The sequence below is a fragment of the Lissotriton helveticus genome, chromosome 2_1, assembly GCF_964261635.1.
Source record: "Lissotriton helveticus chromosome 2_1, aLisHel1.1, whole genome shotgun sequence".
Lineage (NCBI taxonomy): Eukaryota > Metazoa > Chordata > Amphibia > Caudata > Salamandridae > Lissotriton > Lissotriton helveticus.
The window spans coordinates 410,196,436-410,340,614 of NC_136059.1; the positions used below are offsets into that span (position 1 = coordinate 410,196,436).

Below are 144,179 nucleotides of genomic sequence, written 5' to 3' on the forward strand. Positions count from 1 at the left end.
AACATTATCTGCATAAATCTTCTCAACCTAGAAATGTTTTAAATTATAACCAATGGGAACATTGTGCAACTCCACCAAAAGGCAGTTCAAAGACATTTTATGATAAATATTCATACTTTTCAGGGTTTAACACAAGTAATGCAGAAACATTCTATTTCAAATTGTTAAATAAGACAGGAGTGAAAACCATGCTTACAAACACAAAATTGATATATTCAGACTCATTCTTTGAAAAAATGAATACATTTGGTTTTGATTTCTGGAACAATAACATTGAAACGAAAACGATCTGGGGAACGAAAGATTGGCAAGTGCAGGGTATGGAATCATTGTTTAGAGCCTGCATGATCCCAGAACAAATTATATTTTTGAATGACACAATTCAACAGACCACCTGTCTTGGCCTAGCCAAAACCATATAAACCGTCTATTCCAAAGCCAACAACAGACAGTAATAGCACTACGGATGTTGAGATAGACGTAACCCATATTTTAAACCAAAACAGAACACATCCTGATTGGAAACAATGGTTGATCTGGCCCACAGACACGAATAACTGTCAAGACAGATTCCTGAACAAAATACAGGGGTTCAAATTGACCAGGCCAGACCCTAGATACTCCCAAAGACAACATCCAGGGATTGTAACTACTTACAGTGTGGGAAAGCTCTGCCTTCAATGGCTACATACATCCACACTGTCAGAAATTAAGCAACACCTAACTTTACTTAATGAAGGTGCTGACTTGCGTGATTTCATTATGGGACCACGCAAACCGCATCAAAAATGTTTCATAGCGGCCTCTATATATGCAGCTTATAACGAAGCTTGGAAAGAAACTCAAATTGAGACAGCAGAAAAAATACGGGAAATTGACCATGTTCATTTGGAAAAATCACTTTCTGTTGTGGACAATGGGTTAATGACTCTGTCTTCCAGAATATATTCACTGGACAGTATTGTGTCTTCAGCAATCGATATAATAGAGCAAGACTTACTGATGTTACAACACGGCCAGTCTCAATTACGTTCTATTGTACAGCTTGGCTGGACGTTACAAAATCTGCGTTCAGGCTATGTGCCTTGGCGTTTAATCAACACAACGTCATTATTTAATATATTTAACCTTACTGATAAACAAATCAGTTTGGCACAGAAGGGTGCTGACTATACAATTCTGAGCATTGAAAAACTTGAGAGATTACCATTGACAATGTCGGAACGACCTGTCATTGAATGGATAATACATGGGATAATAAATATTCCGATAACGTCTTTCCAGTTTCAATACTGCCAAAAATATATACAGGCAGGCCAGTATGAAAGGTTGGGTAAAGGATACATTAAGTCAACATGGAACTTGCCCTATACACACACATGTGTCAGTAATAAAGGACAGAGTGTATTTCTTAGTGGCAATAATTGGGCAAAATCACTAAGCGGTATACTTCTGTGTCAGGGTATAAATTTGCATGGGGCCTGTGAAGGGACTTCAAATAACCTTTCATGTCACCAGCTAGGCGCACCTGCAACACAAATAGAACCATTCTTTATGAGACTCTCAAACGGGAGTTACATTCTAATTGTAGATCACAAGTGTTGTGGCTTAATGCCCGGAAAACCTTATCTCGTAAGTGTGACTACCAGGGTCATGTGCTGTGAAAGAGTATTGTTCCCAAACGATACTCCAGACAGGGAGGCAAGGTTATGGCCCAGTTTTAATTTCTCTTCTATTCGAATTGATACTTTAAGCAGAATGAAGACTGTGCTCCTACAGACGCCAACCAGGTTGACGTCATCAAAAGAAACGTATGATCTCCAAGTTGCAAGGATAACGGCAGAGATTCATTCACTGTTATCAACAAATAGCCCCAAACACTTCGCAGAAATACTGAACGAAATCTTAAATATTTCTGATACAAATGGTATCGCAAGTGTATTTAAGACAGTTTTTTCGGGAGCTTTGACCCCATTCAAAGCCATCCTGGGTATTTTTCCAAACTTCGTCCATTCCATCTTTGGCGGACTTCCTCTCCTGTTGGGACTAGTAACAGGCGTCCTATTTTTACTATTTTTGCTTCGCTATGGCAAACCATGTCACAGACTCCAGCAACAATGGAAGAAACGATCCTAGCTATCCGCTACCGGGACCGCATAACTAAAGTCCTTGGACTAGCACGGCTACGAGATTTAAATATGACTTGGTTTCTTTCATTCAGACCCTTGTGGCAGTCTTGTGTTATGCCTGTATTAAGGTGCTTGCTATGCGGCGAGGAATGCGTGTTGGACACCTGTCTCACACTACAATCAGAAGTGCCATTGGATGCAGAGACTTTGTTGAGTCCAGTTAAGGCTTAGGCATTGTGCTGTCCCCAGCGGCTACCAATCCTGATGACGGCATTCGTGGAGACTTCACCACTGCGATTGAAGGGTAGTGAAGTACAAGATGAAAGCAGCATCGATCAGGTACGACCATCTGTCAGCAATGCTGATCAAACCATCACTGAAAGCGATCATGCTCATGACTGCATGGTAGCGTCATTTTCCCACCTAGTCGAACTATCACCAGAAGCTGTTGACTGTTTTTTCGAACATCTAAATGATATGATGTTTTCACCAGAGCAGAAAGAATGACTTTGAGCAAACATGCACACAGCGTTCCCTGAACTCTGAATTTGGCCTTCAATTTTAAAAAACAAAGCCATTGAGAATTTTTTCGAGTCTGCTACTGCAAACAGGAATTTTTTCTCCAACATCCATAATATTTACCTTTCAGGCACTTATCTTCTGCTTAAAGTAAACTATTCTTGGAGAACAGAAACTTCTATTTTTAGGTAACTCTAGTAGACATTACCTCGACCTCTAGGTTGTTTGCAAGTAGAATTATATTTTATGTGATGAAATGGTCTCGCAATTTTTCTTCTGTATTAAGAGCCATTTCATGTGTTATTTTCGCAAATCATTTGTGCTGATATAAAAAGTGCATCCTCTTTGAATGATTACACTGCTTGAATGCATACAGTAACTATATTCATATTTTCATGTGTTACGCTAAATCCAATTAATGTATTTTGGGGTGGTTTGAATACACATTCATTATTAGTTATGTTATGTTATGTTTACTATGCTTAGGTTAGTAAATATGGACATAAATTCCGTGGAGTGGGTGTGATGTATTTCCAATGGGAACTGTATCAATATTCCTGCTTCTGACCCTTGCCCGGTTAATAAATCAATAGTGGCCATACAACGGCACAGAAACCCGCTTTCTGATTAGGTCATAGCGCATGCTACCACATTAAGCAAGCACTATTCCTCCAGCCCCCATAGAAAGCATACCAAGTTCTCAAAACAAATCAAACCTCCAGCAACCTGGGAAATCCCCTGCAGCTATTGTTTTGATTTAGCCAAGAACTCCAGTAAAGAATGTAAGAACGACCAGTTCTTATGACATCCTTATTGACGTATTCATGTCCATCCTTACGTCAATCTCGGCACCTTTCAGGTATAAATATTACCGACATTGCCCTAAGCAAACACACGGTGGTGGTGACAAGATTGGAGCAGCGCGACTTGCCGAGGAGCCCAGCTGATGCAGAAAGCCCCGGACGCTGCCCCTCCCTTTTGACGCGCTGAGAGAGACGCTGCCTTTTCTCTTGCCGAGAAATCCAGCTCCAGCGTTTCCAGCCGCCCTCGCAGGCAGCTGGGATATCAAGTCCTGAGATTGAGATACCAGCCCTCCAGCCTTCTAAATCCCAGGTACAGAACTGAATAACCCCTTACAGAGAATTCTTGAGTCAGACCCTTGGCAAAGCAAACTTAACTTAAACTGCTACTTATCTACTCCCGCCCACGTATTAGGCTTAGGTCAGGTACACTGGGGTAGGCGTAGTTAGAAGCACCAGTTGAGTACGATTAGTCAATGTATATATGTATGTATCTATTTTATCCATTTTAAGTATCATATGGCTTAGAAACCATATCAATGCTTTTACAGTATTATTTTATAATTCTGCTTTTACTGTATGCACTTTACTTAACCTTAAGTATTGCAATAATAGTGATTCATTTCTCTTGTATGAGAAAAGAGACTGATCAATAAATAAGACCTTTTTATTGAACATGCCCGTCTCTTCCTTTTCTCTACAATCTGGTGAAACTAAGAATGCACGTACTGACTGAGTAAATAAGTTGTCTTTTGTTTTCACACGACTCTAGAGATATACTCTTGATTAGGGGAGAGCAAAGTTGTCATGTTCTATGGTTGTCAGAAACTAAATCCCTTCTTGTCTATCCAAGGAGGTTAAACTCCTCCTTGCCTATTCGAGAAAGTTTCTAGTGAAATCTGAGCTAGCTGGCACACACATAAACTTTAAGTCTAATATCGTCAGTAGAAGACCTAGTTAACCACAGTCCTACGTCTATACTATTGAAGATATTATTCCAATGCGCAGAGCCTATTGGGATAATAGGAACTACACTACATAGGGACTCGGTGCAGTGTTTATCGGTGATGGTTCCACACCCGCCACTTAGCTTCTCAACTTGTTCCAGATCCAAGTAATAGCTGCCTTTGTTTGCAGTGCAGACTGGTTAGTACCAGTTCCCCTCGGGCATCGAGGACTTCCTCTCTACCAGAAGAGAATATGTTGGTGTGGTGCCGCGGCCATTGGAGTGCTGTGTACATTCATGTATGTTATGGGTAGTTGGTGTTAGTCCGGCGTACCCCTGTTGAGCCTTGTTTATGCAGCATAGAGGACCTGCAGAATGAGTCCAGGAATTAGAGAGTGAGCTAGCTGTAAGGCTGCCAGCCTGGTCGTTGAAACTCACTTCATCATCACCCCACCCTTAGGATTTTACACGGCCAGAGAAAATTGCTGTCTCTTGGAAGAGTACGTTTTGCATACCCAGATTTTCTGCGTGAGCGCCTCCAGCCTGGTTTTATCTGCATGGGGCGCAGACATCTGTGCTGGACATTAGTGGTGCACCCTCCACTCGCACAAGGCACGCCGAGCGGGCTCAATCCATAATGGTTATCCACTCTGTCGTGAGATTAGAACCTGCAGTCACTCACTGCACAACCTTCGCATGTTAATTAATACCTTGATATATCATTAAAACTGTCTCGAGGTCGAAGTTCTTGACTCAATAGCCATTGGCGAATGCAGTCCTGATCATGAAGTTTTCAACCTGTCCCAGGACTTATTTTCTGTTCAGGTGGCTGTCCCACGTGCTGTCGCAAAAACTTAGCTCGAGTGCTGTTTCTGTGGTGTGAATGGGGCATTATCTTCCTTCCAACCAGCGAACCCTTGAAAGCAAACGTCACCCTGTACAATTTGATGACAGATCACCACCACATAGTCACTCACTGCTGTTGTACTTTTCCTGATGAAACTCGACATGCTATAATGTAAGCTTTTGATGGTCCTGATCTTGCACGGGTCTATTAAAATGTCCCTGCAGGCAGTACATCTTATGCCAGCTGTCATTTACTTGCTGTTTTAGTTGGTATTTGCACCAAGGGGTACTACTGCTTTTGTTAGATAATTGCTCTAGTTCCTATAGAATGACATTTTTTTTACCTTTTAGCTTTTGTCCTGCCACATACTGTTGAAAGCTGACTATGTATATACAATCTCAAAGTAAGGTATTGTGTGCACAGTCCAGTGGATCTTCAGAGATTTCTACCAACACTGGGCTATGTTCAGTGTAAGGTAGGTACTGCACCACCAGTGGCACTGGGGAAGCCTTGTGAAAGGGCCACTTACCCAATGCTAGTTAGTGGAGACTAGGGGCATCGTACCAGGTGCAGATTTCATGTAGGTACCACCAGTTTCAGGGAACAGGCCCCGGGAGTTAAGGCAAGCAGATGGGAGGTGGGAGACAGAATGCAGCACCAAAGCCACAGTGGCCAGGTGTACATCGGCATAGAGTGCTCAGTGCATGCAAATAGGGAGAATCTGTCACACACAGGCTGCAGCTCAGTGAAGGTACCACTGGCCGGACAGGTAAGTTGACATATTGTGAAAGGCTTTGTCACCGTTGATAGGCTGAGAATGCAGGAATTCCTTTTGGTGTCATATTTTCTTTACCTCAGCCAGTAGTGGTCAAGGGGAACCTTTGTGTTGAGGCTGTAGGTGACTTTGTTGGGTAGAGGAGAGGTCAGCCACGAATGGAGTAACCATGTAAAAAGGGACACTTTCCTACACATACTGGGACACAAAGCACTTTTTGATAGATCGCGTAAGAAGCTAGCCCATTTATTTACTGTACATGGCCTTAGGAGTGGTTGAGTTGTGACCTATGAGCAGTATCATGAGTAGGATTATAATGCTGTGCTCTGTGATGTTTTCCTGACTTGAATGGTGTTCCAGCCGCGTGTGCACGATTGGTGTGCTAAATAAAGCTCAGAGGAATAGGTTGTAGCTTGTACAACAATCGATGTGACTTGTAGCCTGCTTTAGTTTTCTGAATCATGAGGGGAACTGCAAGCTATCAATTGATTTCCTGTGTTCTAGGTGACTGCTGCTGATACTTATTCTCTTTGCGTGTGTTCCAGAGCTTGCAAGACTACTGTTTTTTCCCCCTTTTTATGAGGGGGGTGGTGGGGGAGATCAGAAGTGTGGCAAATCCCAATGTGGCTTGTGTATTGTAAGATTGGTTTGTGGAAGATTTTTCCTAGCAAAAAGACCTTTTGCAATCGCTACGGCTTTTCAGCCAAAAGCGTGCACGCGTTCCATTGCCTTCAATGGCAACGCGTGCACTTCAGGCCATTCACTTGCAGGAGTGAGCGCCACCATATGGTAGCAAGTATCGCTCCTGCAAGTGAATCTCACAGCCCCCTTCCTCCCCCCTGCTGCCATGCGCACCTCCCCCTACTCCCAGCAGCCTGCCGCGCTTGTGTTTGTTTCAGTATGATTTGGCCAGAATCACAGATTGTTTCTGCCTCTCACCAGACTCGAACCTGGCTTCTCAGCTTCCAAGTTGGCCACTTGTTAGACGGTGGGTGGTATTTTTAAAAGGAGACTCATCACTCGGCCCAGATCTGTTGATAAGACAACTCGGGCAGAGACGTATACCGTCTGCCTTAATCGTTTTGTCTTTTTTTTTTACCCCATGGCTGGCGCTTTACTCATGAATTCCCACAACTAATGAAGTAATGCTGAACCAAACAAGCAAATTTCATTGATTAAGTTGTTTCCTTTTAGCGGGCCCGGGCTTATGGCAAATGTGCCCATTAGATCATTTCGTAGTTCAAAATGCAGCCTGATTCATCGTGTACCCGCCGCATTGACTGGAAGGATCATGTTTCTATCAATTCATCTCAGAACTGGGACAGGAAAAGGGAAAAAGACACATGAAACCACCTTTTAGAGGAAGGTGCTTTTCAAGGACACAGCGGAAGAGGCAGTTTTTTTGTTTTGGTTGGGGCAGCAGAATTTTATGTTTTATATATTAATTCTTTCTTGATTTCAGGAGTTTTCAATAGAGTAGATGTAGACTATTTTAAATCTTGAAGGGACACCATGTTTGGAAGAAAGAGGATTGTATATAGTAACCACTCTGAAGATAATGAGAAATGTTACATTTTGATTTATCCTTGTTACGCAAAGTTCCCGAAATGACGCCATCACGCCACACCATGTAGATACTCCTCCATTCATGACAAAATGAAAGTGCAGGAACAATTAAAATAACCAGTCCTACTTTTATCTCTGGCAGCAGCTTTCCCCTCCCTCCTATTATGCTGCGTGACGGTTCAGAGCAGTGATAGTGCTGTACTTCATTTTCGAGAATCTACTCGGGAGAAACTTGTTCAGCCGGAAAAATGTCTACCTCGATCCACGACATAGTGCCTGAAAATTTTGCATATGTCATTTTTACGTTTGGTTATAGCCAGATTATGTTGTTTTACCTGTCAAGTCAGGTAATGCAGGCAAGGAAGAAATACGATGTCAAGGTAGGTGTTGCATGTTTATTCGAAAATGAATTGTTAAAGTCTGTTTTGTTCTGTCTTTCACTCAGAAAGTTTTAAAATATATTGTAAGTGGGGATGTTCTGTGCTAAAGTTTTACTTTAAAATTTTACTACATATTTTGTATTAGACTAATTTTATTTGTTGTTTAAGTATCTATCTAATTCGGTAGGTACAGAAATGCTGAGATTACACCAAACAGTATTTAGGATTAGCATTGGTGCACAAATCCGAGTGTTCATTTGTACGTCTGTACACAAGTGACGGCTACACATGCCGGATAGAAACTCATATATGAACTTTGAATAACTTGTACGGACACAGCCAACCTCACTTGTGTCTCAGCCAATACTATTATATATCAAATTGCCCTGGAGTTATTAGGCGACCTGTTTTAGTACTTCAGAAAATGTAACAAGTAAAATAGATCAATGTTTAAATGCTTCAAGCTGCGGTTAAAGTCGATGTGGTGTACAGCCTATACACTGAAAGTTTGAAAAGGGGACAGACACTGATCACATTACAGCATTATATTACAATTGTATGTAGTGCTTCGCACCCCTTACAAAGCGCATTTGTAACCAGATTACACTCCAATGCAGGGGTTTGCACTCAGTTGAGGTACTAGTGTTTTGATGCTCTGCACAAGAACCAAAGCTTGACTCCTAGTTTGCTTTTATTGTCATGCCTTGGCGTGTGGCCAAGCTAAAAGGTGTGCAAGGTAAAACGCACGGTCTTGTAAGGAGCAAGGGCATCGGTGGAAAGTGTCCGACTGCATGGCTGTCCCATGTGGGAAGTGTTTTAATCTTTAAAAAGAAAACATGGGTTCCCTGATTACAAATAAAAGCATTGGCATAGCCAATAGGTTTCGCCTTTGGAACCTTATAAGTGTTTAGCCATGCAACAGTTTATGTTGTTGCATGCATATTGTGTTGCATAACTAAATACTTATAAGGTCCCAAAAGCGAGACCTATTGGCTATGCCAATGCGTGTTTAAATTATGAGTTCAGGGAACCCAAACTCCAAATCTCTATCCCTGCCTAATTGAAAATTGAACTTGTAAGATGTTACAAGGTAGCTCCAATGATAACCTTTGGGGGAGTTGGTCCTTGCAAAAGTGAAAAACAAAATATGGCAGTATTTCACAATCAGGACATGTTAAGCACACCAGCACATATCCTATCTTTCACATACACTGCACCCTGCCCGTGGGGCTGCATGGGGCATAACTTAGGCATGCCTTACATGTAGTGAAAGGGAAGGTTTGGGCCTGGCAAGTGGGTGCACTTGCCAGGTCGACATGGCAGTATTAAACTGCACTCACAGACACTGCATTGGCAGGTCTGAGACATGTTTGCAGGATTACTCATGTGGGTGGCACAATAAGTGCTGCAGGCCCACTAATAGCATTTGATTTACTGGCCCTGGGCACAAACAGTGCACTTTACTAGGGACTCACCAGCAAATCAAATATGCCAATCAAGGATAACGAATAACAATCACATTTTCCAGAGGTAGCACTTGCACTTTAGAATTGATCAGCAGTGGTAAAGTACCCAGAATTCTAAAACCTGGAAAAACTAAATGCAGCACCCAGTCCAAAACAGGAGGTCAGAAGCAAAAAGATAGGGGGAAAATATGCCAAAGAGGCCAGATCTAACAATATCCCAGAGCCTTCAGAAAAGGAAGCAAGCCAATAAGTCCTTGGAGATACCTTTTAAAAAAATATGTTATTTAACATTTTCATTCACAATTTACCACAATGCAAAGCGTGTTCCCAGTGCAGCTGTACAATGTCCGTGTCACTTTAGGCAGTTGTCAACTCAGTAGAGCAATAAACACATTACCATATTGACAGTCCATAAACAGTGCCCACTCAATTTCAAATCATCAACTTGCCTATCTGTTGTTTCCCGAGCAGTATGAAGGGGGATATCAGAGTTAACACTTGTTATGTAGACGAATCATTAGAAGGTCAACCCACCCCGGTCGAAAGAACCCCAGGAGGAGGTTAAGACGGGGCAACAGATCCAAGCTCCAATAAATAGATTTTCAAAGGGCCCAAAATATCCCTGGGTCTTGACGTCACAGGAAGAGTTGATGCAAATAGCACACCATTAGTATTACAATAAATGAGACTATTTAACCATGATTTAGTGGTGGGAGTAAATGTATTGTCCCAATGTATAGCTATCTCGAATTTTGCAAGCAGCAGCGCGATAGGAGTAAAGTGGCGTAACTGTTTGGGGACGTTGCGAACGTATCCCATTGGGCCACTTCCGGAGTAGGGTGGAGGTCAAGGTGTGTCATCTTTGAAAGGATTCTGTACACTGCTCTCCAGTACCCCCCAATCTTCTCACAGTTCCAAGCCATATGGACAAAGTCAGCCTGGTGCGCCCCACATTTAGGAAACTTGTGTGATCTAGAAGGATTGATCGAGTTAAGTTTGATGGGGGACATGTAGGCTCTCCATAAGAACTAAAAATGAATCAGTTTATGACAGCTGTTCAAGGAGGCCTCCTTAGTTTGAGTGCAGCAGAAAGACCAATGGGAATCTTTTATAGGGTGTTCCAGGTCATGTTCCCAGGTCTCTCGGACCTTGGCATCCCTGGCAGGGACTAATGTCATACAGGCTTTATACAACTTAAAGATTAAGTGTTCCCCTCCAGTGCTTGTGCTCAACAAAGTCAGTGGTGTAAATGACTCCGGCTCCAGCGGGGAAGTCAGGGATCAACGCCTGCAATGCACTGCAAAGCTAAGTATAAAATGGTCCATAAAGGATGCTTCACAGAATCTGGTGTCTTCAGCACTGTGAAAGACATGCCCATTTGGAAATAACTCGCCACTAGTGTCTAAGGAGTAATTCACCAGAGTGCATTGTACCAGTTTTTCTTCAGTGATGGGCAGCCAAGGGTTGTTAAGAAACGGTAATGCAGAGGAGTAAAGGGTGTGGCTGCCAGTTGCTCGTATCAATATACTCCAAGCCCAACAAGTGGTGGATACTGTTTGAATGTCACGGGGGTCTCTTGGGAATCCCTTGGGCAAAATTGTTTTAAGCAGAGCCAGGTGCACCAGGTCAGCTTCTAGTTTAGAATAGGGGATACATGCATCTGGGTGATACCAGGAGTGTGCATAGCGTCCTTGGAGATACTTAGGTGCTGGGCTGTAGAGATGCAGGACCAGTCCTCACTCCCAAGCCATAGGGCAGCAGGCCAGCACAACAGTACAGTTCAGCAGAGCGGCAGTCCCTCCAGCAGCATACAGTCCTGTAGTGTAGTTCTTATATTCCCAATAGGCTCTGCGCATTGGAATAATATATCCTATAGATTAGACGTAGGACTGAGGTCGACTAGGTCTCTATCGAATATACTAGACTTAATTGTGTGTGCCAGCTAGCTCAGAGGTCACTAGAAACTTTCTCGAATTCACAAGAAGGGATTAGTCTCTGACAACCGCATAAACATGGCAACTGTGTTTCCCCAAGATAAAACGTATCTTCAGAGTCATGGAAACAATAGATAGATATTTCACTCAGTCAATCGAGCATGCTTCGTTTCACTAGAGGTGTAGAGAAAGTAGAAAGACGGGGCGTTTTCAATAAAAGGTTTAATTGAACAGTCTTCTTTCTCAAGCATAAGAAATGAACTGCTACAATAGTAAAACTGTTTGTAAAATATAATGCGTACAGTATAAATAGTAGAATAAAATAATACTGTAAGAGCATTGTATGGTTCTTAAACCATAGATAAATACATACATAAATAACAGAGGCTAAAAGTACTCAACTGGTGCATCTAAAATACGCCTACCTTCGTGTACCTAACCTAAGCTTAGTACGAGGGAGGAAGTAAGTGAGGTGTAGTATAAATGTAGTATTCTTTTGCCAAGAATCTGCTCAAGATTTCTCTAAGGGTCTAACTAGCTCCGTACCTTAGTTTAGAATGGAGAAGGTTGGTCTCGAGACTCAATTTCCCAACAACCCGCAAGGGTAGCTTGGAAACATTGAAGTTGGATTTCTTGGCAGGAGAAAAGACAGCGTCTCTCTCAGTGCGTCTGCTGGAGGGTCGGCTTCCTTCGGCACTTGCTGTAGCAGGGCGCGTTGGGCACCTTGAAGGTGCCAAGTTTGACGTAAAGGTTGACATAATAACGTCACCAAAGCGTCTCTCCGTTCTTTGAAAGCTCCATGAGTTCTTGGATAAATCTATACTCAAGCAAGGGGAAGTCCCTGTCTGCTGAAGGCAGGTTTTTCCAAGAAATTGTTGTGGATTTTCGGAACTAGTGGAAGTAGCTCTGCCATATTTGGACTGCATGAGCTATGCCTAAATATGGTTCTGATTCCTATGCCTATATAAGGATATGGTGATTTATACCTATATAAGGGCATGAATCGGGAAACTTACAATAGGGTCCTAAAATGATACATAACAGTCCTTCTTCCTAGTTGAATGTCCTCAGTTCCAGAAGCGTTCTGAGTTGGTGGTGTCAGAGGTCCAGTACCTTTACCCAGCTGGGCTTTTGAAGTGACGGTGACTCCGTAGAGATGCATTTGAAGTGCAGAAGTCCCTGCCTTTTCTGCCCTGGCTCCAGACTCACTGCAGTGGGGTATGCAGCCATTTATGTGGGGACAGGACACAGCCATTTCAGGAGTAAGTTTTAGCTCCTCCCTTCCATCCTGCCCAGGATGGTCCATCAGGATGTGAATGGCCCATTAGACACTCCTAACCTTACTGTGTGTGTGGTTGTCTAGATGGAATGCACAAGGCCAGCTGTCTCCCACCCTATAAGTGTACTCAGAGACAGGCAGAAGACACCAAATGGTTAAGGTAAGAAAATGCCAGTGTTCTAGAAAGTGGCACTTTCAGAATTGCAATTTACAAATGTAATTTCACCATAAGTTGTGTTTTTAGACTATGATTCCAGAGACACCAGATTTGATGGTCCCATTTCATCCCAATTGGAAATTATACTTATAAAATGTAATGAGGCAATCCCAATATTACCCTATGGAAGTGATAGGCCTTGCACTAGTGAAAAACAAATGTAAGACTATTTCACTACTATGATATGTAGAACTTAATAAGTAAATGTCCTACTTTTTAAATACACTTCACCTTGCTCATGGGCTGTCCAGGGCTTTTCTTAGGGCTGACCTATGTGTAATACAAAGGAATGTGTATGCCCGACAAATGGGTTAACTTGCCAGGTCGACTTGGCAGTTTAAATCTGCACACACAGGCTCTGCAGTGGCAAGCCTGATACATGTTTAAAGGGCTGCTTAAGTGGGTGGTACAATCAGTGCTTCAGCCCTATTAGCAGCATTTAATTTATAAGTAAATTAAATATGCCAATTGTGGAGAAGCCAATGTTACCATGTTTTCAAGTATAGAGCACATGAGTTTAGCACTGGTTAGAAGTGGTAAAGTGCCAAGATTCCTAAAGCCAGCAAAACAAGATCAGGAAAAATAGTAAAAACAAGAGGTCTGAAAGCAAAATGTTAGGGGAGAACACACCAAGAATGCAACGTCTAACAATTATTTTTTATTTTGCTGCAAATAAAAAAAAGATGAGTGGCCCCATGCTTCTTTATTTAAACCCCAGGGTTGGTGGGGGGGCTCAGTGACCACGTCCTGGGGAGCCCACCCCCATGACACAGTAGTTTACCTGCCTGCACTACCAGGGGCAGGGAAACATGTTTATACATGTTTTTATCTCCTGAAAAAAAGGGAGCAAAAATGCAAGTCTGCTCCCAGCCGGCGGGAGATTTAAACATGTTCCAGCCGGCTGGGAGCAGATTTGTGTTCTGTTTCTTTGCCTGCCCTCCAGAGTGCAGGGACAAAAAACAGGTATTGCTCCTGCCCATAAGAAGAATGTAAAGAGCAGCTGCTCCTTCTAGGCTGGGGCAATGACTGCTCCCACACCATGTGAGGAGCTGGCTGGGACCACGGGGGTCCTTGGGCTCTCCCCACTGCCCCCAATGTGTTGGCTGGTGGGTGCCCTGGTTCGGCACCAGGGCATCTACCAATTACAAAGAGAGACCCCAGAGGATGGGGTCCACATACCTGAGAAGATTCGGGGAGGGTTTGCCTGTCTGCAGGGGGTTGGCCACACACAGCCAAAGGCTGAGCATAGCGGTTGGTTAGCTTTACGGATGTAATAAAGTAACGTTTAAATAGGTGAAATGTTCAGTAGCAACATAACGTTTTAAACTCTAAAGACGCCAGAAATTCACAAGATATAGTTAAAGTTATCTCAAGTAACTATAACACGTGCCCTAAGGTAATGATAACTCATGCCCTCACCATGCACTGCTAAATACCCCATATTTTACATCACTCATGGCATCTTCTATGACATCCTTGATATCACTGCAACATTTGCAATGAAAATATTGATGCGAAAACTGCATTGCAGGGGTACAGATATATATATATATATATATATATATATATATATATATATATATATATATATATATATATATATATATATAAAATATATATTTATATCTGTGTGTGCATACATTTATTCATATATATGTGTTTCTATACGTGAAGTAGTGTGGCTCACTGGTTAGAGGCGGCAGACCCGAGAGCAGAGGACGGCCCGGGACCAGGGTTCGATTCCCGGCGCGGCAGGTTTCTGGACCAGGGTCAGCGGACTCGATAATTCTCTCGCCTCGGTGCCCACTCTGATCAGTGTTCACACTCGGCAACTCTGGGCATTAGCTTGCCTCATCTTCACTAACGGCCCCACCAGACCGCCGGGGATGCCTGGTCTCACCCTGGAGATACCCATTAAGGGACCATCTCTCAGGGAAGCCAGGAAGGGTTTCGCAGCGGTCGAAGCGCCTTGGGACCCTACGGGTAAGTAGTGCGCTATATAAATGCCTATACATTTACATTTACATTCTGTGTATTTACATATATATATACACACACACAAACATATAGCAGTCTATGTGGATGTTATGCACTTTTGGTGATATCTATATATATATATATATATATATTCTTGCTCCAAACCACCAGTAAAGCCTCAGCTCTCCGGAGCGGATGCTTGCCTTGCATGTAGCAGTGGAACCACAAATTACATCAAGCTTGATTCGTCCCAAGAAGAGAAAGCACTCATATAGAGGAAAATAACTCATTTAAATAAAACGAGTTAAACGTGCAACAGACGCATTTCGGATTGCACCTTTATCAACATTCAGAATTCTGGTAGAACCTCTGTGTATTTCAAACAAACATTAGTGTGCGGCCTCCAGTGTCATCAATAATTTCATTAAGACTGAAAGAGGCAAACATTCAATACGTAGTCAATGATATGTTTTCAGGAGCCATATGGGAACATGTTTCAAAAGGATAAAATCCTATACTTTCAAATTAAAGACAATTCATCTTTCAAGTATTCTCGTTTGTAATCATTATATCACTTTTTCCAAAAGTCATAAATCCTCACTGTCATAATATATTTCATTAAGACTCCTATTTTTTTCATATTGAAGATCAATCACCATTAATATATTATCTTTCGTAATCATTATAATCCTTTCAAAATCAAAATTTTCATTGTCACGATATATTTTATTAAAATTCAATTCATTTCAAAATATCATATTGATTGTTGACAGTAAATATAAGTTCCAATCTCCTATTGAAATTCTATCCTGCCCTGTATGGGCCGATCATCATAATTGAAAGATTACTCATTTAAAAAATGGCTTTTTAACATTCAGAGTTAACTACTTGATAATTTTGCTCCATTTGGAAATTAATCTACTGAATTTAATAAAATAAATCTCCTACTTTCCTAATTCAGACTCACAGGGTTCTCACTCATTCCTGCAAAATTCACTTATCCTTAGGGGAGCTTCAGCTATCAAATCTCTTCAAAATGGTTGAGGATGGAGAGCTGCCATCTACTATTTTATCCTAGGTGAACTGCTAATACTTCCTCAGTATTTAGGCCTAATGGTGTTTTAGTTTGCAAGTCCACAATATATTTTGACTCTAATCTTCTCAATTTTGCTAATCTATCCCCGCCTCTCTTATTCAGTGTGAGATGATCCAAACAGAAAAATTGGAGTAGATTCCTATTACTCTTGTGATGGGTTGAAAAATGTCTTGTGACCCGATAGGTTTGGTCATTGTTTTCAATATGTAAGCAGTGGCCGTTCCCCTCACGGCGGGTTCTGTCCTGCTGGATCGCGTCCCGCGCTGCGGGAGGGCCGGGCTGGTTAAGAGGGGCTCTGGCGCCCGCCAGCAACGTCACAAGCCTGCGCCTCGCAAGGCCCCCTGGGCGATGTAGTCAGGTGCCGAGCCGTTCACATCACGGCTGTTCCTGCGGCGCGGCAGGAGTTCCCAAAGGCCGAGGAGGGATGAAAAGCAAAGCAGGATGGAGCAAGGGCAGGTAAGCAGTGGCCGTTCCCCTCACGGCGGGCTCTGTCTCTGCTGGATTGCGTCCGGCGCTGTGGGAGGGCCGGGCTGGTTAAGAGGGCCTCTGGCGCCCTCCAGCAACGTCACAAGCCTGCGCTTCGCAAGGCCCCTTGGGCGATGTAGTCAGGTGCCGAGCCGGTCACCTCACGGCTGTTCCGGCGGTGCGGCAGGAGTTCCCAAAGGCCCAGGAGGGATGAAAAACAAAGCAGGAGGGAGCAAGGGCAGGTAAGCAGTGGCCGTTCCCCTCACGGCGGGCTCTGTCTCTGCTGGATCGCGTCCCATAACATATTGTTTGCCTCCCTACAAAGGTAATACAACAGTAACAAAGAATGATGACGTCTTTCTTGGCAAACGTATTTCTAAAGCAGCTGCGGTGCAAGCCAGGGACAAAATATACAATAAACGTCTGGCCGAGTGATAGCCCATCAGATATAGCTACGGCATGAAAGCGAAAGCACGCCGGTACACATCTCTTTACCGGGCGGACAGAAGATATGCACTGACGGAAAAAAGAAAGTATACAGAGTATCACGCCGCCAGTAAAGGGGACAATACCTGTGTGCACATCTTCTGTCTCGGTGGCTCCCTGCGTGCACGCTGGAATCGTATCGATTCCAAATGGCCTCTCATGGCAGAGCAGCGCATGCGCTGCTTTCGGCAGGCCGAGACCTAAACATGATGTTTTAATACAACTCTGCTTATTCCTGAAAGCTGTGAAGACAGAAATCCTAGCACACCAAACGTTTTGCTGCTGCCATTTCTAGAAGAAATAACACACATACGTGTAGTAGACTAGTATTGTAGGTCTTGCTGCTATTGTAGGTCTTGCTGCTCAGCCACAGTGGAATGTTAGTGCGTGGTTAGAATGGAGTGTTGGAATGCCTGAGTGTGAGGATCAGTTGAGGACGGGCTGAGCAGCAAGTGGGCTGCTCCTGGTGGGGCCCCCCCTTGATACTTATCTTCTGATTTATTAAAGCATTCTTCATATGCAACACCTCGGCTACTTCCAATTATTTCATCTTATTACATCTGGTGACGATCCGGAAGAACCTGCCTGTGCTGCCTTATCAGATGGTATAACAGAAAACTGAAATTATCTAAGGTAAAGCATCTATCTCGAAACAGTAATCTACGTACTTAAGAACCTGACACCAGAGGCCCCACCAGTGACCATCATCTGTCGCCCGCTGAAGTGGGTCAGGACTCGAGGCTCTTCATGCGACTTTCCTCTCATACAGCTTGCCGGTTGCTGCCTTTGGTTCTGTAAAGATACAGGACCTATGCCTGCCAGTTCCTGGGTTATCGATTGCTCTCCCATCAAACCAGGATCGGTATGATAGCTATCTGAGGAGAATCCAACAGATAAGGAAATCCGGAGCTCTAATGAAAGTTCAACCGGTAAAGAGATCTGGCAGGCATGAGAACGATCTCCACGTTTTGACAGGTCAGAGAGCCGTGTAATTTATTCGTCAAGCGAGAGTGAATGCCATCTACTGGAGGTAAAAGGAACTTTTATTCACCTGAAAACGTATCCCTAGTGCAAGTGCTGTACAAGTGCTGTTAATTGATTCAAGGAGTAATACTACATAATTTAGTTTGCTGTCGTTTAGCACCCGGGTGAGCAGTTTGTCTGTGTATGCAGTTTTTATTTATTTTGTTTTATTTCTACACATCGCTGTGGAGCACCCTAAGGCAGTTAAACCGATGTCTCAGTTTAAATTTAGCACGAGCTATGCTCAGTGCGCTCAAGCTCACCTGCATTTCCTCACGAGGCGTTTCTGCTTTCATGACGATTAGAGCTGCTCCTGGACGTCTGTGTGCACTGGCGCACCATGAGCCACCCGGGACAGCGGCAAGAAGCATGCCGTCATATTGTGTTTCCATAGGAGCTCTGCATTTTAGTCATGCTATCTTCTGGTGTTCTCACAGTAGTACTGCTTCTGCCAAGCACGCTTGCTCTTCTGCGCTTGGCAATAAAGTTAAATTGACCGTTGTCTTCATCCGGAGTTATATTTATTGCAGTCAATTTCCCGATCACCTTCACGCTAGGTAGCTTTTCGTGCTCATTTGGTGTGCACTTTTTGTAGTATTCTCGATCAACCCAGCACTCTGGCATGTGACAAATGTTGACAGTCTGTGTGAATACTGAAATTAAGCTGTGCAGCTCCTCAAAAATCTTCGGGCTTGCTGTTTGAAACTATGGACATCGTTGCTGTCAATGGCCAGATGATGCAAGTTAAGGATTTACTAATCGGCATGGGACGTGTTCAACATTCTTCAGGTGAGAATGTTCGCTCACTGGCGTTTTTTTTATCACATACATGGTCATCTGTAACTGTTTAAGAATAACCATTTACTATGCTTGTAATGATTTATGCAAGTATTTATATAGGAATGTAATGTGTTTGACAACTGGTATGTAAAAGGAAGTGTACTACAGTATTTATTTTAAGTCATGTGTTATATGTTATATACACTGTGTTCTATACTATCTTTAACTCATACTTTAATTGAGTGTTTTGCTTATGGGGAATGCATTTAGTTAGAGATTTATATGTTACTGATTTGGCCGATCTAGATATTATCAATGCACTAAGCTTAGACTGTTACTTGAGGGTAGTTGTGTATTAGAGCTGGTCTCTATACGCTTGTTTTTATCCTTCAGTGTGGGTGGTGCGCCCACCTTTTACACTGATTTCTCCCTATACAGTGTTTGTGCCTAATGGTAGTATAGATTGTTTGCCTAGCAGTGTGATTATTGAAGTATACACTGGTTCATAACGTGCATTTTTTTCTTAGCTAATTAATCTGTTACAAGTTTCCTAATGGGAATTTTCATTAGTTTAGGTTTATGTATAAATAGCCTTCTAAATTCAGCCAGTAACAGAATTTTCATGGTATGCACACATTGCCTGTGTCATTTCACTTGTACCTGGAAATGTCACATAAATTATTAATGTACGTTATTTAATTTAACTGCATGATTATAATTTGGTTTTATTAAGGTACACACTGTAATAGCCTTCAGCTATGTGGTCTTCCACCGGTTCGTGGATTTCCCACCTATTTTTTGAATTATTGTGTATCGCTCACAGTGCTTCCTTTTCATGTTTATTTAAGGGGTTGCCATTTATTCTTGTGCACGGTGATATCCACTTTTGCGTGGATAGGTCACTTTCAGGTATGCCATATCAAAGCCTACTGGCTTTGTGATATTCACTTGTAGGTGCAGATATCACCTGCTGTGTTTCTACTTCTTATTTCTTTACTTTGTTGGAATTATTCATCAACTGTGTGTAGATTCTACGGCTTCTGTAATTTTGTGACAGTGTGTGGGTTTTGCTTCTTCTCTTGGTTCTAGTACATGATTCCACACCTTTTTCTGTCACTTTGGACTTATTTTATAGTTCAACAGGGTGCAGTTTTCACCCTTCTTAATATTTTTTTTCACAGTCTTTGCTTATATTCTTATAATTTGCTTGATCTTTCATACCCTTTTTCTACCATTTGCTATTTCTATCCTTCCTTTGCTCCGTTAATGGAGACGAGGTATGCTATGTCTTTTGCTCTTAATTAATACAATGTATTTTCTTTTATGAATTATTGCATGTCTTTTTCCTTTTGATGCAGCGTTAGCAATTTTTACCTCTATGTTGATTCATATTGTTACTGTACTTACAGAGTTCTTTTTTTTCTGTTTAAAAGGTGGAAGGTGATGACGTAGACTAGTATTGTAGGTCTTGCTGCTCAGCCACAGTGGAATGTTAGTATGTGGTTAGAATGGAGTGTTGGAATGCCTTAGTGTGAGGATCCCTTGTGGTGGTTGAAGACCTCCATCAAGGTTTAACCCCCCTACTCATCTGCTGGATCATAAAATAATAGCATTTGAGCAAGTAGTTCTACGAGATATAGATAATGCACTTGCTAGCTGGCAATATGTCCCCTGCAATATGAGCAAGCAAGAAAAGGAAGCCCTATATGCCCTAAAGAACAATGACAGTATCGTAATAAAACCCGCGGACAAGGGTGGGGCGATTGTTGTCCAGAGTACGGATAAATATAAAGATGAAATACTCTCTCAACTTGCCATAGAGGGCAATTATGCCTTAATAAAAAAAGACCCTACTAAAGAAATCAGTCAACTTATCGGTACTATAACAAAAACAGCTATGGATGAAGGCCTGATTACGAAGCAAGAACATGAGTTTTTGAACAATAAACAACCACGAATGCCAACTATATATACCCTCCCGAAAGTACATAAACGGATGGTGGACCCCCCCCGGGCGTCCTATCATTTCGGGTTGTGGTTCCCTTTTGGATCCTTTATGTAAATATATAGACGTCTTTCTAAAACCCATAGCCACATCGACGCCCACTTACCTACGAGATACCACTCAAACTATCCAATTGGTGGATGGACGTCCCTGTGACCACACCACTTCCTTGTTAGTCACTATGGACATAATAGCCCTCTATACTAACATTCCTCAACAATCTGCCTTGGTATGTATGTAGACAATTTTGAATCGGAGACCGGCACCCCACAGGGCTCCAAGTGAGTTTATCATTAAACTGCTCACTATAGCTATGACTAAAAACTTATTTATGTTTCAAAACAAATACTACGTTCAGACAAGGGGCGTAGCCATGGGGGCAAGTTTTGCGCCAAATTTGGCAATAATTTTTATGAGTGAATTTGAACATGAATTTGTCCTTAATCAGAACAACCCGTATCGGAACCATATTTCCTTGTGGGCCCAATATATTGACGATATTCTCCTATATGGGAGGGCGACAAGGAGGTCCTGTCATTGTTTCAAGTAAGGCTCAATAATCGCTCAGAAGATATTCAGTTCACACTGGAATCTGATAATGTCTGAATCAATTTCCTCGACATCCAAATCAAGGCAGAAGCGGGTACTTTATACACGAGTTTGTACAGAAAGACCAGTGAAAGGAACACACTCCTAAAATACACGAGTCATCATCCCCGTAACCTCAGAGATAATTTGCCATTTGGCCAATTTCTGAGGTTATGGAGGAACTGCACGAAAAAGGAGGATTACTTTGAAGAATCTTCGCTTTTGATTGGCAGGTTGGCTGAACGGGGCTATCCATTTCGACTGTTAAAAAGGGCATGGAAACGTGCTTGGCATAACCACCGCGAACATCTATTAAATGGACAACCGAAAGAAAAAACGGCAGTAATAATGTTTATTGATTGATTATTTAAAATCTTTACCAAAAAGAGAATGCACAATATAACATTTCAATTATAGTAATACAATAAAATTATAGTAATCCAGTAAAAGGGCGATGACTTCACAATTTAAGTGATAATTTAGTAATTTTTAACAAATTTAGAAATACAAACAGTATAATAGTTAATATTTTAAAAAATCCAGTTTTTTCCATGCACTTCTTAAGAATTTTGAGAGAGCAGAATTAATATGTATATCTTCCAGGCAAAGACACTGGATTAGCTCTTGTCTACATGTCCTTATTGATCTTTTATTGAAGTGCCTTTTTAAAAGTGTTATTCTTTCATTTTTTAGTTCTGGGCAAAGGCACAATAGATGTATGATATTTTCCTCTCCTGTGTTACACAGCCGACATGATATATTATTTTCAAGCTTTTTCCATGGCAGTGCATGAGACTCTCCGGGCAGGATTCCGAACCGGGCTTTCATGAATATATTTTTATATGTCCAAGCTGTATTCAAATATTGTTGCGGACTCTTTTTTTTGTAGTGTGTAACAACATTTAACACTAAGAGCAGTGCGATAAAGAAAACGATAAATCGCCATTGGCACTTGGTCAAAGAGGAACCAGGGGGTATGCCCCCTCCGTTACATGAATTTAGGAAAGGGAAAAATATCAGGGATCATCTGGTAAAATCCCTTTTGCCTTCCACACAACAAGCAAGCCAAACCACGCTGTGGGGTCTTCCTCCTATATCAGGACACACTAAATGTGGTGGATGTAAGGCTTGACCACTGACTTTGGAGTGTACCACTTTCACACACAACGATCAGATTTACACACTCAAGGATCACAGTAATTGCAATACCACAGGAGTGATCTATGTCATCAGATGCCCCCGTGGTTTTCTATATGTGGGCCAAACGATTCAAAAAATCAAATGACGTATTCTCCAACATGTTAGTAGAATACGTTGTAAAACACCAGGAGCCCCGTAAGTGGATCACTTTACCACATTTGAACATGACCCAAATAGCCTAAAATGGTGGGTCATTGAGAAAGTGAGAGCTAACCCTAGAGGAGGAGATCTGAGCACCATTTTGAATAAGAGAGAGTGTAGGTGGATACATTCTTTGGACACTGTACAGACAGGACTGAATGAGAGGGAGGAGATCAATAGACAGGTGTCCCTTTTGATGGTATAAAGACTAATGGATGTTTTGTTGTACACCACTGCTTTACATGCACTCTATTGAATGCAGATATGTTATGTTATGTTATGTTAGCAGTTTGTGTAAGCGCGACAGCTGCCCCAGCAAAGAGGCGTCCCGGCGCTGAAGATCAACAGGTGCAAAACCGATGGAGCTGGAAGAAGCTGGGACATGCAATCCTAGGGAGGGGGAAACAGATAGGTCTTGACGGCTTTCCAGAAGACAGACAAGTTCTCCATAGAGCGGATGTTCATTGGCAAGGAGTTCCAAAGCTTGGCTCCCAACACCCGGAAGGAGCGGCCGCCAATGTGACAAAGTTTGATGCGAGGTAAGGTCACTAGGTGTTGTCCTAATGAGCGCAAACTACGTTGGGGCACATATGGCATCAAAAGCGGGCACAGGAGATCTGGGCACCTGGATTTAAGGATCTTGAAAGCCAGACAAAGAGTTTTTAACTCAATTCGGGATTCAATTGGAAGCCAGTGCAGCTTTCTGATGTGGCTCTGGCAGAGCATCTACGAGGAAGACCCACCAGAGTTCTTGCTGCAGAGTTCTGAACTCTCTGCAGCCGTGCTATCTCTGCTTTATTTGCGGCCAGAAACAGCACACTGGCATAGTCCAGGCGAGAAAGGATAGCAGCTTGTATAATAAGCTGCCGAACTTTAGAGTAAAAAAACTTCAGTATAGGATTGAGGCTCCTCAGCAGGCCCACACAGGTAGCTGCCACTCTTTTGGTGTGGGTCTGGAAGCTGAGGGAGGAGTCCATCCAGACTCCCAAGTTTTTGACTAATGATTTAGGTGCTGGGATAGTGCCCAGAGAAGATGGCCAAAAGTGCTTGTTCCAGTGGGTGTTATTCTTCCCAACAAGCAACACCTCAGTCTTGCCTGCCTTAAGCTGCAGTCAATTGTCCGTCATCCACTGGGCTACTGCGGCCAACCCGTCCCTGAATCTGAAGGCCGATGTAGATGGCCCTTCAGTAAGAGTGATGACCAGCTGAGTATCATCTGCATATGATACCAGCGTGAGGTCCCACTCGTTAGCCACTACCGCAAGCGGCTGCACGTAGAGATTAAAAAGGGACGGGCTGAGTGCGGAGCCCTGAGGGACTCCCTGGCCGATGTGATGGGATTGAGAGAGATACGGGGGTGCTGACACCCGGAAGTATCTGTCCTTTAAGAATGAACGAAACCATTCCAGGGCGAGACCAGTAATCCCCGCTGTCTCCAGACGATATAACAAGATGTCATGCGATACCGTGTCAAAGGCCGCGCTGAGATCTAACAGAATCAGCGCAGCACTCTGACCGGTATCAAGAATCATCCGGAGATGCTCAGTCGTGGCCAGTAGGGCAGACTCAGTGCTGTGGCCAGGCCTGAACCCATTTTGCGATGGATCCAGAATGCTATTTTGGTGCATATATTGGGACAGCACATTGTTAACGTGGGCCTCCGCAAGCTTAGACACCAATGGGAGCAGGGAAATTGGCCTGAAGTTTTCTGGTTTGGAAGGATCCAGGGTAGGCTTCTTAATGATAGGGGAGACCCATGCCTGTTTCCAGGCAGTAGGGACACTAGCCATAGAAAAGGATAGATTAAGTATGAAGGCCAGAGGTTGCTGGAAGAGCGCCAGAGACTCAATGAATTGTGCCGGTCTCAAGGGATCTACCGGGGAGTCGGACTTGACTTTCCTGCAGAGTTTGGTCAGGTCATCAAACGTAATTTCTGGTATGAGCGTCAAGGCGGCGCCGTCAGTGTTGGTATTAGTGGGGATGTGTAGATCCAATGAGTGCTGTGGGAATGACCTGTATCTTTTTTGCACCTTTTCTACAAAGAAAATGGCAAGATGCTCGCACTGCTGTGCGGAGGTAATGCTGGAGGCAGGGGTTCTACTACTCTGGAGTTCTTGCACCAGTTTAAAAATACATTTGGTGGGATTAGAACTAGATTTAATTTCTTCCGCATAGAAAGAGGCATGCGTGGAGCAAATTGCTTTGTGATAAAGTTTTTGTTTAGCCAGGTACTGATATTGTATTTAAGTTTTTAATTCTAATATAATGTTTTGTCAAAATGTAATGTATAATTTTATTTATGTTATGTATTAAAAATGTATTGGTTAATGGAAACCAATTCTCCCCCCCCCCCCCCGGGGAGTTTTGTATGGTACAACATCTATACCAGAATGGAGGATCTTGTAATACCTTACCCTACAACACATCATTGTGCACGCAATTGTTAAATCTGGGCCTCAGTAATATCTATAAACTGTGCATAGTGATTATCTCGGGACCGGATGAGTAACCGATACATATGCATCCCCATAGAATGTTAATGAATGTTCAACTCTCTGTACTTCTGTAATAACTAATTTCACTATTACATTATTATTTGATAGTTGAGCCTTTATTTAAGAGTGGTACACCGTATATAAATTCTTCGGTTCCACTTCATAATAGCCGGCCAACTTTCTGTTTCAAAATGGCTTTGTGTCAAGTATTTGTAGATTATTATAGAGCATTTGTTCACTATTACATTATTATTTGATAGCTGAGCCTTTATTTAAGAGTGGTTCCACTTCGTAATAGCCGGCCAACTTCCCGTTTCAAAATGGTGTCGTGTCAAGTATTTGTAGACGTCGCAATGGTAAATAATCATTTCACTTATCACAATTTTTTCTTAATTTTTTCTTAGTAGAGAAGTCACAACCTTCCTCAGTGTTAGGGGGATTTTATAAACATTTAAGCCCTTTTGCGACTTTTTCGTACATCAAAAAGAAGGAGAAGGAGATTAGAGGCTAGTCCCCTCTTTATGTTTGTTTAAAAAGACGAATGCTTCCGCATTACCGGCTGTCGCGTACTGGACAAGACGCGAGACACTCATTGAACTACTGAGATGCTGTACGAGCTAGGTAAGCTCACTTGCTAACCAAATGGTGGGTTAGGGGCCCCAACCTTCATGTGACAATCTCGAGGCCATCTACAAATTACTATAATCGAATTCCGCTTTCTCTTTATAGCGGTATGATTTGGAGAGGACCTCTGAGGCACGACATTATTAAGCATAAGTACGCCGCTATCAGCAGAAGGGACAAGCACAATTAAATCATCCCTCGTAACAGACTGTACAGGTAAAACAATTACGATACTCCTGTCTTTCATTGGTGAACTCCCAGTGAATTAGTTTACATTAGATCTTTTATTTATTTTATAGGGATCTTACGGCATACTAGAGAAAAATCTCAGAGTGATCCCTCCTTGTGGGCTACACCACCTTGTATAAGATAAGGTATTTCCAGTTTCATCTCTACCTTTCAGGTTACCAGAATTGTTTTTTTATTAGTTTTAGGTCCTAAAAAACATCATTGTTTTTTTAGGAGGACACCTCATTAATTGACCAAGAAAAAGAATAAATATACTAGAATCACCCCCGCCGTCAGGGTAAGCAACCAACCCCGGGCTTTCCTATTCAGTACATAATTGTTCTCATTAGCAACAGCTCTCTTAGACATATTTTCTTGTCTTATAGGGTCATCCACAAAGTTAAGGTTGCCCGTTTTTAGTCCTGATGGAGACTCGCATGGCCCAGGCATAATTCACCATCAGGCCCTAAGTCGAGTCGAAACGTCAACGCCTTCTTGATTTTTGATCTGGACCTACATGTTCTAACCTTTTCTGTGCGTTAAATTTACTACATATAGGTTTCCAAATGTATTAATATCATGGATGAATTGCTTTATGGCCATGTCTTACAACATGGATGATTGTTGATCCTTTTTGTAATCTATAAAAAACTATAAAAAACAGTGCTTTTATGTCACCAATTTCTGTCATTCTTTTCCTTTTTTCATCACTCAACACTATCTGATTCACATCTTCCTATTTTGCACGCTCCCTTTGGGGCAACCAATATGACCTCTATGTAATGTTAGTCTTTAACATTTTTCATAGTGGCGATAAATGAATAAATTGCCCTTGATTATATGTTTTGCTGTTGCGTTTTTGCGATATTGTTGCATTTATTGATTTAGAGTAGATTTGAATACTCATGAAAGTTAAAAATTATGAAGCATTGACTTATTGTGATATTGGGAAGGAATAGTCTTTGGACCATTGTTTTGTAATACTGAGTGTGAGGATCAGTTGAGGACGGGCTGAGCTGCCAATGGGCTGCTCCTGGTGGGGTCCCCCCTTGATACTTATCTTCTGATTTAATAAAGCATTCTTCATATGCTACACCTCGGCTACTTCCAATTATTTCATCTTATTACAATACGCTTTCTTGCACAGCACATTAAAAAAACACACACAAACTAGCTACATTTTGGCTATTTTCTCGATTCCCTCTACGACATTTCACAAATGCTAGATAAGGTACATTTACAATCCCACTGACGCATATATAGCGTGGATGGTGGGTGGATACCTTTTGTGCAGTCCTGTCAAGTATCACGCATCAGACGTGACACTAGCGCAATTCAGTGTGGTGATCCGCATCACCGCACTGAAATGGAAAGTCACTGCTAATCATGCACCAATATTTAATGCAGAATGAAAAGTAAAGCTAAATTTCGCAGTGCACAATGCGCCCTGCTTCTGGAAGGCTTCGGAAGTGGCTGAGCTGCTGGGCTACAATGTAACACCAGTATTAACCACGTGGCGCCGCAATCCTGATAGATGACATCAGTAAGAGCACGCCGTCACGAGAGGGTGGTTGTGGGAGGGAAGCTTCACTTGTAATGGCAGTGCTGCTCGTGATAAATAATATTGAAATAAAACAAATGAAAATGCAGACCCCAGCGACCGGCCGGAGCCGCCCCAACCCATCCGACCGTGGCAGCTGCTGGAACTTTCATCTATTGCTGAGAGTCACTGAATTATGCCCAAGCAGATGAAATTTGGGGCGGAAGTCGCTGCGGCTACGGGCCGCCCCATACTGAATTGCTGCTCCTCTTCTCACAAGTGAGTAGTGCTTGCTGTTAAAGTAATTTAAGAGTATGTGTGTAATTCCTTGAAATAGGGAAACACCGCCCTTCAGATGAACACCAAAGAGCAGGGATGGCAGAGAGGGGCACTTGACCCGCTGTATGTATATGGGCTAATGGGGCACCGGTTCATGACTGCAGCAAAAAGTGTAGCGCACTGCAGCGCACAGGGTCGTGTCATTAAACAACCCTAACCCTCAGTCCAAATTACGTATTTGGAGCAATGTTTGATAAAGATCATGGCAGCAGGTTTGAGCACCGACGTTATGACGCATGACATGACCAGTGTGCACAGCTGTTCCGTGCTCACCCGATTGCTTCATTTGACTTTACAGAGTTTAATTCAAGGCCATCCAGACATCCCCGCAGGCCACCCGGGCCTTCCTTGGATCAGTGGTATTATACCCACCTCCTTTTGCACATATACTTGCCTTGGTGAGGGGCACTAACCTCACATCAGCCAATATCCCATGCCCGCCAACGTGTCTGCCACATTCCAATGGCGCCTGACAGTTTGCTTGTCTCCAGTATGCTTCGAGCACCAATAAACCTGTCAAGAAAACTCTGGTGACTAATGGACCCGCTGGGGATCGATCAAGGTTTGTCTATTGGAAATTTTACACAGAAGGTTAATGTGCCTGTGGCAAAGCACGAGCATCATGCAGCTCACAGAAGTGCATATAATGTAAATAGGCTATTTGGTTACTGCTTTATCGGATCAAGCACTCTTAAATTATACCCAGTATGAATGATGTGTGACTCCTTTCCTATACCTCTTTTGGAACATTTCATATACACTGCTTTACACACGTATGATTTATTGTCTCCATGTTTGATGTACAGTTCTCTGACACCCTAAAATGGTACAAGTAGCTCTAAAAAACAAAACAAAAGCATGTGAGAGAGTGGTTATGGAGACGTGTGGGTCACTGTTAAAGGGTGGTAAATCGCAATCGTCTTCATTGCTGGATTTTGCTGGCGTGAGTCATGTGTCACTCATAGTTGTTGAAATGTCACTCATATTTACACTGAAATTATGAAAATGTCACACATAGCAATCTGACACCTTGGCAGCTATGTTAGTGGGAGGAAAAGGGTATAAACGTTTAAGCGCTAACTGCCTCAAACATAAAACGAAGGGCTTAGCAAACAAGTAGTTTAAAAAAAATCGCTTCCGCCGTGTCCTTTGCAGGAAATGTATTAAATTAATACACCTAAAATGGCCGCTGGCTGCAGAATAAGTGGTTTCACAGCGCGCTCTAGTGGTCTAAGATACCAGCCGAGGCGTCCTGACCTTTGGAAAATGGCAGCCTCCTCGAAGTGCGAGCTTCTAAGAGCGGCTGCCTGGAGGTGGGTAACTGGGACGCCTTGTATTCGGTCAGCTCTGCACACCGATGTCGCTGAGGCCCCAAAGCCCCCTCCCAGCTCGTTATATCCCCCAGTGGTGGCCTCATTGACCGCTCAAAGCAAAGCTTCTTCGCAGCGGCGACGGGAAGAAGAGCGGCGGCTTGTGCACGCAGCAGCGTCGGTCAGCGAGCGGATACGACTGCTCACAAAGCTGCAGAGGCGGAAGTTTGTAGTCTACCCGCAGACCTTCTCGTTGAATGCTGACCGCTGGTACCAGGACTATACGAAGACGGCCTTTAGGCATGAGTTACCCCCTGGGAGTTTCCAAGAGACCCCCGGGCTGGATCTGAACGAGCTACGATCTCTCGCCTGCGACGCCCTCTTGCAGGAGACCTTCTACTTGAAAAAGCACCGGCCATGCCTCCGCCGTGCACGGGAGCACACCGCGCAGCCCTTCCTCGCCGGTCTTGTGTCTGCACTGCGAGCCGAGCTGGTGCGCCATAACCCGTTCCTCATTACCTCTCATCTCGGTACGCCTTCTTCTGCTTACTTCTTTTACGAGCTGGAAAAATCGTACGTACCAGTATCGGGGATCACCCCGAAATGTTGGATAAAAACAAAATTGTTTCTCCTAAATAGAAGTTGTCTATTTATAGGTTGGAACCATATACTGGTCTTTAAGGACCTGCCGATATGGAAATGGTTACCATCACGTGTTCCAGAGCAGATTAGTGATGACTGGTGAGACTTGTCTCAGAGATGCTAAATTGTCTGTGTGCGTATGACATTTTAATGCTTGGAAGGGCGCATATGCGTGACATATATACACGCTTGATATATGATCATTGGGAGAAAAAAACTTCTATTACTTGTTTCCATGTAATGTTTTTATGTTGATGCAATATTTTTTGTCATGCCTAACCGCCTCACTGATCTTGTATTACGCACGAGAAGCGCGCAAAGTTCTTTTTATTTTGATATTGCTTACTGTGTGTGTGGGTTGTCAGATCTGTTATCTCACAGAGGTGTTACATTGTAGTTTGCAAAATGTTTTCCCCTAATTAGAATAAAGGTACACACCTAGATCAAATGAATATACTTACACTAGCTTGATCCTTAGCAGGCAATAATGATTCTTACGGAAACTTGATTAAAGTATGTATTCATTCAGATTATTTTTATACTCCACGTAAACTAGTGTTCTGTTTGTGGCATCCGTCTCCCACTGAGAGCATTTAAAATGCAGTCAGTTATCTGCCACCATCTTTCATGACCGGTATCAAAACTTCAGTTCAAATTGTTACTCCGGATCGCTATTTTAAACGAGTACTTGGCTACCAACATTACACGGGTTGGTTCCACTTCGTGTTGGCTTACTTGTTACTTCTACATCTCCTTTCTTCAACGACGGTGGGAGTTGCAATGGTGGGTGTCCATCTTGTGCCACTGGGTTGGTGCCCTTGATACATTGTCCAAAACCCATCGAAGCAGGGGCACAGTGAGAGCTACAGCAGGGAGTATTCTGATATGTCCTCAAAGTGGCGATTGGCCGTCTCAAAATTAGCAGTCTGTTCTGCAACAGTTTTACTAGTGTTCTCATAGTGCGCATAAAACACTAAACAAAAAAAAAGACTACTGCAAGTTAGGCCTCTGGCTGATTTGACTATATCAGGCACACTTAGTATAGTGAACATCTTTTTGAGTTGTGGTGCTGCGCCCTCAGAAGAGTTTTTGGGACACATTTGCCTGTAGGGTGTACCGGCACACTGCCAAAAGCAGGTTCCGCACATCAAGGGAATAACAGTCAGTTATTTGTTCTGAGACTATTCTATTAGATAAACTGATGCTCTTTTTGTCAGTTGGTGTCACATATTTTCTGCTCTTTGAATTACATGTCTGTGGTGGTCTGTAGTCTTTGCTGATCGGCTGCATTGTCTTCCGGAGATCTAAGAAATACTGCTTTCCCACTATTCCATTGAATATCAGATGTCCGCGTTCTAGGTGACTAGCAGCTGACATTTACCACGATGTCCCTTCAAGCCCTTTTCAGCTTTGCACATTTTGTCCAAAGATTGGTGGTGGCATGCACTTGTGTATATATGCACTCACAAAAGTTCTGCATTCCCCATGCAGAGCAAAACATGCATTTTGTTTAGTATGTGTATTGATGAAGTGCTATATTCAAACTCTTTGGCAAGTACAGACTCAGGATGCACATCTTACTATCTGCAGATTCTTAACTTTTTAATATCCTTATGTTGATGCAGTGTCCCCTAATTTTCAGAATTTCTATAGGTATACTCTGAAGCCCTCAATAGACACATATCTTAGTTGGCCATTAATCAATCAATTACTCAGTGATTTGTCGAGCATACTGTGTTGATTTGAATGCTTATATTCGTGATTCCTTTTTGTTATTTCTACAATATTTAAAAACCCAACACAATCCAGCCCTGTACACAATCCTGAATCCTGGCCATTTTTTTAGCAAGGTGCTGATAGAGCGCGCAAGTCACCCGACTATAAATTTACCATACTCACCTGGGCCCATAATCAATTACACATTTCTTAAATCAGGTAACCTACGCTCTAACTACCAGATATTTTACCTACTAGGTCCTATACCATTGACTTACCAATCCTTGTCACTGGTACCTGTAACCTATTGGATCAGGGAGTTAGTTTAAATTAGGTAGCAAATCACATATTCACTCATATAATAACCACAGATTTGGGAAAGTTTTAAACTCTTTATCTAAACTTCATAAATGGTCATGATCCACAGGTTGAACACAATAAGACTCTCAATAACGAAAATCAGAAATAATGTATAGCTATTAAAAAGATATATTATTATACCAATCATTTAGCAGTTTAAAGGGAAGGTAAGAACAGGGAACAGGCTATTGAATTTTAAAACAGACTTGCACAATTTGTCTAAGGGTGGGAAAAAAAAGGAACATGCTAAATAGCACAACTTTAAGCAATTATCAAAGGGTGGGTATGAAGAGGGAACATAATATGCAATCACGAAAACATTTGGAGCATATGACTATAGGGAAGGTAAGAAAATGGAACGCACTGTTAAATCAAATGTTCGTAAATCTTTATTTCGGCATTTTAGCCATAAAAGAGAGCCAGCACATATAAAAACAGAATATACATGGATATCAAATCATTTTTGCAGACATAATAAGTTATTAGCATTACTGTAGACTAGTGGGTATAAGAGATAAACAATAAATATTATAGTATAAAAGCATGCAGTATTGCAATCATTTTAAAACAATTTCCTACAGGTAGCTACTATACACAATTTAAGGGATGGCAATTAAGTGCCTTCGCTTATGCCACATAGCAGCCAGAAATTGTGAAACAGCAAATACAATGGGTCTGGTTGTCTCTGTTTTGAGTACTCTAAAAGCTTGCATGCATTGTTCGAAACCCAAGTTCTTGCACAGGGGACAGTACCTCCTGGACTTGTAATATGCACGACAAAAGAAGAGAGCGTGTAGATCATTTTCTAAGTCACAGTTACAACCAGGACGGTTTTTTGGGGTAGAGGAAGACCATCTACTAGTAAAAGCTCTTAACGGTAGAGTACCATATCCCCATTGTAAATATAATTTCCTGGCTAAGATAGGATAAATGTCATCCATGGAGTGCTCAAAATAATAAAAATCTTTAACTGTTACAAAAGAATCAGTTAGGGTGCGGAGATGGGGATTATGGAGAACAGCAGCGAGTTTACTTTCATAAAATATCCTCGATAGGTGCTTGCGTGAGACCGTATTACAACCCCTTTCGGAGTCATACCATAGGGCAGGTACTCCTAGCCTCACACATTCGTTCTTGATATACATAAGCAAAGGAATTTTCCCTGCACTAGTAAAGGTTGATATTTCTTCAAGTTCCAGCCTGTAATTTAGCAGCTCCGGTGTTGTCCAGAGCCTACGCCAGAACCTTAGGGGTTTGAGCGCTAGCTCCTCATCAATAGGTCTCACCCCCAAGTCAAGCCTCAAGGGATGGAGTGGAGTACTAGATGGTAAGGCCAGCAGTTGTCTTAAAAATTTGTTTTCTGTCTTACTAATGTCAGCCCTACAAGAATAACCCCATAGTTCGCCTCCATACATTATCGCCCCCTTGCTTGCGTTTTATAGATCTCCAGAGGTGGACCAACGGGTTTGATGGTCGACCTATTGGAAAGCTTGAGGATCCCCCCTGCAAGTTGGGCCAGTTTCAGTTGAGATTTGATTTGCTGGGGGCCCCACGTCAAGCTCTCATTGACGGTTACCCCCAGATAAACAAAGGTCTGGACCCTTTCCAGTCTGGTTGTACCTATACTGGGGTTTGGTCGAGTGGTAGCGGGGGGGTTGAAGATCATGAATTTGGTTTGAAGAGCGTTTATCTCCGAACCCCGTCCTCTACAAAATGCCTCAAATCTGTCCAAAATGCGCTGAATCCCCATCTGAGATTTAGACAGCAAGAGGGTATCATCTGCGAACATAATCGCAGGTACCCTACTATCCGCCAACCTTGGTGCATTGTTGTTCCGCACTCCATTCAAATGGGAAATTACCCCGTTGACATAGAGGCAGAACAGGGTAGGTGCTAAGACGCACCCCTGCCGTACCCCTCTGTCAACGGGGAATCTAGATGACAATGCACCATTCTTCCCGCACCTGACTTGAGCGAAGTTCGCCTCATGTAGCCTCATCAGCATAGTTAGAAGGTGAACCGGTATGCCCAACTCGAGGAGCTCAGACCATAGTTTCCCACATGGGACTAAATCAAAGGCAGAGCGTAGGTCCACAAACACCATGTAGAGCCTGCCACCCTCTACCCTCACCGTTTTCCAGAATAGTAAAGACAAATGGAAAATTTGGTCCATGGTGGACGTGTTCTTCCTAAACCCTGCCTGATACGGGCTGCGGATTGAGTGCTCCTCTATCCAGTGACTCCTGTTTTCGACACAAGGAAGCGCTAGAGAGCAACTACGGACTACGGACTGAGGCAGAGCAGCCGAGCAGCCAAGGAGTGAGGAGCTGCGAAGGAGTCGTTGCAGTGGAGGCAGTAGCGGCGTTCTGCAGGAGGCGGCAATCAGGCAGCAAGTGATCAGGCAATCCGGTTCACTAAGGCAGCTGCCGTGACCCCCCGTCGGTAGCCGCACATAAGTGCCAAGGGCCAAAGCCAAGAAGCGCCAAGAGATCTTGTAGCGGCGGCGGCTGCTGCTGCGGTGGTGCCTGATCCTGGGTAACCGATGAGACCGCTGAAACGCATGGTCGGGGGGCAGCCGGTGGAGCCGTAAGAGCCGCTGGTAGTCCATTACCTGTGTCATGCTCTGTTGGGTCCACTAGAGCGCAGCAGAGAGCCGCATGTGGGACGCCAGATCTCCTCTGCACGGAACACGGGCCACGCTGAGTGGATTTGGACGGCGGTAGCGGCAGCGAGCACAGGTGTGAGCTTCCCACATCACCAGAGCTAACACCTGGGGCCTGTCCAACCTGTTTTCCCCCTTTGCCGCTTGCCGCCCGAACTGGTTACCGCTGTCTACCGCTTGCTGCTCGATTTGTATCTGAGATAGCGGAGGCGGTGGCGGTGGCGGCAGGGAGGAAGTGGTGACTCCCTGAGACGGTGTAGTCGTGGTAAGGGCGAGGACGACAACGTGGGTCAAACTACAGCAGTGGTGGCAGAAATGTGGGCAAGGTAAGCCTGTTCACACAATCGGGCAAATTAGACCACCTTTTGTTCTTCAGCGTACAATCAGCGATCCCCTGAAAACATTGGTGAATGGTGGGTTTGTTTGTCCTGAGCCCTTCATACTGAGCACATTAAAGCCCACCAAAAAGCCCACAGTTCACTTTTTGAAATTACACACCAGGGCACTGGACTGGGGGTGTCCTTTTGTGGTCAGGGATTAGCCACGCTGCCCTTTCCCTGCCCAACGGATTGGTTTTCCATTTATAAGGAGGAGGTTAATAACTAGGGATGGTAAGTCCCTCTAATTAAAGTACTACGCACCCAACATAAACCACAAGCGCCCTATCCCTACTAGACTGATGCGCAGCACGTAAACATAATATAGCTGCACTAAACCTTTATTAGTTTTCTAATACTATCTAAAAAAAAAAAAACTACTGCACTGTTGCTGCCTACAAACACTTTATTAATACATATCCACAGCTATTGCCCCTCCCCGACGGCAGCTGCTCTTACGGCATACTGTGTATACCTAAGTACAAACTGTGTCAAACTCGGAAGTGGTAACATGGCTCCACGCTATATAAGACAGACAGGCTTGGGTGGAAGTGCAGACCCCTGTGGAACACTCAGACTCACTAGTTAGATAGAGGCAGCAGAGTAGGAAACATTACAACTTAAAAACATATTTTGATACTAAGAAATCAGCCCGTGTAATAAAGCCATTAATATGAGATCAGGAAGGGAACGGACTTTAGGTACATCAGCAAAACGAGTAAAAAAGATGCAGCAATCTACAGTATCTAAAAAGGTAAAAACAAGTGCATCAGGATTGTCGCAGTCACTTATCTCCCCGATTGCAAGGATGTTTGAGAAATCCAGTAAAATACCGGACAAATTCCAATTCATGAAGGATCCAACTGGAGCTCTGATCCTAATGAAAACAGACTCGAATAATGTCAAACTACAGACCCCAATGAAACCAACTAGCAGTGAGATACATAATATGATACATAACACTCAGCAAATGGAAAAAAATGAACAAATTGGCGACAATAATGAAATAGAGGACCAAATAATACTCTCTATAGATCAAACTCAAGGAACAACTTCTCAAAATCCCGTGAAAGTACTGATAAACTGCAATACAAATACGGAGCTAGACGAAACGGCGACAACAAAGGTAATTGATCTTAACTCTCCTTCAAACAAATTGTATTTACAAAATGAGGGAACCACTCACCAATACCATGATATAAGAATGGGACACGCACCATCATGCCTCCCAATTGAAGTCAATGTTGAAATAAAAAAACGGTTGCCGGTAACTATTGAGGAATCTAAAGTTCATCAAAATCAGGAGAGTGCAGAGCTGGGGTGGGTAAATAAGAATGAGCAACCCCTTGAAACAACTATGCTGAGGGAGGACCTTGAAGCTCCTCTAGAAAACAACGTCACAGCCAAGAATAGTACTGAAAAAAGAAATGTGGAAATGAAATACAAGATGGAAAATCCAACTAATTTCACTAAACCCATCAAGGGTGATACAAAACAACAAGAAGCAGGTATACCATGGGATATCTTCTATCAAACCTCGACTCTCGCGTTATAAGCTTTACACTATCAATCTAACAAAATGGATATACAAATCGATTTATTAACAATGATGGCAAATAATGTGGCGGGAATTGACGACAAACTTGCTCAACTAAACAACTTGAGAATCAGAGTTCAGTCAGAAAACGAAAAAACATCTACTGACAGTATCTATATTCCCATTATGGACAAACTAGCAGCATTACCGGCAGTTCTAACAAGCATACTAGAAGACACTAAAAGAAATATCCAAGTCAGCAAGGATAAAGTTTTAAAAGATAAAGCTAACTCAAAGGAATGGAATAAAAACGGAATTGGAAATGACGACGACGACATGAAAGGCACTGAACTAAAACAAACACCAAATCTACACGATGAAATAGTTAATTCACCAGTCTACCAAGTTAGAGAACAATTACGAAATGAAACTAAGAGTAAATTTAATCATGAGGATCAAACCAACATAAATACCGAAACGGCTGGTTTCACGACAATGTCAAAACGACAAAGAAAAAAACTTCGTAAAGCCAGAAAAAATGAAAAACTGAAAAGGTCTGTTGAAAGTTTGTCAGAGGAGGACCAGACAATAACAACATCAGAAGATATAAGGAAAGGTAGAAACAACTTCTATTCCATATTTGATAAACCCCAAAAGACTGAACTAACAAAAATACCGAAACCCAACGCAATTGAAAACCTATCTAGGAAAAATCATAAACTACTTGATGGGAAAGAGGTTTCCAGGTCCCATGATATCCCGCCACAGGTAACCGAAGTGGATATAAATCTAAAAGAAGAGAAAAAAGAGCCAAATAAAGGTCACTTTGATAAAGTCCCTGAAACTAGCCCTATTAAATCAACCATAATAACGATTCCACACTTAAATCAAGGTTTGAGTATAAGAACAATAAAAGACGGGGTCCAGATAGGAAAGAACGAGGTGAAAGCTCCACCAAGTATACAAGAATGGGATCAACTACAGATTAAAAGTACAGAGGGGGAAAAAACAATTAGCTGTAAGCCAAATCAAATTAAGATAAACGAGCTCCCCCCTCACGAGAATCCCAAATCTGCTGTAAAACTGTTGTTTACTCCAGAATTCCAGTCAAGGGGTAGGCACGACATATTAAACCGTGGGAACTTGCTTAGACTTTTTAACTCCATACCAGCATTGAATAAAATCGTAAGTAAGGATATTATCTCGATTGAGTTCATAGAGGGGATAAACAGTACCCATACCCCAACGTTGATTACACTAACATCTCCCATAATATCGGAACAGATTCTGAATGAGAGTCTGACATTCAAAACCTGGGGCATAGTAATAACAAAACATAGCCCTGAGGTCTATCCTATTCCCTTTATAGGGGACGATCCAGCACTAAAACAGAATAAAGCGGAAACACAGATAGTTACTGTCCTAAAAAATGCATTGGGTAGATCACCTATGAAAAACGTATGTACCCCAACTCAACCCTTACAAGATAAAAGTTTAGAAATAAATGAAAAATGGATCAATGAGGCCCTTCACACCAAGTACAAACAATGAAATGGTAGTATCCCGCAACTAGGAGGAAGGAGCAATAATAAAGAATTGATTAAAATGTGTTCTTGGAATATTAACGGGTTAAGAGGCAAGATCCAGAACGCACAAATTGATGCCCTAGTAGATACATTTCACATTGTAGTATTACAAGAAACATGGGAAACCAACCCATTTCTTCTACATGGATACGCTGGCTATTACGAACATGCCAAGAAAGACCAAAGGTTCGGGCGAGCTAGCGGGGGTCAGGCGATACTTATTTCAAACACATTACAGGCACATCACGAGCAAGTGGAAGTAAATAGCGCTAACATTTTGATAGTTAAATTATACTACAAAACAAATAATCAAAAAACTAAAACCGTATACCTGATCACTGTCTACATATTGCCAAATAACCAAAGTAGAGAAACAATTTGTGGAACACTAAATAATGTTTTAATAACCATGATGCTAGAGGAACCGCTAGCAGACTATTTGATTACTGGGGATTTCAACCTTAATCTTATGTCAACCCACATAAGAGATGATCTAACCCAAACACAAAATCATCAATGGCTAATTCCGGAGCAGGACTTGGGCAACGATAATTCCGTCAATATGAACAGAATGGGAAAAAAATTTGTAAGGGATATTGAAGCAATGGGACTTCGACTTCTAAATGGCAGAATCAAACCGGATGTGCCTCCTGCATATAGTTAGTTTGGGTATAATGCCCACTCCAGGCTCGATTATACTATGACCACATTATATATGTTTCACAGCATTACTTTGTACCAACTAAAGAAAGTAAAGGAAAGTGACCACGCCCAGCAAATAATTACAATGAACATCGGACCAAACACAAATAAGCTTTACCGGACTGTTCAAGGGCAAATTGGCACAACTAACTAATTAAAAAAATATTTTGGAATGTTGATAACAAAGAAGTAATGAACGAGCAGATAGAAAGGCTCATCAAAACAAGCTTTAAAGATACTGCACTTGAATCAGGCATTGAGCAATGGGAATACTTCACTGGATTACTAATCAGGACTCAAAATGAATGGCAAACAAATAAGAACCGAAGTAGGAATGACCTACCTAGGAACAAGGATCAGCAGTTAAACCTACCATACGCAATTACGAAATTAAAGAAAGAGCGCAACAAGATTATTAGGTCAATGAAGAAACCAGAAGTAAAAGCAGAAAATATGGGAATTTTAAAGCAACTAAATCAAAATCTAAAAAAATGTATTTGGTGTGAGAAAAATAAAGCAAAACAAGAAAGCTGGGCAAAACTGCTTTTCGCCAGTAAGCAGAAGAACCAAAGAGACTTCTGGAAAATTATCAATCAACTGGCTAGGCCCAATAAGCTAATAGTCTCATCACCGCTAACTGAGCAGGAATGGGATATCTACCTGAGGAACCACCTAAATCAGGATATTACTCAAACAATCGCGTCGGATAAGTCTTATGAGGATAAAAATGATAGCAACATGGAATCTTCCATTCATTGTAAAGAATTGGATATGCAAATACCAGTCGAGAAAGAAGAGATAATTAAATTAATAAAAAAACAGAAAAACGGTGCACCCGGACCAAATGGGATACCATTTGCACTCTTTAGGGAAAACCCTGAACTTTGGGTGCCTATCCTAGAGAAATTATTCTTAGAAGTCATATTAACAGGAACTGTCCCCAGGTCATGGCGAGGATCCCTAATAACTCCAAATTTTAAAAAAGGGAACTGGGCACTGGCAGAAAACTATAGGCTAATCACCCTACAAGACGCGGACGCCAAGCTGTTTGCCAGAATCCTGTTGACTAAACTAACAGAATGGGTGTCGGACAGTAGGAAATTGCCTTTAAATCAAACTGGCTTCATTCAAGGTTTGGGTACATCCACAAATATTCTTATTCTTACCCTACTTATTGACAAGTCAATTAGACGGAAGCAACCTTTATATTTATGTTTCATAGACTTTAAATCCGCATTTGATTGTGTAGACAGGAATTTACTTTGGGAAAAACTCGAGGCAATGAAAATACCATACTCACTACTAAAACTGATTGGTCTCTTGTACACAGACACATGGGTAAGTGTGAGGATGGGGGACGGCAGTACATTATACAAGGAAATTCCAGCAAATGAAGGCCTGAAACAAGGCTGTGTTTTGGCTCCCCTTCTTTTTAATCTGTTTCTTGCTGACCTAACGCCAATATTGGACAATGAAAACGCGCACCCCCCGAAGTTAGCAGATAAGCGGCTCACAAACTTATTATACGCAGATGATGTGATATTATTGAGCCATACCAAAGTGGGTTTACAGCGATTAATTAGGAGGACTCTCACGTACTCTAAGGCAAATGGTATGGTCATAAACGATACAAAAACCAAGATTATGGTAGTTACTAAAAATAATACAAAAAATCACACTACTAAGATGTATATGGATAACACCGAGCTGGAGCAAGTGGAGTCCTATAAATATCTGGGGGTTCTATTTGATTCAAAAGGCAATTTTCAATTACAAAAAAGGGACATCCAAAGGAAAACAAATGCACAGACTGCTGCTTTCAGAATTGTGCAGAAATCACTTCCCAACTTAACCTATGGCCCTCTTCTCAGTATTATTTCTGCAAGACTTAAACCGACTATCACATACGGTAGTGAAGCTGCGATGGGTAGGGATACTGAAACCCTGAATAAAAACATAACCAGAGTATATCGGGCGTTATTTCGGCTTCCAGTAAATGCTTCTCCTGCACAAGTAAGGTTGGAGTTTGGTCTAATTAATCAACATTATACAAGGCAAGCACATTTCATAAAAGTTTGGAACCAAAAAAAAACTGACCACCAAAATGAAATATCGCAACTTTTATGGAAAGAATTAAGTAATGACACAAACTCTCTGGCAGGGTTGTACCTAATGAAAGCGATAAAAGAGTTTGAGGTGACGTCAATATGGGATATAAATATTACCAAGACATCATTTAAGAGGATAATCAACAAAACTGCAAGCTTTCTATCTATTCTAAACGATAAAGCTATCCTTACCAAAAGAAAACATGCTTGGACAATAATAAATGGTTATAAAAAGAAAGAAATCCAACAATATTTGGTGACTCCCTGGACGGAAACAAATAAACACGCACTCCTCAATGCAAGATTTGGCAATATTCCAGGCCTGTGCCATCGTCCACCCTGGGCAAGAACAGTAACGCAAACCGAATGTAGATTATGCAAGGCCTGTGAGGAGGATATCCTTTATCTTCTTTGTATTTGTCCGGAACTCTCCCAGGAGAGAAAAACTTTGCTTAAGATTCCACTTAATGCACGAGGCATAAGGACATGCAGGCAGGCCCCAATAAGGTGCTTGGACTCAAATGATATTACTTTAAATGCTGCGTTTGTAAAATTTCTTAAAATTGTCAAAAGGAAACTAGGAGATGTAACTATTTTAACCTTTTAAATGTTTGTATTGTTTTTTAACTGTTTTGTGCATGAATATAGCTTTTATATGACTTTTTTCCTATCGAATGTGCAAATATTGTAAGCTTTTAATTAATCAACACAATAAACTTTACTTTACTTACTTACTTACTTATCCAGTCCTGTAAACGATCTAGAATAAGTCTCGCAAAAAATTTCTGCGGGACATCAATGAGGCTGATGGGCCTGTAGTTGGCTGGGAGCAGAGGAGAGCCCTTCTTGAATATAGGGACTATCTCTGCGCCCAGCCAAGTACTAGGGACCGCCATGCCTCTCAGGACTGCATTAAAAATAATTTGTAAATATGGGCCCCATATCTTGGGTTCATGTCTGAAGAGGTCTCCCGGGAGCTTATCTAAACCCAGGGCTTTTCCTACTGCGAGTTTAGCAATAGCACCACAAACCTCGTCAGTAGTAAACTCTACCACCTCGGGCTGCTGTGTAGGGGCTGGCAATATCAGTTCTGTTCCCCAGGTTTTCAGACCGGCCTCCTTGGAGTACAGGGCGCGAAAGTGGTCTTCCCACACTTCAGCTGCTACATTTGGTTCAATAGCCGATTTGGGTTAGCCAGAACCAGTATTGACAATCGACCAAAATTTCCGGGAGCAAGAGCAGCAGTTAAGCTGGTCCACTTATCATGGTCCCACTCTGCCTTTGCATACTTAGTCAGCTGTTTGTAGTCGGCTCTCCTAGCTTGGATTTGTGGTTTGTTATTACTCAACTTTAGGACCACACTAACAAGCCACTAGGAATGCGGGCTGGGTTTTATTTAACAACAACGTCAGATGTATCGGGGAGTTGTAGTTTCTTCTCCTAATGCTCACCAGAGCCGTAAGTTCGTGATGTTGTCACGCATGATCACGTGCCATGAGACGCACGTGAGGGCGGATACTAATGGCTGCTCCCTGTCCAGTCAGGTACCTCCCCGAAGACAGCCTAGACGGATGTCCGGAGTACCGACGGACAGGTAAGCGCCGATTCTACACCTTGGCACTCTAAGACAGGGAACGAGTATCGTACAGGACGCAGCCCGAGTTTCTTTCTTTCTTTTTTTAAATAAAACCCAGCCCGCATTCCTAGTGGCTTGTTAGTGTGGTCCGCTAAACAACACGCGGATATCGTCCGAGTATGGCTTCTGAGCGAGCACATTGACACAAGACGACGCCACACTTATTTGCAGAACGCTGTTTACATCCAAGCGTCTTACTAGCAAGCTTTGTCCTCTGCTGTTAATTCCTAATGCATAACAAGAAACGGCACATCTAACGGCACAGGGCGATCCACGGTGTATATACACACCAAATGGACACGAGATGAGTCAGAAAATAGATATATAAAATCAAAATATTAACTGAAGACTTTAATAACATAACATGAGTTTGACCAATTGATTTTCAGTAAATGTACATAGTGCAGCTTAAAGTCCTTCCCTTATTTTACTTTCCCTTTTTCCCCTTCAATAGAGCGGTGCTCTGTTTTACCTGAGCTGTAGCCAGGTGAGGTGGGGCGTGCATTCCCTAACCATTAGGTGAGTGGAAACTACAACCAGTTTACTCGTGCCTGAACAGTAATATGGCTTCTAATAGGTTACTTTAATAGAATCTTTTTGACCAAATAATCAGTTGGCAAAAGTAAGATTATACATATGTTGTAGATGTATGGTTACTACCTGTAATGTTCTGTGTATTTTTTTCATATATTCGTCTACTGACACTGGGTGACCTCGGATCATCACAACAGGCGAATCTCAGGTGATATTGTTTACACTTTGTCTCATCACCATTCACTCCATGCAGTAGCAGATATTAAGGTCCTGAGGAAGCAGTAGGAGACCAACAGGCTCCGCATTCACTGCAGAAACATGTCAACCGTAAACCAACCTTAGTAGTTATTTGTTTACACTACTATGCACTGTTTTTTAATCTCTGGGAGTGGGTAGGACTCGATAAAATAGTTTTTCCATTTCCACTACCCAATTTTAAACATTTTTACACTTAGCACTGATTATTTTGATCACATTGCACTGCTAATTCTGATCACATTGCACTGCTAATCAGTTTACCTCCTGATGCCATAGCACACCATACTCACATTTGAGACATTTGATTAGATTAGGCTACGACCTGCCTAATCTACTGTGGGTAAAACCACTTTTCTCCTTCAGGGTGAAGGATCCCAAACGATGTAGGGCGGTACAGGTTGGTAATCTGATGGGAATAATTAATTCACCACGTTATACAGTAGATTTCGCGGTTGTACCCTGAAGATACACAGATAGTTTATAGATAGTTTTCTTTTGACCCATTGTTATCCCAGTTGTTGGTATTTATAGTGTTAAGGGACGATAGCAATGCAAGGTCGGTAAATACTCCCTTAGACCCCCCTTGTATCCATTTTGCAGTTCAGATCACCCATACCAAAAAATGAGTATCACTTGAGATGTTATGTAAAAAAAGGGACAATTCCTCAAGAGTTCTTGATTCACTGGCTATGCTAACAGGTCGAGAATAAACATTGACAAGAGTAAGCTTAAAAGCATTTGGCCATTCAAGAACTACACATTGGGCATCTTCAGAGTGAGTGGTCAATGTTTTGACCATGCATCCCAAGTGGGAACCCACCCAAATCGTAAGACCCCCTGACGGTCGTCCCTCCCCCCAACGAACGATTAAACGATTAAATCAAATGACGAATTGATCATTACAAAGGGAAGGGTAAGAAAAAAAGGAACATATGCAATCGAAGCTTTTATCGATTTAGGGAAGCTAAAGAAAAGGGCACACAGAAATATAATGACGATACCCACACCGATTTATATTTACCTAGAATGGTGTCAAGACCAACCCAGGCCACGGGTCAGTTAAGGACAGAAACCCCAGTAGGCCAGCAGGTGCAGATCAGAATCAGGACAGGATAAACCAGATTTGGATCAGGACCGGACCGGACCACCAAAGGTTAAGACCAGCACCCGCAGTTCAGTTGCAACGCCTGCGCTACTCCCTCTCTGCGGCTAACAGTCAGAACCCTGATTGGGTTATCGATTTCACCGGCAAAGTGCTCCGCCAGCACCTCAGCTTCCCGGACCCCGATTGGGTTAGCGAATCTTCTGACAGAGTGCTCCGCAGCCCTCTGCTCAGAGTCACCTATTGAGTGCGTTGGGTCAGTGACAGGTCAGCTATTCAGACAAGTCGGACAATTTCTCTAGCTAAACCTACGCTAGTTATACTATTTTCCAGGTCAGTGTACCACCCCCCAATGTTGCAAGTGTAAGGATCCCCCAATTTCAATTGGACAAAAGAGGAGGAGAGGTCATCACACCACACCGAATTTGAAACTTTTACCATTTCTTATTTAAATTTACGTTCCCGCCCATCAAATTCAGGTTCTCATGAGGTTTTATTCCACCCAACAATGGATGTTCTATTGGCAAATTTTGGAAAATATGGGGACCCCTACAAACGATATATTCACTACCGGTAGGGATTGACAACAATGTTCTATTGGCAAATACATTGTTTAACATTGTATAAATTTGGGTTCACAAGCCCATGTTCCCAGGAGCATCTTCTAGTCAGTCCGTTCCTTGGCCATAGTCCAAAGGTCACTGTTCCAGAGACTTGAGATTTTCGCGCAGTTGCAGTTTCCACAAATATGGAGTACAGCGTTATAAGCCAGGCCAGTTTTCAAAGTGCAACATTAAATGGAAAAGAAACAGTTTTAGAACACAGAATAAATGAATACACTGTATACCATGTATTTTTACTCTATACCGATTATCTTAATTTTAACTAGAGCATTAGGATTAGGCAGAACGAACAGCTTGGCGAAAGCAGCAGTGCAAGCTTCTCGCATGTGTGAACATAGAGCAGCCATATTAACACTAGTGCGCGGGAGCGGCAGATTCCCTCCAAAATAACGAATACGTCATGTCACGTGAGTATGACAGACGCATGCGCAATAGAAACCCTCGCGCACAGCAGCCATCTTAAATGCAAGCGTATTATGATTAGTAAACACATAAGCAAGCTTCACTCGGACACCCAATGTTGATGTAAAATATGCAAATTTAGTAAGACAAACATGTTGGTTACTTTATTAACGTTATTCGAGGTTCATGAGTACAAGCAAGTCGCTTCATGTGCGAATCCTTGCTCCATCAGTGCTTATGTGTAGTGCCCACTGAGAACCAATGTGAAAATACACTTATCGCTCACATACATGTTTTTTTTTTTTTTTTTAAACAGTAACATTTTTATTTGATCCAGACCTCAACTAATTGGGGTTATAGAACGTTGACAAGCCGCAACTATGCTCACATTAGGACATATTAATAAAACGTGTAGAAAATCTTGCTGGCCACCTTTGCATAATTAGCATAAACCTTTGGGATTATTAGAACCATTCCAATTAGCTAAAAATTTGGCTAATGGGAGTATACCCAAGTGTAAGTAGAATACACCACCTTACTCCATGCTTTAATTGAAATCGCAAATAGGGAGCATAGGTTTTAAATTCTATTTGTTCTGCAAACCGTTTATAGTGCTTCAATTGACTGCAGTGTTCTTTATCAGATTCAAAGCTGATTCTAGGGGCCACATGTTTTAAAAACAATTTCAGGTGTGCTGGGGACCACTGCTTTAAAAGTGCAACCGTGCATTGAGACCTCAAAGGCTTTCACCATATTCCTATTAAAAGTATACCCAGTCGCTTCCTCTCTGAAAGTCTCCAATGTCTTAAGGTGTCTGGGGCTGCACGTAATAAATTGTACGCCCACTTAATATTATTTGAAATTACTCTGGTTGAGATGCCAGTTACCGATAGCTCAAGACGTAGGGCTTGACCTGGCACCGACTGAGCCACTTTTATCAATTTTCGGAGTATGGTCCCTTCCTTTACTTTTATAGATTTCCATGTTTTAATTTGTGAATATTCCATGGCATACGATAAAATCGGATGAATTTTCATACCGTAGACTTCCAGCATTGGTGTAAAGTGTCTATTTCCTGTGGAGTGGTACAATCTCTGTAAAGCCCCAACGTGGGAATCTGCCTTCCGGTACAGGTGTCAGAGGTGGGCTGTATCTAACAGATTGGTAGTAAAAATACGACCCAAATACACATCAGGGCTCGAAAAATCATTTAAAATGCACTAGACCTGCTGGTCTAGTAACCTACAAAATCTCCTCGACCTAACTGAAATCCACTTGACCTCTGACTGACAGCTGAGCAAATGTGACAAGTTAACAAGATTTAAACGCATTTTTATTGCTCATTTACTTTGTGAGCAATAAAGATCCCTTTATATCTTGCTATCTTGTCACATTTCCTCTGCTTTCAGAGGCAGAGGTCAAGGGTCAGTTTGTATTCCTACTCGCCAGAAAGGGCGAGTAGGACCTAAAAATAGCTGGTCCTGAATTAATCTGACTCGCAAATGCGAGCGGTCGAGTGAATTTTTCGAGCCCTGCACATACTCCTACAGTCTCTATTGGTTCATCTCCTAAATACCAGATCTAAGGTAAGGGCTTCCTTCTGCCACTCAAAGGGATTGCTTTCGTTTTATTAATATTTGGCATCAGGAAATTTTCGATTGCATACAGATTTAATTCATTCAAAGATCTTTTTAAACCTTTCTGGGTCTGGTCAAGTATAACAATATGATCTGCATACATTAAACAAGGTATATCGACTTTAGCTAATTTTGGAGGGAAATGCTTACTTTGAGAGAGACGCCCTGGGAGATCGCTAATATAGATGGAAAATAATAGGGGAGCTAATAAGCATCCCTGTTTTAGCCCATTCCGCAAAGGGATGGGGTTGGTTAGGCCTTTTTCTCCCCCCCCATTTGGACTCTGCACCATGTTGACGTATGAAAGGAGATTATTATTGTTAAAAGATCTTTGGGAATCCCCATTTCAGCCAATTTTCTCCATAGAGTCAATCTATCTACACTATCGAACGCCGTCGAAAAATCAATAAAAGCATGTGAACTGGTGGCTGGACCCTCTAGGCACCCTCCAGATTCCAGTTGAGTAGGCAAAAAATCTTAGGCTAATCTTACACTCTGAACTTTCTCTGAATGGATAAGCCTTCTGTACAGTCGCTACCTGCTTTTGGCTTGTAAGGAAGTTAAAAAATAACTTTCCTTTCACCCCCCTCTCTGCCCGAAAGCAGATTGCACTAGCCTGGGTCATGTCCAGGCTAGATTATTACAATTCCATTTACCTGGATTCGAACCTTGGCACCCAGGCAAAACTTCAAGTGGCACAGAATGTACATGTAAGAGCTATTCTTGGCATTCCTAAGTGCCAGTCAACGGCTGTGGGCATGGGTGAGCTGCATTGGCTCCCATCAAGAAGCACATTTTTTCTAAATCCATCTATAGTATTCATAAGACCCTCCACGTTCCCAGCCCTGCCGGGATTAAAGATGTTTCCTCAGGCCATCCCCGGAAGAGATCTTCGCTCTGTCAACTGCAGTTTGGTCATCGTACCAAGGGTTCAGAGAAAGAGATGATGGACAGAGGTTTTTCAGTTGCTGCCACCAGACCTTGGAACTAGCCTCCTAAGTCTCTGACGATTACCGAACATTTGCCTTTTTAGAAAGGCAATTAAGACCTGGCTCCATGACATCTAGGCAGCTTTTCCTAGAAGTAATTTGGTTTGATTGACACTATTCAATATCGGATGGTTGTGACTACAGTTCCTTAATGCCTATGGGTAAATGTCACTCCTTATTAAATTAAAATGAGTTAAATTAAAGTTATATATTAAAATCCAGTCATTTGCACAGCTCAAGTATTTTTCAGGAAATGAACACTGATTTTCCAACTACTTTCTCTTATTTGTTTAGATTGCTTTCATGTAAAAGTTGCTGTTAGTGTAATGAATAAAGTCTCCAATGAGTAAGACCAGGGCGAGGGAGCTACCCTTAGATTCCACTCTCCAGTGTGTTAGGCTGGAATGTTTCTCCCTTACAAGAATTACTTTTGTCTGTTGTTTTGTGCCCCTTAAAGTCAGCGTGTCTTCCTCTCCAGGCAGAATCTACTTAGTTGCAAGTCTTGTTCAGGACAATGCTTTCCAAATGTTAAAAGGGTGATGTGCCCTTATAATAAAAAAATATTAACCAAAATTGTTTTTATATTGGCTTGAAAGCAGATATGCTCTAGAGTGTAAAATAGGCTATATACTTTTTTAATGTTTGTCGTAATGTGTAAAATTAGAAGCAAAAGGAGTATGTTGCTTTAAGAAGTGATTGGAATTGCCTGATGATGTTGATCTCGGGTTACACATGTGATTAAAATAGTTCTCATATTCAGGGCGGGAGGCTCAATACGTGTAGTCCTGGAAGGAAATGTAGGTGTGAAAAAGTTATCTTTGTATATTGCAAGGGGAATTATAAGTTTATTGGAAATTCCTTCGGCTTTGAAATCCATTCATTTGTTACCCTTCATATATAGTTTTAAATTGAAAATGCTCCATATTGCACAAAAAGTACTAAACTACAAGGTAACCACGTTAACAAGATGCGTTTGAAACCGATAGTTCACATCCTTAAACTGTTTATCCAGGTATGTGAAAAAAGGCCCATCATAGCTCTAGCATATCTGGAACTCTCAAGTGATCAAAGAAAGATAGCAGTTACTAGTTTTCAGTTAGCAGCTTAACGCTGTCGTGCAGGGCACAGCACTCCAACCTTCTTTGATAGTCCCTGCCCTTAGCAATCCAAATTTTAGAAGTATGGTGCATCAATGCTTTAAAACTGTATATTTTGGAATACGTCTGCGGGCTAAGTGTTCTGTAAGAGATGCTATTGGGAGTAAAATAGGCAAAAATCTATCTGACTTGGAATAGTCTTAATTAATCAGGCTTGTGTGTTGGCGGCTCTTATATCACTCCTTTCAGTGCACCAGTCTTTTACAACACCCACTATCGCTTTCCCTAAAGCCAATAGAGCTCATTGTACAATGAGCACAAGTTAAATGATGGAGGAGTTAACATGAGCCTATAATCAGCAAGGTTCCCAGCGTGAAACCCTTAATCCAGAGGATCTGTGTGACAGCTCTTCCTTCCTCCGATGTCCGGGATCTCTCTACAGACTGCCACTGCCCAGTGAGGGTGGCAACAATCTCCAGCAAGGGAACAACCCAAAACTAAAACCCTCATCCCAAACAAGTGAAGCTCCCACCCTGTTATGGCAGTGACTTTTGGTCTTGGGTGACACTCTGCTTGCCGTTAGTCATCACAGGACTTTTTGTGGTGGATGCAGTCTTTGAATGATTGCAGTCAAACTGCCTCAATCTCTCCTTGTCCTTGGCTGGCGCAACACAATGTTTATGGTTTAAGCAGCGACATGGAGACCAGGGGATCCAATCTAGCATTTGGGTCAACTTCTGTCTCATTCCCTCCCCTTGCAGCTGGGGCTAAGCCTCTTATACCATACTGTGAAATTGCCTTTGTCATGAGTTTGCACAAGTTTGTTTTGTTAAATGAATTTAAGCAACTCGGCTTGGGTTTGCTGGTATGAAATGGTATACATGACTTTCTTCTGAAACCAACAAACAGGACAGTAACTGTTTAGGTACTTAGGGGGTGGGACAAACATTTTGCTTTGTCTAGGTTATGGAAAGCTACAAATATGTAGAGCAGAGTCCCTTCTCAATGAGCCCTAGTTCCTATGCTTGAGCTTAAGTTCTGCAGACCTTTTCCAAAGAGTCAATACTGCTCATATATATTTGCAGTTTATATAGTTGCCCATTTGATAGTATCTGCAAAGACTTGCAAAAAATATAATTAGTTGGTCAGTAGCTTTGCACTATGGAAGTGTCCAGCATTGGGTGAGAAGGCAATTAAACCATAATTCTTAACAGAAACTTGTTGGTTGTATGCCTTTATATACGTGAAGTAACCCAAGCCTGTGATCAGTAGTGTATTTGCCAGTGCTAAGCTTAAAATATCATCTTAACTTTTGCTTCCACAGGATAATTTAATTGTTTTTCAGTGTTAACATCTTTTGTTGGTTCATTTTCTTAGATTTGAGACCAAATGTCAACTTCTACTGGATGCGTGGTGAAACTCGTGTGGCTCGTGGGCATCGAAAGGGCAAGGTTGACCCAATTAGATTTCAGATAGATGACAGCCCACATAGCCAAATTCGTGTGCCTCAACAATTGGACCCGGTAAGAGCACTTTTCTTTCCTTTCAACTCTGCAACTGCACCATGCCACTCTCTATATATTTGCAGCATTTTGGTAGTGGATGAATCTAAAATGAATACTAGAGAAACCACACACTGCATTCAGCCAGCCAATCCGTCAAGTATAGCTTGGCTAATCTCCACAGGGGTATCCAGGCTTTGTGCTACAGATATCAATTGAAGAGCCAGGTCTCGAGTCCCTTCTGAAGTGGGTCAGCGAGGGTGCAGTGCGGATGTGGAGGGCGTTCCAGTCTTTGGCGGCGAGGTGGGAGAAGGAGCGGCTGCAGCAGATATGTGGTGTCTCAGCTAGGGCGAGGTGAGCAGAGGTTTCTGGCAGGTTGGCGGAAGATCAGGTGGTGGTTCACTTAGGCTGGTCCTTGGTTGTGGAGGGCTTTGTGGGCCTGAGCCAGGAGCTTGAAATGGCATCTTTTCTGGATGTGGAGCCAGTGGAGTTCGTTTAGATGCTGGGCCATGTGTGTCCTCTTGGGCAGGTTTAGGATCAGTCTGGCTGCTGCGTTCTGCCAATGTCGTGAATCTGAATCACTTAAAAATACAACTACAACGGGGGGCGGAGCTTGCCGGCGTTGATGGCGGTCGCATAAGCGCTGAGCCGATTCACCCACATAATCCTTCCAAAATCCTGGTTCTTTCGGCATCTACTGCCTGGCGCCGTCAGCTCAGCGCCCCCGGACTTCGTCGACCCCTCCGACGCTGGGAAGAAGTGAAGTACGGCACCACCGGAGCGCACACAGACGATCCCGCAAGGCGCGTCTGAAGGCCCTTAAGCCGCGGCCTTGCGCCACACAGCTCCCGGAGTGCGTCACGCGACGTGCGCTGCACCTTCTGCACCTTCTGCCCGGTGGCGCCGGAGGTCGGACACCCGGACCCGGCAAACGAGACCGGGACTGCGAGCAGCTCCGGAGGGGAGCGCCGGGCGCCACAGCTGCCGGTGCCTGGTTCGTGTACTGGCCGACTCTGAATGTTGGAGCCTCATTCTGAAGTGGCGGGCGGCACACAACAGCTTGGGGGACCCGGCCTGACCGGACAAGAAATCGTGAGGCCCACCCCACCACTTACGAGGTGTGTTGATTGCGCCCCCCCCCCCCCCGGGACTAGGACATAACTCCTGACATACCGCATCGCTGGGGACAGCCTAGTGCTGGGACACACGTGCTTTTTGCCAGGTACGCTGATCCTGCCGACGGGAGGCTTTCTCCCCCACAGAGACTTCCCCCAACGGTCTGCTGGGCCGGGAGGGCCGCCTGATCCGTAGGAGCATATCCTATCGCTGCCGGAGTGAGCCTGAGGCGACCTGGACCTGGATTCGGACGACGGGAGGTGCAACAGCCGGTCACAGTTCGGCCTTCTTCCCTCCCTTCGGCAGAAATCGCGCCGAGAAGGCGGCAGAGACCATCTCACCCCCGGGACAGCTCGACGAGCAGCGGCCTGGTGGCACGACAACGCTACGAGATGGGGAAGGGCGATAAAACGCAATCCAAACTGCCCTTCGAACAGCGGCGCAATAGGGCCCAAGACACTGGGGAGCCGGACTCCAACCGGCCCACTGCGACACAGGAAGGCTCGTTCTACGCAGACATAAAGGAGCTGCTGGTCACCATGGAGAAAGGCCTACAAGACAGCATGGCGTCTATCGGAACGAAGTTAGACGCGCTCACTTACCGCATGGATAGAATGTCGGAGAGGGTCGATAAACATGCGGAGCGCCTTGACATGTCCGAAAGACTAATCACGGAGGTCGAGGAGGGGCAGATGGAACTTGACAAAGACCGCAAGCACATGGCAAAGCTTCTGCAGGTGATCCAGGACAAATCGGAAGATTTGGAAGCCCGCTCCAGGAGGTCCAACATTCGAATTACGGGAGTTCCGGAGACGACCCAAACGGGTAAAATGGAGCTATTCGTAGAAAAACTACTGACCACCTTGCTGGGGGAAACCACATTCTCACCTATGTTCATTGTGGAGCGGACGCACCGCACGCTGGGCCCCAGACCACGCACGGGAGCCTCCCCCAGGCCCATTATCGCCAAGCTCCTGAATTATAGAGACAGAGACATGGCGTTGCGAGCGGCCAGGGAGAAGGGCCAGCTGCAATTTGAGGGATCAAACATCTCCCTATATCCGGACTTCACCGCTAGGGTGCAGGAAGAGCGGCGCCGGTTTGCCCCGTACAAGCAGCAGCTGCGAGATCTCGAGCTGGACTATGCGATGTTGTACCCGGCGAAGTTGAGGGTCAATCGACGAGGCCATTCCCACATCTTTACGGACCCCAAAGATCTTCAAAAGGCGCTGAAGACCTGGTCGAAAGAAATGCGGAACAGTCCCAGGTCACAATCGGGAGACCAGGACCCCACTAGCGGGCTGGATGAACAAGAATGACAGTACAGCGTCCCTGACTCCCTCCCGGGTGACCCTGGCCGGCGGCGCATGGCTGACCGGCGGTCGATTGCCAACACGGACTGTCTCCCTCCCGGAGGTTGAGGACTTCGGCGGCGGAGTGTCCTGTGGGCACTTCTTGAACGACTGCTATCTCCGAGACGTGGTGAGAATGTTCCAAGTCTTTATCATACACTCCTACTATTAGATTCTTAACCCGATTACATCTATTAACTGGTGGTTGGAGTGGGACTGTTCCCTCAACGATGCATTCGCATTGGGGTTGCTGGATGGTGGGGGGTGGTGGGTCCCGGCCCAGGCGGTGTCTACTGTTTTCCCACATTCATACATCTCGACTTGCATGGCCGTTCAACGACAAGAAAGGGGTGATGAGCTGCAGAACTTGTTTGGTACCAATGTTACTTGTTCTAATTTTGGTGACCTCCGCCCTCATGCTAACAGCACAACAGGTTCCAGTTGGGACCTATGGGGGATGTTTCGGGAGTTGGGGTGGGGGGGATCGATGCAGTCTGGGCCAAGTTGGGGTTGGTCTGCTGTGGGAGGGGGGAGCTGAGAATCTAGGGTTGTTTTGTGTTTTTTCGTTGTGCCCTGCCTCAAGGCACTCTTGGTGCGTGATGCGACTGCCTGCTTGCCTGCACTGCTGCCTGCTCCACGTAGCTGAATGCGATTTTAGGAACTGTGCACTGTCCCCATGGCTGTAGTAGGTGGTGAACGGGCCGATATGAGGCCCAAACTGTTGAATGTCCTCACATGGAATGTAAGAGGGCTTAATGATCACAGGAAGCTCAGGAAGGTGTTATGCTATCTTAAGCGCCACAATATCGATATTGCACTCCTACAAGAGACGCACCTCCCACTCATGAGTACTATGCTGCACACTAGAGGTCTGGCGGGGCATGTAGCGGCAGCCGGGTTCACCACGCACGCACGGGGGGTCATTACATGGGTAAACCCGACATCGGGTATTCGGCTGCAGGCCCTGAGTGTTGACGCAGAAGGGAGATACGTCATAGCGTCCTGCAAAGGGAGGGAGGATGGGTTTGTTAGTTGTTAACACGTATGGCCCCAACTACGACTCCCCGGATTTCTTTGATGCCCTAGCCAGTGAAATTGCTAGATACGACAATCCACACATATTATGGGGCGGGGACTTCAATTTGACGCTTAACCCAGACATAGACAGGTCATCGGGACCCCCCCGTCGGCCATCCGCAGCTGCACAATCGCTCATGGCAAAGCTAGTGATGCTGGATATGGTTGATGTGTGGAGGAACAGAAATGTTGGGAGGGGCGGGTTTACACACTACTCCGCATTTCACAATATACACACTAGGATAGACTACTGGTTTGTCACTGCGGGACTTCTCCGTGCCGTTGAGCATTGCACGGTCCTCCCGCGCACCCTCTCAGACCACTCTCCCATTCTGCTCTCTTTAGACACCACAGTGAGGGGACACATGCCCTTCGCGTGGCGCTTCCCGCCTTACTCCCTGTTGGATCCGCTCTTCCGCGGCGAATTGGCAGAGGCGATAGAAGTGTTCTTTGAGAAAAATGTTGGTTCTGTAGAGGACTTCCAGATAGTTTGGGAAACATTTAAAGTGTATATCAGAGGCATAGCGATGTCCAAGCACTCCAGTGTCCTAAAGTCCATTAGGGCCACCTTGGCTGACCTTGAGCTACGACTGCAAACGTTAGAAGCACAAAGTAGGGCCAGCCCAGACGATGCTACAGAGTGTGAAATTAGGCGCCTTCTGGTAGAATACCACGAAGCCGCGGACAGAGAGGTACTACATTTGGGCAAATACGCCACGGCCCGGACCTAGTGCGAGGGGGAGAGGCCGGGTTCAGTACTGGCGAACATCGTCAAAGGCCAGAGGAGAAGGACGCTAATCCCAGATGTACAAACCCCGGACGGAGATAGGGTGACGCACGAGACGAGTATCGCCGCAGCCTTCAGAGACTACTACTCGGAGCTATACTCCTCGAAAAGCGGTGACATGACTGCCGACATTCTGGATTATCTGGAACATATACGTCTCCCGTTTCTCTCAAACCCCGAGAAGGAGTTCCTGATGTGCCCTATCCAGATGGACGAAATCAGAGATGCGCTGGCCTCCATGAGATCAGGCAGTGCGCCAGGCATTGACGGACTATCAGTCGAATTCTATAAAGCGTTCCAGGAACAACTACTGCCGCATATCCGCACCCTTCTCGAGGATATAGGTGAGCAGGGCACTATGCCCAGCACGATGAGAGAGGCGATGATAGTAACGATTCTGAAGCCGGGTAAGCCACATGACGACTGTAGCTCATACCGCCCAATCTCGTTGCTGAACGTTGACACTAAGCTCTACGCCAAGGTGCTAGCGAATAGGCTGGCGCTACTGGCTTCCGACTTGGTGGCCCCGGAGCAGGCGGGTTTTATTCCCTCCAGAAACCTGACCTACAACATTAGGACGGTGCTGGGGACCATCCAACATGTAAAGCAGGACACACCAGCGGTAGCGCTCTTTTTGGACATGGAGAAGGCATTCGACTCCGTCGAGTGGCCATTCCTGTTGCAGGTGCTACGCCGCATGGGACTTGGTGAGCCCTTCATCCAGATGATTGGCGCGCTTTATGATCGCCCCTCGGCGAGGGTCCGTGTCGGTAATGCGATCTCCAGCCCTCTTTACATAGGCCGGGGCACCCGTCAGGGTTGCCCTTTATCCCCTCTATTATACGCAATTGCCGCAGAACCTCTGGCTTGTGCACTCAGGGAGTATCACAGCCACGAGGGGATTCGGTTCCCCACGTATAAAATTGTGGTGTCTATGTATGCGGACGACACGTTGCTGTACGCCCATGACCCCGCTACCACGCTTCCCCCCCCTCCTGAGGGAGGTGGTTCGGTATGGTGCCCTTTCGGGGCTCAAGGTTAACTGGGCGAAATCGATGGTACTACCGCTCACCCCGGTGACCACACGGGTGGAGACGGAATACCCAGTACAGTGGACGGAAGACCCGATAAGATATTTGGGGATCCAGGTCCACATGGATCCGGACCAACTGATTAGCCAGAACTACGGGAGGGCGATCAGTAAGCTAGAGGACGATATCGAGATATGGTGCAAACTACCCCTTACGCTGCTGGGCCGCATAACCATCATGAAAATGATAGTGCTGCCGAGATTTTTGTTCCTTTTCAACGCGTTGCCTATTGTGCTCTCCAAGGCCTTCTTTCACCGCTTGAACAGCCTGATGATAAAACTGGCATGGGCGGGGAAGCAACCGAGAGTCAAGTGGACAACACTCACCCTCCCATACAACTTGGGGGGATTGGCGGCGCCAGATCTGGAATTATATTACAGGGTGGCCCAGGCGTCGCACCTGCACACCTGGGTCCACGGAGACCGGCTTATCCCACACGTCAGGATGGAACGGTTATTCGCCTATCCACTTCCGCTCCCGGCGACGGTCTGCCAACCGCAGGATCGTCGGACGGGAATACTGGACTCCATCTCATCTACCAATCACGCTTGGCTCTCACTCCTCTTTCGCCAAGGAGGGGCGTTGCTTTATTCGCCGGAAATGCCGATAGAGTGGATGCGTTGGCTTCCACCGATGATGGACAGAGCAGTCACGCAGGAACTGAACAAACTGGGGTTGAGCAAGGCGGGCGACCTGTTCCAGGATGGCGCCGCCAAAACCTGGGACCAAACCCGGGGGGATGGTGGTGACCCTCCACTACTCCAGAGATTCCATTTCCATAGAACCCGGAGCGCCCTCTTGGAACTTCTGGGCCCGGACATGGCAGAGCCGCCAGACGTCCCAGAATTATCGTACGTCATTACACACAAAGACCCCAAAAAACTACTGACTAATCTCTACAACACAGCAAGGTCACATGCAGAACACCAGCTCGTGAAGGCCCGCCTGGAGTGGCAGAGCGACCTGGGTATCACGCTGGACAACGCTACATGGCGCTATTGCTGCGAAAACACGAAGCGCATTTCCCTTAATGGGAAACACCGGCTTATACATTTTAAATTCCTCCAGAGGGTGTATTACACCCCAGCACGGCTCCACCGCTATGGACTGCGTGTGGAGGCTCACTGTGAGCGTTGCCGGGCAACGGACGCTGACTTCCTGCACCTGTCTTGGGGGTGCCCGGGGGTACAGAAGTTCTGGCGTGAAATATTCGTAGAGATGAGCAAAATACTGGAGGTAGACTTGGAAGTTGACCCGGGAATAGCACTCATAGGTAGCACAAGGAAGCTCCCGGTGGCGATCCGCAGACTTACCGACATGGGGATGCTAATGGCCAGGAGAGTAGTAGCCCAGTGTTGGATGCGAGGCCCCCTGCCGACTAAGGCCAGATGGGCTCGGGACATGCTGTACTGTAGCACACAGGCGGAGACGTACAGTGAACTGTTGCCCCCAAAAAGCCGCCCGAAAAACTTCTGGGCCCTGTACCACACATACTTGCAGGGACAACAAGCTGACGATGTGAGTTCCGGGGACGACACGTTACACGAACTGATGGAAGACCCTCTGTGTGACGCTACCCAGGTCCCTGACGTAGGCGAGGTGTGAGAGGGGCGGGCTGGTGGGGGGGGGGTTGGGGGGGTGGGAGAGATGACTGGAGGTAGGAGTGCACCTGCGGGGCTAGATTGGAAGCGTGACACACCTCATGAGGATACCTATAGATGCCGCCCGGACGATAAGAAGAGGGACTGGACCTCCTTCAGGGTATAGCTACCAACGACCTTCCAGACGTAATCAGAGGAGGAGCCGGGGGCGCGGAAGGTTATTGCAGGCGGGGGCAGCGTGCTGCGGGGTGGGGAATTTCTTTGAGGCTTTGGGCGAGGGTACGGGGTGGGTAGTTTAATGGGGGGAGTTTTGTGTTATATGAGAGGGAGAAAAAGTTAAAATGCACACGAATATTGGCTGTTGTTAGTACAAATGTAAAATCCCAGATACTGTGACCGCTGGTACTATCTCACGCCGCCAGACCCCCGGGTTGTTGGCCACCAGGCTGTGTAAAAGGTGAAGTGGGGTGTACTGTACTGCCTGAGACGCGGCCGGCCCAGGGGGGTTGTAGGCCAAGAGCTGTGTTCATGGAAATTACCATCTCTGTGCAAAATAAAATAAAAAAAATAAAAAATACAACTACAATCCGTATTCAGGCACTTACCTTTGCATGGATGTGCTCACACCTGTTTCTAGATGTGGTCAGTATTCCGTCAACAGTATGTTTCTGATTACTTGAAGTCTGATTCCTAGATATGTTACTCAATTCTTGATTTAATGGTGATGGATCCAGACAGAAGGAAAACCAGCAATATGTACATTTTATTAACTAATGGGCATGTGATCGCACAGTAAGGCAGATAAACAGGATTGTTGAACTATTGGGATGGAGACTGCAGGCATGATGTGAGCTGTGGCTAAGCCCTGTAGAGTCAACAATATAGCTAATTTTAGGCATCTGAATTGTTGTTAAAACAACGGAGTCTCTTGATGCCTCTTATGTGGGGAGAGCTGCAACAATCATTTTGGCTGCCTTTTTCTAATGCGTATTCAAAAGGACACCGCATGCTAACACGATGAGCTACAGTGAAACAGTTGATAGATTACTAGAATTTTGATTCGTTTAAAGAGGGAAAGCGAAGCGTAAGGAAAATAATCTTCCTAATCAATGAATTTCCAAGGTAAATGCACTATTCAATAGGAATCCTGTGTCTTGAGAAAGAGGAGTGTTCCTTAAAATATGTGTTGGCTGGCTTTTATACAGCTTTTCTCTACTCTGTTATATGCCAAACGTCTATAATAAATTTTACTTTATGATGAACACTACGTAAGGCTTCAGTCGAATTTGAGAACTGTGATATGCGATTGTTTGAGAGACCTCCAATAGGATTATATGGATTTATAATGCACCAGGGGGGCTTGGTGCCCAAGGTGAAGTCGCTGAGCACTATTTCCTTACCTCAAACTGTGGTATAATACATATAAGAAAGAAGCAAGTTGCAATTTCCCAAAAAGGGAAAAATGTTCACAGACATCTAAATGAAGAAAACCTTATAGGGAATCGGGATGTAACAGAATTCAATAACCTTTCCATGGAAAATTAGTATAATTTAAAATACAATACAGATCAGTTGGGTGCAGTGGACCAGGACCAAAAATCACCAACAGTTGAACTAGGAAAGATCTGGGTTTGCTATAGAAGTCAAGAGTTATGAAGGACAAGGATTTCTGCTCATTCTAGTTTAAAATGTTTAATTTCAAATGGAAACCTTTCGAGATGTTAAAAATCTTCTTGGGGAATAGTCTCAATAATGTAGCCAGACTTCACATGAAATGACGATTGACTCTGTCACAGGTCTCGAGTATCCTCTATTCTCATTTGCAAAAACACAAACCTGGAAAATGTATGTTCTGAGCTTGCGTCCTCATCTAGTAAATTCAACACCTTATTCCGGTTCTCCAGAGACTGAAACTGTTCTATATTTGAGGAAAAGTTCTGTAACTTCTTCCATGATGCTCTAAAGGGCCCCAAACTTTCAGTGATAATGTCGTTGAGACAAGTCCATAAATTCAGTTTGTGTGAAGGCTTGTGGCCACTTTCAGTACGGTCCAAAGCCAAATGTTCAGTATCAGTTGGTTTACTGGTTCTCGTAGGCTGACACGGCTCTCACTGTCCTAAGTATCTTCCACTCACACACTCTTTTGTCCTTGAGTCGGGAAGATTTTGGCTTCCGGAGACTTCAGGTAAAGCTGATTGCATTCTCTCCACAATCCTTCACCTGGTAGATACAATTTCTTTCAGCATACATATTATTTCTTCCTTTCCTTGGTTCAGATGATCTCGCTCCTTCAGAGTGCTTTACAGAAGTTTTAAAGGGTTAATTCTTCTTTAATGAAAAATGTCCTAGCTGCAATAACAGAAAGTTTCAATTCTATTATGGGCTCTGAGGCGAGTATTATGCTCTCACTTTCTTCATTCTAGTCACAGCAGCTATTTCATTATAACCATAAAAATGACAGTTCCCAGGAGACTGTGTGAATTTAAAGAAAACAAACCGAAATAAACCTATAAGCATGAATGTCACCAATTTTAGCATGGTAATCCCACAGGCATGGTTTATTTCCATACTTTAGCAACTGCAAAAATGAGGATTCTCCAAGCGTCTTAACAAGTTCACAAAATAGTTATTTGTACCACAATTTAACTTGTCTCTTTTCTTAGACCTGACATCTACCCACAATTTACATTTTGGATTGCAACTAAGCAGTCATTTTACTTTACTCACTAAACAGATGGGCAAAGTTGATTGACAACTGATGACCTGTAAATATGCGATTGTAAACACTCAGACTTGGGGCCTGATTTAGATCTTGGTACAACAGTAGCCGATATCCCGTCTGGACGGAATATCAATCACCTTTGTGATGGAGTAACTCATCCGCCAAGATCTTAATTGGGCCCTTAGTTTCTTTTAACGCACATGCCTTGTGTGTCTGTTGCAAGGCCGATTTTAAGCTTGTGCTTCTGTTTTTGCCCCAGATGGTTCTCATGCCCTGGTCCATGACCTCCAGAACTTCACACTGGCACCTCATAAGGGCTTCCTGCATGGCACTGCACGTCTCATCCATGATTGGACTAAATAAGATCTCCTCACCCCCCATCCTGATGTAACTCTATTGGTCCTCTTGCTAGCCCATACCATCTACGAAACTAGCTGTATGATTTACAAAGCAATGCTCATCACCCTGCTTATTTTGTGGTATAGCTCACCATATCTACTTTCTCTTGGCACACTTGCAGCAAGCCACCATCCGACTGAACCAAACAAAACACCAGCGCACATCACATATAGTAACTTTTATCCTTTGTGCAATCAGCACACTTCAATCAGTATTCTTGCAGGAACACTCTTTTTCAATCCAAGAAAGTCACGTTGCGTAGACCATTCAGACTTTATTTCTTTTAAAATGCAATGCTCCACAGCCAACGCGCGTTTCGCCCTATGCGGGCTTCCTCAACGCTGTAAATCATACAAAACATTCTGTAACCTATATATCCTGGTCATTTCCCATTGGACATATTAGTAGCTTTACATATGTTTTATACATCACCTAATCTAAAAGTGTGCTACAAACATACAAGCTGACCACCATATCATCATGTGAATGTCATGCTTAATACAAAAATTCACCAACAACAACCTTTCTTCCAGTTATAATCGTGATGCACACAAAAGAAGATAGGACAGCCACCAGGTGACCAAGCCAAGACCTAACAATTAATTAAAACGTTGGCTCAAAGACCACACATATAGCAATGAAATTAATCCCTTCATCAATAACCACACCTGCACATGTGTGAAAAACACCATAACAAACGCTACTCAACCTGCTCACCTTGTTCACAGTGAATTGAGCACTAAAGTAATAAAAGCACAGGTTGCCAAAATTTGAAATTCTGTGGAAAAATATATATACACTTTAGCATCAATCTATCTGGTCACTAACAGCCCTCTTTGCCCACTGAAAATAAGTAACACTGACACTACACGTTCCTGAATCTTACCTTTTATATAAGATTCACCGTAGATTTCTCGCACTCAATCAAGCATGTGATAACTATGTAATCAGGTCCTCTCCGTTTTCAATAGTTGTGGAGCCATGATAAGTTCCATGTCATAAAAAAATTCCATAAAAACCCACAGTTACTTGACTCCTTAGCTCGTCAAATACGTGACCATACTATCAACAATCTATCTCCAATATGCTTACTAACTAATTTCTTGACTACGGAATACATAAAACCAGATAAAACGCAAATCTTTTGTAAAGTGGATGTCCCTTTACGATGTCTATTACACGGGCCCCACATTATTAGATATCAAGCACAGTTTAAAACATTCCATTGGCTATCGGGACTTGTTATATCCCTTTGGCCTCTTCCTTATCAAAGTAATTTGTAATCAAACTAATATTAGAACTTAACATGCACTATTTTGAGGAATTCCCAATTTCCCCACAGGACTGCAATTGGAACTCACTCCATGTCGATAGACTTAACTTGAAGGAACGTCAGTTGTACATGATATGTATTGCAGGCGTGACCGCAATTTATGCCGAATATACTAATACCCCAATAGTATGTGATAATTTCCTCGGCGATTGTATGCATTGCCCCTCTCGTTTTATTTATTTTGGAACAATGCCGTGCAATTCCACCTGACTCTGTAATTATTTAAAATAATTAAATGCAGTCCGGACCTCTTTGTCCGTGAAAGAGGTTAAATAATCATACCACAGTATATTCATCTTAAAACAAAGCTTTCCATAAAAAACAACTGTGAACATCCAACGCGCACCACGTATATTCCGAAACGTTATTGGACCTCCATAAGCCCATGTCGTTTTATTTACTTAGAACCAATGCGGTGCAATCCCACCCGACTCTGTAATTATTTAAATTGTTCAAATGCCATCCGGACATGTTTGTCCGTGAAATAGGACGATTATTCAAACTGCAGTGTATTCATCTAAATCAAAGCTTAACGTAAAAAAGTACTGTGCACTTTCAAAACTGACCGCTTATATCCCGAAACTTGTTACACCTCCATACGCGACTTCATAAAAGTTTCCGCCACCATTTCCCACTAGGTTGTTTATAACGGGCTTGCATCACAGCCCAAAAGCGTTGTTTTAAGATGAATATACTGCGTGTGATTATTTAACCTCTTTCACGGACAAAGAGGTCCGTACTGCATTTGATTATTTTAAATAATTAGAGCCAGGTGGAGTCTCTCATTCGGCGTTGATTCAGGTGGTGATAGCCTTGGTTTTATCTCACCTGGACTATGCCAACTCTATCTACCTTGGCTTACCGCTCTATCTCAGCAAGCGCCTCCAGCTAGTCCAGAACCAGGCGGCTAGATTAATCCATCAACAACCAAGATGGCATTCCGCCAAACCCCTGCTGAGGAAACTTCATTGGCTTCCTATCTCCCAACGCACTGTATTTAAGACGGCCTGCATTATTTTTAAATCCCTTCACGAACACAGCCCCAAACTCATTAAATGTCTCTTACCTAGGTACACCCCCTCCCGCACCCTTCGTTCTACGAGCCTGTAACTTCTGGTCACCCCTTCATTTAAAGTACAACGGCAGGGTGGCTGCAGGTTTGCGACTCTGGCTCCTAAACTCTGGAACTCCCTTCCTCTTGAAATCCGATCTTGTAACAGCCTCCTGAGCTTTAGGAAATTGTTAAAAACTTGGCTGTTCTCACAGGCCCATGCGCAAGTCACTCCAGGTTCAGGTACAGGCTATAGTCAGCGCCAAGAAACCAGTCGGTGAACGCGCACTACATAAGAAATTATTCACATAACAGAGAGTCTTTGAAGCCGTAGGTAGATGAGCGTCAAACACCAAAGTTGCACTCAATATTTGATGCTTTGAACTTAGTACTCAATCTTTTTTTTATATTAAGGGGACACTATTTGATGTGCACGTCACTGATAGCAAATCCACCTTCCTTTTGTATGTTGCAGCATCAGACTGAAGACTAAGAAGTAAGTGTACATGAGAAAAAACTAGACAACAGACCTTTTCCATCTATGCATTCGGAAACCGGAGCAACAATCTTGCTTCCAAAAGGACCGCCTGAATGCTGCTCCAATTTAGGTAAAATCTAAAGGCACATTTCTTTACAGAAGCCTTTATCACAACGCAGGAAGAATACAGTATTCCATTACTTTTTCTATTACTTGTTGACAGTACGCTGGTCTTTGAACCTGTACAGTATTCTGTGGTCTTTTGTAATTAGGTTTGTGCTATACCAATATTGGATCTATACTTGCGTACAGGCAACAGTGTAGAAAACTGTTTTTTTCTTCAATTGGACCTTTGTGTTACAGCTAAGTTAACAAAGAGTTAATTATACTACTTGAAACGCAAAATTGATTTTTGGTGCTGAGGAAACAGTTGGCAGCTAGTTAGCAAACTTGACTGCCCAGAGGGTAAAAAACCAGAGTGGTCAAAAAAAGCTAGAAATGGGAAAACATTGTTATTTATTTATTTAACTCCACCTTTGAGCTACCCATCGGTGTTTATATGTATTGTACAGCAAGACTGCACTGTCTACGCTATAAATTACATTCAAAATAAAGACTGTGGGGTGAACACTGCAAACCTAAATTCTAAGCACTGTGATTAAAATGTACATGCCTATATTTAGGGCAGCAGTCGTCTCTACCAATGCATAATAGTTCCAGGGAGTGTTCTCCAATGTTGGGGATTGTTAGCTGCTCAGTTGAGTTCTTGAAAGTAAAGGAAGGATTAGGTGGTAATGATGTGAACACCATTTGGTGGAAAAGTTGATTATCCTCTCAAAGAATCTGAATGTAGTGACAGAAATGTAGCCAAAATCTAGGTTGCTAAGGTATTTGAGACGCCATGCTAAATAAATAGTAAGCTGATTATCTCCTTGAACTGTAGAGGAGGTGGGTGGGTAAATAACTTCAGGGGCTAGTTTTCTTGCGTCCAGCTTAAAAATTAACATAAATGCATTCTGCTGCATAGTGAAGAACCCATGAACCGTTTAAAAAATTGATCAGATTTCAATGGGGGGTGGGACCATTTAACGCATGAAGTTTGATCAATCTTGTTCACCCATAACTAGGTTCAGTCTGAGCCAGCAATAGGTGTTATGAATGAGGAATGGGCCAGGCTTTTTAGACTGCTAAAGTCTGAGCAGTTGTCTTTTTTTATGTTGTTAATTACAGAGAGGTTCAAAATAAAATTTAGGAACACTTTGGTGGTTAGGCCATGCCACCACTTGGAAGTATGTCCTATGACCCGACTTTAGCCACATGGCATCACAAAAATGCTCATGGTTTGGTGTGCTTTAACAGAGCAGAATTTTATGAGGGCTCCTTAAACCTTACTTAGATACCAAAATAGGAAAAATCTCAAAAGAACCCACTAATAGAGGCTTCAGTCAAAAAATATTATATATGATTATGTTCCCCCTTTAATAATCAGGCAACCTGTTTGTCCACATGTCTACGGTGGCAAAAAACATAGAATTTCTGTATTTTGTGCACGTTATTTGCCTGGATATTATGATCATGTCTTCCTTTTTGCATTTCTTAAAGGATGTTTCTGAACCAAAACTAATCTGACTAGTCCTTTGCTAACCTGTGCATTTCCTTTTAGTTTGTGCCTCTAGACTATTCGGTCACTGAAGAAATCCCCATCATTACTGTTGGACCAGATAAACTTCCGCTATTTAAAAGACAATATGAAAATACCGTATTTATTGGTAAGTAGTTCTTCGAGTATTAAAATTGTAGTGATTATCTAGTACCAACTGCACACAGTGAGATTACATTTGTGTAATTGGATACTACTTATAAATGCGTTTCTGTATTTCTGTCCAATCTGATTGTTTCATCACCATAATACATTTAGACACAAGAATTAGTAACTGTCATTGTATCACTTGTGTCAATACATGTGTGCTCCTTGGGCAGGTAAGTTTAAAGTTCAACTTATAACTGTTGTTTCTGCTATGGCTTGTTCATAATTATCATAAAGCTTTTAGCTACAGGCAAAGGGCTCTTGCGGATCATACCAACAGTTTACAGTGGGCTCATGGCCCGCCCACTGCTTAGCACGGGTTGGCTTTATTTCACACTCATTAGCTTGCTTCTTGTTGATGGCCCACCTCTTTACTGCACGTTTGATTAGCAGACTAGTATCCTTCTACTGCTCTCATTTAGGGAACCGTTTTTTCCCTTTATCTTAGGCACTCCCCGATACTGCATTTGTGTTCAGGACCTCTCCCTCTTTTGCGACTTCCTTCCATACCAAATCCTCTCACCATGCCTCTCGAGCGCTTTGTGGGCTGCTTTTTGTTCCAGAAGTGCTCTTTGTTGCTTCGCCCCATTTAGTTTATTGCTTCCTAGTTATTTCCTTTTTTATGTTTTATAAATTATTCTTGATTCTTCCACTGCCTGATGCGCTCCCCTCATCTGCTCTCCATTACTTCTCTCCAACCCACTTCTTCAAAGCTACCATCCCACATGGTTACTAAAAATAAAGTAAGTATATTTTTTAGCGGGCCCAGCAGCTACTATTTGCTGCTGGGCCACTCCGCTTTTAAAACGCACTTCTGCACAGGTAGTAGCAAAATGTATATTATTATTTGCCTAGCCAAGTGGATGCTGTCATCTTGTATTGGTGAAGGAAAATAATGCCTACGACTAACAGTAGGCACGTGCATGTATGGTATGCACGTATGCTCCTACTAAATGGCGAGCTTCTTTTAGCACCACAACGTTTATGTGCTATGTATGCTTCCCTTCATAGTGCCTTATTTGTGCAACATCAGCAAAAAGTATTTTGATTTTTAACAAAGCTGTACAGCATCACCAGAAAGCATTAGAAAAGCCACTAGATCCCTTGGGTGAGATCTTTTGGCTTAGTCAATACTAGTTATATTTTTGCCCATATTGGTGCAGCCACTAGGCGACTGTATGGCAGTGACATTTTGAAAAAGAATGAGACAAGCTACATTGCAAACTCGCCACTTCTTCCCCTCTACCAAATTGTGCTGCCATTGCAATGCTGTGCATAATGGTTTAAGCATAGCTCAGTAGTTCCTACCTCCTGTTTTGGGGGACCTTTGGGCAGGAAATTGCTAATGGGTGACAGCCATGGTGGTTGAAGTAGTTTGTCTCCAATGTCCTCAGGTCCATCTTACTATGGCTCTGGCAACTGAGCAGTCTAAGGCTTCTAAGGGATGTAGTATGGGGGCAGAGACTCTGAATTCAAACGTCAGCCAACAGATATGATGATTGATGTACTGCCCAGCCCTTGTCTTAGAAAAAAAGAAGTACTTTTAATAACACAGCAGAACGAAATAACAATTTCACGAATGGAGTCAGCAACTGAGTTTTTTTTTCTTACAATGCTACAGGTAAAAACTAATGCTTAAAAGTAAGCTACTCGCCAGTGTCCTGAATCAGTGTTTGCAGTTCACACCGTGCTACATCAGCCTAGCGCAGTGTCAGTGCAATGCAGGGAAGCTTTGGCTGAGAATCTATTCATGTGCAAATTCACTACTTGGTTTTTCGTGAGCTGTTTCTCAGTTTGGCGACCTGTAGGCCAGTTCAGTCTGTTTCTTTCTACAGAGTTCAGTTTGAGTCTTGTTATGACTTTCAATCAATACATTTCTAACGCAAGACACATGGTCTCACTCTCTCGACAGTCTAGTGTGTTACCTGTCCTTGCGAAGGCAGTTTAGTGTTGCACTGGCTGCGGTGTGCCCTGTGCAGTCACACTGGCAGTGTCTCTATCAGAGGAAGCAGGGTTTGATGAGCTGTGAGAGAAGAACACAGATCTGCAGGGACACCTCCGCCATGGATGTGCGCCACTTCCTCCTGTGCCTTTCATTCTGCACATTGTGTGCTTTGAGCAAGCCAACGGACAAGAAGGAGAGGGTTCACCACGACCCTCAACTTAGTGATAAGGTACATGATGACGACCAGAACTTTGATTACGATCATGATGCTTTCTTGGGAGCTGAAGATGCCAAAACATTCGACCAGTTATCACCAGAGGAGAGCAAGGAATGGCTCGGAAAGATTGTAAGTAAAATAGATGAAGACACAGTTGGGTTGGTCAGCGTGGAGGAGCTGCGACTGGATAAAATACGCCCAAAAGCGTTGGATTTACGAGGACGTGGAGTGCCAGTGGAAGGGGCACGACCTCAATGAGGACGGCCTCGTTTCCTGGGAGGAGTATAGAAACGCCACATACTGCTACATACTCGATGATCCTGACCCTGATGACGGATGATGGTGCGGGATGAATGAAGGTTTAAAATGGCTGACCGGGATGGCTATCTGATTGCCTCAAAGGAAGAATTCACAGCCTTCTTGCACCCTGAGGAGTATGACTACATGAAGGACATTGTTGTACTGTTGATAAGGAAGCACGACCCTACCCTCAGTCACACACAAGAGACACCAAAATGGCTGAAAGGGAAATGCGGACCCAACTAAAGAAGAGCAAGAACGAACCAGGGCCTGCTGACTCGCCGAGCTATGGGGGAGATTGACTTTGGGCTCCCTCCTTTAACTTTCACCTACCCAGCCGGACTTCGGGCGAACGCGCCCGCGTCTCTCCTGACCTTACCTTCCCCCTCCCCCCTCCCTGCTCCTACTCTTTCCAGCTTCTGTCCTCTGCCCTCACATGCCCTTGCCCTTTGTCCCCACCCTGTTCTTTTGTGAACCTCTTCCCTCGCCACTTGAGACTGATCTATTTTGTCTGATGCCCGATGGAGCTACCTGGTTTAGCTATAGAGGAGATGGGCCGTGGATTCCCTCCTTGGTCGTCACCTACCCAGTCGGTCTTTAGACAGACTTCCTTTCGTCTCTATGGTTGTCTCTTCCCTTATCCTCACTTTCCCTCCTCGCCCCGCCCCACTACTTTCTCTCTCCTTTCTCTCCTCCCCTAATTGTATTGCTGATTGTTTCATATAATGTTTACTTGTTGATCTTCTTCTGGTATATTGTTGAACCACATTGTTGAACTTCCTTTTGTCTCTCCTGTCGCCTCCTCCCGCATCCTCCCTCTATTTATGTCTCTCCTTCCTTCCTCTCTCAATGTATTGAGACCGAACTATTTTGTCTGGAGGATCCAGTATGTAGGCATTGGAGTCTCAGAGACCCTCTGAGAGAGTCCACTGCGTAAATAGAGATAGGGAAGGGATACCACTTCCCCTGGGATCACAGCTTACTGGACTTTGGACGTTGCCTTGACTCTTCTACCGGTTTGTGTCCCCGTCACCCTTCCCCTACTCTCCCTATGCTGTGTCTCTCACCCTCCCCTCCTCTTTCCCGCCTTCATTATCTGTCTACTTCCCCTACTCCAACCCCCCTCCCCTGAGTCTCTCACCTTGCCTTCTTTTCCCCTTATGTATTTGTGCTTATTGTTTATCTCGACCTTACAAGTAACTATGTTGCCATGCTCTAAGAACTGTGTAACCTTTGTAACGATGTAACCTGTAACTATGATCCGATGCTCATGTAAAGCGCTCTGATACCTCCGGGTCTAGCCAGCGCTATATAAAACTTTTAAAATAAATAAATAATGATGTTGCATCATACAGTTGGTCACATACCAGAAAATAGGCAATGCTTCTCCGCTTGGGTCGGCACCAGGCACACTCATGTACACAAGTCTGCTTCATCTGGATGGTCCAAACACCAGGAACACAGCTCTCCTACTCCTGAACAGTCTCTCCTCCTGCATGGCCAGGCACACACCTTACTTTTCTGAGGAGGCAGACCAGTTTCTAGATGATTCACCAGCCACAGCTTCTCTAGCAAGTTAAGCATACTTCAGGGACAGGCCCCTCACCTCTGGGAGACTGTGTGCCATGCAGACCCCAGGCCTGGTTAACAGAAAAGCTCTTGGAGAAGTCTGCAGATCGTTTCAGGCCTTGGTAAAGAAGAGCTTGGAACTGACACCAAATACTTTTCCAGTGGGGGTTGTTCAATCAATCAATGTACTTGTAGTGCGCGCTACTTACCCGTGAGGGTCTCAAGGCGCGGCAGGGGGGGGGGGGGTGGGGGGGGGGAGTGGGGGGTGCTGCTACTGCTCGAAGAGCCAGGTCTGGAAGAGTCTTCTGAAGGCGAGTAGGTCTTGGATCTGCCGTATGTGGGTAGGAAGGGTTTTCCAGGTCTTGGCGGCGAGGTAGGAGAAGGATCTGCCGCCAGAGGTCGTTCGTTGGATGCGGGGGACAGCGGCAACGGCGAGAATGGCGGGTGGGGGTGTAGAAGCTGAGTCTGCTGTTAAGGAAGGCTGATCTGGCTTTGTGGAGTGCTTTGCGTGTGTGGATGAGGAGCTTGAAGGTGGTCCTCTTGCCGACGGAGAGCCAGTGTAGGTCTCTTAGGTGGGGGGGTGATGTGGCTGCGGCGGTGGATGTTGACTATCAGTCGGGCGGAGGCGTTTTGGATGCGTTGTAGTCGTCGTAGATGTTTGGCTGGGATTCCTGCGTAGAGTGCGTTGCCGTAGTCCAGTCTGCTGCTGACGAGGGCCTGTTTCACCATTCTTCTCGTTTCAGTCAGGATCCACTTGTAGATCCTGCAGAGCATGCGGTGTGTGTTGTAGCAGGAGGAGGAGACGGCGTTGACCTGCTTGGCCATGGAGAGGGAGGAGTCGAGGATGAATCCTAGGTTGCGTGCATGGTCGGTGGGTGTTGGTGCTGTTCCCAGTGTGGTCGGCCACCAGGAGTCGTCCCAGGCTGAGGGGGTGGGTCCGAGGATGAGTACCTCCGTTTTGTCCGAGTTCAGCTTCAGACGGTTGCCCCTCATCCAGTCGGCGACTGCTTTCATTCCCTCGTGGAGGTTGGTTTTGGCCGTGTGTGGGTCCTTGGTGAAGGAGAGGATGAGCTGGGTGTCGTCGGCGATGATGTTGATGTCGTGCTGGCGGGCCACTTGTGCGAGGGGGGCCATGTAGATGTTGAGCAGCGTCGGGCTGAGGGATGAGCCCTGGGGGATGCCGCAGATGATGTCGGTGGATTCGGATCGGAAGGGTGGGAGGCGGACGGTCTGGATTCTGCCGGAGAGGAAGGACGTGGTCCAGTCAAGGGCCTTCTCTTGGATTCCGGCTTCTAGGAGGCGTATTTTTAGAGTGCCATGGCAGACCGCGTCGAAGGCGGCCGACCGGTCCAGGAGGATGATGGTCGATGTTTCGCAGTTGTCTAGTTGGCGCCTGATGTCGTCTGTGGCGGCGATGAGGGCTGTCTCGGTGCTGTGGTTTCGTCTGAATCCGGACTGGGACGGGTCCAAGATGTTGTTGTCTTCCAGGTGGCGGGCCAATTGCCTGTTGACGATTTTCTCAATGACCTTTGCCGGGAACGGGAGCAGGGAGATGGGCCGGAAGTTCTTGAGGTCTGCCTTGGCCTTCTTGAGCAGGGCGTTGATTTCGGCGTGCTTCTAGCTTTCCGGGAATGTCGCTGTTTTGAAGGAGATGTTGATGACCTTCCGTAGTTGGGGTGCGATGGCTGCGTCTGCTTTGTTGAATACATACTGTGGGCACGGGTCTGACGGAGATCCTGAGTGGATGGAGTTCATGACCTTGTGTGTCTCATCGTCATTGACGTTGGACCAGGAGGTCAGGCGGATGGCGCTGGTGGTATTCACAGGGGAGCAGGAGTCTGGTGTAGTCAGGGCGGTTGTGGTGTTGAAGCTGTCATGGATGTCAGCGATCTTGCGGTGGAAGAAGATGGCTAGTGAGTCGCACAGTTCTTGTTAGGGCAGGATGGCATTGGCGCTGGGGTTGGAGAGTTCTTTTACGATGCTGAAGAGCTCTTTGGCCCTTTGGCTCTGTGTCCGGCGGCGAGGGCCTTGAGGGGTATGTGTCGACCACCTCCTCCGGGCTCTCGGTGTCGACATCTATGTAATCTACCTCCTGTAGGTCAGAGGGTGCCTACTCTGCGTCCGTCCTGCTGTCCTCTTCCTCCCCATAGTTGTAACTATCGTAGGGATTGTCGTACTCTTCCTGGTCGTCGACCACCTCGACGTCCTGGTCTTGTTCCTCGGCGATCTCTTCTTCCTCCTCGACCACCTCCTCTTCCTCCTCGACCACCTCCACCACCGGTGGCTTGGTCTTGTGAGGGATCGTGAAGGCTTTCATCTTAGCGTCGAAATCTTTCTTGCGCTGCATGATGTTCTCCATTTCGGCCTCGAGGCGCCTTCTCTTCTTCTCCATCTCGGCCGCGTGTTCCGCGTCGGATGGATCGGCCGTTCTTTTCGGCGGTTGGCTCGGTGCCGTGCCTTTCGGTGTCGAAGTTGTCGACGTCGAACCGGATTTTGGGTCTCTGGCCGTCCTCGTTAGTTTAGGGTCTTTCTCCCTCGGCGTCGATCGATCCTTTTCGTGGACGATTTTCGGTGTTTTCTGCTGATCAGCAGCTCTCTGCGCCGGGGACTCCTTCTCGGAGGATCCGCTGGGCCTGTGAGTAGTTGCGGACGCCGCCTTTTTTGGCGTCGGCGCTTTCGGGGTCTTGCCCTCGATTTTTCGAGACTCAGAGTCTCTCGGGTTCTTTGGGGCCGAAGAGTCTCCTACCTTATCAGAAGTCTTCGTGTAATCGGTCTCTACGACCGTGTAGCTGTCGTCTTCGGCGGCAGCGTTGTCTTCTTCCTCGGAGGACATGCCCAGCTCGTAGAGGGATGGCGTCGGGCCCTTCCCCTGCAGGGCGTCTTGTGCTACCCTCTGCCTCTCTCACACAAAGGGTCTTCGGGGCGAAGGCGGAGCAGGCGTTGCAGTCCCCGCTTTCGTGATTCACCGGTAGGCAAAGGTGCTTGTCCTTCTGCGCGTACTTGTGGTGGCAGTTACGGCAGAACTTGAACGGCGTGTTGTCCATCATCGAGCGTCCAGGGCCTCCCTGGTCGCGTGTTCGTCGACGGTCGTCGAGGATCTCGATGAAAAACGCCTTTTCCTTGCTGATTGTTCGTCGATGAAGTTCCCTGGAGTCTTCAGATGACTTCTCCTTGCGTTTTCTGTCTTTTCTTTCTTCTTTCTCCAAAAATATCTGGAGCCCAACCGGGAACGATCCAGACCCGACCGCGGAAAAAAAGAATCTGAAGATGGCGCCCAGGAGTGGGAGCTTCCGCAGGAAGCATGCCGACGTCACCGGAAATACACCCAAGGGGTGTGACGCCGACGCCCACCTGGGCTACAAAAAAAAAAAAAAGAAAAGACTACGAATCCGGACCCAACCACAAGACCGCGGAATAATGCACAGCATAGTGAATCCAGAAAGATTCACGCTGCAAAACCTCTGTTTTGACTGGGTTAACTGCATATCCCGATACCTCCCCAAAACGTTTTCAAGTGTCTCAAATGGCTACTATTGAGTCTTGAAGGTGTCCCGTAAAAATCATTAGGTCATCCGCATATAGGCTTATTTTCTTCACCTATCCACTACACGAAAATGGAATAATATCCTTGCACTCCCTTAGTTTAATGGCAAGCTGCTCTATATACGTTGAAAAGTAATGGTGAAAGGGGGCACCCCTGCCTATTGTAATCTGGGATGAAAGGGTGCCATTTACCGGGACTCGGGCAACAGGATTTTTATATAATGATTTAATTGCTAGTAAAAAATGACGGCCTGAATTAAAGCATTGAATTACTTCTTGGAGAAAAGGCCAGTTGACCCTGTCAAACGCTTTACCTGCGTCGCAGGTCATTACCGTTAGGGGCATGGCATTTACAGTGGCCATATCAATTGTGCCTATTAATTCATGTGTTAAATCGTGCAAATGCCTGCCCTTAATAAAACTCTTCTGATCATTATGAATCAATAGACCGACCGCCCTCTCTAACCTCATTGTAATTACTTGTGTGTATATTTTATAATTGAGTTGAGCAGGGAGATCGGTCTATATGACTCGCAGAGTTTTGGATCTTTGTTGGGCTTTAGTAATATAATTATTGTGGCCAGATCCCAGGATGCAGGGAGATCTTGTTTTACAATATTAAACAAATCAATCAGAATGGGGCGAGTTCCTCTTTCATAAGAGAATAGATTTCGTTGGGGGGGGGGGCATCAGGGCCAGCAGCTTAACCTTTCTTTAAGCTTTTAATAACCTTATAGATTTTGTCAATTGTGAAAGGGACCGATAATTCCTCTCCAAGTTCATCACTAAGATGCGGAAAGTTTATATCTTGTAAGAAAGCTGCAATTTGGCCCATACCTGGATTTAAATCCTCTTTGTAAAGGTCCTGACATTTTTATACAAATGCCTGTTTTATACCCCCATCTTCAGTGATTCTTGTTCCAGTTTCTTGACATTTTACTTCACTTATTATATTCCTAGCTTTGTCTGCCCTTATTTTCCACGCTGTACAAAAGGGGGTGGTGATGGACGGAGCATCTGAACCAATCAAACACTCGCACCCAGTCAAAAGATCTGGGTTTAATCCATCACCGTTCTTTAGCCCACTCTGCCACCCCAGTTCAGACATGGCTATATGCAAATCAGTGACCCTGTGCCTCCTGGGAACAGTCCAGCCCGAACTGCCAAGCCATGCCTTCCCTGGACCGGAAACAAGCTTCCGAGGACCGATTTCTGGCATTACAGCCGTCTTCAGCCCGGCTTGCTTGAATCCAGTGACAAAGTGAGCAAGGGACTCCTGTCTGAGCATACCCTGCCACACTTATGGCGAACAAAGCGGTACAAAAGGGGGTGGTGATGGACAGAGCATCTAAACCAATCAAACACTCACACCCAGTCAAAAGATCTGGGTTTAATCCATCACCGTTCTTTAGCCCACTCAGCCACCCCAGTTCAGACATGGCTATATGCAAATCAGTCTGACCCTGTGCCTCATGGGAACAGTCCAGCCCGAACTGCCAAGCCATGCTTTCCCTGGACCTGGCTTGGCAGTTCGGGCTGGACTGTTCCCATGAGGCACAGGGTCAGACTGATTTGCATATAGCCATGTCTGAACTGGGGTGGCTGAGTGGACTAAAGAATGGTGATGGATTAAACCCAGATCAGTTGACTGGGGGTGAGTGTTTGATTTGTTCAAATGCTCCGTCCATCATACCCTTTTGTATCGCTTTGTTCGCCCTGAGTGTGGCAGGGTATGCTCAGACGTGAGTCCCTTGTTCACTTGGCCACTGGATTCAAGATAGCCTGGCTGAAGAGGATTATGAATCCGAATCCGGTCCCAGGATGCTTGTTTCCGGTCCAGGGAAGACATGGCTTGGCAGTTCGGGCTGGACTGTTCCCATGAGGCACAGGGTCAGACTGATTTGCATATAGCCATATCTGAACTGGGGTGGCTGAGTGAACTAAAGAATGGTGATGGATTAAACCCAGATCAGTTGACTAGGGATGAGTGTTTGGTTTGTTCAAATGCTCCGTCCATCATCCCCTTTTGTATCGCTTATTTTCCACGCTAGCAGTTTACCGCAACCTTCCCTATACTCCTAGTTTGCAAGTTTACTTGCTTCCCATCTTTGTCTTACTTTAATCTCCAAGTAGTCGGCTAAATTGTTCTTTGCTTTTGTTAACTATGTTTCAGTAATTGGGTTTTGAAATCATTCTGAATTTCTCTGTCTGCTTAATTGCCTCTTCTAGTGCCTGGAATTCTGCCTTGTCCTTTTTCTTTTGATATGCACTGATGCCAGCTAATGTCCCTCTAAGATATGCTTTATACGCATCCCATACTTTATCTAAAGGGGCAGTGTTTAGGTTAAAAAGAAAAAATTCATTAGTAATATGTTTCAATTTTTCTAATATTGGAGTATCTGAGAGTAAGGATCGATTCAAAGTCCAACGTCTTTCATCTCGTTTGCTCCTTAACTCAATCTGTAAAGAGACTGCCGAATGGTCAGACAGATGCTCTGGGATATACACCACATTTCTAATTTGTTCGCTAATCGACGCTGATACTAAAAAGAAATCAATCCTGGACCTATGCCCATGTTTTTATTATGAAATGTATATTTCCCTGCTTCTGATCCCGCCCTAAAACCCCTTGTGTTCAGAGTGTCATCATGGTGCTATGGAAATCGAGTTGTCCAGTGTCCAGCCCATGTATTCTCTACGGCTTCACTGGCACTTAACAATATTGGGGAATATACCTAAATATTGTTGGGGCATATCTGCTCATGGAGATATGCCCCCACCTGAGAAATAGTGCACCCTGCCTTAGAGCTTGTAAGGCCTACTAGAGGGGTGACTTACCTATGCCTTGGGCAGTGCTGGTTGGCAACACACACAGGCAGTGTGCCATGTCGACTTTGACTGCACTTGGACATGCATGCTGCAACGGCAGTCTGTGTGACCTAGGTGAGGGGTCCCTAGGAGACCCTCTTCAGTCTCAGTTACTTGGGTACCAAGGTACCGTTTACTAGGGTCTTATAGGGGGTCTGAAGGGCCAATTGTGGTACAGTTCTAGGGAAGAAGCACAGGCACAGGGGCCTAGTTGGCAGGGACTCTGTGCACTACAATCGAAACCACATCATTTTCCAGGTGGGTGTCTAACCATGTCAAAAGAGGCACTCTCTTACATTCAGGAATCACTACGGACATGCCTAGAACTCAGTGCAAAGTTTCCCATGCAGTTGAGTTACCCGGGGTTGGAGTACACACTGACTTACCATGTAGGGAACACTACTGTCCCACCATGCAGTGATACTTATTATGCAGATAGTCACCTCACATGTGCATTAACACTAGCACTGTCTTGTATATGAGCATTTTGCTGTTCAGCAGTCATCAAGTTTTCATTACTGGTCAGACAGCTTTCATGTCGGACCTGGGTGGAGCTGAGGACAACATGCTCATCAGAATAATACCAGAATGCACTCCCACTCACTGCAAATGCGTGTAAGCTCGTAGTTTTGTTGAACCGACCTTTTCCAAGGTGCTTGCCTTCAGAGCACTGTCCATCAGCAGTAGGCTCTGTGTGGTTTTACAGTGCCCATGTTAGAATTGAGTTGAAAAGTAAACGTTTTGAATAGTGACAATGTTGCATCCTTTTGTAGTCTGTATAAGTTTGATCCACTGAACATTTGTTATTTGGACATCTTTTCTTTAAATTTTATCCTGCACATAAAGCATTTTTTATAATCATGGGAGAAGCCCTCACTGCAAAAATACTTGATCAGTAGCAAGTATTTTCACAGGTGGGATCATCTACCCCTAAGATGGGCATGGTTTTATTAATTTGCATTTTCACGTTCTAGTATGATCTCTAGCCTGTATACTATCTCTTTGTGTCACTCAGTTTACTGCTGGTCTATGCGTGAACCGCTTGCCTGTGTATAGGTCATTTCTGGGCCCTTAGCCCCAGTCTTCCTACCAGTAGTTGATGTCCCTCCACAGCAACCTCCAAGTGTGACTTTTTCTAGTTTATTAACCTGGTGGCGTCTAATGACCTCATCAAAGGCGATAAAGATGCTCGCCCACCTGCATCCTATGACTCCTTTCCACTTACCTTGCCTTAGACAATCATGACTACTTCTGGAAGAATAGAACTGTCACTTAAAAAAGGTTTTTTTTTTTTTTTAATTAGCACGCATGCCGGAGGATTAATTGGATCATTTGGCAATATGATTTCCTGACTCCAGAGGCCTAGAGCAAGGAGTGGCAATTGAGGCAAGTAGGAGGATAGTAGAGATGAAGGATATAGCTCGTTGGAACAAGGGCGTTTTTTGAGATGTAGCATTACAGCTTATACTGAAATTTGAAAGGTTCTTTATGGAGGGTTACGAAACCTATGCACAGCAACAATCTGCAGTCTCTGTAGATTGGAATCTGGTCTGTGAAGGGTATGACCATTGTTTCAAGCTTGTATTTGAATAGGAAAACCGGACCTTTATCTTTTGATGATCGTATTAGTACCAGAGTATCTGTCTTGGTCCAGATTGTCTTGCCTTGGATCTTCTTTGGGAGGTGTTAGTGTGTGTTTGTGTGAAGGAGTAAGTGGATTGATAAATAGATTGGGTGGTTGGTTGATGGTGATATGAATGACTGACAATCAGTCCCTCTTCCATCCAGTGATGTGGATGAGTAGGCTAGTGAGGGTGTGTGCATGTAGATGCATAAGTGGTTGTATAGGACAAATGATGTGCGTTGCATGGCTTAAATACTGCATGAATGTGCGTTCTTAATTGGTGGTAGTTTGATATTGGAAAGTGAGAGGGTGACAAAGTATGGATGGATTAGTCATTTGCATTTTTGAGTGAGTTAATCAGTGGGCGGGTAGGTGGTGGATTGCAATGTTGTGTGGCTCACTTAGTGGATAGGTAAGTGGGTTACCAGCGAACAGGTGACTGAATGATTGGGTCCATGACTACATGCGCATGTAGGAAAGAGAGGGATGAAAATGTGTATCAATTTACTTCTGCCTACAGCAGTGTATTCAAAGTACTACTGCCACAGGAACTGTGTTAAGCAGTCAAAGGGGTCACAGGGATAGAAGAGCCAATACCCCCACTATGGCAGACTGCACCCTGCATTTGAAAGCTACGTTGATTCGGTCATGCTATTTTGTATTTTTCTGAAAAACAAAATATATAACGATAAAAGCAGTGTTGCAGTGGATGTGAAGACGGGCTTTAACCCACACACACAGAAATAGGAGGCTACACAGCAAAGGTCCTAAACTGGCTAGAATACAAGGAATCTGGTTGGGGGGGGTTAGGAAATGGCATACAAGGAATCCGATGGAGGGAGCAGATTGTAACAAGATGACAAGTAGTTTTCAAATGATTGACAGACACTTCTCCAGCACCTAAAACGAATCAATGTTGCTCGGCTACCTTTGTGTATGACGTGTGCTATACTTGATGTTGCCCCTCCCATGGCATATGGGGGGATGGCGTGAACCTGAGACATATTGTTACTGCACCCACCTTTACTTTCTGGGTTTGGACTGCAGCCTGTGCTGCCTGTTAGGTGGCAGGCCGTGGAATCTTAATTATGCATCATGCCACAGGAGTCAGCCATGTTGCACTAGATTTTCCCCCTTCTTCCAACTGTCTGGGGCACCATGTCCAGGCAGTACCACCATCACAGACCCACAATAGTTTACGAAGTTAAGAACGCATTTGCAATGCAATAGATCTCGCATTTGCTAGTTTGCGAGAGTTAGAGCTATTGGTGTTGTAAATGACAATGTGCCTGTAAAAGAGAGAGACACATTTGGTCACAGACCTAATACTGCGAGGAAACAACAACTGTACAAAGCATAAATATTACAGTAGATATTATATAATAAGATCACGTTTCTGTTGTAAGAACCCACAATGTGGTGTGGAAGTGCAAAACATTTCTTTCCAAGTGTAAGCAGCTCTTTTGCCATATTTTATAGTATATATTTGCTTAGTATAGTACCCACGGTTGCTGGCTATAGCACTCATTGTGCCTTATAATTGCAACCCGTAACTTTTTGAATGAAAGAGTCTCGGCAGTGTTACGCCCCAGTTCCCAGTGGAATCTGGAGTCCGTCAGGGCTGTGTCCTGGTGCCAACGTTATTTTCGTTATACATTAATGATGTGGCCAAAATGCTAATTGATTCCAACATTGATGCCCCTATCCTTGCTGGAGGAAAAGTTCCTATTTTAATGTTTGCTGACGATTGTCTCTTAGTAGCAAAAACTCCGAGCGGGTTGCAGAAAGCCTTGGTGCTTTTTGATGATTTCTGCTCCGCCCGGGGTTTGGAAGTTAATGTAGCAAAATCCAAATTTATGACTTTTAATGCCCCAAAAACCTTTAAGGGTACTATGATTTTACCTATCTGGGCGTTTGTATCCAGCACGACTCGAAATGTAAACAACAGATTGAGCTGGCTACTCTGAAACATCGGCAACTCTCTGGTGCTCTGAGTCTGGAGCATTCCAGGTCCCTTACTAAACCAATAGCTCCCGTATTAGCGGTTTACAATGGAAAAGTGGTTACTTCCACTTTATACGGGGTAGAACTTTGGAGACCCGAGAACCTACGGGGGATGACAAGTTTGGAAAATGTATTTCTTAGGAATTTGATAAAACTACCACAGAGTACCCCCCTGAATCCCCTTCTCTATGACCTGGGCTTGTCCCCAATAGCCCTCATTGCTTCTTTGCGACCAATTTTATATTGGAGACGGCTTTGGACTACCCCAGAACTAGAGACGTATAGAAGGGGTCTATTAGATATAATTAGATGTGTTTTTTCTCATGGAATTAAGTGGTTAGTACACATCAGGGGTGTTCTGACTGATCTAGGTTTAAGAGATGTGTGGGAAGATCCAACAAACTACGACAGCAGCTTCCCCACTTTAATAATGTGATCTTAGGAGAATATTTTATTTGACCAAAATATTCATTTTCTACATTAAGTATGAAATCACTTTCCAACATGTTTGATTGAATAGGCTAGAATGTTCCTCTATGATAATCTGGGCCACGCACAGGATTTATATGAATTTTTTTCTTCATTCTTAATTCACTAGTGGGCCATGAGTAAAACTGATCACTTTTGAAAAGGACTTCCCAGGGCAGTGCTATAATGTGACGTATTAATGTCAACCCTGCCACGTGCTAAAGAAATCATTTTTTTGTATTATGAAGAGACATTATAATATTTCACAGAATGTCTGTTTTTGGATATAAACAGCAAAAATGGAAGGGTTCAATTCATGCAGGGCTCTAAGAGCCGAGCCAGACCCATGGCTGCGCTTAATTTGTTGGCTCGTCCATATGCAAGATCTACTTTTAAATGAGTGGTTTGCCAGTGTTTGTAGCAGGTCAGGATTGATAGCTCTGCCGTTTAGGCTGCATGCACGTTTTTCACACTGCCTGGCAATGTATAAAAAGGCTGTTTGACTACATGGTCATTGTCTCAGTACGGTGCACAGAGCAGTGGTGATGCTAGTAGGCAGCATTTTAAATTCTGTCAGATTGAGAAGCAACCAAGACCATGTTATTAAAAATTGGTCTTTTATCCAGAGCATACGTTTTGTGTCTAGAAAGGAAGTTGCCTCAGTAAATTAGAAAGTTGCTTTCTAGACTTAAAACGTATCTCCGGGATAAATAAATATTTTTCAGAAATACGTACCTTCTATGTCTTGAAAGCCAGTTGCGTAATTTAATTAAGTGACTTGCCTTGTAGACACAACGTACATCCCGGATAATTTACTTTAAGAAGGATTCTCAGCCAGGCAGAATTTAGAATACTTATGCGGCCAAAGGCTCCCAAAGTTCCAAATGTATTGCCTGTTGCGCGATATGCTCTCTCTGTCTTTCTCCTTAGTATCAGCACTGCTGATACTACTACAGAACGAGAGATGGAGCAAATAGCGGGAAAAGGTGAAGAGTGACTTGACAAGGACAAAGCGAAAAAGAAACAAAGGCGACTGAACGAGATAGAGGGAGGAAAAGAGGGGTAAGGGGGTACAAAGAGCTGTGAACCTAAAAATTACAAGTCAAAACCACTTACCTCTTCAGTCTTGCTGTTGTTCAGTTGGCTTTGTATTGCACTAGACTTATACACACAAACAGTGTGCGGCTCTTCTCCACGAGCTGGCAGCTCGTGAAATCCTCTCCTTGCTGGAAGCAAGCATGTGTCCTGGCCTCAGTGAGACCCTCTTCCAAAGGCTGCAACTCCTTTCCTTCCCAACTCGTCACCCTTCTGGTAAGAGGCAGCTGTAACAGCGCTGCGAGGCCTCCGGGTAGTCATGCGCTATAGAAATAGAATTTAATAATAATAATAATAAAAAGCTGACAAGCAGCCTCGAGAGTAGAGGGCTGCTTCAAAATGTAACTCTTTACCGTGCCAACACTGGGAGGCCACAAGCATTGCACACCCGGGCTGGCAGAAGGTCAGCCAGTAGGCTGTTTAATATTCACTGCTGCCAGTGACTGCCCCTAGCTCCGGTGCCGGATTAAAAGTATATCCAGATAATAGGAGTCAAGAGGGACATAAAGGACTAGGTCGCCCTCCACTCAGTCAAGCACTAATCACAAAATGACCCAGTCCTAAAGGCAAATAATTAATATAGAACTGTAAACAGTTATAGATTGTCAAATGATCGTTCTAATCATACCTCTAATTATAGAGATTATTACTCTGTTTCAGTCTATTGCCATAAATAAAAGGTAGCCCGTCTCTGATAAACAAGTAACCAGACAACACAGTACAAACATCCACTAGAAGGACAACATTTGAAAAAAGTGTGAATAGCTAGATGACACCTCACGGGCGCACCACCAATGGGACCCCTGGTTGGTACTCACCAGGATGGCCCTGTTCTCATCATCGGTGTCAAATAGCTTAACGTAAACGTGTCCAAAAACCCAAAGGAAAAAGGAAGACAGTGAATGGTGCAGTGTACGCAAAACTTATATGTGACAAGGACTAACAACGTTCAACATATAACACACAAAATACTGCGCAACAAGATACAACAACCTTTTTACTCATATTTTCTTGTTGCTTGCAGTAAACATGTAATATTAAAAGGAGGGGTACGAATACTACCTATCGATTCGTACTCAGCTCACAGCCGACATGTTTCATTGCCTTCATTCGGCGTCTTCTCAGCACCGGAGTCTCCGGTGCTGAGAAGACGCCGAATGAAGTCCCTCCACTGATGAAAATAGAAGGGAGGCAAGACCATACTTACCGTTTGGAAGTGGGTCCAGGATTTTATATAGCCATATTGGTAACGGTATGAAAGCTAAAGGTGCCTCCCAGCATTTAAAGCACAGTATCGCTGGCAGTGGCACCCTAATTTTCGTTTGCCCTGAAGAAATTGCCTGATAAAATACCTAAGGCAATGAAACATGTCGGCTGTGAGCTGAGTACGAATCGATAGGTAGTATTCGTACCCCTCCTTTTAATATTACATGTTTACTGCAAGCAACAAGAAAATATGAGTAAAAAGGTTGTTGTATCTTGTTGCGCAGTATTTTGTGTGTTATATGTTGAACGTTGTTAGTCCTTGTCACATATAAGTTTTGCGTACACTGCACCATTCACTGTCTTCCTTTTTCCTTTGGGTTTTTGGACACGTTTACATTAAGCTATTTGACACCGATGATGAGAACAGGGCCATCCTGGTGAGTACCAACCAGGGGTCCCATTGGTGGTGCGCCCGTGAGGTGTCATCTATCTATTCACACTTTTTTCAAATGTTGTCCTTCTAGTGGATGTTTGTACTGTGTTGTCTGGTTACTTGTTTATCAGAGACGGGCTACCTTTTATTTATGGCAATAGACTGAAACAGAGTAATAATCTCTATAATTAGAGGTATGATTAGAACGATCATTTGACAATCTATAACTGTTTACAGTTCTATATTAATTATTTGCCTTTAGGACTGGGTCATTTTGTGATTAGTGCCGGATTAAAAGTGCCTGACGTGCGTTTCGGAGAGTGGACTTGCATAATCTAGGTAGGTGAAGGCAGAGTGGGTTTGGTTGTTTGCGGATACTCCCTGGCTGTTCTCGGCTGTGTATTGACTCCTGCTGCTCTGAGAGATGAGAACTTGCACAAGCGACAAGCGTGAGTCCATTTTGACCCCCTTTTGAACAAGGAATCAGCAAAATAACTCGCTGTATTAAGGAGGTTTAGAAGTGCATAATGTTGAAAAGTAAAACAAGCTAAATAAACGCACTTAAGTTATTTTGTAGAGTTCCTAAAATGCACTCATCCTTCTTCTGAAAACATTAGCACTGAGATACACTTGGATGAAAGTGAAATACTTTCTAGTGAATCGATGACCTAGTAAAACATTAGAATGCTTTTCTGCGTTCCATTGCTTTCTCTGGCACAGCCGTGCGAGCATTCCTCCCTCGTAAACATAGCAAGGGGCAAAAAACTGTTTAAACAAGAGTGTGCCATCTCTTTGATATCTGTATTATGCATTCACAGTGGCTTGCTTGCCGCATGTGGCTACTGCCTACTAAAACGCTCTTGTTTTTAGAAATGTAAATTGGATGGTAATTGTAATTGATTACTTTGTGCAATTATCATCCATACCTATGTAATTAGGATGGTGTGCCCCCTTAACCTATGCTCAGAAACTGCCGCTGACGGAGTACAAACACCGCTGATTACGGCCGGCTACCCCCAAGGGAAGCACACCATTCCACAGGATGAAAGAAACCAAGGGTGGAATTACAGGGTTTAGGCTGCAATTACCGGAAAAAGTGAAAACGTAGTTCCGAAAGATTGCAAACGCGCTAGCGCTCCTGAATGCCTTTTAGTGGTGCTTCCTGAACCGTTTGTCCTTTATTTAAACAAATATCAACCCTCCCACTTTCATGATACTACATCCCAAAGTACACCATTTGTTAGATCACGCGAGGCGCTCCAGAAATATATTTTTATTTACCGTAGACAAAGACACGAGCAGCCTAAAAAATACGACCAGCGATGGAGTTCAAAGGATCATTTAAACAAAAGAGTTCTCTAAAATAGCAGATGAACAATGCATGTGTAATTAAACTGTACTTAGCTGGTGATCCTGAGCCTTTAGCGGAAGTAAAGGATCGGCTGCCTGCGCATCTCAGGAAGCACCAAAGAGCGACGCCTGAATGAACCAATGGGGTGAGTAGAGGCGGGACTAAAGCTGGTGTATTGATTGCAAAAGGTCTTGCAGGCAACACATGCAGGCTGGCGCTTGACCTAAACCACTAAATGGAGAAATGCTCCAGCTCTAATAAGAGCAGGTGTCACCTGTAAAAAGGGAATAATGCATTATTTTGTCCAGGTAGTACGTACATGTGAAGCTTCTTATAAATTACTGGACTAAGGCCCATTTTCATGTATGCCATTTGTAATAGTTCATCTTGTGGTACTGTAGTTATAGAACCGGTGCCCCACACGACACCCCCCCCCCACCCCCTTTAGTACCACTTGGTGTGTCCTCCAGCCCCTCACACGTACACTTTCCTCTCAGTGTGAAGTGCTCAATTGAATGCGGTGACGGCAGGGATTCTTGGGAGGTGGATGGATGCACGTGAACTTGGTGCGAATCAATCCATCATATCATTTGTAAAGCGTACTACTCACCCGTGAGGGTCTCAAGGCGCAGGGTGGGTAATGCTGCTACTGCTCGAAAAGCCAGGTCTTGAGGAGTTTTCTGAAGGTCAGCAGGTCTTGGGTCTGCCATAGGTGGATGGGGAGTGTGTTCAAGGTCTTGGCGGCAAGGTGTGAGAACGATCTGCCACCGGAGGTCGCTCTTTGGACGCGGGGGACTGTGGCGAGGTCGGCGGAGCGGAGCTGACGGGTGGGTGTGTAGAAGCTGAGTTGTCTGTTGAGGTACTTTGGTCCGGTGTTGTGGAGTGCCTTGTGTGCGTGGGTGAAGTGTTATTATAATTTATCTTGTCGGCTCCGAATTTCTCAAACTCTTTCACAACTACTCCTGACGCTTTGAATGAAGACGTTGCCATGTTATTTGCACATTCTGTCAAAGGTTATCCTGCGATGGACTATTATAAGAATTAAAGTTTTAAGAAATGCAATGCTATACCTTTCATTTAATTATAAATGCAAAAGAAATACGTACTCTTGAAAAAATATTTAATATCTTTTTACAGGCTCGAAGATAGATGATCCTTGCTGCTATGGGCATACGCAGTTTCATTTGCAGACTGACAAAATGAGGCGAGATAGACTGCTGGAAGCCAACCTCGCTGACCAGATTGAAGTTCGTTTAAGAGCTCATGCTATTGCAAGTCTCTTTGCATGGACAGGGGCACAAGCTATGTATCAAGGTTGGTTTCCGTTTACTTTTTGGTTTTGTATTTCCGTGAACATTTTGTACATCTTCCAATATGTAAATGCAGGATTTTCAGTTCATCATGCATAGTTTCTGCAAGAAAAAGGAGTAACCTAAGTAATATACAGATGTGAAATATTACGTTTCAAGACTGTAGAAATGTGTTCATCTTCTAGCAATAAAGTTGTTTATACATACGTATTACAGACGCACAGATTTTTTTGGGGTCGCTAGTTACTGTGAATTTACTGAATTATTTTTGGCACTGGAGCCTTCCGACGATTCTGTGCGTTTATTTTCTTGTGTTGAAACCGATACGACTACTGCAGCTATTTCTAACCACTCCTAATTCAATGGACTTGACTTCTTGTCTTCCCCTCCCCCATGCCAATAATTATTTTTGCCCTATAATTCCACAAGATTTAACCGTTAAAACTGTATATACTACTTTGGAATATCACTAGCATATGCAATATCGCAACACCCCCTCCCCATTTGACTGTATTACTTTCTCTGCGCTGCACAGTGAACCTCACAGCTTAATTCACATGTTTGAAGTCAATACTATGTAGTTTTGTTTTTATCACTCACTAACAGTATGTACTGCTTTAGCCAGTTTACGAGGTGTATATTATTGGTATATATCCGCCCTGCTTAGTTGTGCTTTGCCAATGTACGTGAAAATAAATCTTTAACCGGACAGAGCACTATTTGAGAAATGCATATAGTTTTCAGGTGTCGGAACAAGCTGCACTAGTCAACAGTATTGAATGTCTTGTGCAGTCACCCCAGCCACATGTGTCAGTTTTACCTCTTTACAGTTTCCTCCTGACATTTTAATATTCACGTAACCCATTTTTGATGCAGAATATCATAAAAATGTGAGGTGATTACATGCAGGGTAGTCTCTGTCCCCGTCGGTTGGTTTTCTAGAGACAAAATCATCATAGGTGTAACTGATTCTCAAAATCAGGGAATTTTGTTTGATCAGTCGGTTCCCAACTCTGTCTTGTGCTGAAGCTCTGGTGCTTTTAAGCAATTTAAAAATCCTGAGTAAGTTAGGCACCGTTATTTTCCTAACGAGATCATCATCTAATTAAAGCATGATAAATCTTGATTAGATAATTGTGCCAAGATTCAGGAATCAGTAAATGTTGGCCTTCCTTGAGTGTCAGTGCCTAAGGCAACAAGTGCCCCACACCCTCAATATTTCTCTTTATTACACATACCAAAAGTGTGCATGCTGTCGGTCAGCAAGTCTTTACTTTGCTTTAATAAGTGTCTTATATTTCAGAGATCTAGTTAAACACTCTTCAGACTTTTCTGAGTTATTGCCAACTAGCAAGTGTCTCAGTGGTTTACAAATGCTTCCTCTGCCCTGTCGGTACTCTTGAGTTATTCATGGTATTACAGTTGCCTTTTTTTTCCAAAAATACTGTTATTAGTGTGTTACATTTTATCCATGAAGTGCTTGATGGTATCTGCAAATTGGGGCGGAATATAACCTTTAGCTATGCCTCAACTGATTCCCATTACGTGACTCAGTGTCTGTCATACCTAATCATTCTCTTAGAGTATTTTGTTTTATTTTCAGCATGAAGCATTTTGCAACCCTACCTTTTGGTGGTTGAGAATACTTTGTAGTCCTTTGTGGATCTATTTATGTGCTCATTGCTGTATCTATGTGTGAGAAAATTACCTTTTTGCGTGATTACCCACATATTTTTGAACTGATGTTGCTTGTGTTTTGACTCTGCACGGGGACACTGTTAACAGGCCGCCATGCGTATGTTCTGGCCTCTAAAATGTGGTAAAATTTGTTAACTTCTCATTGACATATTTAACTTTCCTGTAAGGCCATAGAATATGGTGCTAAAATACACCCATACCACAAAGTTAAATGGACTGCAGCACTTTATGTGCCGTCCACTAATATGACAGAAAATATGGCTTTAGGCCTACCAGTATAGCCTGACTGCTGCTGTTTAAAGCTGCAGCCTGATCTGTCAACGTAACTGTTTTTGAAAGAAAAAACATCACTTTTATATATGAATAAGTCACCCCTACACCCCAGCCAAGGTAGGGTGCATGGTTTTAAAAAGTGGGCCGTGTACAAATGTAATGGTAAGGTCTTTACAGTGACCACGCCTCAAAAGCTTTATTCACTATGGATTCCTGTGGCTGTTCTATAAGGAAAACTAGAGTATCTAAGTATACCTTTTCCCTGTCTGAAGCTCCTACAGGCTAATTTGCATTATCCCTTCGGCAGCTTCCCAGCCAGTGTTAGATCTTAATGAGGCTTGAACACTGCTCCCAGAGCAGGAACAATGGCCTGGGCATGGGGAGGTGTGTTTATCCCTCTTGCAGGAAGACCAGTTAGGGTGGACTGAGGAACTTTATCAACTTCTAAAGGGAGTCCGGCCTTTTTCAAGTGAATGTAAATGAGAGCTGGAGAAGGCCCCCGGCAGGCTGTCCACCAAACCTAGTGGTAGGAGAGGTACCATCAGAAGCGCTTTTGAGTGACCATAAAGGAGGGGATACTTGAATTCCCTGCCACATCACTGAAAGGGCACACAGGCTCTACATAAAAAAGGAAGGGTTCTCCCATTTTGGAAGCAAGGTGCACTGAGGAAATGTTTACAGTAGTACAGGTGGCAACTACTTCAAATTTGGGCAGGGTTGCCCCTGGGAACTTGTAACCTGTTGCTTAAGGAAAATTCAGGATTCACCACAGCAAACTAGTGGGTACCAACCATAAATGTGGCACCCCAAGACTGCATCCTCTTAATACTCGCTGGACATGTGGAAGAACAGTAGGAGGACTGCACCTGCTGTTTGAGACCTATGAGGAGACCTGAAAGTCTGGACCTGTTACCACTTGTACCCAAGAAAAAAAGGGGATACCAAGTGTTAGTTGGTTGGCCTCCTGTGTGGCCACAGTGTTACAACAAGCTGCAAGAGGCCTTTTCTCTGAGGTGCCCAGCTGACCAGTAGCACCTGGACTGGACTCTGCTGGAGTGATCTCTTATCACCAAGCTATATTCCTGAGGTCCTGGAACCCTTGGCTGTTTCCAACTAGACTTCTCCTAACTATGAAAAGTTGAGACTTTAATTTTTTTTATACTTTTCGAGATCCATAGGACCGGGAACAACCACTCAAGCCAATATGCCAAAGGTGCAAATGCACTGGGGTGAACAAACTGGTATTTGTAGCATGTGTTGGCTGCTGAAACACATACTATGCATACTCCTGCAAAAGAAAAAAATAATGGACGAAATGCTGAATAATGCAAACATTCACCCCCAGTCACAAGGATCTGTGTTAAGTCCATCATTCTTTTGCTCACCAAGCCCCCCCAGTCTGGACCCAGCCTTATGCAAATCAGTCTTGACCCTGTTCCTTATGGGAACAGCACAGTGCGATCTGGCAAGCCAGGTCCTCCCTGGACCGGACACCAGCATCCTGGGACTGGTTTCAGATCATCACCCCTCATCGGCCAGGCTAGCTTGAATCCAGTGAGCACAGTACTGATTTGCATATGCCTGGGTTCAAACCGGAATGAGAAACAAGAAATCAATGGGAGGGAATGGACACTTGTAACCGCGTTACCTTGGTTATGTTTAAAAAACCCTCTTAAACGCGGTGAGTTAGTTGTTAAGGGCGGTATATCTTTTTCTCCGCCCGACACACGCGTTGTGGCATAGTCATAGGGTTAATTAAAGTGCAGTATGCCTACCTCAGCCCGAGGTAACCTCTGGTCCAGCGCGGTAGTGTCCAGAGATAGTAAGATGCCCACAATAAAGTATTTTCAAAATTAAAAAAGATAAGCTAACATCAAATTCAAAACTTTAATACACATAGGATGTTGCTGGTCAGGTTAAAAAGAGAGAGGGTATACGAAAGGGCCGAGTTACTAGGACCTGTTATACCACTTAGAAAAAATCAGTCAACATGTTTCTGCTCCTCCTTGCCCAGCCGGGTCTATGGAGCATTCGTCAGGACGTTTAAAAAGGTTAGTTAGTACTTACACAATTTGTTCAGTGCTTACTGTGGGTTATTTACCACTTTTCCATTGCTTGAGGTTTCATTGTACCTAAAATACATAGAGAAAGGCTTGTGGGTATCACAGACATACATTGCATAATCTATTTGAGAAAAACGTTCTACCTATAACTTCGGGAACTTGGTAAAGTGATTTTTTCACTATGGTTACTACGGGAATTTATTAATAAAGAGTGTCATTGTGGGTACTCGCTTAGAGGTCTATCAGTAGTGTTCATAGAAAGTTCTGAGATATTCTATTCATAATGGGGCTCGGTGAATGAATAATGTCCCCTTAGTGTTATAGCAATATGTAACTTTACCGCTAATGTATCTCACTCCATTTTTAGTCAAACGACAGTAAAAGTTAAACAGGAAAGAAACATTGCACATAGTTAGAGATCTTACATGTAAGTGTGTAGTACGCTCTGAAAAGGTTCCGTCTATAGATCTCTCTTGCCACCTTTATCTTAAAGCTGACCCTTTTCTGCAATACTAGTTGAAGTCTTATTTTACCATGCTATCAATAGCCAACATAGGAGATTAATACTTCGTATTATAATGGTCACATAAACAATAGTCCAATTTACCTCATATGTTAATTGACCAGTCGTCATCGGGGCATAGATATCATATGTATCGCAGGCTGAAGGAAACAGAATTGTACTTGGTCCGCCTGAAACAAAGGGTAAAATTCAGAACATTTGTTCATATCGGGTCGCGTATTCTACTCACCCGCATTACGGAGACTCTCCGTTGCTTGTGCTGGCTCTGCCCCCAGAAACGGAAGTTACGTTCCGGTGGGCTTTTTTAATGGTTTTCTCTATAGGAATAGAAACAGGACTCGCTGCATACTACAAAAAATATCAACAAGCTTTATTGTCCTGTTCCGAGTGTCCCTGTAGTTTCAAAGGGGGGGATCCCTCCATAATAAGCGTATATCGCGATCTTGTTCTATTATTCATATAGGGTTGTCTGATACCCTAAATAATGAGATACAGGATAGAAATAAGGTTATCAGACAACCCTATATGAATAATAGAACAAGATCGCGATATACGCTTATTATGGAGGGATCCCCCCCCTTTGAAACTACAGGGACACTCGGAACAGGACAATAAAGCTTGTTGATATTTTTTGTAGTATGCAGCTAGTCCTGTTTCTATTCCTATAGAGAAAACCATTGAAAAAGCCCACCGGAACGTAACTTCCGTTTCCGGGGGCAGAGCCAGCACAAGCAACGGAGAGTCTCCGTAATGAGGGTGAGTGGAAAACGTGACCTGATATGAACAAATGTTCTGAATTTTACCCTTTGTTTCGGGCTGACCAAGTACAATTCTGTTTCCTTCAGCCTGCGATACATATGATATCTATGCCCCGATGACGACTGGTCAATTAACATATGAGGTAAATTGGACTATTGTTTATGTGACCATTATAATAACGAAGTATTAATCTTCTATGTTGGCTATTGATAGCATGGTAAAATAAGACTTCAACTAGTATTGCAGAAAAAGGTCAGCTTTAAGATAAAGGTGGCAAGAGAGATCTATAGACGGAACCTTTTCAGAGCGTACTACACACTTACATGTAAGATCTCTAACTATGTGCAATGTTTCTTTCCTGTTTAACTTTTACTGTTGTTTGACTAAAAATGGAGTGAGATACATTAGCCGTAAAGTTACATATTGCTAGAACACTAAGGGGACATTATTCATTCACCGAGCCCCATTATGAATAGAATATCTCAGAACTTTCTATGAACACTACTGATATCGACCTCTAAGCGAGTACCCACAATGACACTCTTTATTAATAAACTCCCGTAGTAACCATAGTGAAAAAATCACTTTACCAAGTTCCCGAAGTTATAGGTAGAACGTGTTTATCAAATAGATTATACAATGTATGTCTGTGATACCCACAAGCCTTTCTCTATGTATTTTAGGTACAATGAAACCTCAAGCAATGGAAAAGTGGTAAATAACCCACAGTAAGCACTGCACAAATTGTGTAAGTACTAACTAACCTTTTTAAACGTCCTGACGAATGCTCCATAGACCCGGCTGGGCAAGGAGGAGCAGAAACATGTTGACTGATTTTTTTCTAAGTGGTATAACCGGTCCTAGTAACTCGGCCCTTTCGTATACCCTCTCTCTTTTTAACCTGACAAGCAACATCCTATGTGTATTAAAGTTTTGAATTTGATGTTGGCTTATCTTTTTTAATTTTGAAGATACTTTATTGTGGGCACCTTACTATCTCTGGACACTACCGCGCTGGACCAGAGGTTACCTCGGGCTGAGGTAGGCATACTGCACTTTAATTAACCCTATGACTATGCCACAACGCGTGTGTCGGGCGGAGAAAAAGATATACCGCCCTTAACAACTAACTCACCGTGTTTAGGAGGGTTTTTTAAACATAACCAAGGTAACGCGGTTACAAGTGTCCATTCCCTCCCATTGATTTCTTGTACCTTTACCAGGGGAACTGAGAGGACAGTCATTCCTCTCCCTCTCCTTTGATTAAGTTTTCAAACTGGAATAGCCTGGGAAACAAAAAAACGATGGATTTAAGACCACATCTATGTACTGGGGTGAATGTATGACATTGTTCTGCATTCTGCCCATCAATTGTTCATTTTGCATTAGTCACCCAGAGTGGGACGGGTATGCCCAGACATGGGTCCTGTGCTCTCCATGCCACTGGAGTCAAAGCTACCCTTGTTGGTAAGGGGTGAAACCAAGAACCCGGTCCCAGGGTGCTTGTCTCCAGTTGAGGGAGGACTTGACCTGGTAGTTCGACCTGGATTGTTCCCTTTGGGCGCATGGTCAAGACTGATTTGCATACGCCTGGGTTTAGACTGGAATGGCATGGGAAGCTGAAAAACGATGGATTTAGGCCCAGATCTCTGTACTGGAGTGAAGGTATGACATTCTTCTGCATTCTGTCCATCAATTGTTCTTTTTGCATGCATGCTCCTGCCATCTAGTGGTAGTCCCCATCAGCAACCGTCCTTTGTCAGTCACGTCCTGTATGTTATGTCGCCTGATGATAAATCTTCCTGATGATTCCTTAACTTGTAAATGATCCTTCCAGGTTTCACACTGCTCCGGATATCTTATTCCCAGCAATAGGTCTCAAGTGCTTCCAGGTGGGATTATGCCTCTCCAACTATAACCATGCCTTCGGATATGACTATGGCAGAGTAGATTAGGTCACGAGCCAACATGCTGCAGTAGGTTCTTGTTTTTCCACGCCTCATTTATGCTGGTCCTGAATTCGCTCTCACCACAAATTTCTCTGCATTGGACCGCATCTAGGCCATATTTCTACTCCAAAACGGTCAGGTTTCAAGCCTTGTTGCTGATGTTGTAATATGTCCTTTTGGATCCACATAGCAACTGCATATGGTTTCTCGGAAAGGAGCATAATTCTACGACCTGCAATTTTTTATGTTCTACATGTACCCAAAGGCCAACAGGGAGCAAGAGTCACAAAGGAGACTCCTAAATTATCTCCTTGACCTGCAGGTTAGTCTCCTAAAAGGAAATGTTCCAAGAGATAATCCCTTAAAAAACAGTATTTCCAATGAAAGGAGTAGCCCTGTTCCTTGATTAATCTGTTTTGTGGCTGTTGAGAGACTCCACACCTTTTCTCGATGCCGTACTCTTAGGGTGATCGAAAATTAAAGACTCCCTTCCTCATTCTGTGAGGAGCTCTAAAGGCAGGCGTGGGATCCTGACTTTGGCAGATGGGCTCTGCAGACACTTACTTGCCCCCTCAGTAAAGCATGCTGTGCTGCGTGAATAAGGCCAGGCAGCATATTGGGACAGTATGGAAATGCTGGAAATTCGGAAGCTTATAACCTCTTTCTCAAATATAATGCTGATTTATAAGTGGACTTTCAAAATACAAGAGGTCTCTGCACCTCACCGGAAAAGGACATCCCGTACACCTCTGGCGCTGCTTCGGAGGAAGTTTCTTCATTTATGACTAGTGCAAAAAGCAGTTTAAGCCTTGGAAAGCGACCTTGGCATCTGTGGAGGCAAAGTCTAACATTTTGACTGGGATCTGGCAACCCCATTCCTCTTTATTAGAGCCATTGCTTCCCTTCAATCAGGCTGTCTTGAATCCTATTGTAGCTTCATAGGAGAAACCTTTTTCGGACTATACTGACAGTCGCTCGGTCCGTTGGCACGGTTTAGATGCTGTACTGGTATACTTGAACACAGTTCACTGGCTTCTCCAGAGATGTAACAGCTTCTCTCCTGGACATGTCCTTCAGTTTGAGCAGCTGTTTAAAGAGCAAGCATATTTCTCAATTGAGCACTTAAAAAAACAAACAAAAAAGTAGTTCTTCAACTCACTTGTTTATCCTGGCCTCTCAAGCATGTCAGTTCCTCCAAGTATATAGTAAGTTTTGTGAGTATTTCAGAGGGGTGCAATCCCAGCAGGGATGGTTTTCTTAGCATCTCCAGGCAACTTAGCAGCTACACAGCTCCTTTCGGGAGAACATTGGATCTAGGGGATAAATCCAAAAGCAGTAGATAGTGGTGACATCATTGGACGGTTGAGAGTCCATGCATTTCTGTACTGAGATATTTGGCAAGCATAAGAGTATGTTATCATCAACGTCCAAAAGCCCACCTTATGCCATGCAGAAGCTAATCTTTGTAAGAACCGTACTAACCACGACCCATGTGAAGACCTTTCTCACTCCTACATGAAGGATCCATGGCCGAACTGGCTGTATGGCGCATCGGGCGTTTCCCCAGGAGGCTGGATGGATAAGGGCTGTTTTTTCAGCAATTTGGGGCTGGTTTTGTTACTGGTGGTCAAAATTGCAGGACTGCTACAAACTCAGCCCCCAGTAACAAAAGCAGCAGTGCTCACTTGCCTACCACGGCCTCAGGGTCTGGTCTGACAGATTGCCTGAGCTGCTTTGGATTCCCAGTCTAGTCTTGAAGGATCACATTTATTTGGGAAATTATTCCAAGATTCATGACTTGGGCTCTGATCCCACATCTGCAAGTCTTATGTCTGCTTGGCCTTAAGGCTTTGTGCATCCTGTTGGTGCTATATGCCAGATGGTGTAATAAGTCACAGTGGCTCCAGCTTAGGGAGAATCCCACTTCTGGATTGGCTCTCGTGAATCGACCCCTCCATCCTCATGAGGTTATCTTCCAGCCCTCTGCATGCCCAGGCTACCGTGTTCATAAACCTCTCCTCTCCTCTATAGGCTGGTGAATAACTATGGGTTTTGCAGCATGAATCTTTCTGGATTCACTATGCTGTGCGTTATTCCGCGGTCTAGTGGTTGGGTCCAGAATCGTAGTCATTATTCTTTTTTTTTTTCCGTAGCCCAGGTGGGCGTCTACGTCCCACCCTTTGGTGTACTTCCTGTGACATCGGCATGCTTCCCACCTTTGGGCGCCATCTTCAGATTCTTTTTTCCGCCGTTGGGTCTGGATCGTCACCGAGAGGCTCCAGAGTTTTTGGAGTAAAGAAGAGGGATAAGACCGATTTCTACACGAAAAAGATTGGGGAAGACATCTTGAAACAAGATCACTGAACCGGGATGACGAAGGAGGAGAACTGCGAGAACTTCAACGTCCGACGGAGAATGCGCACACTGGGGGCCCCTGAGCGCAGGAATGGACAAAACACCTTTTAAATTCTGCCGTAACTGCCACCACAAATACACACAGAAGGACCAGCACCCAATTTGCAACCTCTGGCTACCGGTCGACCACGAGAGCAAGGATTGCAACGCCTGCTCCGTCTTCACCCTGAAGACTCTCCGGGTTAGAGAGAGACCGAGAAGAGCCAACTACAGCATGCAAGGCAAAGGCCAACCTCGGTCGCTTCGGGACCTGGGCCTCTCCAGTGATGAAGAGGACAACCTCGCCGAGGGACCAGATGACTACACGGTCATAGTGACCGATAAGAAAACATCTAAAGAGGTAGGAGAGACGTCGACCCCAAAACCCCCAACAGACTCCCGAAAGCCGGAGTCAGACTCTCGAAAAACAGGGTCTAAGTCCACGAAAGGAGCACTGGCGCCAAATCTCGACGGCCCCAGCTGCATCCAGGGACAAACAGCCCAGCGGATCCTTTGAAAAGGACTCCCAGACGGCGAACACAGGCGAAAAGCCAAGGTCGTCGAAGCAAGTCCTCGAAGGACCGCTCGACCCCGAAGGAAAAGGACCCGAAGGCTACTGCGACATCGACGGCTACGTCTAAGAGATCCGCCGAAACACTCTACGCCGAACAGGTCGCCGAAATGGAGAGGAAAAAGAGGAGGCTCGAGGCTGAAATGGATAACATCCTGCAAAGGAACAGAGTTCGATGAAAAGGTTCACGATTACGTCGAAACCGCCGACGACGATCGTCGAAGTCGAAGGAGTTCGACGCCGAAGGGCTTCCCCAAACTCCCGAGCCCCAGGAACACCAAGAGGAAGAGGGCCTATACTTCGACGAGGAAGACCAGCGGACGCTCGACATCTTTGATGGCACAGGACCTGGATTGGCAGGCCCTCTACACCGAAAGCCCAGAAGAGGCCGTGGAAGCGTACTCTTCGAGGCCTTCACCGCCACATGACATTGGGGTCTACAACATGGTCGTCAGGAACGCGGCAACAGCTTATGGAGTGAAACTGGAGGAAGAAAAATCAAAGGCCTGATTCCTCTTAGAGACCCTGCTCCCCTCTCAAACAAGGAGTCAATTCCTCCCCATGCTTCAAAGTGTCCTGGACCAGGGGAGGGAGGCATTCAAAGACCCAGCTACCTGCAGGTCTGTCACACCTAGGACAGAGAAGAAATACAAACACTCCTCTAAAGATCCCCCCTTCATCCAGGGATCTGTCAAGGCTGACTCCATTATTGCGGCAACAGCCAGGAAAAGGGCAAACGTTCCAACAACCTCAGGCCCACCACCAGACAAAGCAAGCAGGAGGATGGATCTCACTGGAAGGAAGTTAGAGAGGAATGCAGCACTACACTGGTGCATTGCAAACTATAATGCCCTACTGAACAAACACTCATACCAGCATTGGGACGAGGTCGGACAGCTGCTCAAACACCTCCCTGAGCAATACCAACAAAGAGCGTCACACCTGGTGGAGGAAGGCCAGAATATAGCAAATTCATGCCTAAAATCAGCCTTGGATGGGGCTGACCCATCCAGCAGGCTCATGATTATAGGGGTCACAGAAAGAAGGCATGCCTGGTTGAGGATCTCCGGCTTCAAGCCGGAAGTACAAAACAACATTCTGAGCACCCGCTTCAATGGAGAAACCCTGTTCGGGGCACCGGTGGATGAGCAACTCACCCAGCTCAAAAAGAAAATGAGACTGCAAGGTCCATGGGGGCCTTGCAATTCATAGCAATGAGAAGGGGTACATGACACGGAGACCAAACGGAAGAGGGGGAACCATCCGGGAACGTCACATCAGACATTCCAGTAGACCTACCAGGGCGACAATCAAGCACAGCAGGGTCAGCAAAAACCAACCTGGCAGTACCAGCCTCGGGGCCAGTCCTTTCGCGGGAGGGCGGATGGACGAGGGCAATCAAGAAGAGGGGGCCAGCAACCCACCTCAAAGTGGCTCCGTCCCACCAAACGTGCCCACCCACACAACTCCTCTAAGGGTGGGGCACAACAAAGTCAACAAAGGAGGGTTACACGGACTAAGCATCAACGAACATGTAACACCAATAGGAGGCAGGCTAAAACATTTCTTCCAGGAATGGAAGAAAATAACTACAGACAAATGGATACTCAACATCATACAGTTCGGATACTGCATAGAACTGGAAAAGAAACCACCAAACAGAAAACCAAAAAGAAAGGTGCACTCACAAAAGAACTAACGCTACTTCTAGAGGAAGCACAAGAACTCCTCCAAAAGGAGGCCATCGAACCAGTACCATTCAGAGAAAGAAACAAGGGATTGTACTCAAACTATTTCCTAGTACCAAAAGTGGACGAAATGCTAAGACCCATCCTGGATCTAAGGTTCCTAAACCAATACATAAAGACACACAAATTCAAAATGACATCCCTACAAGAGGTCATTCCTCAGATAAGGGAGGGAGACTGAATGTCCAACATAGACCTCAAAGATGCCTACCTACACATGCCCATGAACAGGCAGCACAAACATCTACTAAGATTTGCTATCAACAAAGCACACTACCAGTCAGTCAGTCAGTCAAAATTAACTTTATTTGGTTTATCACAACCATAAAGTGTACATATACAAATTACAAATATTAAAAAAGATAAAATTATTTTCTTAAAATATTTTTAGTTCTAAAAAAGTAAGACCTTGTTTTCCTGTCCCCAGTCTTAAGCAAGTTTGACCCTTGAAAGAAGGGTCTCTACTTTCATCATGAATTTTACAAAGCACACTACCAGTTCACAGCCCTAGCTTTCGGACTAAAATCCATACCAATGGTCTTCACCAAATGTCTCGCTGCCGTGGCAGCGCACCTACGTAGGGAAGGGATTCATGTATACCCTTACCTCGACAACTGGCTCAAAAAAACAAGCTCCCACAGGACATGCAAGGAACACGTACAGCGGGTCACAGAAGTGCTGACAGATCTGGGATTCTCCATACACTGAGGGAAATCCTCAATGGAAGCAGAGCAAGTGAAGATCTTCCTAGGCGCACAGATCAACACCAAACAGAGCAAGGTGTTCCCTAGCGACAAGAGAACACTTGCCCTGCTGAAGGAGACACGCCACTACCAGAAGGGGCGAGCTCTGACAATGAGGACAGCGAGCAAGATCATGGGGATTATGGCATCCTGCATACACCTGGTCCCCAATATACGGCTCCCCATGAGACCATTCCAGGAATGGCTGCAACAACAATGGTCACAAGCTACAGGAAGTTGGGAAGATCTAGTGGTTGTAACACACGCAGGGCAGGAGGAGATAACGTGGTGGAACAAGGAGAACATAACAAAAGGGAAGCCTTTAACACCACCAACCCCAACGGTGACCATCACCACAGATGCATCCCAGATAGGATGGGGAGCACACATGAACAAGCTCAAGGTGAGGTGTCTGTGGACTCCAGCAGATGCGATCAGACACATCAACTACCTGGAACTAAAGACCGTGCTCCTAGCCCTGAAGGCCTTCCAGAAACAACTGTACAACCAGAGAGTGTTGATAAAAACAGACAACACAACAACGATGTTCTACATCAACAAACAGGGAGGAACACAATCAGTCTCACTATCCAACCTAGCGCAGGAAATATGGAGATCGGCCATCCCACTCAAATAAACCTACTAGCCATACACCTACCAGGGAAGGATAATGTGGAAGCAGACAGGCTCAGCAGACAGACATCAGCGTCCCACGAGTGGGAGCTCAATGCCAAGGAAACGCAAAGGCTATTCAGGAGGTGGGGAACACCAACAATAGACCTATTTGCAACACACCAGAATGCAAAATGCTGATACTTCGCATCCAGGCATCCAGAGGAACAATCCCAGGGGAATGCCCTATGTATACGCTGCTCAAAAACATTTGCATGCGCTTTTCCCACAATACCACTGATACACAGGGTACTCAGCAAGTGCAGAACCAGCAACATGACACTGATCTGGTGGCACCACAGTGGGTAAAGCAGACCTGGTACTCACAAATAATGGAAATGGCACAGGGACCAGCCCACAAGTTCGGCAAAAGAAAAGACTTATTCTCCATGCAAAACGGAGTAGTACTACACCCAGAGCCAGAGAGCCTCAGCCTAGCTGCATGGCTCCTGAAGACCGAGTTTGCACACCTAAGACTACCGGAGAGCACTCTGCGGGTGCTACGGGAGGCAAGGAGACCTACCACACGAAGGTGCTATGTGGCAAAATGGAAGAGGTTCACACAATGGTGCAGCAAGGAAAAGCTACACAAGAAAATGACAAGGGAATCAACGGTGCTAAAATATCTAACACACCTGCTGAAAGCAAAACTAAGTTCATCCTCGCTTAGAGTACACCTAGCAGCGATTGTAGTCTACACAAGAGGAGAGACAGGAAAGAGCTTCTTTACATCACAGGTAGATTCCTGGAAGGGGTAAAAAGGATCGCACCACCTAAGAGGATGCCGCCACCTGCTTGGAACCTTAATTTAGTCCTAACCGAGCTTATGTAAGCGCCCTTTGAACCCATTCATAAGGCCTCACTACAAATGCTCGCAATGAAGACAGACTTTCTGGTGGCAATCACCTCGTTGCGCAGGGTAAGCGAGCTGCAAGCACTGACGCTACAAGAACCCTACATCTAAATACACAATGTCAGGGTTGTAATGAGAACGGACCCACTTGCCAAAGGTGGTGTCAAGGTTTCACATGAACCAAACAATACAAATACCGAGCTTCTTTCAGAAACCATCCACAAGCGCGGAGAGGGCACTGCACACTTTGGACGCTAGGAGGACAGTAATGCATTACATGGAAAGAACGAAAGAGCACAGGAAAACAAAGCAGTTCTGTGTCCTTCGCAACCAGTTTCCTGGGTAGACCAGTAACAAAAGACACCATTGCATGATGGATCGCACAAACTATACAATTCTGCCACAAACAGGCAGGGCAAGAACTAACAGAGGGGGCACAAGCCCACCCTACCAGGAAAAAGGGAGCAACAGTAGCCTTCCTGGCTAACACACCAATTCAAGACATATGCCTGGCGGCAACATGGGCTTCAGTGCACACGTTCACTAAGCACTACTGCGTGGATATACAAATGAACAAGGAAGCACAAGTAGGACAGAAAGTGCTTCAACATATATTCAACAACCAACGCTCATCGTCCTCCCAGCCGCCACAAACCTAACAAACCGCTACAAAGTCTATGCACAGCATAGTGAATCCAGAAAGATTCACGCTGCAAAACGAATAGTTTCTTACATGTCGGTGTAGTTTTGCAGCTTGAAGATCTTTCTGGATTCACTAGCGAACCCACCCACCTCCGCCAGAAAGATGAGGCAGGAGAAGGTGGAAATACAAGAACAGTATACAAACAGACACCTTAAGAGACCAGGTGGAAATTCATTTACTTAAGGAAGAACATGAAAAAATTCAAAAAGGATTCATGAACATGACACAAAAACGAGAAAAAAAGAATCTGAAGATGGCGCCCAAAGGTGGGAGCTTCGGCAGGAAGCATGCCGACGTCACAGGAAGTATACCAAAGAGTGTCGACGCCAACCTGGGCTACGAAAAAAAAAATGGAGAAAAGACTGATTCCGGACCCAACCTCTAGACCGCAGAATAATGCACAGCATAGTGAATCCAGAAAGATCTTCAAGCTGAAAAACTACACTGAAAGGTAAAACTATTCGTTTCATGGCGGCACAAAGGTTTGGTTGGCGTTGGAGCAGGGCCTGCACATAAACATGCTTGAGATACAGGTGGTTTGTCTTGCAGTGACTGTTTCTCCCTCACATCTCCGGCAGCACCATCCAGTTTTTGTTAGACAGTTGACATTCTGTCAGGAGTTGATCCGACTATCTGTCTGCAGAGAAATGCATAATCTTTCTGGTAGCGGTTCACCTGGTTAGCCCCCTCAACATGAGGGCCTATGCTTCGTCTCTCACTAGGGGGCAAGATTGGACGTTACGCCCTGAAGTGACAGGTGATCGTTTCCATAATGGGGTGAGAGTGTTCTTTTCGTGAGTCTCTTTGCTGCCACCCAGAACACTACGTTTTGTGCTATATACTTCTGAAAGATTGACTGGGGAATATTTTTTGCTTTAGTTGGTCTGTCTGCATGCTTGCTGTAGCCATTTCCTTTAATCCCTCTACTGCTTACATTATTGCAAAAGGTGCATGAGGATCTGGAGAACCGTAACAATGGAGTATACTATTCCGAGATCCAAGTTCGAGGTCTTATATAAGAGACCCTGAACGTCATGGTCACTAATAGCTTTTGCTCATGGAAACTAGTGGCCTCACACACCAAACGGTGGCATGCTTCATCATTGGGCCTGTTTCTTGTTAAGTTGGCACTGCAGTGCCCATCGGGCCCCTCAAGAGGGGGCACTTTGGTGGAGATTTTTTTGATTCACCAAAGAAATACTGGAAATGTTGGTGTTTCCCAGTATCCGGATTGGAAGATTGGAGGTGGATCTGTGTTAAAATTAACTATAGATACTTTGTAATGGTAATTTAATTAGGGTGGTACAAAAGGGGGTGGTGATGGACGGAGCATCTGAACCAATCAAACACTCACACCCAGTCAAAAGATCTAGGTTTGCTCCATCACCGTTCTTTAGCCCACTCTGCCACCCCAGTTCAGACATGGCTATATGCAAATCAGTCTGACCCTGTGCCTCATGGGAACAGTCCAGCCCGAACTGCCAAGCCAAAAACAAGCTTCCGAGGACCGGTTTCTGGCATTCCAGCCGTCTTCAGCCCGGCTTGCTTGAATCCAGTGGCAAAGTGAGCAAAGGACTCACGTCTGAGCATACCCTGCCACACTTATGGCGGTCAAAAGCGGTACAAAAGAGGGCGGTGATGGACGGAGCATCTGAACCAATCAAACACTCCCACCCAGTCAAAAGATCTAGGTTTGATCCATCACCGTTCTTTAGCCCACTCTGCCACCCCAGTTCAGACATGGCTATATGCAAATCAGTCTGACCCTAAGTTGGCAGGGTATGCTCAGACGTGAGTCCCTTGCTCACTTTGCCACTGGAATCAAGCAAGCCCGGCTGAAGACGGCTGTAATGCCAGAAACCGGTCCTGGGAAGTTTGATTCCGGTCCAGGGAAGACATGGCTTGGCAGTTTGGGCTGGACTGTTCCCATGAGGCACAGGGTCAGACTGATTTGCATATGGCCATGTCTGAACTGGGGTGGCGGAGTGAGCTAAAGAACGGTGATGGATTAAACCCAGATCAGTTGACTGGGGGTGAGTGTTTGTATTGTCAACGCTCCGTCCATCACCACCTTTGGTTTTTCTTTGTTTGCCCTAAGTTGGCAGGGTATGCTCAGACGCGAGTCCCTTGCTCACTTTGCCACTGGAGTCAAGCAAGCCCGGCTGAAGACGGCTGTAATGCCAGAAACCGGTCCTGGGAAGCTTGATTCCGGTCCAGGGAAGACATGGCTTGGCAGTTCGGGCTGGACTGTTCCCATGAGGCACAGGGTCAGACTGATTTGCATATGGCCATGTCTGAACTGGGGTGGCGGAGTGAGCTAAAGAACGGTGATGGATTAAACCCAGATCAGATGACCGGGAGTGAGTGTTTGTATTGTCAACGCTCCGTCCATCACCCCCTTTGGTTTTTCTTTAATTTAATTAGGGTGCAAGAATCTGTCGAGGCTAAAAATAACGTGGGAAACTTAAGGATGTAATGCTCCTAGCTTTTCCCATATGAAGACTGTAAACAAATAAATGTAATTTGATACAGATTCATGGTCTAAATGTTACATGCCTATATGTTTCCTTGGGACCTGTACGTGTGTATACCTGATCTTAACTTAGGGAGAGTAAGGGTCCTCTTATGTATATGTGACACCCCCCACCCCCCTCTGTGCAAAAGTGTGCCATGAATTTGGGAAAACTGGTAGACTTACACATGTTTACGCTCTACAAAAAGGTGAATCAAAGATATCCAGCAAATTGCCAACTCGAGGGGCCTGTTGGTCATTGCAGCGCAAGCCAACAAAGAGCAGTCTCGATGATGTGTAAGGGCACTTGGGTCGAAGAGCAGATGCTCCTAGTGACCAATGATGTTCTGGATCTCTAATATAACACCTTGAGCTTAGATCTTTGGAACAGTATACTCCATTGTTATTGCTGTACTACTTAGGAGAGTGTATACTGGACTGCCCAACTCTTTGTCATTCTACTATTAAGATAAGGATAGGGGACAACTGATTATGATGGTCCCAGACTGGGTGGAGAGGATCTGGCATGCTTGTCTGTTTCCGCTCCATACTCGGTTGCTTCTTCCTTTCTATAAAGAGCAGACCTGCTGTTTTAACAGGTCGGTCAGATCCTCCACCCCATCAGTGGAGAAGTGTGGCTCACTGGTTAGAGGAGGCAGACCTGGAAGCAGAGGTCAGCCCGGGACCAGGGTTCAATTCCCGGCTCGGCGGGGTCTTGATACCTAAAATGTCCATGGACTCGACAATTCTCGCTCCGGTGCCTACTCAATTCACGGGTTCACACTCTGCGACTCTGGGCAATAGCTTGCTTAATCTCCACAACGGCCCCTCGCGGCGGGATGCCTGGCTTTCACCTTGTGGATACCCTGCCGGGGTTATCTCACAGGGGAATACCAGGACGGGTTCCCTAAGCAAGCGCTTAGAAACCGCTTGGTGATTTGCGCTATAAAAATTCCTGTACATTTACATCCCTGAAGCCTATGGCTGCATACTTGGAGACTGAGCAGTACCAATCAGTCTTTTTGCCACTATAAGTTGCGTCCTTCCGTAATCATCTGACACAAACTGTTGGTAATGTCATAGCCTTGTCATGGTGGTGGAAGCAAACCACGTTAAAAAGCACAACTTGGGTGGTCCCCTAGTATTCTCTTGTCTGTCAGCATACCATAATCACATAGAGCTTTTGCAGGGAGACTGATGACATGCTTCTCATACGCGAGAAAATGTAAAGTCTGCCAAAACTAGAGAATAAGAAGAATGTCTTTTTTTTTTTTTTTCTCTCCCTCCCCTCTCCCCATGTTGTCATGTTTGTTTTCATAGGAGCAATTTTCTTGTGTTGGGATTAAATCCAGTTATTAGAAACAACAAAAATAAAATTTTCTGAAATATCTTCAGTGAATAATTTGTTGAATATATTTTTAGTGCTAGAAACACCAAAATCTATTACACGTATTTTACAATTTTGTAGTTTACACTGAACTGAATTGTCTTATGTGCTTGAGAAGAGAGACTGGAGAGAAATTAGGAGCACTGATATTCAGTGTGTGCGTGCGCCTGTGTGTGTGTGGGGGGGGGAGGGTGATCATTCTTCTCGCACTGCCAGGCAGTTGTTTGGGGAGATTATTACATATGCAAGGGTAAGTTGTTTCAGGGACTGAGGGATGCTGAAAGATAGTGCACTCTTGCCTGGTGATGGGTTGACCTTTTCCCAGTCTGTGGCTTCGCTGCGGTTGTCAGTCTTCGGTATCTGTAGACAGTGTAACAAGTGTTTCCCTTTTTAAGAGCAATGTGCAGTAAAGTTGTTGAACTGAAGGTGCGCGGTGCGTTGTTAAAGTTTTTGGGTGTGGGATTTCTCTAACCTGAAGAGATAACTAATTCTCTACTGCTCACGTTGCAGGCTTCTGGAGCCATTCTGATGTTACCCGTCCTTTCGCCTCACAGGGTGTGATCTCGGATGGAAAATATTTTTCTTTCTTCTGTTACCAGCTGAATACCTTGGCACTTGACGTTGAGACTGACAAAAACAATCCACGAAAGAACATTTGCTGGGGAACCGAAAGTGCCCCCCTCTACGAAGCAGTGGAAGATGGTGATGTCAAAGGGTTTAATGATGACGTCCTGATGAGTCTTGTTCGCTTTTTACTGAACCGACCATCCGCATACTCGGGGGCACACAGTTGAATATTGCTAATCGACCTCATGAAAACTGTAAAATATCAATATAAAATATGTAATACATTCTCGTATATAGATTACAATGTATTTTAATTGATGTGAACACACGAGGAAAATATATCCTGAATGGAAAAGCTAATAATTCTATTATCACTAAGGTGCCTTTTGTTTACTTCATTTGTAGTTATGGGTGGGGGTATTCATGTAGCATAAACCGTACTTGCTTGTGACAGAGTGCTGTGCATTAATTGGTGGTACTGGGAGACCGTCTACACAATACTGTACATCAGTTAGAGATTTACACATTTAAATTGTACAAAGACATTAAACATATTTATAGTATGAGCGTGTGATTTATGTAATTACACTAAATTCATAAAAATTGTACCAAATGCAAAAGCGCGATTTGCACCATACTTTAACAGAAAAAAGGGCGCATTTTGCACTTATAAATATAGCACGAGCAAACACAAGTGCCGCAAACAGAAGCTGCTCATGTTTTCTCCTAACTTTTTGCTGCACGTAATTTAAGAAATTTCACGTAGCAAGTGTAACTCGAAATTATGAGATTACTTTGATATTACACGAATTTCAACCAGGACTAATTTATTGTTGCATTCTTTTAACAAATATGCACTATTTTAGCCATGGAAAGTAGGTGATCTCTCCCACCCCCCAAACCTAAAAATCACAATTTTCAGTGAAATATGAGCCAGGATTACAACCCAGCTCTTCTGATTCGATAATCGTAGGTTTCGCTTGGAGACCACATCTCCTCCCCGATCAGCACTTAATCATGGACTCAGGAATTGAAGTAGCCAAATAAATAGTGGGCAGTGGACCTAAATACTACCAATAAGTATTTTAGATTCATTGTTTACATACTTTCAACTTTGGGTGTATATTTTCATTCTAGGCAACTTAAGTTATTTCTCTTCCAGGAGATCATCATCAATAGTCATAAGCACTGAATATTCCCGCCCATGTGCGAGACCCCGGAAACAATATAAAAATAAATATATCTCGCTCCACATATATGTATGTACATATAATATTTTTTCTCATAACAATGCAACCCCAAAACTGAGGCTAAACAATGTAATCACTCATACATGCGCTGAAATTAGCAAGGAAATAAACACATTAGGTCCAATAGCTCTTGAACTTTGTGTTTTAATGAGTAAAAACACTAATAAATCTTGAAAATTGCTAATAAATAGACATTGTTAGCCACAGGCTGCATTGAAAAGCAATAACATAGAAAATGAAAGCATTTTCAACAAAAACTGGCACCGTGCCTTTAAGGCAGCCATGACCCCAGGCTTCCCGTCATGCCTCAGGGGTGATAGTTTGGTCAGTTGTTCTTTCCGGCTCCTTCTGTCAGGACCCTGGTTTAACAGCTCCCACCTTTTTTTGACTTTCTGTCGGAAATTCTTGGTGTTTTTCTTCAATTTATGATTTCACTCGACTGTTTTTGACCTTAGAGAGATACTGCTGCCTTCTTGGAGTTTCAAAAAAGGTTAATTTTTGTCAAGATGCCTTCGCTTTTTGACCCCTGCCCTTCCTGTGGGAACAAGAAGGCTAGGACTGATACGCATCCTGTGTATCCTCTGTCTCCCAGAGACACATTCTGCAGAATAATGTGAACACTGCAAGACTTTGTCAAGGAGAACCCTCAAAGATAGAGAAAGAATTCAAATTTATGGTCTTTCTGAGAGAGGTAGGTCTCCTAAGAAGCAGAAAAAGCGAAGGACGCGAACGACGTCGAGAGATGTCCCAACTTGCTCTCCTTCGGCGTCTGGATCGGCTTCGAAGTTGACGACGACGAGCCACCTTCCTTCGACGACGAAGACTTCAGCGTCGAGAGTCAAGGTAACTCCGCTGCCGTCAACCGGGCGGCGGGCAGCGTCGAGAGAGAGGTCTCCGTTTGAGCATAGGAGCTAGACGTTGAGACAGCTGCCGTTTAAGCCTCGTATCCAGTCTTCGACGTCGCATCTTCCTCTGTCGGTGTCCGGTCGTCGATGCTCAACGTCGAGACACCCTCCGTCGTCGACCAGCCAGCGGTGTTAGACGTCGAGGCATCCTCCGTCGGCGTCCAGTCATCGACGCTTGACGTCGAGGCATCCTCCGTCGTCGCCAAGGCATCAGCTCTCGACGTCGAGGCATCCATCGGAGTCCAGTCAAGGGCGATCAGCGTCGAGACACTCGGCGTCCAGCGATCGGCGCTAGACATCGAGAAGGCCTCCGTCGACGTCACCTCACCGGCGTTCGACGCCGAAGCATATGTCGTCGAGATAAGTCTCTTCAGCACGATCCCAGAGGACAGAGTCTCCGCAGAGAGTTCGTCAACCCTTGGCTCAGTCTCAACCAGCAGTGTCGCAGCAGACCAAGGCGTCGAGTTTGCCAACTCCGTCTCCAGGTCATGGGCCTCGGTCGCAGAGGTCTCCAAGATCGGCTTCAGCGGCGGAAGGAGAATCTGTCTTAGGGGGACTATCTAGATCAATGGAGCGCTCTCCAGTGAGCATGAGCCATCCTGCTAAGCGGAAGAGAGCTTCAGAGGATCATGGTTCTCGGAGTCACACGAGATCCCCTTCCCCTCCTGTGAGCCTTTCTTCATCCTCGTCAGGCTCTTCTTCTCACTATCATTCTCCGGATGTGGTCATTTATTCATCCGGCAGTGAGAGATCAAGGCGTTCCCCTGCACGTTCGCTGCATGGGCAAAAGGATGTAACGCCTCCTGCACGTTCACCAGTGAGAGACAACGCACAGAAGTCGCCTTCCATCAGGCTGTCTCCAAGATGGAATAGGCCTCTTCATCACTGGGCTCCAGACAAAGAAACAGCGGCCAGGATGCAAGAAAACAGGCCGGTTCCTAGGCCCAGAGAATGATCACGCTCCCAGGTGTGGCCCAGAGAACGATCACGCTCCCGGGTGCGTTCTGGCAGGCGAAGAACCAGATCTAGGAGCAGGAGAAGGGAAGGAAGATCCCCAACTAAATCTTCTTCTCCTACCCGCTCGCATAGAGATTACTCGCATACTTTAACGGACACTCCTCCATCAAGGATATCCCCAATTGATGACATCTTCACTTTTCAGGACATTCTGTGCAGAGGAGCTCTGAAACTGGGAGTGCCCTTGACAGCTCCCCAGATCAAGACCTCAGTGATCTTTGAAACCCTGTATCACAGGTCTGCACCCAAGCCTCTGTTGCCTTTATTACCTGGGATTATAGAGCCAGTGATGGAGGTATTCCTCACTCCAGCAACGATAAAGGCTGCTCTGGCGAGGATTCTCAAAAGGTACCGCTCGCCAGAGGAGGATCCTCGGTTCCTCAGGGCTGATCCGCACCCAGACTCCGTCATCATCGCAGCGGCAAAAAAGTCCGGTGCGGTAGCCTCCTTCTCCACGGTACCTCGGGATAAGGAGAGCAAGTCACAGGATTCGTGAGGAAGACAAGTCTGTAATACTTCAGCCTCATTTTTCAAAGTGTCCAACGCGGAAGCCTTTTTGGGGAGTTATGATAGGTCCCTGTGGGATTCCCTGCAGCGTTTTGTGGAGATACTCCCGCAGGAAGACCGTAAAGACTTTGAGGAGATTCTCTTGGAAGGCAGCCAAGTCTCAAATCAAGTCATTAGCGCCGCAGCGGACGGAGCTACCCTCACAGCGCATGGCTATGCGCGTGGAATATCTGAAAGGAGATCCTCCTGGTTGCGTCTCACAGCTTTGAAACCAGAGGCCCAAGCTCGGATCTTGAACTTGCCTTTTTCAGGAACTTTATTGTTTGGGGCAAGTACTGATGAGGAAATGCAGCGCATGAAGGCAGAGTTGGACACTTATCGATCCTACAACAAGGGCTCTTCTAAACAGCGGGTTCAAACCCCTCACTGGCAGAAGAGTCAAGACCAGCAGGGACAGCAGAAGTCTCAGTTCAGAGGCAGGCGTAATTCCAGAGGAGGAGGAAATCAGCGCCAGGGCAACAATTCCAACAAAGCCCAGTCCAAGCAATGAGTCCTTCCTTCCCCCAGCGTCGTGGACCACTCCAGTGGGGGGAAGCATCGCGCATCACATGGCAGAGTGGCAAGCCATTTCAAAAGACCGTTGGGTGTTGACTACACTTCAGAATGGATACTGTCTTCGTTTCCGTCGTTTGCCTCCTTCAGTTCCTCCAATGCCAACATCAAATCATCAACTACAATTTTTTAAAAAAGAAGTAGCTACACTCCTCAAAGTCAGCCATCGAGAGGGTGCCAATGTCTCAAAGGGGGAAAGGAGTGTACTCACGATATTTTCTGGTCAGAGAAAAGGGCCAAAGGGCAGAATACAGACCCATTCTGGACTTGAGAACATTCAACCTGCATGTCAAAAAAGAAAAGTTTTGAATGTTGGCGCTTATATCCACATTTCAGGAGGGGAGATTGGATGTGTTCCCTGGACCTATAAGATGCCTACTTTCATATCCCTATACACCTCAATCACAGGAGATTTCTTCGGTTCCGGGTGGGGACCTCCCACTACCAGTTCAAAGTCCTTCCGTTTGGGTTGAAGTCGGCTCCCCGGATGTTCACGAAGTGTGTTGCAGTAGTAGCGGCTGCACAACGCCACAGGGGGGTCTTCGTGTACCCATACCTGGACGATTGGCTGTTGAAAGGTCCTTCCCCAGACATTGTAAGAAGTCAATTCCAGACCTGCATCCAGCTCTGTCAGCGGCTGGGACTACATGTCAACTTCAACAAGTCAGTCTCTCAGCCCACCCAGAAGATTCACTTCCTGGAGCTCTGCTAGACTCCGAGGTAGGAAAAGTGTTTCCTTCGGAGGAGAGACCGTGTTCTATAACTCAGAAGTGTCAGCTGGTACTTTGCAACAAGGGTTAGAAAGTGTGGAAAATTGCCTCCCTGCTAGGGTCGATGGCATCATGCATTTTCCTGGTCCCAAATGCCAGGCTTCGGATGCGTTCTCTTCAGCAGGATCTGGAGGACAAATGGGATCAACAGTCAGCTCGCTGGGACGACCAGATTACTCTGTCAGAAGCAGCTCGAGCTTCCATTCCGTGGTGGACAAAGAAGCAGAATATGCAGGTGGCAGTTATGTTCCATCAACCTCCTCCTGCACAGACATTGATCACAGATGCTTCTCTGCAAGGCTGGGTAGCTCACATGGGTCGGCTCCAAGTGCAGGGTCTGTGGTCTTCCAAAGAAAGTACCTACCACATCAACATGTTGGAGTTGAGAGCAGTTCACCTAGCCCTCAAAGCGTTCCTTCCCTCGCTTCAAGAAGCTTCAGTATTAGTACAGACGGACAACACCACCACAATGTACTACTTGAACAAGCAGGAGGGAACACGCTCAAGGACTCTTTCATTGGAAGCCCAACGCATCTGGCATTGGCTTCTGGCTCGCAAGTTGTCAGTCACAGCAGTCCACCTCCTAGGAGAACAGAATGGGAGACTGGGTTCTCAACGACGCAGTAGTAGAAGACCTCTTCCAGTCTTGCGGTCGTTCCACCGTAGATCTGTTCGCAGACGACAAACACCAAATGCCGAGACTTCGCCTCAAGGTTTTACCGACCAGGATCGAAAGGGAATGCCCTTTTGATAGACTTGTAAGGGGAATTTGTGTATGCCTTTCCACCCCTTCCGCTGATCCCGAAGGTGGTGAGCAAGCGGACACTTGTGCACAATGATGATCCTCATTGCCCCCGACTGGCCGAGGCAATGGTGGTACACGGACCTGCTTCACCTGTCAGTGACTCCTCACATTAGGATACCATGCAGGCCGGGCCTCTTATCCAAGATGAACGGGAGGATTCATCATCCCAACCTTCCGTCACTGAGCTTGGCAGCATGGCTCCTGAGATCATACAATACGGCCATCAAGGACTGCCGCAGGACTGCATGTCCATCCTAAAAGAGGCAAGATGTCCTTCCACAAGACATTCTTATGCATGCAAATGGAAGCGCTTCTATATGTGGTGTGTGCAAAATGGTCATAATCCTATTAAGAGTCAGGAATTTTATTAAGGTGCATTTAGCTGCTATAACAACTTATAGGCGGTAACCTTCACAACTTTCTGTTTTTCCAGTTGCCAGCTGTAAAGGACTTCCTGCAAGGGTTGAAAAAAGTGTACCCTCCAGTGCGTCCTCCTTTTCCTCCCTGGGAGCTGAACCTGGTGCTATCAAAGCTAATAGGTCCTCCTTTTGAACCCATTCATAAAGCTAATTTGCAGCATCCTTCCTGGAAAGCTGCTTTTTTGGTGGCAATCACGTCAGCTCATAGGGTGAGCGAGATCAAAGCTCTCTGTTCCAAAGAACCCTATACTGTGTTTCATTTGAATAGAGTGGTACTAAGGACGCATCTGTCTTTTCTTCCTAAAGTGGTGTCTGATTTCCATGTCAATCAGACCATTTCTCTGCCCACTTTCTTTCCCAATCCCTCTACTCCAGCTGAGAGGGCTTTGCATTCTTTGGACCTGAAAAGGGTTTTGAAAATCTATCTGGATAGGTCCAAGTCTATAAGTCAGTCTGATCAACTATTTGTTAACTATGGATCGATCAGAACCGGTCATGCAGCCTCGAAACGTTCTATTTCGAGATGGATCGTTTCGTTTATCAAGCTTGCTTACCAGTTGGCGCAGATGACTCTCGAGTTTTCTCCCAAGGCGCATTCCACCAGGGGTAGTAGAGCTGCGACTGTGGCTTTTCTCCATAATGTTCCCATGTCTGAGATCTGTAAGGCGGCGACCTGGAGGTCCGTCCATACATTTACCAGACATAACTGTCTTGATTCTGACACTAGAGCAGCTACCCAGGTAGGCCAGGCCTCCTTGCGGAATCTGTTTAACAGCTGAGTTCTTGGCTGTTTTGATTGGTTTTTGGTTGGGTCATGTACTTCTCATTTACCTGCAGGTGGTTGATGGGCTTGCTATTCTATTCAGTGCTTATGACTATTGATGAGGATCCCCTGGAAGAGAAGGATAAGTTACTTACCTGTAATCCTAGTTCTCTTCCAGGGGTATCATCAAAGTCATAAGCAACCCACCCGCCTCCCCAGGTAAATGAGATTTGTACGTCTCCGACTTATGGTTGAGCCCTGACTTCAGGGTTATGCAAAGAACAACTGACCTAACTGTCACCCCTGAGGCATGATGGGAAGCCTTGGGTCATGGCTGCCTTAAAGGCACGGTGCCAGTTTTTGTTGAAAATGCTTTCTTTTTCTATGTTATTGCTTTTCAATGCAGCCTGTGGCTAACAATGTCTATTAGCAATTTTCAGGATTTATGAGTGTTTTTACTCATTAAAACACAAACATCAAAGGCTATTGGACCTAATGTGTTTTTTATTTCCTTGCTAATTTCAGTGCATGTATCAGTGATTACATTGTTTAGCCTCAGTTTTGGTTCTGCATTGTTATGAGAAAAAATAATATATGTACATACATATATGTGGAGCGAGATATATATGTTTTTCCATATATATTTTTATATTGTTTCCGGGGTCCCGCACATGGGCGGGAATATTCAGTGCTTATGACTTTGATGAGGATACCCCTGGAAGAGAACTAGGATTATAGGTAAGTAACTTATCCATCTGCGTAACTAGAGTTTGAAAGAGCAAGCGGAACCACTGCAAATTCTGAAATGGTTGCTGGTTGTTAATAAAGGTTTCTATATAACTGTGTGGCATCAAGAAAAAAAAGAAGTTATTTTAGCAGATTGCCTTATTTGACATTTTCTTAAACATTTTGGTTCCGAAGGGATTTTAGCAGCTTTGAAATCTCATGTTATTTGAGTTAGGGTACCAAACTGTTTACATTTGGCCTGTCTTTTTAGAGGTATGGGGTTAATGTGCTCGGTCTGATGCCTCTTTACCCGAGCTGTCGATTTACATCACTGTGCTCCCAGATTCATTCTTTCCATAAATAAATCGCTTCGAGGATTGGAAAAGATCACTAAATGAATCTATTTTCCAAATGTTGCTTCATCTTGGTAACCCGTTCGGTCTGTGTTTTATCCTGGTTTGGATAACTTTTGCTCTGTGAGTCGTCTGTGCTTCTGTCCTAAGCAAAATTTTACCCACTGCCCGTATCACCAAGTATTAGGTGTGGAGCACAGTTTTCAGATCTGCGCCTTCAGAATGTCTAGTTCCGTTTCACAAGCCAGTCTTACTAAAGTGCCCTGACCTATATCTGCTATGAAGAAACCTTTCATGTGCAAGAAAGAGATAAGCGACCGTGCCAGTTCCACTGCCCTGGGAAGCAAGACTGATCTCACGTCTTTCTGTCCCTTCCTGTCACTGAGTGTCGTAGGTTAACAAGCATTGGCAAAGCCAAAGTACCGGACTTGCTTGTAGTACACATAGTAGAGAGGCACCAATATTCCATGCATGGAATTGTGAATTAGAAATGATTGTACCCGCATCAGAAGCAATGTGTCATCCAGTGGGACAGGGTAACCTTTTGCGATATGAGATGGTCCTGTACTGTAATATCAATGTCCTTAGAGCTTCGACAGACAGCTAAAGCTGTAACCAGACTCTAAAAATTACTGTGGTACTATAGTCTTCATTGGTTTCGTAAGGGCCTTCACCAAATAACATTATACAAGTCGCGAAAAAGCATTCTGTCCACTAGCTTGATTTAACATGGATGGCATTATTGGCGCTGCAAAAAAAAATGGAAATGTACCTTTGGTAAAGGTAACATTTATAGTTTAGTGCTCCCAGGAACCTATTTCTTTCTAGTCTATATGAGCAAAGGGGACAAGCAGTGATTGGTGCCAGAAATGAGCTAAAGTTTTTCACACTTGGAGATTGAATTTCCAATCATAATAGACTGTAGGTACTAGGCTTGGTTTATTTTGTGTATGTATGAGTGTGTGTTTGTGTGTGTGTATGTATATATGTATATATGTGTGTGTGTATATGTATATATATATATATATATATGAGTTGCACAGGTCACTAAAACATTTGGGAAAAACATTACTGTGCATAATGTGCAGTTCTTGATATTGAATTGATACTTATTTTGCCTTCACAAGGATTAAAACGACATATAACATCACATCAGGGCACAAAATGCAACAGTAACCTCCATCACTTATCACAATGGGCCATCCAAACAGCGTTCATGGAGTATTCCCCACCAGCCCCTAGAGTGCAGCTGAGAAATGAAAAGGAAAGAGCCCTTCACATGCTGAATTTTCAGAAACACAGGGCATCCACTTAGCCCTGGGAGATCACTGGGGGCACAAGGACAGGGGAACAGGCCGCAGACCAGCACATTAGGCAGTGCAAAGTGGTAGTCCTTCCAGCAGCCCAGCAATCAGCGAGCAGCAGGCCAACCCAGCAAAGCAAGTAGTCCAAGTGGCAATCCTTCCTGGCAGCAGAATAGTTCCTTCTGGCAATGGACAGTTTGTAAAGCCAGCAGCGTCTGGTTACATGTCAACGCAGTGTCTAAAATCATGGGGTCACGGCCCCTATACTTATACTCACAAAGTCTTTGTTCTGGCGGCAAATCAAACAAACTTTAGAAATGTACAACACCCCATTCAATCCCTAGCCCTGGCTCCAGAAACACATCAGGGGGGGCGGAGACAACCTTGTGAAAGGCAGGTACAGCCTTATTCAGGTGCTGGTAACCAATCCTCCCACCACTCGAAATGCAGGCCAGGTCTATTCAGCCTGGCTATGTGTCACCCAGGAAAGGCAGAGTACACCTCAACCTCCCTTGTCATGATCTAGAGTGAATGCACATTCCCAGCTCCTGTCCGTCTAAACCAGACGGTGAGTACACAACCATGCAAGCCATTATTGGTGAAATCCCACTTTCACCAATAAGCGGGATTTATCACCACTATTCCAAACATACCAAACGTGGCCACACTACCCCTTTCATATCAGAAATTACCACTGAAACACATATCTGGGAATTCCCAATGCAAACCTTTGAGAGGAGAGCAGCCTTGCAGCAGTGAGAAACCAAATAAGTTGTTTGTCACTACCAGGACATGCCACACAAAAAAGGCACATGTCCTAACTTTTACCTACACAGTACCCTGCCCATAGGGCTATTGTGGGTCTACCTTAGGGGTGACCTATATGTAGTAAAAGGGGAGTTTTAGACTTGACAAACACTTTAAATGCCATGTCACTGTGGCAGTAAACTGCGCATTCAGGCCCTGCAGAGGCCTGAGACAGGTTAGAAAGGCTACTTCTGTGAGTGATGGGGCAAGCGCTGCAGGCCCACTAGTAGCATTTAATTTACGGGCCCTGGGTATATAGGATACCACTGTACAAGGGGCGTACAGGTAAATTAAATATTCCAAACAGGTGTAGACTGATCTTACCAAGTTTAGAGGAGAGAGTACATGCGCTTTAGCACTGGTTGGCAGTTGTATAGTGCCCAGAGTTATAAAACCAACAAAACCGGTCAGAAAAAATACAGGAGGAAGGCAAAAAGTTCTAGGATAACCCTGCAAAAAGGGCCAGGTCCAACGCATTGTAATATATTACTTTACATTTTTTTAAAACCTTAGAAGTTGACAAAAAAAAAAAAAAAGGTTAAATGAATGTTGGAGTCAGGTGAGAATGCCGGTGATAGAAATGAGATTTTTGGTTGACTAGGGCATGCGCCTAAGCCAGACAGAAACCACCACTCTAGTCAAGGCAAGGAAGTTACACGCTGAAGATAACCCCTGCTCTCCCCTTGGTAGCTGGGCACAAGCAGTCGGGCTTATCCCAGAGGCATTGTGTAAAGCGTTTGCGCAACACACACACACACAGCTGCAACACACTAGGCACTACAAAAGAAACTCCACACAAGGTTATATAAAAAAACAGCCTTTGTATTATCATAAACACATTAGATCATAACAACACAAATATAACCTCTGTCAACTGGCACTAGGCAATATTCACAGGGTACTATATAGAGGACAGGGCCACTCGGGCCACTTTCAGAACCATCCCAAAGCACAACTAGCAAACGTAAAAGACAACCAGTAACTACTGGTAAAATAATTACCTCTGCATAAACCACATTAGGCCCCAAACCTCATTAGCATAAACACATTATGAAATAGGCCTCACCAGCATAAACACATTATGCAATCTCATTAGGCATTAATCATGGTGCATAAATCACATTTGTCATAGGTATCACATAAGGCATAAACCGTGTACCACAGTAACACTTCAAAAGTGCACACAGCACCTTAGGGCCTTGTGCCCTTTCACCATCACACAAATTACCCCAGGCCAACTGGCCTTTCGCGGGGGCTCAAATGCACTTTGTTCTCCAAAGTCAGGGCTCTAACTGGGGCCTTCCTGCTGCTAATGCTGCAAACTCAAAGTGCGCAAATGCGCTGGGGCGTGGGGGAGGGTATCTCACTCCTTTCCTTAAGAAGACAATAAATGCCACCAAGTCCCACTCCGGAACTTCTAATGTGGTCTGTCCCAAATGTTGCAGCTGCCTGCTCTCTCTTGCGGTGCAGCTGTGGCCAGAAAATGAGCAGTGGTGCTCTGGAGCCCCGATCTGGGGCTCTTTCTACAAAATTGCTGCCAACGTTGGAGCGGCCCGCTCTCTTGAGGGACCACTCAGGAAAACAGGAACCGACAATGTGCCTCGAAAGGGGCTCCACTCACCGAGTTCTCCTGGTGCAGTTTCCCAGGTGACCCCCACTCACCGGGCCAGGCTTGGAGGCTTTGTCTCCTTTCGCTGCTGGTACGGCTCAGACAGTGTGCCGCGGCTGGTCCCACATTTGGTTCTTTTTTTATTCGCCTACACCGCAGGGCTCTCCCCAGCTTACGGGAGCCCCACTTTCTTTCCGGGATATCTGGTCTGGCTTTTGTAAGCCCCGCCCACAACCAGGCACGGCCGCCTGGTTTCTGGGTCGTTCCCAGAGCGGCGACTTCTTCTCTGCGGGGAGAAGTGCGGGGTTGGCACCCGCCGGCAAGAACACCAAAACAGTGGCAATGCAGGGTGGGCTGCCGCTGCAAATCAATACCAAAGCGGGGTGGGCTCCCGCTCCACTCCTACGCAATGTAGGGGAATCCCCACGCCAGAGTTCCCTCGTTGCACACATTCCAGCCCTGCGCCGCAGGGCACGGACGCCCTCTTCTCCTGGCAGAGGCTGGAGTCACCCTCCCTGGGGATCCAGCAATAAAGCGATAATGCTCTTCGCGGTGCTAGAGTCCAGGATTTGGAAAGTGGCACAGCTGGGCCCAGGCAGGCCAGCACACAGGGCCCTCCAGCAGAGGGGCAGTCCCTCCTGCCGGTTCCTCCTGGAGCCCAGCAGCAGCAAGGCCCCCCAGTAAGCACAGGAACAGCTCAACCTTCATGGGGTCACAGCCCCAGTATATAGACACTATTTTCTTTGTCTGCCCTGGCACAGGGCTTGGGGGAACCAGCCTGAGCTGGTTCTGTTTTTTTTTGGAGCACTCTTTGTACAGGGCTCCTCTTCCCCTTTGTCAGGTGGGGGCACGTCATCAGACACACTACAGGGGGGTGGTGGAGCCAGCATTCACCCAGGCAGGCACAACCTTATACAGGGCCAGGGGACTACTACTCCTCCCACTACTCCAAATGCAGATGACCTATTCAGCCTAGTGCTGACTCACCATGCCCTTCCTGAAACCAAACGCCTCACCAGACCCTGTCACTCCAAAGCCAGACATGCAATACACATCAGCCAGGCCGACACATAGCACACAGAAATGCCAACTTCCAAAAGTGGCACTTCTAAAATAGTGATAATAAATCTGTGCACACCATTGCGTAGCATTTATTATTACTATTCCACCCATACCAAACTTGACCACGCTGCTCCTTATATCAGGAATTACCACTGAAACACTGATCAGGCAATCCCCAATCCAATCCTATGGAAGGGCAGCCCCACAGTAGTGAGAAACCAAAATGGCTGTTTGTCACTACCAGGACATGTCACACACTTAAGGTACATGTTCTACCTTTTACCTACCTCTTTTCCACCTACAATGCACCCTGCCTATAGGGCTTGCTAGGGCCTACCTCAGGGGTGACTGACATGCAGTAAAAGGGGGGTCACAGACATGGCACACACTTCACAGCGACAGTAACACTGCGTGAACAGGCCCTGCAGTGGCAGAGGCCTGGGATAGGTTTGCAAGGCTACTTTGGTGGGTGGCGCAATTAGCGCTGCAAGCCCACCAGTAGTATTTAATTTACCAGCCCTGGGTATATGAGATATCATTTTACAAGGGACTGGCAGGTAAATTAAATAGGCCAAACAGGTGTAGACCAATCTTACCATGTTTATCGCAGAGAGTACACACATTTTACACTGGACAGCAGTGCTAAAGTGCCCAGAGTCCTAGAACCACCAACGCCATGTCCGAAAAAGGCTAGGAGAAAGGCAAAAAGTTTAGCAATGGCCCTGCAAAAAGGGCCAAGCCCAACAGCTGGTTGGAACATACAATTTTAAACTAACAAAACCACTGCAATTTACCAGATATGGTAACTGTATCTTGTGCCCTAAAGTAACTATAATTCGTACCCTCACCATGCACTACTAATTACCTCCCATATTACATCACTCATGAGATGTTCTATATTGATTCAGCATTTTACACAAGTTATAATTATTTTAGGGCACAAGTTAGTTACTTTAGGGCACAAGTTATAGTTAATTTAGGGCACAAGATATAGTTACTTGAGATAACTGGTGAAATTCAGTGGTTTTGTTCATTCAAAACTTTTAACTCACCTTTTCGGCTTACTATAATGTACATGTAATCTTTTTATTGGTGTTTGAAAAGAGGAATTGTTTTCGGTAAATACCTGAGACAGGATTCAGGGTACAGCAGTACAACAACCTAATGGTTCACGAGAAACAACCAGGATATACAGGTAGTGGACTAAGCAGGAACAAAGTGTATTATGGTATGAAAGGAGGTATGCAGGGCCTAATTTGAGATTTTTGGGGCCTGGCACTTTTCTGTGTTGAACATTTTCGGAGAACAAGAGAAGGAAAAACAAACTGGAGGGAAAGAAGAGAAATAAAAAAAAAACACCGAAAGATCAAGTGGGCACCTCCGAAGGCGTGATAAAGGGCAGGTTGGTGTGTGGCAGTGGATTAAAGATGCTTGAAGTTCATTCAGGAATACAAAGCCTTGGTACTGGGCACGATGGCATTTAATTGCACCCAGCAGTGGGCTTCTGAGCAGCGCTTGGGCACCGGCACTTGTTGTTTTACAAATTAAGCACTGGGGGTATTTTTCTGCAACCATGATTGAGACCTGTTGCTACTAAAATATTCTTGTGCTGAGACCTGACAGAAAAGATCTTGTATACATAAATTAAATAAATGGGGAGGCTTGTGAGTACAATACTTTTTATGTTTTGTTAATTTGCTGTCTTGATAAGCTGTTTAAACTAACCTTTAGTGCACTGATGCCCTGTGCTGTGTGGTGATACTCTGTTGTTGCTGTAGTGCTCTTGTACAGTTTTGCTTGTCTGTAGTTAGAGAGTAATCTTAATCTGTGAGTTGATGTGGTCTTTAGAGGCGCTATTGGGTATTGCTTTTTATGTGGCCCCATTTACTCCGATACAAATATGGTATTTCAAAGTTTGCTTTCTTCCGGCAAGCATCTCCAGATATGTGCACAAAGTAAAAATACGCTTTCTTTGGAATAGGACCCTTAAATTGAAGATTTTGCTGAACGTTCTATTTAATTGGATTTGTTCAGCACTTTTACCAAAGTGCTGTACAAGCAAACTAAAAAACGATGCAATGGATCACTAATTGTACAACTATTGATTAGAGAAAAATAACAGCATGATCCTACAGGCGGAAAGAGAGTAGAGTAAGGGCAAAGCCTACAGGGAATTGGAGAGAATTCCATTGTTAACAGGGCTTATAGTAAGAATAGGTGAAACTTGCCAATGTTTCCACGAGGAAGTGCAAGATGAAATTGAAAGGCAGAAGGGAGAGTGCTAGAGGGAACTTGGAGAAGGGCTAGGGTCAACCCTCTGAATACTTTAGAACACTGAAATAAACGAGAATGGAGGAGTTAAACTGAAACGGTCGTAGAAAATCAAGGCAGTGAGTAAAGCAGTATTAGAAGGGGAGGCGGGAGAAGAGTTGAATTGCAGAACTGAGCGGTGAAGGCAAATGGCATAATCGGGGAAAGCGACAAGAAGTGATTAGCAGTAGCCAAGATGAGCTATTATTTAGAGAAGAACCTTGGCAGTTTTTAAACTGGCAACAGACCAAGGAGGCAATTGATAGGTTTGCTTAGAAATGGAAGGCGATGAGCCGTTCGTCATTCCGAGCAGATGCCATCGATTACAGAGAGCTTTGAATTCCTGTGGAAATGGTACAGGTAGACTAGGACAGCCCAGTAAAGGACTGAGGTCCAGGTGGATTAAGTTGCCTGGTTCATCCAGGAGTGGACAGATGACCAGTACCGCCATTCAGTGTACAAGAGATGAGGCAAAGTTCGGGAAAGGATCTTAGGGAATCACTTTGTATAGCATTGGCAGTAAAGTTCAAAAGAAAACATAGAAGCCAGTAGTGATCTAGCACATGAAAAGAAGGGAGACCAGAGCTGAACCCTGGCAAAAGCCCTATCAAAGCATTTATTTATTCAAAGTTTTATATAGCGCGAACAAGATCTTTACAGATATCGGAGCGCTTCACAGAGACAGGGGTAGGGGCAACAGGAGGGTGACTAAACAGACTAATGGGTACAGTATAATAGTCAGTAGCATTATAGGATAGCAGTCATGTACAGATAAAAAAAAATACCAATAAACAATCAGGTAACCAGTAATATAAGACGGCGCAAAGTCATTGATCCAGCTACAATAGGGTTCAGGTAAACTTTGGCTGTAGGGATGGCTTATACCATTTTCTTAGAATTAAAGAGAACAAGAGGTGGGGGCATCAAGAGGGTGATTCAACAAACTCATTTGTACCATATAGTGGTCGGTAGTAGGAGAGTAGCATAAAAGGGTCGCAATCAAGTAAGAATAAAATGCCACTATACAATCAGGTAACCAGTGATAAAAACCGATGCAGAGTCTCTGATCCAACAACCTTAAAGTTCAGGTGAACTTAGCCATAAGGATGGTTTTCACCTCTTTCTTGAAGAATGCAGTGGAGGAGATAAGCCTGGTTTCCGGAGGGAGTGCATTCCAGATCCTGGGTGCCATTCCTGAGAAGGAGCGGTTGTATGTTTTTTTCTTCCGGAATCTACAATGTTTCAGGAGTAGACTTTTTGTACTGCTGTTGGATCTCGAGCCTCCTGATATAGACAACTTTTGAGCGAGGTAGTTGGGTGCCTTGTGGTGTAGGGCCGAGTGTGTCATAACGGCAATTTTTAGCTGTATTCTGGCTTCAAAAGGCAGCCATTTCAGGGATTTTAAGTCTGGGGATATATGCGAGTGTTTTCTTGAGCCAGTAATGAGTTTCGCTGCAGCGTTCAGGGAGGCTCTTAGGGGTGCGGTCGTTGATAGCGGGAGTCCGCTGAGGGCCACAATTCCATAGTCTATGCGGGGGATGACTAGAGCTTGTACAGCAGTTTGGAAGTCCTTGGCTGGGAGGAAGGGTTTAAGTTTCCTCAATGTGTTGATTTGGAAATTAGCTCCTTTCGTTGCTTTGCTAACGTGCTGCTGCATGTTGAGCTTGGCGTCAAGTGTGATGCCTAAGGATTTCGCAGAATCCACGATGGTAGGTTGGACATTGAGAGCTGTTAGGTGATTAAGCCAGATTTGGGTGGTAGTAATTTTCGCAGGAGGTGAGATCAGTAGGAACTCAGTTTTCAGAGCATTTAGTTTGAGGTGATTATCTGCCAACCAAGATTGAGTGTTTCTAAGTGTGGAGTTCAGAAGTTTGATATCTTCCGGGGATTGTTGCTTTAGGTAAAGTTGTGTGTCATCGGCGTACATATGGAATTGTACATTGGATGCTTGGAGCAGGGTGGCGAGAGGTTCCATGACGAGGTTGAACAGTGTGGGGGAAAGGGAAGATCCTTGTGGGACGCCTAGATCTACTGGCACAGGTGAAGACAGCACATTGTTGATCTTGAACTTCTGAGACCGGTTATGTAGGAAGGAAGTAAACCATTTGAGAACAGTTCCAGATAGACCCATTCTAGTGTTTAGCAACTCCAGTAGGTTCTCGTGTTTGACCGTGTCAAATGCTGAGGAGAGATCAAGAAGGATGAGGAGGCAGGAATCATTGCGATCAAGGATTTGGAGGGCGTCATCAATTATGTGCGTCATAGCCGTTTCCGTGCTATGTTTCGCTCGGAAGCCTGATTGATGAGGGTTGAGGAGGTCAAACTGGTCTATGTGTTTTGTTAGTTGGAGTTGTACACATTTTTCCATGCATGATTATGTTGTGTCCAGGACTTTGCAAAGGAGCGATCTGTGAAAACAGAGACCCTTTGAGTCGAGAGATACCCACTGCAGAGAGGGATGAAGAATGAAACATTTCCTAGCTATGGTAACAGAAAGTTTCAGTTCTATTAAGGACTCGGAGGTGATGATTATGTATTTTTTCTTCATCACTGACAGCAGCCATCATTAACAAGTAAACATAACTACTTTTCCCATGAAACCTTGGGAAACTGTAGTAAAAAAAGGTCCAATAGGGAACAGTTCTGCCCGCACCAATCAGGGGGCACGGAGGTCCAACATAGTCCTTCCTCACTGGCCCTTCTCCCTCGTTCGTCCCGCAAAGTCAGCTGTTGAATCACTTTTTCATGACTCCTGTTCAGGTCCTACAAAGACAAAGAGGCAATGTTACCACCAGATCTCGGAACTACTAAAGCCTGCGGAATAAGAGCAGCTAGAAGCAGTTATTGAGCAAAACTATCAGAAAATGTCAACAAAGACAGTTCAATCAGTACAAAAGCGAATCACAATGGAAGCAGTATTACTTACTCTTTTACGGGGAGGGCGAGCTTCATGCTAAATCCCAAGTGCGGGATAATCCTCGCCTCCAAGTCCTTGATAGAATTGAAACTTTCCATTACGAACGCTAGGACATTTTTCATTCTATGTCCGGATCGGAGGTGAGGATTATGCTAGTTTAAAGCTTGCTCACCACTAGATAAGCCATGTCCATCACCGGCTTGAAGTAAAACCTCTTAAAGGTAGAGTCCGAAGACCAATCGCCTGCATTGAGGATATCCTCCAAACGGGCACCAAAGCCTTATGCCTTAGAGGCCATAGCACCCAGAGTTGAGCGGGCCCCCCCAAAAACCCAGGTTGATTTCAGCCTCCTGCATTACCCATATAACCCACCTAGCTATGGTGGGGGAAGAAACCGCCTTAAAGGGTTTACGCAACGCAATGAGTATCTGCCTCGCCCCCAGGGGGACGAAACTCCTCCGTCATCTCCTCATATGCCTTCAGGCACCAGACCCCTTACATCTTAGGAGAATCTGGGAATTCTGGGTAACTGATAACTATCGTATGTAAATGTAAATGTTTGTATTTTATATAGCGCACTTCTACCCGGAGGCCTCGTAGCGCTGTATTCATACCGCTGCGGAACCCATCCTGGCTTTCCTGTGAAATGTCCACTCCTGGGCACCCCCAAGGTGAAGCCAGGCATCCACAGCGCTGCTGGGGCCGTTGTGGAGATTAAGCAAGCTATTGCCCAGAGTCACAGAGTGGGACCCATGATTAGACTAGGCACCGAGGCGAGAATTATCAGGTCCGGGGAAATTGAGCCCAAGACCCGCCGAGGCGGGAATCGAACCCTGGTCCCGGGCCAGACCTCTGCATCAGAGTCTGCCGCTCTAACCATTGAGCCACACTTCTCCACTTCGTTCGCCTGTGGAGAGTGAACGTCACCCCGTTGGGAGAAAATATTCTGCTTGTGAATTTCTATCGCCCTTACGTTGGAGACGCAGCGGTAAGATATGAGGCAAAGCAGCATAGCAAGCTTAGCGGAGAGTTCTTTCTGTGACAGAAAGTGGTTAGGCTGCCAGGTGAGAAAGCGATTGAAAACCTGATTCACATCCCAAAGAGCTGTGTAACGAGGTTCTGGCGGCAAAGAAAGTCAAACACCTCGCAACAACCTACAAACAAGGTGTTCCCCATCAACACATAATTTAGTGGCACGTGGCCTGCTGAGATGGCCGAATGGAAGGTATTTATCGACCTGTAAGCAAGGCCACTAGAAGCCAGGTGTGCTAGGAAGTTCATGTGCACCGCCATCTGCATATTGGCCGTCAACTGTTGAGGGCACTGGTCCATCAGAAGCAGGTAGTCCAGGTACACTGTCATCCGTGTGCCTCGAGCTCTCAAGCATTCCACCACCGTTCTGAGAACCTTGGTGAAGCACCAAGGGGCTGAGGAGAGGGACGTGAACTCCTACTTCTGTTGCTGCCAAATGAACTGAAGGAATCGGCGATGAGGCAGAAAGATCAGGATGACAAGATAAGCATCCCTGAGGTCCAGCCTTGCCATCTGTGAGGAGGTGAATCCCCTCCATTTTGAAGTGGCGATAAATTAGCCACTTTTTGAATTTGCTGAGGTTTATTACCGGTCGTCTGCCCCAATCCGTCTTGGTGACCAGAAAAATATTGCTGACGAATCCCCGGGGGGTGCAGTGATGAGAGGCAAATAGCCACTTTGGTCAGGAGGGATGCCAACTCTTAGTCTACTAGGGTGGACTCCCTCTGAGAGAACTTTATAGGACGGGGCTCTACCTCTTTGGGCGGGCTCGCTGGAAAACTTTATGCGAAATCCTGGCACCATCTGCAGGACCCAGGCATCCTCTGTGACGGAAAAAAACTCGCCAGTCAGCCCCCTACCTTTAATAGGGAAGAAGGGAGAACACTCACCAGGGCTTGTGGAGTTCGCCGCTCCTCAGAATCCTTTGCCCCTGCAACAGGGACCTCTCGTGGGGTAGAAATTCCCGAACCGGGACTGGTCTTGGAACTGGCCTTGTCTGCAGCCTTGTCCTCTTGGAGAATATTGGTTGGACCGGCTGCTGGTCGAGCAGCCCCTACCTCGACCGGCTCCACGGAAAACACGGGGAAATACCTTAATGGAACTCTGGGCCTTATCAAGGGATGTTAACATGTTTACAAACTTGGCCAGCTCTAAAGAGGCCTCCCTCTGCAATGGGGCCCGCCTCGGAGTCGGCGAGGTCCCTGAACTTTGGGTCCACTTTGATTAAGAGAGAGCGACAATGCTCTGTGGAAAAAGCGCAATTGGCGTTGCCCAGAAATATAACCGCCCATTGAGCCCACTCTGAAAGAGTGTCTGGAGAGATCAGAGATCCTGTACGTTTAGCCTCTTCGGCCATGTTTAGAATTTTCATGAGGGGGCCCAGAGTATCCGGAAACTTGTCCTGCCATGCCGACCAGGACTTATCAATCCCCTTTTTGGGATCCCTGATGAATTTCTGGAGGAGTGGCCATGCGAGTGTCTATCTCGGGGGTATGGGCCACTTTCCCTTCGAGAGAAAGGGTAGGGCACTCAGCGGGCGCCAAATGCTTCCTGCCACATACACCGTGACCTTGTTGGCTGGGGCCCACTCAGAGGAGCAGGGATGTATAATCTCGTCTGGGTCGAGCATGTTCCAGGGCACCCTGCAAATCTGGGGGGGAGGGGCACGGTCTAGAGGTCCCAGGTTCGTTATCAGGGTCCCCAGCATCGTCGTTTGTGGCGGCGTCGTCAGGGGGCTGTAACCCCTCATCTCCTATTGGTAAGGGAGGTTGGGTGGCCAGGCCTTCTTGAGCCTGTCGAAGGCATCCAGATCAATCCCAGATTCACATTGGAGTTCAGTGGGGACTGAATCTAAATCGGATGGGGGAGGGGAACCACAGGGGCAGGTGGCAGGGGCCATGAGCTTGTAGCTTTGCTGAGACAGACGCTCCTCTAAAGAAGCTAAGCCAGACTTGCATCCCCACGCATTTGATGGGCAGCAATTGCTTGTGTCTACAGGGGTTGTGTGGCTAACGATTGGAGAACAAACCCCCAGGAGGTGGGTTGCTGATATGAATGCTGATGGCAACCACCTGTCACCCCAGGCTCAGATTGAAATATCAGTGAGGTGAAGACTGGCCCGAGCCCTGAAGAAATTGCCGCAAGGTATTTCGCAATGAAAAATGTTGGCCTTTCCTAATTGAAGTCGTCTGCAACATTTTGTCCTTTTTTTTTTAACCTCAGTCGGCTCACGGCATCCAATGAAGTAGGCTTATTTGCTAGTGAGTCCCAACTCATTTTAGCTTGGAGAATCAAGTTTACCTTTTCTCTCACTACGGGGTTTTAGTGGGATAGCACGAAACAAGCACTTTTTGTGCATCCTTTCATATATCACTATTTGTCTCTTCTTTTTCTTCACCTCCTTAAACTTATATTCGACATTCCTTTAATTTTTTCACGGTCATGAAAGTCATCAATGATAAAAACGTGAGCAAACTGGTGAGTACCTACCAGCAGCTCCCTTTCTGATGCTTACGTGCGGTACTTTCTGACCTCTCTCACATTTTTTGGTGAGAGGTTGGAGAGCCTTCCCTAGTGCAGTCACGGAGATCGGTATCCCACGGGGGGGGGAGCACCAGCGCTTCCCCCCGTGTGTGGGTGTCACGACGGCCGGGAGCTGTCATGAGCACACGCCCACTGTGTGTCATGACGGCTCCCGGCCGTCGTGAGCACCAAAGGGGTTAAGTAGCACTTTAAACGTGTCTCAGACCTGTCATTGCAGCCTGTGTGTGCGCAGATTTAAACTGCCAATTTGACCTGGCTAAATACACCATTTGTCAGGCTTCAACCTTTCTTTTAAATATATTACTCCCCTCTAAGGCTGGCACTAGACAGCCCAAAGGGACAGGTGCCGTCTATTTAAAAAGTTGACATGTACTTTTGAGGTTTATGTGTCCTAGTAGTAAAAACCCCTTAAATTTCTTTTTTTACTACTGCAAGGTCTACATCTTCCATAGAATAACATTGGAGTTACCTTATTACATTTTGTAAGTGTAATTTCCAAATGGAAACAGGTAACACCTTCATGTTTGGTGTCTCTTGAATCGCCATTTAAAATAGTAACTTATTGTGAAGTCGGATTTTACATTACAATTCAGAAAATGCCACTTTTACAAAGTTGGAATTTTTTTGACTTAGCCATTTGGTGCATGAAGCCTGTCTCTGGGTCACATGACTGGGTGTAGTGGCAGTTGGGCTTCGCGTGTTCCTCCTAGACAGCCAAACACAAAGGAGAGCTTAGGTGTGACTGGATGGGCCATCACTGGCAGGATGGGCGGGAGGATGAATGAATGAATGAAAATATTTGTAAAGCGCGCGATGGCCAAACGGCTTCCTGGCGCTGGGAGCTCTAAAGAACCGGACAGACAGGGCCAGGAGGATTAGCGGGGGTGCCGTGAAGAGCGTGAATTAGCAAAGCCGGCAGTGAGGGATCATTGTTTGTTGCTTACTACACCCTCACTTGAACCCTATCTTGGCTATGTTACACGTCCTTTTCATAGGTTTCTTTTAATAAAATTTAGATTTAATTTGCTGCATTATTATTTAGGCTCTTTTCAAAATTGGCAGAAACCAGAATTAGCCCCGCCCTGCAGTTGTGAACATTTCTCAGTGCAGGACACAATGCACTTTGTCATGTTCTGTGGCTTGTATATAGAGCCTAGGAAGAAATTCTTGATACCAATCCTCAAGGAGGCTGGCTTCACACAGGTGAGGCCGGCTTTACTCTATTTACAGCTACTATCTAACCCTAACATCACTTATTGCGTTGCAAAATTTTTGGTAGCTGCCTCAGGGGCAAAAGCCGCCCGTTAAGATTAATTATAAAAGCTAAGCACATTTTTCTTTTTTAAACTGTTTTTTATAAATTTTACATTGTTGTTGGATATCTGTATCATGTATTTTATGAAAATTTTGTATGGAATGTATTTTACTGTTCACCTCTTTGTATGGTTTTTAAAAAAAAACGAATAAAGATAAATTGACTGACTGATTAGCGGGGGTAGGCCTGGACAAAAAGGAAAGTTTTTAGCGCTTTACGAAAATGAGAAAAGATAGGAATCGAACGCATAGAAAGAGGAAGGGAGTTCCAGAACCGGGGAGCAAGAACAGAAAAGCGGGTTCCACCAGTGCGGGATTTGCGGAAGCGGGGAACAGTGAGGAGGGCAGAAGATGATGAACGGAGAGTGCGGGCAGGGGTGTGAAGGGAAATCAGAGAATTGACGAAAGCCGGTCCAGAGTGATCAAGGGCCCGATAAACAAGGCACCCCAATTTGAACAGGGATCTCTGCAAGATGGGCAACCAGTGAAGGGATTTGAGGACGGGAGTGATGTGATGGGATTTGGGCAAGTGAAAGATAAGACGGGCAGCCTGATTCTGGATAGCTTGTAGGCGGCGGGTTTCATAGGCAGGAATGCCAGCGAACAAGCTATTGCCATAATCGAGGCGGGAAGTGATGAGAGCAGAAATAATAATTTTAAGGGAGTCAAGAGAAAAGAAACGAGAAATTTTCCGGATCATCCGGAGGGAAAGAAAACAGGAGGACACCACGGCACTGACCTGTCCATGCATGGACAGGTCCTGTCTGACCTTGATGCCCAGAGTTTTAACGGAAGGAACGGGGGTGGGGGAAGGGCCAAGAATGGGAGGCCAGAAAGCAGAGGACCAGGGGCTGGATGAGCCGCCAATCAGGACCAGCTCAGTCTTATCTGGATTGAGCTTGAGGTGGTTGGCGCTCATCCACCCAGAGATAAAAACCATGGTGGAGTGAAAAAAGGATAAAGCGTGAGAAGAGGAGGAAAGGTCAAAGACGAGCTGGAGGTCGTCGGCGTAGTTATACACAGAGACCCCCAGCTCAAGAAGAGAAGATCTGGACCCAGCCCTATTTACCCTTGAATAGTATGTTTCCTCTCTTCAGAAAAAGGACTGTATACCCCCTGTAGTTAGATTGGAGCCAAGGTCACAAAGGCATGCCTCTACACCCTTGTCCACACTTCAAAGGCACAACTGGGTATATATACTGGACCTCAGACACCACCACTTCAGCACACTTCTAGACCGGTGGATACTCTGCAAGGAAGAAGGACTGCTGCGCTGCTCCAAGAACCGTCCCTCTGCTGGACTGCTGCTCTGAAGTAGCTGCTGCACTGCTGTGCTGACCTGCTGCCCACTGCCCTCTGCCCTCTGCCCTCTTGTCTGGGTGAGAAGGACTGGACCTGCATCTCTTGAACCCAGAGTGACTCTAAGAACTAGTTGGCTGAACTTCTAATCTCATAGCATGCTTCTAACAACCTTGCATCTACACCTGGGCTCTGCTATTGGTGAGTCTACCCTGCCAAGTGGTGCCATTCCAGTCCTGGACCCTTGTAAGTGGGCTTAAGGTGCTCTGCTAGCGTCTGTGGATTCTGCGGAAGCAACTCATGTCCTCTGCTGCACAGCGCAAACTTGAGCAGAACTGATGCATCTCAGATGCTGTGCGGATTGGACCCCTTTACAAAGAGCTGCATTGCCACCACAGCCTGCATCTCCTTCGGAACTGCTGCTGCATGACACACCCTATGCGCAGGCCTTCGCATCTCTCGATGGCAGCTCCTCTGAACCACCACATCGACCCAACTGCACACCACATGCTTGATACCGAACTTTGCATGATGAACCTTGTTGACGGGATCCTCGACAACAATGCAGGCCCTCGCATCGCAGCTTTGCCACAGCTCGGAAAAAAGTGCATTGCTTCGGCTGCATGATGCATCTTTGGCGCAGATCCTTGCAATGTTTCGTAAAGCAGGCTTTAAGTATTGTGTTCAGTGATCCTTATTGTGTGAAGTTTTTGGTGTATTACTGTTTGATGTGTTGCACAAATACATTATATATTGCCTCTAAGTTAAGCCTGACTGCTCTGTGCCAAGCCATCAGACGGTTGAGCATAGGTTAATTAAGAGTTTGCTTGTGCCTAATCCTGACAAGGATTGTGATTGCTGCCTGAAAAGGGTTCACACAGTCAACCAACAACCCAATTTCTCACATGTCATTTGTTTATTGGTGCTACACAGGCCAGTGTAGTGTGTCCGAGCACTTTACATCTCACACACACACTTTATACCGAGACAATGAAATATACGTGTGTAAATCACTCTATAGGAAATGTTACACAAATCAATGAGGATTGCAAGGTAGGAGTCACATGTAATCCATACTAGTAGGCAATATATTTTAAATCTACCACTAATAGGCAATATATTTTAAATCTACCACAGTGGTTTGAGGTTAGCTTTGCTAATAAGAATGTATTTCTGCCCAAACAATCCCTTTTTAGCAACGTTAGGATAATAATATAATGGGGAGAAAACGTAAGTTTCCAACCCATACTATGCATTTGGCATGAAGCTCTTTGATGACAGTTCATTGGTCACTGGGCTTTAATATGATTGTAACGTATGTAACAAGAGAGCTATGTGACAAAAGCAGTGACCCACTGAGCTATCCACAAAAAAGTTATGTGATCTGCATGGCACATGTTGGTTGCCCGCACCACCCTATAACCGGCCCTGTGTAACTGAGGTCAGAATTGGTGGAAGACGAGTGGAGAGGTTGCATCGCCCCCGGGCGAGAGTGGGCCAAGTTGCTCATTTACCATTAACTTTTTAAGTTGATCTTCGATTTCCGGACTCTTCGTTATTCTTTGTAACACAAACGATATTGGCCCTTTCACGCTACCCCTATGTTTTCTCATTAACACAAAAGAAGTCCTTTCGTGCAAGCATTTTACTCGGAAGACACAGCATGAAAAATAATATGCACTCATAAAATACATGGACAGCGAATGAGAGGAACGTAGTTCATAAAACAGTATATAGCATGTCGGTATTGTTCATGGCATGTCTCCAATGTAATGTAAGCGCTCTGTATGCTGCTCACCAGCAGAGGGCTACGTAGGCTGCATTATCGAGTGAATGGAACCGCACATGCAGATAATTGAAACTGTGAGTGGCATCTTTCTGCCTGAGCTGACAAGAATTCTTAAGTAGTAATTAGCGCACCATTTAAAATGGTTATTAGAGTCCCACACACTCAAGATAAAGCGCGTTTCTCGTTCGAGATGCCACACGAAGCACAGAAGAACAGTTCTATTTATTTGTTTTGAAGTGCGTTGTTTTTGCCTTGTGCTCCATTATTCCCATGGGTAAGACGCTAAGAATGACCACATTTGCATATGCAAATCTGCAGTCTTGCAAAGAAACAAATATTTGGAAAGCGTGAGGAATTTCGACACCCAGTTTACCAGTCTAGTTTAGATTGATCGCAGCTGCGAGCTTTTAGGCATACACAATTAAAATGTCAATGTTTTATCAACCAGGGCCTTTTAATCACGTGGCAGGGCTTAAAAAGGCAGCGCCCCTAACAGTCTGATTTCTTCTCTCTGCGAAAAACACTGGGCTGTTTTCGCCTGCCCATTTTTTGGTGTAGCCTAGAGACAGCGACAGACTTATGTTTATAAAAAAAAACATAAGTGTATAGAAAAATAGGTCTTTTGGTCCGTGGTCCTCTCCAGTGGTATGTGCAGCTGCCAGTCAGATTTTGCTTCGACCAACCACAGCTTACAGAATGAGGCAGTGGGTCAGCCCACTCCCCCCTTTGGCTCTAGACAATTTGAGTGACTTCATTCCACCTCTACACATGTGCTTGCTCACCAATATACATTTTCTCTTTTTCCAATTTTTTACTTTGTCTACTGCTGCCTTAAACAGAACAGGTATTTCGTTATCAGTAGAGACAGGAGAGAACTAAGGCCCACATGCATCATTGTGTCTTTTTGCATTTCTTAATTTGCGAAAAATAAGGAATCGCAAATTAAGAAATGCAAAATGATATGCATCAATATTTTCGGTATTCTTGTGGGATTCGGTAAAAATCGCATTTTTTACCGAATCCCAAAGAAATACCGATTTCTTAACTTAATTTTCGCAATTTCCATTGATTCCTATGGGCCAAAAGGCCCATAGGAGTCAATGGAAATTGCGAGTGGCACTTAGAAAATTTCATGGGTGCAGGGGGGGGTCCAAAGGACCCCCCCATGCACCCCTGAAATGTACTTTTCAGCATAAGTTACATACACACATGTCCTAAGGACATGTGTGTGTAACTTTACAGTTTAAAAAATGCATTTTTGTGCATATTTAATCAATTTCGCAATTTACCACGAAGTTGAACTTCGTGGTAATTTGCACTTCCAATTTTAAAAAAAGCATATTTTTCTATAATGATGCATAGCATTTAAGAAATCGCACAATTGCGATTTCTTAAATGCTAATGCAATTTTAGAAATCGTAAAAAAGATGCGACTTCTAAAATGGCATGATGCATCCCAACAAGCACTTTTGCATTCGCAAACGGCCGATTTTAAGGAATCGCACTGTCTGCGACTGCAAAAATGCTTGATGCATGTGGGCCAGAGTGTCTGCAAAGATGCAGAACATTTTAAATCACCTCAAAAGGTTAATTCGGCATTAAAGTTCAATAAACATTCAACATTTCCATGTCTCTGCATCGTTACTATGTTACTGGGTACTTATAAAGCGCGCAGCTACCCCCTGGAGTGTCCCGGCGCTGGGAAAGAGAAGCAGTGACAGAGCGGTGCAGGCAATCCCAGGGCAACTGACTTATTGTGAGAAAAGACAAGTTTTTAATCCGCGTCTAAAGCTGAGGAGGTCCTGCGCCTGAAGTAAGGCTGGCGGCAGGTTATTCCAGAGCTGAGAGTCTACCACCTGAAAGGAACGCCCGCCCAGGCGAGAGCAGGAGAACCTAGGGATTAGTGAGAGCAGCTGACTAGAAGACCTCAGACTTCTGGATGGAACTTAGTGCTGGCATCTATTTCTCAGATATAAGGCCCCAATTTTATGAAATGCCTTATAAGCCAGCCCTTGAAAGCTTTCCAAATACAGGATTATTTGAATGAATGTATAGCTTTATTCGATTTTTCAGGAAAATCGTAAAAGCATACAATATAGCAGATAATAAAAATGCTTTTCAGCAAAATACAATTCAAATACTTGACACCATCTAAAAACCACAAAATACATTGGTAAAAGCATTGGAAATCCGCATAAGAAAAAAATAACAGACTAATTATACAGAACATAATACACCACGGTCACAAAAAACTATCGTCCCTGAATGGCCCCAGATAAAAAACGAGCCAAATGAAAAAAATAGTAAGGGAATTTAACAAAGGCAGGAAAAGAAAGACAGGCCTCACTTCAGTAAAGTCTATAGGTAGAAGGAGGGGGCGAATAAATCTATGCCTAAAATGGCTGAAAATTGAACAAACCATGACTATATGAAATGTATCAGGAATTGAGATATCATCACAAATACAGGTCGGGAGTTCTGAAATTTTACACCAAGATCCTTTGCCCAACAGAAGCTGATGGAAAAAATTACATTTAAAATAGGTTCATAATCTGCGATGAAAGTTAGACATCTCCAAAACCAGAAAAGGTTCTCCTCTAGGAACTGATGTTATCATTACTAAATGACGAACAGAGCGCTTTAAGAGGGCCCTAGCCTCTCGGTCTGCAGCAACCATGTCATGAAAAGCCTGTTTAAGCCATGGTATGTCCCTCCTTACTATAGCTTCTGGGTGAGTAAACAACTCAGGGCGACCCAGTGACTTAAAGAGCTGCCCAATGTAGGCAAACTAGGGATGTTCAACCTGCCATCCAGGGCCAAGCAGTCTCATATAATGATCCCATTCAGTGATAGATCCTCCTTGAGCCAAATTGACAGCTATAGTAGCAAAGGGTGAAGCCTAATCACATCTGAGATATACCCCATGCCCACTTCCTCATGCAGAATCTCAGAAGCAGTGCTAGCTGGTACTTTGAGAAAGCTTCTCAAAAATTAATTTTCAACCACCTGCAGCTGGGATGCAGGCACATGGCCCCACATTTCACCATGACATGCCAATGGCACACATTTGACCCTAAAGACCTTAATCATAGCCTCCACGTTAGTGTGGCACAAACATTTAGCCAAGAGGCCAACCCCACTGACCGCTGCTTTGAATCTGGAACAATATTTCTTTAAGAAGCATTGCCAGGAAAGTAGGGAATCAAAAGTATCTCCAGATAAGAAAAATGATCATCCCTAGTGATAAGATGGACCTTCACTATAAAATGTATGGTTCTGGTGTTCCTAGGGCTCACCACCATAACGTTTGACTTGGCATAGTTGGTTATGAGATCAAGGCCATCCATGTATGTAACAAGAAGTCTAATGAACGCAGTAGGCCATTGGCTGTACGGACCATAAGGACGGCGTCATCTGCACATAAAAGACCAGGCAGATGATACCCACTCACAGTTGACTCGTCCGCCCCTTAATCCATCAGGGCCAAATCCAAACTGTTGATATACAAAGTAAAGAGGCAATTACAAAAACAGCAATATGATCAATTATAGAAGAGAAGGTGCCAAAAATATTCACTACGTATTAATTCAACAGGAACAACTCCTTTTCCAAGATGGATACTAAGTTTGCATGGTGACACAAAAAGGCATGTAGCAAGTGTGATGTGCGTGCTTCCTTTGATTATATGATAGAGGACCATGGCAACGCATGGCATTTTTGAGGGGTGGGCAATGGTGAGGAAATTCCTTGTACAGAACATTATTCTCAACTAGGCAAAATCTTACCGTTTGTGTAGATTCTCTGTGCCCAGTGTAGCTTTGTGTGCTCTGATGCTCTTGTACGCCTAATATCAGTGCGTTCTGGACAGTTATCAGTATGTTCACAATGTGATGTGGACAAGCTACAAAGTAATGGCTACAACTCCCACTCCATGAAGTTGGTTACAGATGTCTATTTGTACCTTCTTAAAGTGCTTTGTTATGTGTTTTCTGACTGCATTTTGCTTTGGTGTGAGTAAAGCAAAGGTGCTATTCATTTAACACTTAGGCTGTGTACAGAATGAATGCAACTTTCACACATTGTGCGAATTAGGGGTATAAATATAAGAACTGATGCAGAGCTCTGTTGCGGCAGCGTTGCTGCAGAAAAATGTGGGCTGCATTATAACACTCTCTTGTGACATGGATGTGGCGTATTTATGGTAGGTGCACCATGTCGCAAGGTCCGAAGTTGCATCCTAAATTCTGATGCATCTGTTGGAAGGATGGTGCAAAGTGCTGTAACACAAATGCTACCTACCTGATTTACATGTCGTAAAGCACCTTGACGGGCCGCAAATCACTACTGCGCCATGCATGAATGTATTGCTTGGGGCAACCTCCAAGAAGCAACACATTTCAAAGCAAAAACATTTCTAATTGAAGAACAGGAAATAGAGGGAGAATAACCCCAACCAAGATGACCAGACAGCAGACCAGAGGCAGAGGCAGAGGCAGAGGAAGACTAATTTCAGTGAGGAGTATAACTAAATATTAATAGCTGAGGTGTTTGGGCTGAAATACCTTCCAAATTGCAATAGGAAAGAAGGAAGCCATTGGGCAATCCATAGTTGATAAGATAAACAGTGTACACGAAAGAAAGACGACAGATTATAAGTCCAGGACCAAAGAGAAACTGGCCAAGAACCTGAGGAAATCAATGAGGACAGGAGGAGGACCTGATGTCCAAGAGGAGTTAGACCCATTCGAGGAGCAGGTGTCGTCACTCATCCCAACAGAGTTGGTGGCAGGAGTGAAAGGACGTGCCAGTGCTGCGTTTGAGGACAGGAAGAACTACAGGGTAAGTGAAAACAAGGGGCAATGTGATCAAAACTTTCATGCGACACAGCAACACGCTTTGCATTGCTGTTGTTAATTCATCCATCACATAAATGTGTTTCACTTGGCCAATGACAATTCATCCAGCCCTGCCAAGTTTCTCAGGTCCATGGGTGATGTGCTGCCCCTGTCCAGGTTGTCTTTTGAATTCTGGGGTTTGTACTGTAATGTGCAAAATAAATCTGAATATCTTTGGGTGGATATGTACCGGAGTTGTAGAATTAATCTGAGCTGCATTAAATTAAATGTGTGCCTAACAATATCTCTTGTTATATATTTAATAAAGGGGAAGAAAGGTAACTCTGATGTTGTGTGAAGCCCTGACATGCAAGTTACACATATTAGCAGCAGGGTATTAACTTACCTATGTAAATGGCTAGCGAGAATATCACAAATTATCCCTATCAGCATACTCAACTACCTTTCACCAGGTCTATGTTACACAGGATAAAGAATAAAAAAAGATAGGGCTCCAGCAGCTGTAATGTTTGCCCAGCCAGTAAAAGTTTTAAAACAGCGCATGAATCGAAATTTGCCTAGCTTATGTAACGGTAAGTTTCAATTCTATTAAGGACACGGAGGCGAGGATTATGCTATATTCTTCCTTCGCTTTATTAGAATATTGCACACAGCAGCTCAGGAAACTAAATGTACAACAATGCTCAAAGGAACAAAGAGCATCAAAACCACTTGTAAGAACTAAAAAACTACAAGTCCCATGATATCAGTCCTGGTCATCCAACGTAGTCCTTCCACTATGTCCGCTACCAGGGTAGAAAGCCAGTCCTTCCTTCGACTTCCTCCTCTTTCTTCGCGCAGATCACACCCCTCACTCACTGGTCCTGTTTGACGCCATCGTTTCCTAGCAGAAAAACAACAGCGTAAACCAGTTGCCACAAACATGCGAACAGAGGAGCATCGTAAGACTGGCACAACAGAACTACAATGTAGAACAGTCCGAAAACGCTTTACTTACTGCCATACGGGTGGGTCCCGACTATGGAGGGTTAGCTGGGTGGGATAATCCTCGCCTCCGTGTCCTTAATAGAATTGAAACTTACCGTTACATAAGCTAGGCAAATTTCGATTCTATGTCAGGACCGGAGGCTTCAGATTATGCTAGTTCAAAGCTTACTCACCACCAACTGGGCTAGGTCCACTACTGGTTTGAAATAGAACCTCTTAAACGTGGAATCCGAGGACCAATCCGCTGCACGCATGAGATCCTCCAAACGAGCTCCCACTGAAAAAGCCTTCGAGGCCATGGCCCCCCTGGCCGAGTGAGCCCCAAAAAGTTTCGTATCAATGCCTGCCTCTTGCATGACCCAACGCACCCACCTTGCAATAGTGGGGGAGGAGACTGCTTTGTGTGGTTTACGCAAGGCAATTAGTAACTGTCGCTCGCCCGCCGGGCGAATGTCTAAGGTAATGTCCTCATAAGCTTTCAAGCAATGCACAACACATAACTTCGGGGTGTCCACAAAAGCCGGGTACGAAATAGATCGAGTTGCGGACTTCGTGCGACGCCCCACCGTGAAGGTAACTCCATCCGGAGAAAAAACACGCGCGGAAACATCCAATGCGCGTACATCCGAAACTCGCCTGCAAGATACCAGGCATAGAAGCATGGCTAATTTCGCCGAAATCTCTTTCAATGACAAGTAACGATTAGCCGGCCAGGACAAAAACAAATTCAAGACCACGTTGACATCCCAAAGAACCGAATACCTGGGTTCCGGAGGCAACGTCAGGCGAATACCCCGCAAGAGTCTACAAACAAAGGGGTGCTCCCCCACCGGGGAATTCTCCACCGGTTGGTGACCCGCAGAAATCGCAGAACGCATAGCGTTGATCGTCCTATACGCCAGACCTTTCGTCGCCAATTCAGCTAAGAAATTTAAAATGGGAACAAGGCCCGCGACCAGGGGATCCAGGTCCCTTCGAAGACACCAACGCATCCACCGAAGCCAAGCGGATTTGTATCGCTTTGTCGTGCTATCAGCCCAGGCTTTTGACAGGAGGCCCTGAGCCGATCCCGAAAGGCCTGGGAGCGACCAACGGCCCCGGAAAGCCTCCACGCCATGAGGCGGAGCGAACTCCGAGTGATGAGAGGATGCGGTTCCTGACTCGGATTCAGCAGGAGGTGAGGAAACTGGGGGAGTAGGATTGGAAAATCCCAAGAAAGTTCCAGAAGAACCGGAAACCAAACTTGCGATCTCCAAAGTGGCGTGATCAACACCAAGTCCGCCCCCTGGCGGCGCAGCTGCGCTGCCGCCCGGACCACCATCGAAAAAGGGGGGAAGGCATAAGGCCGGTCCCGGCTCCAATCTTGCAGGAAGGCGTCCGTGGCCTCCGCTAGAGGGTCTGGTCTCCAACTGTAGAACCGTGGTAGTTGGTGATCCAGGCGGGACGCAAACAGGTCCACCGTAAACGGACCCCACAGGTCGGCGAGCCACTGAAACACACGGGGATCTAACATCCACTGGCTGGAATCCCGCAAGTGTCGGGAATGCCAATCCGCCACCTGATTGACTCGGCCCGGTAAGTATTCCGCCGTCACCGAAATGTGCCGGGAGAGACAATAGTCCCAAAAAGTCTTTGCCAAATTCGCTAGCGCTCGAGAGCGCGGACCTCCCAGATGGTTCACGTAGCGTACCGCCGAGACGTTGTCCATTTTCAGCAGGACACAGGCTGTCGCCGAGTCCTTGGTCCAGCAACGGACCGCAAAGGACCCCGCTAGGAGCTCCAAACAGTTGATATGTAACTGTTGTTCGTCGGAAGACCAGGCGCCGCCGGTGGAGAAATCCCCGCATCGGGCGCCCCAGCCCGATCGGCTGGCGTCGGATTCGATGACCAAATCCGGGACCGATCCGAAGATCGCACGCCCATTCCACGCCTCCATGTGCGTGAGCCACCAAGACATCTCCTCTTTCACTTCCTCCGTAAGGGGCACCATCTGGTCGTAGGACATACCCCGTCTCAGATGGTGGGCCTTGAGGCGTTGAAGCGCCCTGTAGTGTAACGGCCCCGGGAAGATCGCCTGGATGGAAGACGACAGGAGGCCCACCACCCTGGCAATGTGACGCAACGACGTCCGATCCTTTGCGATCGTCTGTCGAAGCAAATGTCTGATCTTGGCGGTTTTCCTTGAGGGAAGACTGAGCGTAGCTCCGATTGAGTCTATAACGAAGCCTAGAAAGGTTAGTTTCTGAGAGGGAACCAAAGCAGACTTTGGACCGTTGATCACGAACCCCAACCGCTGTAGTAGGGAGACGGTTTGCCGAAGCTGACCCGCCAGGACCACTGGACACTGGCCCATCAAAAGAAGGTCGTCTAGATACACCAACATCCGAATACCCTGACCTCGCAGGTATTCCACCACCGGGTGCAGCACTTTCGTGAAGCACCACGGAGCTGAGGAAAGTCCGAACGGAAGGGCGGTGAATTCGAACACCGCGCCCTTCCAACAGAACTGCAGAAAACGGCGGTGTGGAGGGTGGATAGGAATGACCAAGTAGGCATCCTTGAGATCTAACCGAACCATCCAATCCAGAGGGAGAAGCACGTCCCGAAGGAGGTGGATCCCCTCCATCTTGAAATGCCGGTAGACCAACCACCCATTGAACTCCTTGAGGTTGATCACCGGGCGTTTGCCGCCATCCGTCTTGTCCACCAGGAACACATTGCTGATGAAACCAGCGGGGTGGCGCGTTGATCGACAGATGGCTCCCTTGCGGAGCAAGTCCTGAACCTCCCCGTCGATCAAAAGCGCGTCGGGTTCCGAAAACACAATCGGCCGAGGCAAAACCTCTTGAAAAGGTTGATCGTAGAATTCTATGTGAAAACCACGGACGGTTTGTAAGACCCATGCGTCGGCAGTGAGCGATGCCCACTCCTCGTAAAAGGTTGCCAGCCTCCCCCTATGGGAACCTGGTCCAAAGAAAGGACACTCACCATTGGTATTGTTGGGTCCAGGGTTCTTGCGGAAGCCTCTGCCGCCAAAGCGCTGTCCTCTTGTGGGATAGAAATTGTTGAAATTGGCAGAGGTCTGGTACTGTCCTCTGCCGGAGCCTTGACCTCTGTTATTGGCATTCTGCCCTCGGCCGGGCGCGCGGCCCCTTCCGCGACCGGCCCCTCCAGAAAAACGCTGGTGAAAGACGCGTTTAATGGTGGACTGCGCCTTGTCCAACGAGGTAAAGGTAGAGACAAATGTACCTAATTCTCTGATGAAGGGCTCCCCAAAAAGACCACCCTGGGCTACCACACCTGCTTCTGACGAAGCCAAGTCCCCCAACTTGGGATCCAGTTTGATGAGGAGGGAACGTCTACGTTCAGTGGAAAGGGCGCAGTTAGCGTTTCCAAGGAAAATTATCACCCTCTGGGCCCAGTTAGACAAAACCTCAGGGGAAATGACGGTACCATTGGCTTTCGCCTCCTCCGCCATGTCCAGAATTTTCGTGGCGTGCCCGACCGCGTCAAGGAGCTTATCCTGGCATGACCGCCAGGAGCGGTCAATGCCTTTGCGCGGGTCTTTCATAAACTTGGCCAAAAAAGTGGCCATTTTCGCATCTAACTCTGGGGTCAGGGCTACCTTACCCTCTAGAGAGGGCCTCGGACACTCCCCACGCAGGCAACCCCTAGCCTCTTTCTCCAAGGGCTTGCGCAGGCGACCCGCTACAAACTTAGCCACGGTCTCACCCGGTGTCCAAGCCGCAGACCTCGGATGCACTAACTCATCCGGGTCCAACATGCCCGAACCATCCCGCGGTAAGACCACAGCCGAGCTCGAGGGGCGCCACGAGCGCACAGATTCGCCATCGTCGTCCGTATCGGGGGAAGACAGCACCGGAGACGGGGGAGCAGTCCCCACGTCCAATGAAGGGTCAGGGCCCGCGAGCGGCGCAGGGGAGGCATTAGACGCGTTAGCCAGGAAGGCATCCCTAAGGCGTTCGAACGCATCCTTGTCCACCCCCTGTGCCCCCAACGGAGCACTTTCCCTACGTGGCAACTTAGGGGCCGGTGGGCCCTCACCCGAGGGACCCGGGAGGGCAGGCGAACCCTGTAAATGGGCAGACGCTAACTTCTGGCACTCCTCAACAATACGTGCTGACAGGCGGTCCTCCATGGGCCCCACTATCTCAGTCACGCAGCGGTAGATGGAACTGTCAACCGCTTGGTAAAATTCATCATCCTGAAAAGAGGGGTTAGAGTCCTCAAAATAATTATCTTCCTCCATTCTAGCCATGTAAACCCAACTAGGGAGGGTGAGCAAACTGCCTACCCCACGGGGTGTCTGTGGGCAGAATATGGGCAGTCCCGAGGGCTGCAATTCAGTTATGGGCCAAGGACCTGGCAATAGGGGCTGCACTGTGACCCCCAACGCGCAGACCCTCTCTCTGGACTGGGTCTAAACCACCCCCACAGCGCGTTCACCACACACACAGGCAAATGCAGTGCATATCTCGCCTTCCGGCGTGGCCGCTGTACAGACCCTCAACAGGGCGTCTTGATTAGAAATGGGGTCAGAATACAGACCCGGGTCTACCGGGCGTGAAGGGGTGGCGAGGGCAAGGCTCCGGCGCTGACTGACTCCTCCGCGCGTCTCCCAGAGTGAGGAGAGCGCCGAGGAGCCAGCGAGACGTGTGGGCGCCCTCTGGCGGGCGTCTACCGCACCGCAACAACAAACTGGCAAAGACCGCGAAAGGAGCGAAAAAACGCTCCCGCGGTCGGGGCTCTGAAAGGCAAGACGCCGCGACAAGCCCCCAACAAGCGCTGAAGCAACGCGCAATGAAATATCTATGCAGAAAGCCAAATAGACAAGAAAATCAGGAAGAGCACTTAACTGGCTGCGTGAGCAGCGAAGAAAGAGGAGGAAGTCGAAGGAAGGACTGGCTTTCTACCCTGGTAGCGGACATAGTGGAAGGACTACATTGGATGACCAGGACTGATATCATGGGACTTGTAGTTTTTTAGTTCTTACAAGTGGTTTTGATGCTCTTTGTTCCTTTGAGCATTGTTGTACATTTAGTTTCCTGAGCTGCTGTGTGCAATATTCTAATAAAGCGAAGGAAGAATATAGCATAATCTGAAGCCTCCGGTCCTGACATAGAATCTTGTTCAGCACCTATGGAGACGGAGGGAGGGGTGCTTTGCTTCAGTGATGCGGAACAGCCCGGCAAAAACAGTAAGGGAGAGAAGTTGCCCCTTTTAAAACGGCAACAGCAGATGGCTGCAGAAGATGGAGAAGATTAAGCAAATGCACAGGCTCTTGTGAGGGAGAAGAATAAATGACCAGGATGGGTGGGAGCCTTAAAACAATGGACGTGCCAAGCTCTGGTGAGACTTTGAAATCTGCCAAATGCAACCTGGGAAAATGTAAACATGGGGGCAGAGACGGACTGTTGAAAAGTAAAAGCACGCATGGCGCACTGTAGGAGAAACTCGATAAAGAAAATAGTTCTTGCAAGACTAAGTAACATGTACCGTGTAACAACCGAAGTAAAGGGGCCAGTAGCCATGGGAGGTTACAAATGAATACAAGGCTGAACTTAAGAGGAACTAACACGCCTATTTACGAATCAGAAGCCAGCGTATATGAAGGACAATGACACACGCCAATGAGAAATATGGGCGGAGCCTCCATCCCATACTCTACTACAGCTGATCATCAGAGCAGCGCATGTGCACTGGCTCAGGCTCGACACTAAAAAGTGGGATTTAGGGAAAAAAATGCCAGAGGCTAGTCCAGTTCACATGTAGCTAATATAATTTTCCCAAAAATTATACGAACACAGTAACTGTTTGGATCCCACATGGTTTATAGGAATGCAATATAATAATTAGAACAATTTATAGTGCACTTTAGTGTCCCGAGCATGTACTCACCTTTCGCACAGGTGAAGAGTGGTGTTATTTCCGCACTTTATTTGCATAATTTGGGAGGTTCATACATTTTGTTTGGTGAAACTAAATGGGAAACTGAGCTGTCGCCACGTATATAACGTAGGCAACATCTGTTTTCATAGCTTAAATTATTAAGATATGCTTTGGGGGGCAGACAGTTGAATAGGAGTTACTTTGAACCCATTGTGTCTAGGACGGAATTCACATTTGTAATATGCCAAAATATGTCTTAGAAAACAGATGGTCAGCTGTCAAACATTCTGAAGAAGACGTGCCATAACAACGTGTTAGGTTCGTTCATGACAAAATCTCACCTCCATAAAAAAGATGATGTTCACTCGAGGGGAACGTCAAGATACTGCCTAAACTAGATGGTTGCGTTACATTAATGTTTATTATGTGTACATTGAAATAACCTGTTGTAAAGTAGCTTTACATGACGTCTGTGTGAGAGAGGAACGGAAGAGGTCTGCTGCTTCAGCTCATAGTTCAAAATCCAAATTCCTATTGTTTAGGTGTGTCTCAAAAATATACATCTGACAGTAAAACTGGACACATTTAATTGGTTTGGTTCGGCTTCAGGCAGTATTTCTCGGGATCACTTTTTTGGCAGAGTTGCTTATGTGTGCTGCAATGCGTGCTATGTTCATCACCTCTGCAGCCTCTGGCTAAACTTACAGTCTGAGTTAACCCTCGGCTCCCACTAATTCCAGTTCAACCATGAAACCGGGCAAGGTGCGAGGAAGTGCAGCGCCTAAAAAAGCAAGCCAGGGAAAGTGTAAATATGAGGGAAGAGACCGGCTGTTGGAAAGCCAAAGCACACAGTGTGCTGTAGTAGAAACTCAATTAAGAAAATAGTGCTTACAATACTAAGTAGCCTGTCCTGTGTAACAACTGAAGTAAAGGGGCCAGTAGCCATGGGAAGATACAAATGAAGTCAAGGCTGTATGTAGGAGGGACTAACAAGCCTATTTGCAAATCAGAAGCCAACATTTAGGAAGTACAATGACACAAGCCAATGACAAATATGGGCGGAGAGTGGGTGTGGCTTCCATTCCATACTGTACTATAGCAGATTGCCAGAGCAGCGCATGCATGCTGGCTCAGGCCGACCTAAAAAATTACCCCAAAATGCTTTTTTTAAAGTTCCATTAAGTTCACACATGCCGGTAGGGCATTTGTACTCTCTACATGTGCACCACTTTTTTTGGGGTGCATCAAGAGGGGCCTTGGCCCATAGGCATGCTTGGTTTTGCATTTGACATTTTGTGATTTCCTATTGGGAAATATAAATTTGGAAATGCAAAATCATTTTTACCTATGGAGGAACGAATGGTTTAGCACATCCTAAATAGCGATTTCCTATTAGCGATATCTACTCTGTAGGAACCGCTATTAGAATATCGATATTTATCGATATTTTTTTACATTCCATTTTGGATTTCCTAAATAGCGAGTTCTTAGGATTCTCTATTTAAGATATGCAAAAACTGAATTT

The 144,179-nt window shown here is 45.0% G+C and overlaps 1 protein-coding gene and 1 pseudogene across 2 annotated transcripts; both read left to right on the forward strand.

Annotated features, from left to right (window-relative positions):
• The first annotated feature begins 29,071 nt into the window (after nt 1–29,071).
• On the forward strand, nt 29,072–105,350 carry MRPS30 (mitochondrial ribosomal protein S30). Of its 2 annotated transcripts, none has more exons than XM_078675047.1 (5): nt 29,072–29,685; nt 50,501–50,646; nt 65,296–65,401; nt 85,200–85,376; nt 104,775–105,085. In XM_078675047.1, the coding sequence occupies exons 1-5, from the start codon at nt 29,112–29,114 to the stop codon at nt 104,837–104,839; spliced, it is 1,068 nt and encodes a 355-aa protein (XP_078531173.1). In that variant the 5' UTR covers nt 29,072–29,111; the 3' UTR covers nt 104,840–105,085. The 2 variants fall into 2 exon arrangements, with proteins under 2 accessions (XP_078531173.1, XP_078531171.1); XM_078675045.1 differs by having other exon boundaries at nt 29,076–29,685; nt 104,731–105,350.
• On the forward strand, nt 67,473–68,147 carry LOC144819096 (calumenin pseudogene; annotated as a pseudogene).
• Nucleotides 105,351–144,179: the final 38,829 nt, after the last annotated feature.

Bases quoted from the DNA above. Each gene is read 5' to 3' on its own strand.
- MRPS30 (XM_078675045.1), top strand. From the start codon at position 29,112: ATGGCAGCCTCCTCGAAGTGCGAGCTTCTAAGAGCGGCTGCCTGGAGG. The intron at 65,402-85,199 runs GTAAGTAGTTCT...ATCTTTTTACAG, and splicing joins TGAAAATACCGTATTTATTG to GCTCGAAGATAGATGATCCT. The intron at 85,377-104,730 runs GTTGGTTTCCGT...CTCACGTTGCAG, and splicing joins GGCACAAGCTATGTATCAAG to GCTTCTGGAGCCATTCTGAT.